The 144179-nt window shown below is 39.1% G+C and overlaps 1 protein-coding gene and 1 long non-coding RNA gene across 6 annotated transcripts; one reads left to right on the plus strand and one right to left on the minus strand.

Annotated features, from left to right (window-relative positions):
* Positions 1 to 260: 260 nt before the first annotated feature.
* LOC113091883 (protein CBFA2T1-like) lies at positions 261 to 63562 on the minus strand. Of its 5 annotated transcripts, XM_026257559.1 has the most exons (12): positions 63100 to 63562; positions 47419 to 47501; positions 26657 to 26794; positions 24665 to 24906; positions 23029 to 23118; positions 19835 to 20016; positions 17976 to 18226; positions 16949 to 17046; positions 16247 to 16448; positions 15946 to 16014; positions 5107 to 5297; positions 261 to 4080 (listed from the first exon to the last, which is right to left on the minus strand). In XM_026257559.1, exons 2-12 carry the CDS (start codon positions 47423 to 47425, stop codon positions 3802 to 3804), a joined length of 1749 nt encoding a protein of 582 aa, XP_026113344.1. In that variant the 5' UTR covers positions 47426 to 47501; positions 63100 to 63562; the 3' UTR covers positions 261 to 3801. The 5 variants fall into 5 exon arrangements, with proteins under 5 accessions (XP_026113344.1, XP_026113342.1, XP_026113341.1 ...); XM_026257557.1 differs by lacking the exon at positions 47419 to 47501 and having other exon boundaries at positions 16958 to 17046; XM_026257556.1 differs by lacking the exon at positions 47419 to 47501 and having other exon boundaries at positions 5107 to 5294.
* LOC113091884 (uncharacterized) lies at positions 14441 to 15657 on the plus strand. The gene is made up of 3 exons (XR_003287464.1): positions 14441 to 14624; positions 14713 to 14787; positions 14935 to 15657. It is a non-coding gene; the product is annotated as an uncharacterized LOC113091884 (long non-coding RNA).
* Positions 63563 to 144179: the final 80617 nt, after the last annotated feature.

Raw genomic sequence — 144179 nt, forward strand, 5'->3', positions numbered from 1 at the left:
AAAATCTTCTTTTAACCTTTACTAGTCTTTTCGTATTTCTATTTTAGTCTTTACTCCTTTAATTAATCTTGGAACTTTGTATTACCGCCGCTTTAGAATGAATATAATTTGTATTTTTTTATTTCTAATTTGTAAGTTGGTAAATGAACGAATGCAAATGATGCGTCCAAACAGAATGTATTCTCACCTATAAGATGCAACAGGTTCTTTTGCTTTTAGATTATTTAAAACAAAGACAAAAAGAAATCCACAGCCTCCAATGCAGGTATGAACATATTTATTACACAGTAAAGAATACAACAATATCAGAATCATACTGCAAAGATTCACAGACTGACAGACCATTTACTACAGCCCCCAAAAATGAGAGAATAAAATAAGAGATTAAACAAGAAACCACAGCTCTGCCATAGACTCAAAACCCCTAGAGTATACTGAAAGGTGTGAGAGTCCACACCCTCCCAGCAGCCCTCCTGAAACCTGTGGTTCATGTTTACATTAAGTATTGCACAACGACTTTCATGAGTTTTTTTTTTCCACAATAAAGATTTTCGAAGAACCCTACAACTGCCCGTCCTGAACCCACCCGACCAATTTATTTCACTGAATTTTTCCACCGTTACTTTATTGTCCCAAAGTTTAATTCACTTTACAAACTGGAGAAAATAAAAACTTATCACCTGGCAAACAAGGCATGCGCAAATTCACCAGTGTCACTTTTCGCTCACGTTTGGAGCGAATCCCTCATAATCACGAACCCTAATGACACTGACCAGCGGCCAAGCGTGTCTCACGACAGAAGAAAAGGTGGTCCGGGAGAAGAGGAGGGCAATAAGAATATATCACATTTCTCATCTTTAACCATGTATTGAATTATAGTGTATATCAAATGGAGTCAACGCTCTGAAATCTTTTTTTTTTTACTTTGAGTTTTGTGTGACAAACTTAAAAAGAACATAACTTATTTTTCTAGGTTTTTATTTTATTTTATGTATTCAATTTTTTTTTTTCTCATGAGGTCTGCATTGTTACCAAGTAGTGATATGGTTTGCAGCTATATGAGCTTTTAACTTTGGGTTTAAGTCCTGTTCTCATTCCCATTTGGTTTGACTAGACCAGTGTCCGCTCAGCGACTGGTTCTCCTAACGTGCTGTCAGAGGTAGAGTTAGACTTTTTGCCACAGAGGAAAAAAAGGTTGTAGCAAAACAGACATAATAGACTGGGAAAGAGAAGGAGTTATTTAACGCTTCACCCTTGCTTATTTTATTCAGGTCTCCCTGATCGAACTTACTACACTAACTATATGTATTTAAAAAAAATATTACACTAGTGTTTCAAGACAGCTTAGCTGGCAGGGTCTCTGGAGATGCAGACAGGTGTCTTACACCTTAGTTTTTTTTTTATTATTTAACCATAGCATGCCTGGAGTGTATCCAGAGCCAGCCACTCCTCAAATGCAGAGTTTAGCACCATGGTTTGGGGGACGTGAACCGTCAGAGTGCAGTTAAGTGCCCATTTAGACCCCTCTTCCTTTTAAGCCATTGACGAGGTTGTTTAGTTTTAGAGTCTCACATGGCTTTTTATCTTGAGCTGAAACACTTGAAGGTTTGGTTATGCGCCATTCATGAACGAGAAGAGCTTCGGTTCGGTTGGGCTGGTTGCCTTGTGGAGCGACGTTCTCATCACAAATCCGTTTTCTAGGAATGATACGTTAGGAAAAACGATGACAATAAAATGGTTGTGAAACCTCACCCTGCACCTGTACGATTATTGCTCAATCTTTCAGACCGCATCATCCACACGTGAAACCCTCTTTCCTTAGGAACTGCTGCATGGTTTGGAGTGGCTCCTCCTCCCTACGAGCTGAACAGGGCTGGTCTTGGCTCTGGACAGGGGAGAGTTAAAGGTTTTCGAATGGAAACATTGCTCAATGTGGCTTCCCCTGATAAACACGTTGAGAAAACAAGAAGGTCTCTTTTGCCATGTTTAAATCTTGGATAAAATCATGTTTTGGTCCTTCATGTCTGTCTTTGGCTGTCTTCCATGTTAATTTTTCTGTAATACTGTGTATCCTGGTGCTCTGCAGTGTTAAAGCTGTCTGTTTTTCACCTCTGCTTTTGGAAAGTTAGTTTCTTAGTGTATTTTACATTTTTGTATTTTTCCTTTTTTTTTTTGTAGAAAACAAAAACAACACACACCATAGCGTTCAGTATGCAAATGCATGCACTGTCCTTAACTATCCAAAGCAAAATGTTTAGAAAAAAATCTTAACAAAAGCAGATTGTGATACTTGTGATTCTCTTTTTTTCCCATAGATTTTCTACATTTTTTTTTACAAGAAAAGAAAATCACAGATAAGTAACGAAGCACTCCAAAGATAACCTGTGAAGTGAGGCTCCATTCTGCCAAAAAAAGCATGCTGAGAGAAACCGTGACAGTGCAAATACATTTATGTACGTCCCATGTACAAAAACATTTATGTTAGCATTCCATGTAACATGCTAGTTCTCAGAAAAACATCTGAATGAGACTGAAGTAGCAGCTCTGAGAGATAGCGTCTGTCTTTCGAGGACAATGGGAAAAGTGTTTTTTCTTCTTAGAGAATTACAAGGGGACTAGCACAAACACATACGAATAGAAAAGCAGCTTGCCAGAGAGAGAGAGAGACAAAAAGAGAAAATATGTTCTTCCTTTTTGCACCTAGAAAGACTAAAAAGTTGTGATCGTGGTTTAAACTATTAATGCGTCGTCAAAATTGGCCAGCACATGTACAATAAATAACCATTGGAGGCGGCACAGGACACAAGTGTTTAACACGATGAGATCTAGAAGGGCAAAAAGAATCAGAACGAGGACTGATGGTGGGATTCGAGGATAGGAGGAGCTCTGGGCTGGCTCCAAAAGCCTGGGATTTCTGGGTAATTTCTCAGCCCTTTGTTTCCCAGCGGCTGTCATAGTGAGGTTCTGACAGTCCTGCTCTGGTGGGCCCATGACTTCACTTCCTGTTTTGGGAGCAGATGGAGTTGATTTGGGATCAGGGCTCAGAGCGCATCCTTCATTATGTGGTGCGGTACTCAACATCCAGCACGGGCCCTCCTCGCCCCTACATTCCTCAGTGAAACAGCTTTTTATTTCTCAGACCATTGACCTGGATATTATCTTGCAGAAGATGGACGAACATCTGCGTTCCTTCACAATCTGCTGCACATCTGCAGAGTTCAGTCCGCCGTCTACTCCACCACGTCCAACACAGATGCCGTCCATGGCATGTCTTTTTGTCTTAATAATATTCTTAGTCTTTGCTTTCATCAGCTATGAAGTATTTCCTTGGTTTTTGTCATTTAAAGTGTCTTTTAATGAGGTCAAAAAGTTTCATTTCCCAGCTACTGGATAAAGAGCTTTAAGAACGGAATGAAGGAGAAAAAAAAAAAAAAAAAACAGACAAACAAACGGAACGAAGTGGAGGTCAAATACTCATCGAGAGGTCCTGGCTGTCTACTTCATTTGTCTTCTTATTTACAAGAATGTAAGAGAGCCATAACAACAATAAAAGACATTATCAACAGTAATCGATAATAGCTGTAGTGACAATAAAGAACAATGAGAATTTCAAACAAAGAATATCTTTGCGTTCTCTATCATGGCAAGTCAATATGACCCGAAATGGACCTCCTGTGGGTGATCGCCCTAAGTACAGTTTTCTCTCTTTGTTAGTGTGCTAGATTTAGCATTTTGGAGCAAGTTAGGCAGGTGAGTCAGTCCCTGGTTGGCTGAGGCATCTAGTATGGCCCTCCCGGGGCTCTAGCGCGGCGTGGACTCTATGGTGGAGGGTGTGCCGGGCGTGACTGAGCGAGGAGTAGCGACGGATTGTGTGTCCGCGGGGCTGCCGGCGCCGCTGCTGGGGGTGGCTGAGGAGCTGACGGTAGCGGGGGTCTCGCCCTGCTGCTGAGCCTGCAGAGTCTGGCCACATACGTGGTGGTGCTTTTCCCAGTCCTTGTGCTGGCAGAAGGAACCACAGTAACGCGCCGTGTTGCAGCCGCTGCAGGTCTCGCTCGCCTTGCGCCCGCAATTCCAGCAGCTCTGCACAAGAAAGAGGGAGGAGGAGGATAAACTGTGATATATTTAAAAAAAAAATGTGCACTTCTTTCCATGGGTATTATCCCAATAAGGAAATAATAGATGCATAGACCTTTTAGAAAAGTCTCGGCTCATTTGCAGAAAACATTTCCCATTTGAGTTTAAGTCTAAATAGAGAATTCTGCTTTATTTTTCTTTGGATCTCCCTGCATTGAAAACACAGAAATGATGAGCTAGCTCGGGAAAAATGCAGTCATTTTACCCAGTTCCACATGGCGCTACGTGAGGACACATTTGTAACAGGTTAACTACAAAACGGTTAAAGATCACACAGAAACTCAGGTTACCACTGTGGCCTCTTTTTTGTTTGTCTCTGGGCCAAATAAGAGCAATTATCAAAAAGTCTCAAATGCGTTCCAGAGACAAGAAGCTAAAGTTATAAAAAGCTACCGATTCAATCCTCCAGGGGGACGTGCATAAACATGGTTTGTGCAATTAAACTCGGATGCGTGCTGCCTTTCTCTGTTAACTGATTAAACGAGCCGTACCCCCGCTGTGCGCAGACACTCAGCGCTCCCTTCCCAATTTCCCTCATCCAAATCAGTACCACCTTAACTGTCCACATGTTTCATTTAGAGGAAGAAAAGCTCTGCTCTGCCTGAGGTGATAAATGCAATATTATATTCCCCGGCTCTGCGTGACACTGGGCTGCATGAGAAATTATCTGGGACACACTTTCTCTTCCCCCTGTGCTTTTCATATGATCTCTATGTTTTCCAAAAGATTTCCATACTGAGGAGATCAGATGTAAGCTATGGAAATAAAACAGCCCAGCCCAGCCCAGCCAAGTAAATCAGGCATCTACATATTACATGAAAAAAAGAAAATCCCCAAGATAATATATTATGCAAAATATAATAAATTATGGAATATATCACCACCCCCATGAATCATTGTACAGTATGTGAATGCTGCAGCTGTTCACTAATATAATAATAAGAATGTGGCAGTAGGCGTCCAAGCTGTTACCTCACTAGAGTCCTCCTGCTGGTTGATGACTGACAGCGCGTCCTCTGCCGCTTGTCTCTTGGCCTCTGCCACCGTGCGCTCCATCTTGGCTCGCTCAGTGCTGATCATCTCGTGGGCCTTGCGCTCGGCCTCTGACACAGCTTTCTGCAACTCAGACATGGCCTGCCTCTTCACCTCATTCACAGCCTCTTCTGAAAGAAAGAGCACAGTGCTTTTACGTGTTCAGAGCACAGCAACAGAAGCCCAGCAAATAGTTCAGAGAGAATGTTAACTGATGTTAATATAACATATAACCTGCAGCACTTCCAACTAGATAAAACATTACAAAAGTGAAGTGACATACAGCTAATTATGGTGACCCATACTCAGAAGACATGCTCTGCATTTAACCAATCCAAATTCACACACACAGCAGTGAACACACACACTGTGAACACACACACAGAGCAGTGGGCAGCCATTTATGCTGCGGCACCCAGGGAGCAGTTCAGGGTTTGGTGTCTTGCTCAAGGTCACCTAAGTCGTGGTATTACTGGCCCGAGATTCAAACCCACAACTCTAGGGTCAGGAGTCAAACTCTCTAACCAATAGGCCACAACCTCCTACTGTCTGCTGTAAAGATTTGTCCAGCTAAACTAAAACATGAAAACCTCACTAATACACAACCAAAAAGTTTAAAGTCCTTATGCCAAAAACCTTTAAGAACCTCTCTCTCTCTCTCTCTCTCTCTCTCTCTCTCTCTCTATATATATATATATATATATATATATACACAGTCACTTTACAATAGTATCTGACATTTTAATTCAATTCAAGTAACTCAACAGCTAATTATTTTGCAATTTATTTTTATGTTGTTGAATTGATCCATTTGGTTTGTTTTGTTCAAAAGCAGCTGAGAGATGAATCTGGGGATTAATTAGAAACATCCACTTTTATTTGAATGGGCTCAGATGACTTTCTGTGTTTGCTGAACACAAATAAACAAGAAAAAGTGCTTTTGTTTTGCCTCAAACCAAAGACAAGGCAGATTACAGGTAATCCTTGATATTTTTTCCGTCTGAAGTATAAATGTATTTCCTTGAACTCGTACTTTATCTGTGCTTTTACATTGTTATCCCATTAACCGTAAATAATTCTGGCAGGAAAACCTTCACCCCTTATTACACTGTGGCAACTTGTGAAGACCTCTTTAAGGCAGTTCTGACTCTTAAACACTTTTTGCATGGGGAATTAAGAAAAAGGCATGCTGTTCTCAACGAGTTTTAATCGACTAAACTGTCAAGGTAGTCTCTTGTTCTGCAGAAATGGATGGCTGCAGTTGTACGGACCCTCCTCCCCAGTCTTAAATATGAAGGGTTGTACAGCCAGGGACACTTTCATCAAGACTAGACAGAGTTGTGAAACCATGGTGGTTTGGCTGAGGTCACAGAAAATGCAAAACATTCCCTGATACATTTTACTGCAGATGGAATTTCAAACTGTGCTCATTTTTTTAGGGTGTTACTATCACCTTGTGTGATGCGAGGCAATGTATTAACTGAAACGAGCAGTCTTTTGTAACGTCACTTTCATGGTAAGGTTTGTTCACTGTTATAGAACCTTTGGTAAGACCACACAGCAAAGACAAACTGCTTTAGCAGATGCGTCGGTTGTCTATCAGAGTGTCTATAAGGTAAACAATCTGCCATTACAGAATCCATCACCTGTCATATTTCACACAGATCAACTGCAAAGCTTTAAACAAAGCCTTTTAATATCTTTATCCATCTTATAACCAGCTCCTCTGCTGTGATAAAACAGAGTGTCGTGGAGAGCACAGCTAATGGCAGTGGTGCTGAAGTGATGTAAAGGCTGGGAGCACTTAAGTGTCCTGTTCAGCCAGAGCAATAAAGGAGCTTTCTGATCTGACATCACTGTTGGAATGTGTAGAGGTGCTTCCAGTGAAGCCAGTGACTGAACTGCCCAAAACACGACTCAGGGAACATGACAGTACAGGAGGCAAACAAAATGCCACAGAACAAAACAGCACAACAAAAATGTTGAAACCCACTAAACCTTCCAAGTTTTTTATCAGCTTCTTAACATTTTTAGTTAATATTGGTTTGTAAATATTGGTTATATGCATTAAATGCATGATAACTAAATCTTATGTTTGCCCTTGAAAGACTTTTATTTTTTATAAAGTCTTATTTTTCAATGAAGTATTTTTATTAAACAATTCCAGTAGTTCCTGATTATTTATTATAATATTATTTTATTTAGAAATATGAATTTATTTATTATTCAGTTTTTGCTGAGTTATTAATATTTGTTCTGCGGGCACCTTGTGCATTTCTTTTTTCCATAGTGTTTCAACTTCTTTAATATGAACATAGTCTCTTATGCATGTAACCGGTATGAGTATGTTGTGCGGTTAGGTAGGTAGATGACGTAATGGGTAGGTGGCGTATAAAGTCTCGCGGGCGTCAAGGAAACAGCGTTTGCTCTCGTTCTACGCTTGGTGAGCGAGTTTGTGTTTCTTCCTCTGCTGGCGCGTTGAAGGAACGGCTTTACCTATTGTGTCCGAAAACTCGGAGTGAGTAAACCTGTTGTTTTAATCATGTTTATCGTAAAGGAGATGCTTGGTAGTAAGATTCGCATTTACCATAGTAAATGTGTTGTAGGATTGTTCCGGTTTTAATGATCGAGGTGAGAGCAGAGTGCACTTGTCATTTTGCGATTTGTTACGACCACTGGACGTAAGTAATGATTAAGCTAGTTTTTAAAGACTTATACACTTTAAGTATCCTTTAAAGGAGCATTAATACATTAGCAACGTGAGTATTTTCTTGATTGTTAAATGTAGAATGTGGTGTGTAATAAAATTTAAATGGTTTTAATTACAGGACATCAAAACCTTCTTTGGCAAGTGGCCATCGTTTTTTTCCCCACCAAACTTGGGATTTGGTTGTTTTGGTTTTTTTGATTTGTGGCATTCATTTTGCAGGATCTGCCTGTTTTATTTGAATGGTAGAGTGCTGTATTGGGAGGCCTTGTTTGATTTGTGTGTTTTACGTATAATGGTTTGATTGGGTTTGATTTTTATTTTCTTTATATTTTTTGATTGGGTTTGACTTTTGGGTTTGTTTTTTTCTTCCTCCCATGTGGTATATTTCCCATTTTAGTATTCTAGGTTGATTTGGGTGTTATTTTGAGTGCCATTCTTATGTTTTCTTTTGGGTTAAAGTATGATTTCTCTGTTTAATTAATGTGAATATCAGTCTAATGATTGGTTTCTCTTATTGAATGTTGTTAGATTTCGATTTGTTTGGAGTGTTATTTCTTTTGGAAATTAATTTGGTTTACTTTAAATCCATTCAGAGTGGTGTTTAATTGTTGTAATTAGTTTATTTTTTTATTGGTTTCTTTGGTGTCATGGATGGTTTTACCAAGTCCTTCTACTCTTAAGAGAAGATAAAATTTTGCTCATTCTGGAAAATAAAGCAACCCTTTTTGTACTCTGGCTTCTAGTTCATTTATTTGAACCACCTGTGTGATTCAAAGAAAAACAAAAAAGAGATTAGATCATTGTTAGGGTCCCACGTCCTAGAATTTGTGGGTGGCGTAGTCAATTTCGTCGACTATTTTATAACAACCAGCAAGCCTAGGTCACACTTGGCGTAGTCGGCAGGGTCCCATACATTAAAGAAGCCTGAGTGCAAATGGTTGTATTGTTCTAGAGTGTGTATTTTGTGGGGTGGGGAAAGAAACGGTGGTCGCAACTGGCCGAGAATTTAATTTTGTTACGAGCGGTGATCCTTATCTATCATCAGTTGTCTTCTGGTTTGCTTTTGTGTGTATGTTACAGATTGCTATGGAGGAACAACTTAAAGTCTTGACAGAATTGGTACAACAATTGCAGACAGATAACCAGCAACTTCGGCAAGAACTTGTAAGGAGGCCTGTTGAGGTTGTTGATGAGGCTCAATCTGCTAGTTCTAGACTGGATGTTGGTGCCCGTCCATCTGTTAACATCCCGGCATCTGAACGTTATGTTTATGTTCCACGTGAAAGAAAGTGTCCCAGGTTTTCTGGGAGGAGGTCTGTTGATTTGTTGACGGCAGAAGACTGGGTTGAAGAAGTACGTAGGTCTTTGATCGTTCGGCCGGTTCCAGTGGCCGAGAAAGCTTTGTTCGTCTATGATCTTTTAGATGGAGAAGCGAAGGCTGAAGTAAAGTTTCACCCATCTAGCGACCGGGATGATCCTGAAAAAATCTTTATAATCTTGCTTGAGATGTATGGTTGTTCTCAGTCTTTGGTTGGTTTGCAGAAGCAGTTTTTTCAACGTCGCCAGCTAGAGGGAGAATCGCTTCGTGAATACTCGCACGCCCTCATGGCTCTAATGGAGGCAATGAAACGTAAGAACTTGACAGGCATTTGTAACCCCGACCACACCTTACGTGATCAGTTTATTGAACACATGCGGGATAATACCCTTCGTAGGGAGCTGAAACGACAGGTACGGTTGAATGCTGAGATGTTGTTCCTAGAGGTTCGTGCTGAGGCTATACGGTGGGCAGATGAGGGAGGCACTCCTAGTATAAGACCTCGAGCTCATTCTTGTACTGCAGATGTTCAGGTGGTGGGTACGTATAGGTCAACTCAATTTTCCTCTGAATCCACTAATGAATTGGGTGAGCTTAAAGATTGTCTCCGTAAGCAACAGACGCAGTTGGATGCTATTTTGAAGCACTTGAGTATAAATCCATCAAATCCTGTAGGGGGTGCTGTAGGCTCACGGCCTGTTTCTGCCCGGTTCCAAGCCGACGGCAAGCCAATCTGTATGCGTTGCAATAAAGCTGGCCATATTGCAAGGTTCTGCAGATCTGACTTGGCAGGCATGCACGTGAATGTGAGAGAGGGTGTAGGAATTGGTCCGGGACCGTCATCCCATGGGCAAGGTCGAACGGTTGTACGGGAAACCCCCGAGCAGCCGGAAAACTAGCACCCTCTGGTGTTGGGAGCTTGACACCAGAGGGGGGTTCTTCTGGCTCTAAAGGGGTATTTGAGGAAGATTGGGTCCAACTTATTGGGCAGTGCCCTATAGTGGAAGTTTGTTTTGGGGGGGTGAAAACTCCCTGCTTACTGGACACGGGGTCTATGGTGTCAATGGTCACAGAGAGCTTCTTTGAGTCTGCATTTCCACTGCATATTAGGGAATGTTTGAAACCTTGTAGCTGGTTGCGGTTGAAGGCTGCAAATGGGCTGGACATTCCCTATTGTGGTTACTTGGAGCTGGAAGTCGAGGTTTTGGGTAGGATCCTCCCTAAAATGGGGATACTAATTATGAGAGATCCACTAGATCCTCTTATACGGCAACAAAAGCTTGCAGTCCCAGGTCTCTTGGGCATGAATGTTTTGAATTGTTGCTATCAAGAGCTTTTTTGTCAACACGAAGAGCGTTTATTTTCCTCCCCCGCAGTTAAGCAAGCCGGGAAGGAGTGGAAGCAGGCCCTGTTGGAGTGCCAAAGTTTAGCTCTTACTGCCGAGTCTGGGTTCTTGGGGAAGGCAGTTGTAAGGGCAGGATCGGCTATACGTGTGCCAGCGGGTTCCCTGCAATGGGTTCCTATAAGTCGCAGTCAAGGTATGGCACGTGTTATTACTTCTGTATTCTTGGAGCCTCCAATGGGGGAGGATGGTATACTACCTGCGAATATCCTCATCTCAAAGTGTTTATTACCAGTAGAGCAGGGCGTAGTTCATGTTCCGGTGGTAAACTTGGGAGAAAAGGACCAATGGCTTAGGCCAAAAACTTTTTTGGGCCAATTGTATGTGGTCAATCTGCAGTCAACTTTGGAATCTGCGTTGGGGGAGAGCGTGAATAGCCAGGATATGGTGAGCTGTAATCAGGTCATGGAGGCAGGTAGTGGGCTATCTTTGGATTTCAATGAGGCGTTATGGCCTTCATTATCCACTACGCAGTCTCAGCAGGTTAAATGCCTTTTGACCCGGTTTAGTTCTGTCTTTAGCAAAGAAGGGGGTGACTTGGGGTGTACTCACCTAGTCCAACACGAGATCCCAGTGCTAGACAATGTTCCTGTTCGGCAGCGTTATCGCCGGTTGCCCCCCTCTCAGTATGAGCAAGTCAAAACTCATATTAGTGAGCTGCTTGAGCAGGGTGTAGTTCGGCCTAGTTCTAGTCCTTACTCATCACCTATTGTGATAGTGCAAAAGAAGGATGGGAGTATCCGTCTTTGCGTGGATTACCGCCAACTCAATGCGAAAACACGGAAGGATGCTTACCCACTTCCAAGGATTGAGGAATCACTTGATGCGCTGACTGGTGCTAAGTGGTTCTCTACTCTTGACTTGACGAGTGGGTACAACCAAGTCCCAGTGATCGAACGGGACAAAGAGAAGACTGCTTTCTGCACTCCTTTTGGCCTCTTTGAATACAACAGAATGCCTTTTGGTTTGTGCAATGCACCCAGTACTTTCCAAAGGCTTATGGAAAGGATTTTTGGTGATCAACGGTTCCAGTCCCTTTTGTTATATTTGGATGACATAGTCATCTTTTCTGGTTCCTTTGAACAACATCTTCAACGGTTGGAGATGGTTTTGGGGCGTCTTCAACAAAATAACCTGAAATTGAAGTTCCAAAAATGTAAATTTTTTCAAGAAAGGGTTAAGTATCTTGGTCACATAATTTCCTCCCAGGGAGTGTCCACTGACCCAGAGAAAATCAGCGCTGTAGTTGACTGGAAGCGACCCAGTAACCTTTTGGAGTTGCGTTCCTTTTTGGGTTTTGCATCATACTACAGAAGGTTCGTAGAGGGTTTTGCTCAATTAGCATCACCTCTACACAGATTAGTAGGGGAGCTCCAAGGTAAGGGTAAGAAGCGGGGTTCAGGCACTGACACCCTTTTGGAAGGACGATGGACAGAGGCGGCGGAGAATGCCTTTGTGGCTTTGAAGAAGTCACTGGTAGAGGCCCCAGTTTTAGGCTATGCTGATTTCACAAAGTCATTCGTGTTAGAGATAGATGCTAGTCAGGTTGGTCTTGGTGCTGTATTGTCTCAAGAACAGGAGGGCCAGCGGAGGCCTATCGCTTATGCCAGTCGGGGCTTGCGCCCTGCAGAAAGAAATATGTTAAACTATAGTTCCATGAAGCTGGAGCTTTTGGCTCTTAAGTGGGCCATCTCCGAGAAGTTTCGGGAATATCTGCTGGGTGTCAAGTTCGTGGTGTTCACAGATAACAACCCCTTGAGTTACCTTCAGACCGCCAAGTTGGCTGCTGTAGAGCAGCGGTGGGCGTCACAGCTGGCGTTGTTTGATTTTGAGCTGAAATATCGTCCTGGGACAGCCAATCGCAATGCGGATGCACTCTCCCGTCTTCCTGTGGATCTAGCTCCTAAAAGGGTTAGGGAAATTGCTTCTGGTATCACTTTGCCTCAGGAACTTTCCTTAGTTCAGTGTTTGAGCTCTGCTTCGACCTGTACTCAAGCTTCAGAAATAGCAGCTCTGCCCTGTCGTGAAAAGGCAGATATGCAAGTTCTTCAGGCGGCAGATGTGCATATTGCTGCATTTCTGAAATATTGGCAAAGAGGAGTGGCCCCTACTCGTTATGAAAGGGCAAGGGAGTCTAGGGAAGTAATGGAATTTGTTCGCCAATGGAAACGTATTCGACAAGTAGATGGTGTTTTGTATAGAGAAGTTTTCTTGGCTCCAGGGAAGGTTAGAGTGCTTCAGGTTTTATTGCCTGAGGTTCTAAGGGAGGAAGTGTTGGAGAGCCTTCATGACCATCATGGGCATCAAGGTATAGAGAGGACAACCACCTTGGTGAGGGAGAGATGTTTTTGGCCTAAGTTGCGCCAGGATGTTGAGCAATGGTGTATCAAATGCGAGCGTTGTGTGGTCTCTAAAGCCTTACGCCCCAAAGTTCGTACAACCATGGGGCATTTGATGGCTTCAAAGCCCTTGGAAATTCTCGCAATTGATTTTACACTTTTGGAGCGGGCCAGTAACGGATGTGAGAACGTGCTAGTAGTGACTGATGTGTTTTCTAAATTTACCCAAGCGTACCCAACCCGAGACCAAAAGGCAAGTACTGTGGCTCGCATTTTGACGGAGCGGTGGTTCTATGTTTATGGTGTGCCAAAACGCATCCATTCGGACCAAGGGCGGAATTTCGAGGGAGAATTGCTTAAACAACTGTGCCACCTTTATGGGATTCAGAAGAGTAGGACTACAGCATATCATCCTGAGGGAAATGGGCAGTGCGAAAGATTTAATCGCACTTTGCATGATTTATTGCGTACTTTGCCCATCGAAAAGAAAAGGGTATGGCCGCAGTCTTTACCTCAGTTACTTTTTGCCTATAATACATGTGCCCATCAGTCCACTGGTTACTCCCCTTATGAACTTATGTTTGGCCAGAAGCCAAAACTTCCTGTGGATGGTCTCCTAGGGATGGAGGAAGGAGGCACTCCAGTGACTGCCCAGGATTGGGTGGCGAGCCATCGGCACCATCTGGCCTCTGTATATGTTAAGGCTAGGGAACAGCTGGGAGTGGCAGCAGCCCAGCGAGCACATCATCATCCAGTGTCTGTGCCTATTTTGCCAGTTGGTACGTTGGTTCTGTGTAAGAATCATTTCCCAAGCCGGCATAAGATCCAAGATGTGTGGGGCTCCAAGGTGTATGAGGTGGTAGAGTGTTTAGATATGGTAGGCACTGTGTATAAGGTAAGACAACAAGACACAATGAAGCACGTGAAGAATGTCCATCGCTCGGATCTGCGAGAGCTCCCTGATGGGTACGTAACCTTGGATAAAAGTGAGGGTGTAGTAAATATTCCCCCCCCTGTAGGATTGCTGTCAGAGTACGACCATCCGAGACCATTAGCTGAGGAAGAGGAAATGTCAGAGGAAGAGACTGTGGTTTTTCATGTAGCCCAGGAGGGAGGTTCGGTGGCAGCTGTTAGGGAGGATTTGGGTGAGTCGGAGCCAGACCAATGTTTAACTGGGGTCCTTCATCCCCCAGAGTCCCAGTGTCCAGTGGAGCAGGTACTTGATTTATCGGGCCCTGGCTCTCACCTCGATTTTTTAGAACGAGAATCCGAGCCAGAACGGGCGGAACCTTTGTTACGCCGGTCGCTTAGGACGAGGGCTGGCCAGCATTCAAATGTATTCAATTTACCAAGACCAGTGCGATCCTTGGAAAATCAAAGGCCACCAAATTCAGCCTCCGTTAGTTCCCTCTATGTCCCTTTTAGACCTTGGGATTAGAATTGGTTATGATGGAGTTAAATGTTGTCACCGGGACGGTGATCTTTGAAGGAGGGGGTGGATGTAACCGGTATGAGTATGTTGTGCGGTTAGGTAGGTAGATGACGTAATGGGTAGGTGGCGTATAAAGTCTCGCGGGCGTCAAGGAAACAGCGTTTGCTCTCGTTCTACGCTTGGTGAGCGAGTTTGTGTTTCTTCCTCTGCTGGCGCGTTGAAGGAACGGCTTGACCTATTGTGTCCGAAAACTCGGAGTGAGTAAACCTGTTGTTTTAATCATGTTTATCGTAAAGGAGATGCTTGGTAGTAAGATTCGCATTTACCATAGTAAATGTGTTGTAGGATTGTTCCGGTTTTAATGATCGAGGTGAGAGCAGAGTGCACTTGTCATTTTGCGCTTTGTTACGACCACTGGACGTAAGTAATGATTAAGCTAGTTTTTAAAGACTTATACACTTTAAGTATCCTTTAAAGGAGCATTAATACATTAGCAACGTGAGTATTTTCTTGATTGTTAAATGTAGAATGTGGTGTGTAATAAAATTTAAATGGTTTTAATTACAGGACATCAAAACCTTCTTTGGCAAGTGGCCATCGTTTTTTTCCCCACCAAACTTGGGATTTGGTTGTTTTGGTTTTTTTGATTTGTGGCATTCATTTTGCAGGATCTGCCTGTTTTATTTGAATGGTAGAGTGCTGTATTGGGAGGCCTTGTTTGATTTGTGTGTTTTACGTATAATGGTTTGATTGGGTTTGATTTTTATTTTCTTTATATTTTTTGATTGGGTTTGACTTTTGGGTTTGTTTTTTTCTTCCTCCCATGTGGTATATTTCCCATTTTAGTATTCTAGGTTGATTTGGGTGTTATTTTGAGTGCCATTCTTATGTTTTCTTTTGGGTTAAAGTATGATTTCTCTGTTTAATTAATGTGAATATCAGTCTAATGATTGGTTTCTCTTATTGAATGTTGTTAGATTTCGATTTGTTTGGAGTGTTATTTCTTTTGGAAATTAATTTGGTTTACTTTAAATCCATTCAGAGTGGTGTTTAATTGTTGTAATTAGTTTATTTTTTTATTGGTTTCTTTGGTGTCATGGATGGTTTTACCAAGTCCTTCTACTCTTAAGAGAAGATAAAATTTTGCTCATTCTGGAAAATAAAGCAACCCTTTTTGTACTCTGGCTTCTAGTTCATTTATTTGAACCACCTGTGTGATTCAAAGAAAAACAAAAAAGAGATTAGATCATTGTTAGGGTCCCACGTCCTAGAATTTGTGGGTGGCGTAGTCAATTTCGTCGACTATTTTATAACAACCAGCAAGCCTAGGTCACATGCATTTGATGAAAAAAAATCCCCAGATTTTTCACAAGAACAACCGTGATATCAGGAAAACAATGTTCCCACCTGGCTGTTCTGCTTACAAATAACTAACTGACTGACTGATTGAGTTTCAGAGAGCTTTTAATTTACAGGCTTTGAAAGAGCTGTCTGAATAAGTTATCTTTGATTTTCCACCTGTGCTTATGAGTGTGTGTACATATTTAAAAATAAGAAGAAGAAAGACCGCATGCTAACCGGCTTTCTTCCAGATTTCTTCAGGGACATATCCAGACACAGGTCTGTGAAGGATCTCCCGATGGATGTCTGGAAGAGAGAGAGACGAAAGGACACTTCATTTACAATGAACTCAATACATGGTACAACCATTTTACCAGTCAAAATAAATTATAGATCATTAAATTAACATCAGGACAATTGACTAATTTTTTTCTTTTTAAGATCAAATATATCAAGCTTATATACAAACAGATGAACAAAATAGAACATGAGGCCTTTTAGGTGATGTAGACACCTTCTTGTGCTGAATAAGTGTTACCTAAAGCATTACTTTCTTGACTGGCGGGGCTCTGCTGTCTGGACTGACTGCTGCTGGAGCTGCTTGTCTTTTTAATATCTTCAGCATCGCTGTAACGACGGATCCAGTAGTTGAGCTCCTCCCGGTCAGCCTCCTGGCACCTACGCAACACTGTCAGAGAGCGCCGTGTCTTCTCCACCATATCCATAATGCAGTTCAGGAGCTGCGGGGGAGATACAGGCAGTGTGTTACCAACACAACATCTGCTCTAAACAGAAATGACCAATTTAGATATAAAAACACAATGCTAAAGGCTTACATTTAATGTTGACATACTCCTCTATATGTTTGCAGTCACTGAAGAACTAATGCCAACCCCTGACAAAAAAGTTCATGCTCTGAGGATGATCTTTTATAACTGAGGAGACTTACAACTTAAATAATAACTGTTTTTGTCTCCTAAAACTTGTTAGACAAAAATTGTCCAAATGAATATAGATATTTTGGGAGACTTTGAAAGAAATCTTTGGATTCATAAATCTCCAGTTGAGCTCAATATAATGTTTAGAAGAATGGTAAATTAAAAAAAAAACACATACAAACACAGAAACATACCAACAAACACACTTCTTGTGTCGTATTCACTCTCTCTCTCTCTCTCTCTCTCACACACACACACACACACACACACACACTTTGGATAGTAATAAAAAATGTTATTACTTTTCTTACATGGTCAAGGTGCTTCCACTCTTCTGCCCATTCTCTGTCTGTGAGTCTGTGATCTATGACTTCCTCCGGACGAGTGCTGCCGTGCATCCCTGACACAGAATGAGAGAAAGAGAGAGAGAGAGAGAGTGAGTGTTAAATGTGTTACTATTTGGGCCTCGGTTTTCCATTTCTCTTGCTTGCCCTCAGCAGCATGTCCTGCCCGTCTGTTTCACAGCCATAGCTCACCCGCTTCCTGACATCCTCCATCGCTCACACACTCTTCATTCCTCACATGCTCTCATCCCTCACTCCTCTCTCCTGTGCAGCCTGCGGGCACGCTCTCTCCTCGCTGCACCAGAGCTGCCACGCTTATGCATATATCACCGGCTAACATGCTTGAGTATTTTTAGCACATTTAAACCCGATATGGAAAGTTGGTTTTAAGTAAACCTCAAATTATTTTTAAAGGAGTTTATGTTCCTGATCCAACTAAGCCCCGTCTGGTTTAACTTCTAAGAGTCTGAGTGGCATGCAGTGGACTTTTGAGGATTTGCAGCATTGGCAAACTCAGCCACGGATAATGAGGCTTTTTTAGCTTTTATTTTCTGAAAATAATCTGAGAAATGTATTAAAAGTTTTACACACACACACATCTATATATTATTTGTTTGTTTTTGTTATTTTCATTGATTTTAATTATCATTAATTTAATTTACAATTTATTAATACTTATTTAATTAAGCAAGTACCCTTTTACTTTTTAGTCTGACACACTATGTTTCTGGGGTCTATTAAAGGATATGAACTGAATTTGAGCCTCATTTTATTTAAAACTTGTTTTTACCCTCAAAATTTAGGGGGTCTTGCATTAAAATGGAATATGTTATTCACAAAGTTTGAGGATTGGAGGAATTGGTGACCGCAGCTATGGCAAAGGCGGCTTATATTGCATGTCTCAGACTCTAACAATCTTTCACAGCACAGTGAAGCTCTTATAAATGACTGTCCCCAGATGCTACTGTAATCTGCCCTCTCTTACCCAGCGGTCGAGGGCGGTCACGGAGCTCGCGGTGGTTGGGGTGGCGGTAGGAATCTCTATAGTGCTGTGCCACGGCCATGTCGTCCAGACGGTAGTGCTGTGGAGGGGGCGGGGTGGGGTGCGGCAGGCCGTTCGGCTGGTAGGAGATCCCGTTGGAGGGGCTGAAGCGCTGGCCAGGGCTTATAGTGCAAGGCCTCTTGTTGGGGTGCTCAGGGTGGAGCGGCTCCCGCTCAAAGCCGTTCTCTTTGGTTCTGGAGAGAGACAGAAGAATCCAGAGTGAGGAACAGGAAGGAAGGAACAGAAGTGTAAGAACGCAACACAGGTGTAAATGTTATGATAGATAGATAGAAGTTTTTTTTTTATGCATGTTTCTGAGGACAGTGTGTTCACTGATGTAATGTACTGTCCTCCGCTGAGGACTGAAGGAGAATGTGAAAGGCAATAAGAGTCTATCATCTAATGTGCTAAGTAGAAAAGCAGCTTCTATGTCTCCATCAAGCACTTTGTTGTCAGTAAAAAGTGGTCTTGAAAGAGCACACAAGGACCCTAAGAGATGTGCACTTACAGGACTCACTCACAGCACCTAATCCCTAGGGCTTTTACATTGCTCTGCCCTTCACTTTCATGTGTCACGGGTCCAGGTGTTCACAGATGCTGGTACTCATGTGAGTCACTGTGTGTGTGTGTTGTGAGGCGGTTGTCCCTCGGTTACCTCTGAAAAATAATGAACTGCTTTTATGAGCTGCTAATGTGCATCCATCACCGTCCATATGCTCCTCAAAGCCACCTCTCTCCTCCACCCAAACCTCCAAACACAGATGCCTTTATTTTACTCCAGTCTCACTTATTTGAATACCTGTTCTAATTCTATCTATTCTTCATTAACTTCATTAACATTTATCAAGTATAAGAGACTTCATTTAAATACAAAAAAAAAAATCTTACAGAGGCCAAACTTTTTATTTTATTTTACTTTTTTACAAGGAAGATCTAACTGACAGTCCTTGTGTGTAAGCATTTGAAATTCTAAGTTACGTTTTAAATTACCTTAGTTTACGAGACTCTTGTGGGGATCATTAAAAGCTGTGAACTGAATATGAACCTCATTTCAATGGGAATTCATCCTTTTTTGTTTTTCAAATATATAGGGGTCATGCAGCACAATGGAATATTTTATTCAAATAAGTCTCAGCACACATTTCTCTTCTAAATGAGGAGAGTCGTACTAAGAAGGCATTGTGGGGTGCACTTCTCTCCGTAGCCGCAGTTTCCCGATTCCTTTGATATTAATCAGACTGAAGTGACCGTACATTGTGCTCTGTGATTAAGGAAAGCATTGCTCCCTTTCAAATTCCAATATTGCTTTCTCTCTCTCTTGCACCTCCTCATTCTGAGCGCAGAGAGTTGAGTCGAGCTGAGAAACAGAAGCGCTTAGCCAGCCGTATCTGAGCTGAGTCTCATCTGTATGTGTTATCAACCATGTCCCCAGACTCACCTAGCCATACATTAGAGCTCACACAAAAATACAGGTATTACATAAAAAAAGAAAGATAGAAAGAAAGAGAAAAATAGAGAGCTGTATATTCTTCTCTAATAACCACGGGGACCTGAGCTCATATGTATTCATATAAGATAGCACATTAAAAATCATATTTCCTCACTCAAAAGAGGAAATCATTCTGCGCTCCTGGGAGTGAACTTATATATAAACGCTTTTATGTTTTCTCTCAGACCGCAACAGACATGTAGCCTCTCTAGTTTTATAGTGTGACTTCAAGTGAAAATATAGTGTGATTGTTTGAAAACCTACAAAACTACATGACTGATTGATGATAATGTTCATTTACAGTTCGGCTCACCTGTCAGGCGTTCTTCTCTTGCCATTCTCGTTGACATCCATCAAGAGTTCAGACGAGTCGACAGGTGACGTGGTGCTTATGTCCAGCAGGAGTTGCTCATGTTGGGCGAGATACTGAGCCGGGTTCTGCTTGGCCAGTCGTGCACAGTGCACCAGCTCCCTCTGCAGTAGCGGTAGGTTGGCCTGTAGGGGGAGATAGCGGTCAGGATGTGTTGAGCAGATGCAGCACTGTGAAGCTGTACATAGCCAGAGGCTCTAAACACCGTTTTTTGTTTACTCATTATTATCATTACAGGTACATTCTTCCAAAATAAAGACACTCGTGCTGTTCTGAGCAGCACTCTATTGTGACCTGAAACATGCATTAGTGCCCCGGGCCCTTCATATGAGCAATCATGGTCAACATAGAAAATGACATCTTCAAAGCAGAAGGTTTTGAGGGGTGGGGGGCGTTTGTTTTCTGTCTCATTTCCTCTGCATCTCCATCGTGAATACTAGCTGGCTTGGCTTTCTCCAAAAGCACTTGCAGGCCTTGCCACTTCAAAGACACACTGAGGAGCATTTTCACGGCAGATGAAAGGTTTTTGTGAATCCCCCATCCAGGGATTGTCATACTATTGCACCATCTAAACAGCACAAGGTGAACAGCACAAGATTTCTTTATTTCTGTTTTCTTTCTTTCTTTCTCTATGGCCTGTGACTCTGATCTAAGACTATAATCAAACATCCTTTCAGCTCTGGAATATTCTCCATTGTACTCCCACTGTGCGCCTTTTCAGTGATGTAATGGCTAAAATTAGGAGCAGTGCGTTGATTGAATATTGAACGAAGTACAACGTAAGCACAGACTTTAAAGAAAACGTGGCCGCCAGTTATGATGGAGATTAAATGGCAAAAATCAGAACAGTAAAATATGAAAAAAGTAAATAAATAAAAGTTACTCTGATACATTTTTATGATGATGATGGAGATTGTTTATGAAAGAGCGCCTGGTCACCAGCTGTATGAGGTAAGGTCTGTTAGTAGTTTATGATGATAATTACCAGAAGCCAGTGAAATTGCTTTGACCCTCAGTGACCTCAGATTTTCATTAAATGGAGGTCCTCACAGTTAGTTCAGTTCACATAAAACATGTAAAATGCAAAAATTATTTTCTCTTAGAACTAAGTTTTGTTTTTACTCCATTGGCTGATGTCTCGTTTAAACTCACTTAATTTACTTTCAATCTGAATTTATCTTGTTTTAAGAATGTTTAGACATTTTATTTACTGGAAAACAAGGCGAAATACTGAGGAAGAAAGCCATTCTAGCAGTGTATTTCAAGATAATGAATGAGAAAAGTTTATTCATCAATAACAGTTAGAACAGTAGTTTGCAGTTTTATTGTTTATCATTATCAATGTTTTAATTAAATCCCACATGTTTATAAAAATGCAGTGATTTGGCATTTTCTTCGATTATGTCTTGAGTGTGTTCTTCAGCTCCTGTGTGGTCCATTAGCACACAATTAGTTGGAAACCAGCATATCAAACACAAGCCACAAAGCAGTTTGCCACGTACATGTAATCCTCACTTCCTCTGCACTGCTAGCTGGTGAAGCGCCGTCTGTGTCACGCTGAGAACGTCTCTGAGCAATGAGGCACAGAGCCGCAGAGGAACACACGTGCTTACAGGCTTTATGGAGCCTGCTGAATGAAACGGCGGCTAAATATTACAAATTTATCTGACGAGGAATCCATTTAGAGATATCATAAACAAAAGCCATCAGCACAAATGCCGTCAGCTGGTGTCGAATTTGGATTACATCATTAGTGTGATGCACGCTGCCCTTCCTGTAAACACTTCCCCGCAAAACCCAACTCTGACGGGAGGGTCGCTAGACAACATTAGCCTAATGAAAAAACGCTGCTAATGCACATTGTTGCAGCTGCGCTTCTGCACACTTATAAAAGCCCCTGTTCCCACAGCCATATGGTATTTGTCATTAAAGGCTCCTCGGAGGAAAACCACTAAAATTAGACGAGAGAGAAAGAAAGAGCGAGAAAAAACAAAACAAAAAAACCACAAGTTGCATGTTTGCATCAACCATATGGCGTGGAGCTTTGTGAGAGTGAGCGAGTCAGGGAAGTGTCCCTGTATGCTTCTCTGCATCCGTCAGTGACCGGGCGCAACCCCTAATGGGTCCAATTTCTTTATGACAGAGCCGCAGTGGACAAGATGAAATGCCTTCGAACGGAGACCACATCAAACGGACAGATCCCTTTCCATCATCATCTAATGGAGTAAACAACACAGATTCGATCCATCTCCACTGGTCGCTTATTTCATTATTATGGAAAGGAAGACGGAAGAACGCAAAGCGCAAGAGAAAGATGGGAAACAGGGGGAAGGGGGTGGAGGTTAGACAAAGAGGGGGAGGAATGGGTAGGTTGGAGCGCCGTGCATAATAGCTGTCACTTACAAGCAGATTAAAACGAATGGCTAACGATTGAGGGAGGATGGATACAGCAGTCACCATATGCTCATGGGAATTTAATCTCCATCAGGCGCTGATGTCTATTTGTTACATATGTCATAAATTAACTAATTATACATACGCTCTGCAGCCTACGATCATTTTAATCTTGAACACGATTATGTGATACAAAAGTATGGCATGTGTAACTCAAATACTTCCCTTGGTCGAAAGAATAATATGCAGAGTGTTTATTTGAATGGTTCGTGTTAAGTGCTCCAACATAAACAGGCCCGGAGACACATTTAACTGTAATGAAATAAGAGCTGCAGTGACAAATGGGGAGCAGAGAGGGCAAAGGTTGATATTCTCCCAGACAACAGATCGTCTTACTGTGGTAATGGTCTCAGATGTGCCCTGCCCTCCAAAATTCGGCGTGTGTGAATAGGCTGAACAAGGGGGTCCATCGGCACGCATGAATAAATAGAGACACTGTGTAGTGGGACGGGCCCGTATGGTGCTGTTACACTGATTAATCTAGGTTCACATCATTACACCAAAGAGAAATAAAAAAATATCCCAGTGATCAAGAAACCTGATGCCTCTTTGCTCACGAGGAAACCACTGTTTCCATTTAGGCCATTTCAAAGTGAGGGGTGAAAAAAATCGAAAGCTGGGAGAAATATGTACATCTGTGCCTCAGTTGTTTATAAATGTTTTCCAGATTGCTTGTGCAATACCTTCAAAAAGGGGATGACAAAAGGTCGGAGTGGGAAGTTGGTCGCTTCTTGCAGTTTGGAGTGGAATTCCTCAATGGTTAGAGTGGAGTTCTGCAGGGAGAGAGGAAAAAAGACATGAATACATGTGGAAAACATTATGTGATAATATTACTTATTGGAGGCAAAACTATATCCTGCTGAAGATTGAATGATTTAAAGACAGTAATGGGAGGCGTATGGATGGTTGTGGTGAAAGGCCTCGTATGGGGAAGTTTGATCTGGAGGCTTTTACATGTGCATGCGCTGACCGGATCACCATTGCATCAACAAACACATGCACAAACATGTATGCAGACAAAACTACAGATGCAGCATCACTGCACATCTTGCTCTGCGAGATAAAACATGGCATAAACATCATAACGCACACAGAAGGTATGCAACTTAAAAAAAACATATTCCCTACCGAACTGATATATATCTCACCCCTGTTAAACTCGGCAGTATAAAAAGAGAAATTACTAATTTCAATTATCTTTTAACATACTGATAGGACACTATTTTCAATTTCTACATGTTATTTCCAAGAGAGCTAGCAGAAGGAAAGACTGGAAAGAGAGCAAGGAGTCGTACATTTGAGGAAAATACAGTCTTTTTTTTCTCCCCTCATTTCCCAGACCTGAATTTTGTTACATTAGGCTTACATCTGTTCGGCCAGATTGCAGCGGCCTGTTTTGACAGCCAGAAAGCCTCCTGAGCTTTTCTCCAGCATCCGCGGCGCTAATTAAGTGTGTCACTCTTTTCAATAAGGCAGAGTGGGGAGCGAATTAAAAAGAGCCACGGAAGCCAAGGGGACACAAGGAAGCCTGTGCATGTAGACACAGCAAAAAATAAACAAATGCATGCTTTAAAAAAAGAGCTTTCCTTTGGAATGGCTAATTAAAGCAGCCCTCAGGCTGCTATTTCGTTATTGTTTATTCCATAACTACTTATTAACGAAAACACTGCTGTGGTACAGCTTATGGTGCACATCTTGTCAAGTGGATTGTTTTTTTTTTTCAGTTATGTTTTCTATTTGATTTATTGTTGTTGGACAAGCCTTTATTTTCTATGATGAAAGCCAAACAAGATTTGCTATCAAGACCTTTTTGGTGGCAAGAAAGCAAAGCAAATCAGTTTCTACTGTCTGCAAACTTTTCAGAATACAATAAACACTAGTATCTTGGCAGAGACTTTTTTTTTCTCTAAAGAATGAGTCAGAATATACACTTCACACTATGTTATAAAATTCTTGCCTTTCCCCCTTTAATGTGCAGAAATGGAAGTAATGATTTTCTTCCATATTGTGGTGTACATCTGTGTGAAACAGATTATGAAAAAATAAAAAAATATAGGTTGGGGACTTAAGGCTCAGTTCACTGGTTTTTGACTGGAATTTAAGATTTCAGATACAGGTGAATGCAAGCTTGCAAGTGTGGGGGTTAAGCTGTTTAAATGACTGGAAAAGTCCTGTAAATGTAATTTCACGCAAAGTGAAACTTTAAAAATCAAACTTGCACGGATGAATCATTCAGAATAAGATCAATGACATGCATATACACAAGAGAGGATGCATTTTAGCCAGTGAGTGCCACATAGTTTGTGACTGTGGACTTACCACAAGCCCCAACACCAAGGTACGCACTCGTTCTCCTATCTCAGGTGAGATGTCATTGCCGAACTGCTGTAGTGTCGTGAGAAAGCGTTTGAGCTTGCTGAGCTGCCTTGCACCACAGGCCGGTGGCAGCTGTTGATTGGCCAACGAGGATGATGATGATGATGAAGGCCCATTGCTGAAACCATTGGGTGGAGATGGAGCTCCATTCAGTGCAGTGGGAGAGTGACTGGTGCCATTCGTTACTGGAAAACAGGAACTAAATTATTTCTACATGCCACAAAAAAAACTTTATTTACTGTGACTGAAGGTGCTTGAACGAGGCTCTTGTGACAGTGGGACATTTGTTTTGAATCAGCCATGGCAGTTGTGAAAAGGAAGCCAAGCGTTCTTGCTTCCATACATCAGACATATTAAGTCCAGAGGAGGAGAATACATGTGGTCGAGTGCCCCCCGTGCCACGATGAGAAACATACGCGGCGGAGGGATGCAGCTTGGAATCAACGTCTCTCTAATGAGATTAGGCTGCGTGATAGCCTCGTTTGCCTGGCTTCCCTCCAACAGAACAGAAACGAGATACTTGAGTTGAATCTGGTAACAATTACATGGAGGGGAAATCAAAGCATTTGCTTTGTTAAACCTTCAGAATGTATAATTAGAGTCTGCCTTCAAAAAGGCTCCGGATTGCTTCAGACCCGGCTTGCGTTTTGTCTCTTTTTTTCATAGGCGCTAATTGCAGAGTCCAACTGATCTTTTTTTAGGGATGTAACATCAGAGAGAGGAATGTGTTACTGCTGTTGACAGCACACCACTGCTCAATTACACTGATATGGTGCTGGGAAACTGTGGCACGGACGCCTTTGATAGTGAGCCGCTCTAGTGCTCCCTTGAGCTGGCATGTGTGATGCTCTTTGTGCCATGAGCCAGCAGGCAGACAAATTCTTTAAAATCAACAAAGTTGATGGATTATCTGAATGACTGGTCAACCAGTTGGCCTTAAAACCTTGTATAATTTTACCACTTTACTTGACATTTTTTTCTATTGATTTGTGGTTTGATTGCTTTCGTTTCCATATTTGTGTTGAATTTAAATTTTCTTATCTGTTATGTCATTCCTTGTCTTTATGAAGTAACTTTGAATATTAGAAAGGAGCTATTTAAATAAAACATTATTATTAGTAGTAGTATTAATTAGGACAATTTATGATGCCTTTCCACTATCACTAACATTTAAGTATGATTTCCGTACTGTATCTCACCCCCCTAGAATCATGAAGCAACCATTATCCTCCACCTATTCATTAAAACGAGACTACAATGAACATGTGAATATATTCACACAAAACAAAAGAAAGCTAAATATAATAGGTTTTCTAGGAATCATAATAATAATAATAAAAAAAAAGACAATATAAATAACAATTTTGGACATTAATGATAATTACCCATTTTACAGAAACAGTATTTAAAAAATAACATTTTAATTCTGACCTTGTGCTCAGACTCGATTAGAACACATCACATCTAGTTTAGCAGTTGCTTTCAGTCAATTCAATTATTTTAATGCAGTTAAAGCTTAAATTGAATCTGAGAATTATGATTGGAAACCCATGCAGATTATGTACTAATCTCTATTGGATGAAAACACAACTGATTTAATATTTGAAGCACATATTTCCTTTAAACCAACTAGTCAACAATACTGAACATCACAAACTGTAAAAAGCAGGAAGATGGATTGCAATTCCAAATTCCAATTTTTAAAAGAAACAATGGATCTCCATAAACTCCCTTTCTATTAACCAAATGTAAAAATCTGTCTGCATTGATCTGGCTAGACTGACTTGGTTAAAATATTGTAGATGCTGGAAATTTATTTAGATTACAAAAACAGAACTGTACACATTTTAATCATAATCTAGTTTCATTCATATGCATTGGTCTTCTGTTAAGGGGTCTACGTATAGGCCAAGTACAGTGTGTGCTAGAACTCACACGCAGTGGGGGTGAAGGAGCTGGTCCTGGGAGCTCCCTGTGTGGTTGGGGGAGGAGGCATGGTGGGCGGAGTTAACCTGGACTGTGTTTTCACATCAGCAGGTGAGTCAGGCATAGTGGAGCGCTTCTCAGTGCGATCTGCAGAAGAAAAAGTGGAACAGTTCTTGTGAGACCTTAGTGATATCCCAACAGCTGCCGCTCTGCAGCACCTGAGCTCCTGTAAAATATACACACACACACAGCTACATAGATGGTACACGCCTTTAGAGAGTTCAGAGATAGTAACACCAGTCAAATTCCAGCTGTCATCCCCATTTCCCAAATGATCAAAGACACTGGCAATATCCTCATTAAAATGTTTCAGAAATCTGGAGGAGCCCCACAGAGGTCTTCAGCATCTTCAACAGACAAGTAATGTCTAAAGTACCCCATTTCTCAGTCGACCTGTTTTACACTTGATCATGGTTAAAAACAGTGTTGGGTAAGTTACGGTACTTAAATTTTTTCTAATTACTTCATCAATATTGTATTTAAATTACTTTTCTAATTACTTTTGTCTAAAAAGCCACTTAATTACTTTATAAGTAACTTAATTATTAGAATCGTAAACAACATGATTTGTACCGTCATTCATGCACATATGCTTTGTCTGTATGACCACACAGTTCATAAACAACACTCTGATATATTTTATAAACTAAATTCTTATTGCTTAGCACATTATAAACCTCAACATCTGGTCGTAGATCAGTAAACCCTGATCTAAACATTCCTAGATTGTAATAATCATCGTGCTGCAATGAAACCATTCACATTACTTTATATCTATCTATATATATCGTATTATATCTCATATTTTTTTATAAGATAGCAAAATATTTACATCCACCATGACATTTAGTCTATGTAATAAGTTACCTATATATTTATATGAATGTATATCATATGATATTTCAGCATATTTTACTCACATTCACACATTTCAGTTTTGTTTAGTTTAGGAAAAGGCCATCTTGTAAAATGCAATTCCAGCTTCTACTCAAGTCTTCTCCCACCCCCCCAAATTTTTTTTAATTACATGTTTGTATCTAGGTAATGAGGCCGTCAGCATGGAGATATGGCTTCAGATAATGACCTCTAAGACTGGACCTTGTGTAAGTTTCATACGGATTACAGATTTGGAATTAGTTAATTTAAAAGTAGACACTTCAAGTTTTCTATAGACATATTTCTAACGTATGTGTGTCAAGTATTCGCTGAGTTTCTGTTCATTTTTGTGACGTTTTTCATACAGAAGTTCAGGAGACCAAAACAGTGTTAATTAGGGTGCTTTCACTCTTGGTCCGATTGCCTGGTCTGAGCCTGAGTTCGACTGCACCCCCCTCCCCCCTGCCCCTGCTACTGCTCGACTGTGTTCATAGTATATTATTTGGGTCCGAACCATGGTTTGTTTGCATCATCAAGCCAGCAGCTGTTTACCTTAGTTGCTAAGTAATGAAATTGCAGGAGAAGGCGGCAAAATGGAAGACAGCGTTCACATCATCCAAACGTACCAAACTCTGACGTCAGTCGAACCCGGGTGCGCACCAAAAGTGCTAGTGTGAAAGCACCCTTAGTAACACGTTAAGAATAATAGTTGAAATTTGAATTTTAATGTATATATTTTATGCAAAATGTGCTGTCTCAGCTGATAATGGCTATGAACTGCCTTTCAAAGATGTTTCACAGTTGAAGATACCAGCTATTGTCTTGCTTGCCATGTAAACATTGCAGTATGATCTAAAAAAGAAAGGCTGGTGCTTTTAGACAACCACAGTCTGACCAGGAAAGCACAAGGGATAAAAAGGTGGGAATTTCAGCTCCGTATGGCTCCCATTCTCTAGGCACCTCTGTAGCTATATGTGTGCACCGGATCCCAAACATGTGTGTCTGTGTAGGCTTAATCTGCCCCATACTTGCTCCCCATGCACTTTCAATCCTTTCCCCAATTGAAAACAGAGTTGTCCACACTAAAAACAAAGCTTAAGCTTAATATATTACACAGGCAATGCTCCCATCTATCCCCGCCTAAGCTAACCATTCATTTCCTCAGATAAAGAAATAATACAGAATAATCAGCAGGGGTCTTCAGTCTCACACCTACACATGTGCCGATTAACAGTTTTGTATCTGTATTGTTAAAAAAAAAAGCAAATAAAAAAGCAATGAGGAAATGAGACAGGCTACAGTGAAAAAGCAGTGCTGGTAATGTCAATGCTACATATAATTATTTCTAATTAGGTGACTCTGCATTTGGTCCATGATATTCATTCAAAAACACAAGATTTTTGAGTCAGCGAAAGGGATGAAGCAAAGCAATGTGGCTTGATCCAACTTTAAAAACTCAGTATGTGACCAGTTATTACATTGAAATGTTAACAATGTGACAAGTCCAGGCACTATAATTCACAAGAGCCACAGCACAAGTCTGAAATGAATAAAATTGCCCAAGCACTAGTGTGAAAGCTATTCTGAACCAATAAGCCTGTCAGATCGTTATAATTGGAAAATACCACATGAAATTGGAAAAAAATATATATTTATTGTCCAAGACAGATAAGGTCTACAGGAAAAACTTTTCTTCAGCTTTGGTCTCAGTAAGGGCCCAGGGCGACATAAAAAGCAGTTTGTGGATCTACATGTGTTATTGAGGATTAACATCTGGGTCAAAGTTGGGATTGGATTGGGAATCGGGAAAAAAGAAACAACCCCAAGGCATCTAAACCTCATCCTCTCTCCTTACCTGTCAGCCAGAAATGGATGATAAGAGGTAAAAAATAGGTTGTAATCTGCAAGCACACGTACATGTGTGTTTACAGGTCTGGACAAATACACACTGAGATTATGACCCCTTGAAGACACACAAAGGTGTGAAAAGGTGGAGTAAATGTGGAACATCCTCCAGAAGGATCTGTCACCATAACATATCCATGATGTTTCATATTTCCTTCACTACTTTCATCTGAAATATTACACATCTGACAACTTAAAAGCATTGCACTTCCATAGTGTGCGCCATCCCATGTTCAAGTGAAATAATAATCGCCATAATACATCTAACTTTTATACTGGTAAGATGGATGAATTCCAGACAAAGAACAGTCAATAGTTGTAAAAACCCATCTGAAGAAAAGGAAAAACTGTTCAGATAAAAGTGTTCTCTAATATTTATATTATAAATGCACTACTTCCATTAGACTAAGAGTGTTTGAAAAACTTAGTATTACATAAATGGTGTGGAGTGCAGGGTACATTTGTACAACATTTATATATTTTATCTCCTATTATTCAAAGTAAAAAAGGACTGCTGATAAAACTGCATTGTACAACAGCAACATTAAACCCACCACAAGTGGTAGACTGTGGAAATATGTTGTTGAAAAAGAAATGCTTAACTCAATTCAAATTAGGGCTGCACGTTTTCAAGTTTTTCATTAACCGTTAACCGAGGCCCTTAGCGGTTAATACTCGGTTAACCATAGTGTGCGCCAGGGTTTCCGTTGTCCGGTAATTTCCGGACATTGGCCGAAAAAAAAAGAAAAGAAATGTCCAACAAAATTTAATCTCTCTGGTCAAATTGTCCTATTAAAACTGCCTAATAATCTCGCCCACTAACACAATCTGAATTTGAGAATAAGCCTAAAATGTATAAAGCAAATATACACCGACCTTTGGCTATCTTATAAAGGAACAGGCTCTAGTAATAGTTATGTAACTTTCCGTGTTTAGGCGAAGGTAACAAGCAGGCTCCGCGGCCGCCTCGCTAAGGCTATAGCACTATTCGGACGGGACTAGTTTTCTAAACTACGTTTGAGTTTCGATTCTTACCACCTGACGTCTGTGATTTTCATGTACCAATTCGGACGGGACTAGTATCTCCGTGTTTATTACAGAGGTGGGAGGGTCTGATTTGTGCATCTGGGCGTCACAGAGATCACGCGCTGTGTATGCGTGCATTGCATTCATTCAAAATGATTGCCATTAGTATTATTACACAATAAATACTAGATGGCTAGTATAGCAAACCTTGTTAATGTGTGGTTCTTTTTAGTTTAACTTGTTTTCCTTTTTTTTTTTTTCTTTTTTTTTTTTAATGTAACTGAGTACATAAATAAACGTGAGTAATCTTACCTGATGCTGATATTACAATAGCCGGTATTAACTGTTTAAGCGATCTTGCTTTTGATTTTATTATTTGTATTTTTTATTATTATTATTTATTTGCCGCTAAGCAAATCTATCAAACATCCGCGCAGTAAGAGCATCTACGGTAATTCACGTTGGCCAAAACACACAAGGAACCGCGTTGTGAAATAAAATATCACCGGCAATCACAGACATTCGCATTCGGACGGGATTAGCTTTCTCAGAGGATCACTGAGTTTGCTGAAAAACGGTAGTAAATTTGCTCTGGAATTATCACAGAGGTTGTGTGAGAAAAACTCAGACGTGGCAGATTAAATCACTAAGTACGTCTGTGAAACGGAGATTTCTCTAACGACCCCCTGTAAAACTAGTCCCGTACGAATAGGGCTTATGACTATGTTTGACAGGTACAATATTTGAAAATCGATAAAAAAAAAATATTTTAATTACATTTATATCTGAATTTATGTCAACCTATTGACTTTCAAATATCAAAATGTCATGAATTAATATGTATTTCTGTACAAAATGACAAACATATTTTCCTATTATATTTTGCCTGGAAACGCTTCCAACAAGGCGTCGGTTCTATTTCTAGCATGCACGCGTCGAGCCGCGCGTCTCACGCAGGCAGTCGGCAAGCTCTAACCTCTTAACATGGGAGCCGAATTAAAAACAGACACGCCACGCAGCTGAGATGCTTTCGCCCATCGCCACGCATCCAGTGTGTCCTGACCGGCCTAATGATGCCCGGGTGTTGGCTGTTGAGATTACAACAACGAGGTTGTACTTGAAGTATATCTAAGCACTGTATTGCGATACTTGCATTTTGCCCCGTCACTGTCAATTTTAAAGTGCTCCAACGCTGTACTTTTTTTTTGCCCGCTTCATATTAGAAAAATGACTTCTTCTTGTGGACATTACAAATGTCTGGGAGCGCTCTGGCGGTCTCTGGTGGTGCAAAAATGTATTAAAACTAAATTCAATGCACGCTATTGACGTCACTTAACCGAGCAAAATGTTTCACTCGGTTACGCAATTTTTAACGGTTAATCGGTTAATCGGTTAACCATGGACACCCCTAATTCAAATGAGTTCCTACTTGGAGTAGAAAAGAAGCAATTTAGGATTTTATACAGGCTCTAAAACATACCAGAGTGCACGTCCATCCTGCCCTGATTTCATATACACTTAATCCATATACAGTTAATCTGCGGACAGTTCACGCACAGAGTGCATTTGTTTGGCAGTTACCTTGCCTTTCAAAAGGGGAAACAGGTGGATGAATGGTACAGGTGAATATTAGTCAGGCCATCATGGATACTGATGCAGAAAGAGATTTAATGTGGCTCCCAGGAAGGACGATGAAATGCTTTCCATTTTCCTATCCAGCAAGGTCTTTTATTGCTTTTCAAAAAAGCTCTCAAGTAATATGGATCGCCATTAAATGGCACGCCAAACTGAGCATTAGATAGCACCGAGTCGCTTACAGTATCTTCATTCCATGCCTGGTCATTTTTCACGACCCTACATGGCAGTGAACATCTTACTAAGATAAACCCACCTGCGTAAGCTGCTTCCATTATATCTTTGTGCTTATATCACCAATATGCATGTAAAAACACACACAGAAGTCAATGAGGAATAACAAACTTTCACACTATTTTATGAGACCACTACTAAAAACCAGTCACATCCTTCAGGGTAAGTTAGTAAGTTTGCCTTTAAGATCTAAACAGTCAGCTGTGCATGCTGTCTATTTCTACAGTTTTCCATGAGGTTCAATAAAAAAAATAATAATACAAAAACTCTTTGCTATTTAGTGGCATTTTAAAAATACTACTACATAATAATATCCAGCATCCCTAAACAGAGACACCACGTAGGTGTCTCAAAGTCTTGAGACTTTTTTACTTGTTTTTATTTTGATCAAAAAACATTAGACTAAATAGTAAATTATCTGCAAAAAATATTATATAGAAATCCAAAACAAACCAACCAATCAGCTATCAAACTATGGTCTGGTTAATGTGCCGGAATGGATAATGGCTAATTTTTCCAGTTTAAAATACTATAAACTTTAAGCTTATAGTCTGTACTTTTGTATCCTAGATATCAACATCACTCTTTAAAAAAACATATTATTAATCAATTAGTCTGGTCTGCTCCTTTCATACATGCACCCTGTGTTAGATCTTTTATCAGATAATGTAACCAGAAAAAAAACATGAGACTGTTCATATGTTTGATGCACACAGCTTGACTTGCATGTCTCTTACATCACTCACTGCACAAGTAATAAAGTTCAGCTCATTCCACAGTGGGTAAAACAGACATCCGTGTACACATGCAGTAAAAAGAAGGTCACAAATAATCTCATTAATTGTTTTGTTGTGTTCTGAAAACCTTAAGGTTGTTTCTGAAGTGGCCCTCCCCATGTGGGAGGCAAAGACAGAGAACACCTTTCATGGGAGACATCTCATGGGACAGATAGCACTGTGAAAGTAGATGACGAAGGTGGAGATACAACCAGCTGCTGCGCTTCAGAGACGCCGTGCATTAAAGATGAAAAAGTTAGTAATGTGGTGAGAATGAGAGAGAGAGAGAGAGAAAACATAGACTCTTCGGATAATTGGAATTCAGATGCCGTCTAAGGTATCCGAGGCCGAGGGTGAACTGGCAGAGTGTGTTGTGTTGAATACATTATGAACTTGTGCACACTGATGCACCATGCAATCATCTCTGCCAGATGGAACAGCGCATGGAGCGTGGCCCATCAAACCCTGCCGGCTTGTCAAGGAAGATGTATGGTTACCCCCACCTTCCTGGAACTCATTCCCAAACACTTATTCCGCTCATTCTCCCTGCAACAAAGCCTGTCCCTTTGGATCTCCATCTTCTACTCTATCTTGTTCCCTCTCTCCCTGAGCTCTCACTTTTCAAGGCTTCTCCCCAGGCGCAATTGTTTTCCCGAGCCCCACTTGGCCGGCGCCAGGTGGTGTGTCAACGTTCCATTCCATCCCATCAAATGGCACGCATGCTGAAGGGACCTGCATCAGTCTGTGCTCACTCAAGAGTTTCCGATACACCCAACCACCAACTGCAGCACACAGCAACGTGTGCACTCCGATATTTAAAAAGATTGCACTCTTCTGTCTGGCTCTCTCTGCAGCACGCCCAACCGAGATGTTATTTCTGGATTCCGACAGATGAATGAATCATTCCACCTCTTAAATGTACCGTAAATGCCATCATCGGTTACCGATGGCAGTAACCTTTAAAAGAAAGTGATTTCACACTATAGCTACCCACTTTGATGCCAGTCGTGCCGACTTAAGTGGACACTGACGAGTGGGCACTGCTAGTTTTACAGTGTGGCTATAATGTGAGATAATGTGTTCCTGGAGCATGTCTGCCGTAAATAGGAAAGACCGGGAGCCATCTGCTGATCCATTTCAAAATATGGTCTTGCGTCAAAAAAAAAGACTGACCAATAAAAACAGATGCAGCATTTATAGTGGAAGCCACTTTTTTCCCCTTCGTCCTCTTCTTGAAAATGGATTTATGTTAACGTCTGTTTTAACCATCTGTTGAAATAAGGCCCCATTGGCATGAAGAGCTGAGGAAGAAAACAAGTGTAGAGGAACAATAAAAGTGATTCACGGTTGCCGTTACACATCCGTTGAAATCGCAGAGATTTGTGCAGTATCATGTTGCCAGACTTTGAAAAAGAAGAATAAATCCTTAAAAGCTGTGACAGTGCAAGACCTCACAGGGGAACTCGCATAAAAAAAAACACTTAGAATCTTCTCTCATGTCTCATCTACAAACACACAATCATAATTGAAATGGGAACAATGAAGGAGCTGCAATTACACTACAAGCACAACTGCAATGTCCAGCATCTTTTGAACAAACAGTAAATAATTATTTACTGACTTATCTAGAGAGGCAGAATTAGAGCATTTTTCAATAAAAAGCCTTTCATACTACATTAGTGCTCTCAAACGCTTGTATGAAGCTCGTCCAACTCTCAAGTCAATGACTCACTCAGCTTCCTGGCATGAGCAGATGCCAGCTGAAAAGCGGGGAGAAAGAGAGAGAGAAACAGAGAAAGACTGCACATGCAATATGGCTCAGCACCTAGACACATGGCTTTAATTGGCTATCCACCAACGCTGACTGCTGTGTTTTTTCACCATGTCACTCATTAGAATCATGTAGGTTAAAGTCACACAAGTCCTTGTGGGATTTATGCTTGGTCCACGAGCAACACTCTGTCATTGAAAAAGTTTGTTTGGTGAAAACAACATCACATAAACAGAATGTCACATGGCCTGAAAGAGTTGTTTCATAACTGATGATAGACTGATAAACATTGAGCACTATTTGGCCATTTTGATATTGAAACTTGGCAGCTTAATACAAGTGGTACTTTCCTTTTGTGTCTTGTGTCTTTTTGCCAGAATCTACAATCAGCCTTATCAACATTTCTTTGTTTTTGAATGTTTTTATGAAGTTAATGTATCTTATAAAAGCTCATGAGACTTCATGGAGTTCACTTTTCCTCACATGTTTCCCATAAAAAGATTAAACCAAAATAGATATGAAAACAGTCACATATGAGATCTCTTGAATATCTTTTTTTTGTTCTCCTAGAGAGCAATGAGATAATGGAACATAAATGAATCACAAGAGATCTCAAAAACATCTTAAACTGCACTCATATTTGCCAAGATTAAAAAGACTGATGAAAAAAAGGAGAAATATTAAGTATGACCTTAAATATTTCTAATTAGATTCTCCCAAGATTAATGGATTATCAAAAGTTAATAAATTTTTGTTTCGCAAAGAAAGTCACATGTAAGCACAATGCGTATTTGTCTACAAAACATATGTCGAACATTTAAGCATAAGCCTCTGTATAAAATTTGTTTTTTTTTATTAAAGAGAAACATCAAATCTTTCCAAAACTTTGACTTGTAGTCACATAAGTGAACATTTCATTTTATCAATTGTAAGTATATTTGTGTACATTGTACATTAGCCACTGAATAGGGTTAGGTATCGATTGTTTTTATTCGATACCGGTGTCATTTCGATACTTTTAAAATGGTACCGGTGCCTAAACCGACACTTAAAAAAAAAAGAGCCACAAAAACTTTGGATAACATTAAAGAACATTCAAAATATTTAAAATAAATCAATAGCTATCACACGCTCCATGGATGCTCTCATTTCCCAAGTTGTGCTTCCCTTAATCTAAGGCTAATAAATGTATTTCATGATCTAAGTCATTATTTAATACAAAAGCACACATAATATTTTGACTGTATCTCTGTTAATCTCTCTGATATTTAGTTAAATTGAGTGCTGTCTGTCACTGTCTTTAATAAGTTCTGTGAATGACTGTATGGTCATTCTTTATAAAGTAGCAACAATGTTGTTTGTAAAGTACAGTACTGTGCATAAGTCTTAGGGACGTTAGAATTTTCACCCCCCAAAATGGTTTTAAGCCAGTTATTTATATCTTTTGCCTCAGTTTGCCTCAGTGGTGAATGGAGCGAAAACTTTACAGTAGATGGGAAACCGACTGCTTCCTGAAGAGTGCGCTGAAAGACGAGGAGGAGACAGATCTGATGGCATGTTCATATGAAACTTAAAGGGACTGACTCTGAGGCGATCGCGAATTTGTGTACAGTTTATGGAGCTAAATGCTATAGCTCCGCTAAAAAAGACTAGCAACGACAATGCTTCTTGTGAACATTTCGGAGAACCAGGAGAAATATCTGCGAAATTTGCGCTCTGATTCGTTTCGGTGCATACCGGTTCCATATTGGTATCAGATTTCGGTACCCAACCCTACCACTGAATAACCCATAATGGTCAACAACATGCAACAACAAACGACAGCCTAACAGAAGTCCAAACTGAAAGAAGCTAGTGAACTTCATGAGGTTCCCACAGAGAGCCCTGGAGTTTCTTCGAATGCTAAGAGAACACATGTCAGATGTTTCATCCATATCCATATACAGCTCCTGTCCTCTCCTGAAGCTCAAGCAGTCTGCAATTTCCTCTGCACTCTGCTCATTGCCCTCAGCACCACCAAATTGCAGGCCTTTATCCACTTATTCACTTTATTCATTTCAGTCACTTAATCTCACTGGCTGTGGCGGCTATGAATGGATTTCTCTTCATGCTTGGCAACAAAAGTGTTGCAAAGTCTCTGATGCTAGGACGAGTCGAGCCCACGGCGGTGGATGTCAAATCAGTTTTCAACATAAAAAAGAGGCTCATGTTTTACATTAACAAAATGCTATTTTACTACAATCAAAAAAATGTGAGCTAATAATATATTGCTCTCGCTAACTGAAAGCACAGCTACTTGATAAAAGAATAACTGACAGGCACAGAGGAGAAGTTGGGGTGTCTGAAAGTGTTTTGAAAATATCACGACAGAAGCCATGTGTTCAAAATTAGAGTGAGTTAAGTTCACGGTGCAGAAAAATATGTCGACAATTCATGAAACGCAGTCCTGGATGGAGATTTACTAAGTAGAACCAGATTCAGAAAACAACTACCCCCCCACCCCCACCCCGCCCCATTACTGTGCACACACACAAACTGTCTCTTTCTCTGTCTCTCCTTCCCTCCTCCTCTTCCACTCCATGAGACCTTAAAAATGGTTTGAGTCACATCTGGCAGGCAGGAGACGCCAGAGATGGTGGAGTATGACCTAACGTCAGGGCACTTCCACCCTGAGCACTTTTCTGTGTGTGTGTGTGAGCATGATTGAGGCACTGGCCACAGTTTGCTAATGGCTTTCAGTACAAGGAACTGAGGCGTAGCTCCAGGCAATGACTGCCCCTCAAACGATCAGCCATCACTGAGTAGCTTCTTAATGACTAAATACACTCGAGCGAGGCTGTCTTTAATGCTTAAACTTGGATCAAAAGCCTTGTTGCCATACTACGCAAAAAAAAAAAAAATATTGCAATGGGAATTATCTTATATAACACTGTCTATAACAAAACAGTTACAAAGCTTGAGGTAGAGATAGTTGTTTTCATATTACCCAAGAGAACAAGCTTCATCTTGCAGGGCTCCAGACAAAAAAAACTAAACAAAAACAAAACACAATTCAAACAAATAACTACTGGCTAGTTTTATTATTATTCTTTCTTTTAACAATAACATTACAGTCATCCTGCCATGTTTTTATGTCTTATCTTTTCTTGTCTTTTTCAGTATTTTAATCCATCTTGTACAGTAGATGTCCTGGGAAAGTAGTATTACACAGAATCTGTGCCAATATCATGGACCATAACCATGTCAGCATCACTTGGCCATTGATTGTAGTTTGGGCTCCTCCTCAATGCATCCTATAAATGCTGTCATATGTCCTGCACACATCCAGTCTGTTTTTCTTCATAAGTAACATGCAATTATATAGGAGGTCTTGAATTTTATTTTTAGACTCTGAATGCTTATTTCGTACTATAGTAGAAAAGTAAAGGATATGATGGGTTCACGTGCTGCTTGAACTGAGGCGATAAAGTGATCGCTCATCATGCCACATCGAAGTTTTTTTTGTTGTCTGAATTTTGTTAAGAATTGGGCTGAATTTTAAAGCTGATACTTTGTTTACTAAAAGGTAACAGAGCACAAAGCTTATTGCAATTATTGGACGGCAGGTGTGCTACTAATAATATGAAGTTCAAGCATTTACAGAACACAGCATATAGACTAAAGAGCTTGAGTTGATTTCGTCAGCATGATAAAAATTTGATAGCAAAACAATCAGGAAAAAGGGCATTACATGCACATTTTTAAGATAGAACATGTAGTCGCAGTGGCAATCTCAGCAAAAACTTAACTCGCAAATTAATATTTTTGGCCAGAAATGTGACAATTTAATGGAGCCCTGTCTCGTTACAACAGCATAACGCCATATATCGCAATCTAAGAAAGTTCACTGAAAACGTATCATTCAAAAATGCTGATAACAGTAAGGTTCTATAAACTTGGTTCTATTTCTATACTAACAAAGAACAACTTCTAATTCGTTAGAATAGCATAACTTGCAACTGAATATTGCAAACTAAGAACCTTTGTTAAACATATACTGTATGAAAACATTGTTGCTAGAAAAAAACTACAAAACTACAGGAGCTTTGCCATGTTTCCATATTACAAAAAAAAAAAAGACCTTTATCTCTTTACAGTAGCATATTATTGTAAACTGAGAAACATGCGTTAAAACATGCTGTACAAAAACACTCTTGCTAACAAAAAAAACGATATAACTACAGGCGCAGAAGGAGCCAAGCTCTGCTCAGCACTGAAAGCTTCAGTGCCTGCCACAGATGGACGGCACTGTGTTTGGCACCCTGCCAGCGAGTGAACAGATTGTCCGTGGCGGCGGCCTGGAGGAACGGTAGCTCCAGTGCAGATGGGTGTCCGAAATAACCCGGTGTCAGTTCTGCTCAAGTGTCCCTGACCTGGCACACGCGCCTGCTTACAGCTGCTTCCTCCAGAGCTTCCCCGAACAATTCTACACATGCACACACAATTCATAAACACATGCTTCACATAAAGGCCAATGTTAACAAACACGTTTCAAGTGGCCGTTTGAAAAGAATAAACTGAAAATCCAGATCAAAACCAGGGAAGGAAAAAAAAAAAGAATAAAGACATTCTTTTGTACATATACTGTTCCTAAAAAAGCACAAATTTAGAAATGCAACCATCCATAACACTTAGAAGATTTGAATACGATATCAACTCAACCATAGAATTTCATCACTCAAACTCGAGTCTGAGAAGCCACCAGTTACACTGAGCCAAATACCCAAACAACAAGTTTCGAAAGAGAAACAAACAGAAAGAGAAGTCGAGGGTGGGTAGATGGAGAGGTGGGCACCAGACGGGTTGGCTGGCAGAGAGGTAGTGGCCATGGTACACAGGAGAGCGTCAGTGCCAACAGAGCTTGTCTCACAACACCATCTGTGAAGAGCAGCACTGAGATCTCCCTGCAGCCTGCACACACAGCACGCCAGCTGCCCTCTGCAACTCTCCTCTCTCATTTTCTTTCTCTCAGTCTGCTTTCTTTACTTTCATGCTCCTGTACAGTGATTTTACTCTTTCTAGAACAGATCTCTGATCTCCCTGAAAAGGGCTCAACAATGAGGATGTGAAAAAGAGTTGATGGACCATCAGGCCATTGCTTCATTGTTTACACATCTTACATTTATTGGCCTCGTATTTGCACAGTTATGTATTGTGAACATAAATGTTTGGTTTTCTATGATAAATGAAAAGTTGCCAACTGTGTCTAAGTGACAAAGGTAAATTTAAAAGACTAATGATTTGTGATAGTCTTACAACATGATAATTTTCATGCAATACTATGTGCAAGGATTTAGCTTTCTTGGAGTTACAATATAGCTTCAGAATTGACAGCTATAATTGCAAATAATATTAAAAACACCTTATTATTGAGCTTTGTATTATTGGATTCTATAAAAAAATGTTTATAATTTATCAGCATTCCCTTGCAAGGTAGAGATACCATTCATCTTAGCTTATCAGAAAAATACATCAGTTGTATTTTAAAACAAAAAAAAACTCTCACATAAACAATAAATGCATTAATTAAAAAAGCATATCATTTAAATAAGGTTTATGCACTTATTTGTCTTACAAGAGCAAACCAATATAGCCAAAAAAAGCACAAATTACCTTACATAGTCCACTTCTATATTTTAAGATGCACAATTTCCCACTGACACAGTCACACACATTGAAAGCTACCCAATCTCACCTGGCATCATGGATGATGGAGACAAACTAGAAACCAAAGAGTCCAGGGTATTTTCTCTATTTCTGCCAGCTTTCCTGTAATCTTAATCTTTTTGCGTCATTCTGTGCTCTACGAGGGGCAGGGGGGAGGCACAGGACCCCAAGGCCGGTACACCAGGTCTGAGCGAGAGTCGAGCAGCCTGTCCTCCTGCTTTCAGAGCCCGAGAGTGACAGATGGAGACCTGCCTCTCGTTCTGCTCTGCTTCCAAGGATGCCCTGTACTAACGAGGGCACGTGTGGCTGCTGGGGCCTCGTGTTATCCTGCACATGCTTGCTCCCTGAGCCCGTAGACTGAGACAATGACAGCTAGAGCGCACGCAAATACGCACACACAAACATACACACACGTTCTCCACCTCCTCCACTGACCCCTCCCAGCTGATGTGCGGCAGCCAAACAAAACACAACACATGTAACAGAGAGTGAGGGATAGATAGATAGATAGACAGATAGATAGATAGATAGATAGATAGATAGATAGATAGATAGATAGATAGACTTGTGCTGTTTTTTATATATATATAGATTTGCTTTGAATCTGTCCTCACATATGCTTTGAATTAAGAGCACTCTTGCAAAAACAACTTTCTTCTGGTCAACCGACCAATCTGAGCTCAGTAACATCTGCTTCTGTTTAACCAGATTCACATCATACTTCACAACTACATTCATATCAGATGAAAAAAATATAGGTGTGAGGTTAACAGCATGTTTGCTCATGTTTGTGATGTCCAGATTATCAGATTTCGTTATCAACCTCTTGATTCACCCGTCTAAAAATTCACTGTGTGGATGCGTGAATCATGAAGATCCATACAAAATAACGGCATGTGGCTGTCGTGCCTGCATCAGTAAGCCTCCCTCCACCATTTTTTTTTGCATGGAGCGGCGCGAACAACCTCATTAAAACTAAGAAAAATCAATTTGGAGAGTCCAAACCAAGGCAAGCATCTGCCTCTACTGTGTTTTAAGTCTCTAGAGTGGTGCTCTTCCTCCTCTCTCCCCCCGCCCCCCGCACACATTCTTTTTTTGCTCTCTTTCTCAGTTTTGCTGTTTCTCTCTCTCCCCTCCTAGACTGCCATCACTGCATGTGATTAACATATGTCTGGGCTTTTAGCCCCTGTCAGCTTGCAGGCATTTCTCCCAGCCTCCTTAAACAGCAGATGAGCTCCATGTGGAGGAAACACTGTAGAAGGGGGGGGGGGAGGGGGGTGAAGACACGAGGGGTGGAGAGACAGATAATTCCTTGTTGCACATTTAGTGGCACATTTCTCTCTTCATCAGCCTCCAACCTGTCTCTCCATATTGGGGGTTGAACAGAGTGTGACTTTAAGATAAACAGCACTGGCAGTTCCTGAGATTCCACCCCAACCATTTCACTGAGATGGGTAATAATCATCTCAGGGATAGGGATCATTTTACCTTAAATGTTCAATCACTGGCAAAAAAAAAAAAAAAAGTTTTGGGGAAATTCCCATTGGCATACTGCCGTCAAACAAGTTGATTTGTATTAATGGGCAGCGGCTGTATTCACTTCTAAATTATGAACATCACCAACACTCCAACAATGTCATATTTCCTCATTTGCTTTTTCCTGCAGCTTTAAATACTGAAGTAAAATGCAGTGTAGCTATCAAAGTCACAAAAGGCAATGTGTGCTACAAGGTATAAAAAATTATTTAAAAAAAGATTAAAAAATAAACCCCTGCTATACTGACAGATTTGCTTTCAAACACCTTGTCAATGATGCCTGCTGCAGCTCTTTCAGAAAATGTAAACATAATTGAACAACTCTATGATGATCACTTACCATGCGGTAAAAAACAAACCCTTGCTGCATTTATATCCTGCAATGAGGTGTGTGAGAAAATGCCCTTTCAGCTTCCTTTCATCAGCGCTTACACACCTTCACGTCCACTCAACATAAAGCCAAACCTGTCAATTCCGTCAATTCCCCTTGCAGCTATGTCCAGGATTTTATTAAAGCAACATAGCAAACTAATTATTCAGGCTTTTCTGTGGCTCCCTTACGTACCCTCCCTCCCCTTAAGCCAATGTGACAACCCTTTTGAGTCGGTTGGAAGAGAATATTTTCCAGGCTGGCTTGATAAAGGCTTGCTGAATTAACAGACTGAAAGAGATGGAATGAGACAATGCAAGATAAGGAAACTGTGTACTGAAGGGATTCCACTTCGTTTGTGTTCCAAGGACCAATAGCACCATATTTTTTCCTGATGGGCTTAAGAGTTTCATGAAAATCCAGTGAGTATAGGGATACCTCTTCTGCAGGGTCTTTTCTGTGAAGCGAAGGCCCCACCTAGAAAAGCGGGACAGAGTTGTACACATCCAATGCCCCCAAATGCTCTGCCCCTTGACCTATGCTGCACATTGACACCGGGGGAACAGTGTCTTTTGTTGTCTGTATGTATGGGTGAGTGTACATCAGTTTCATCACAAACGATTATTTTTTAAACGATTAATCTAGCGATTATTTTTTCGATGCATCTATTAATCTAACGATTAATTTTTCAGACCAATTCGATTTCGATTATCTCCCCATTAATTGACTACTAACAATTTATACATGTTGATTTACATATCTGAATGAAAATATGAATTCCTTAACATTGCAAAATATGTTTATTACTCTTAAAATTACAAAATAAAAGACTGACTAAGAATGCATTACTTTGCACTTGTATAGATATAGCGTTCAATAAAACCTTGAAGCCTTGAAAACACTTAGCTTACTGAAACAAGCTTACTGAACACATAGGGCCTAGCTTACTGAAAAAAGTTCTTCTTTCAGATGAAAATAACAACAACTTGATGTCTAGCATTCAATAAAAAAGGTCACCCAAAATACTTGTTTAGAGCAATTGAAAGAATACAGTAACCAATGTAAACTTGAGGGCTTTAAGCTAATACAGCTTTTGCTTTTACAAAAAACAAAAAAAAAAAAATTAACAGTGGGAGCCAGCAGCCTGTCATGGAGAAAAAAAAAATTATCCGAATGCTCCACAAGAAACTTTGGCGTTCCGCCCTTTTTCTATTGTGTCTAATGATTTTGGTTAATATGCACGAGGGAGAGAGAGAGAGCAAGACAGCGCTCGTGTAGTTTGAAGACTGTGAGTGCGCGAGCGCGTGTGAAACTTTGGTGTTTCGCCCTTTTATATCGTGTTTAATGATTTTGATTAATATGCACAAGGGAGAGAGAGAGCAAGAAGGGCTCGTGTTGTTTGAAGACTGTGAGTGCGCGCGCACAGCCGGGGGATCTCTCTTGTACGCGCCCTGTCAGGCATCACTCACCGATCAAATAAGGCTTTGACAGCCGCCAAAAAAAAGATCAATGCAAAAAACCCCTGGATTGGTTATATAACGTTGGACAGAATGTTGATCCGGCTATCGCGTATATTCAGCGCACATAAGGTCGCAAAGCATTTTGCAAACATTTTTTAGAGTAATATAAACAGGTTGACGAATCGATGTGCATATTTTGCATCGACATATTTTTTGCGTCGATGTCATCGATGACCTCGACGCGTTGTCCCAGCCCTAATCACAAATCAAAATCACAATCACAATATCGGTCAAAAAAAAAAAATCACAATTAGATATTTTCCCCATATCGCACAGTCCTAGTGCGAAGTTTGCTAGTACCATATATGCCTCCTCTGATCCTATTTAAGGTTAGTTTGACTGTATTTTTAAAGATTTCTTTTTATATTATTTATTTAATTATATGGATGTGATCCCTTTTTAAAAGTTGTCTTCTGCTCATTGTGTAACTGTTTGTACAGCACTATGGAAAACGTTGTTATTTTATTCAGTACTTTAGAAATCATTTTGAACTTTGAATTTGTTCTGAAAAAAGGGCCAAATTAGTTAAGTTTATCTTGTGCATTGTCTGCTTCTCAACTCAACCCAAAGGGCTTGATTTTCCACACAGCTGGAAGCCATTAGAGCTCTCTGATGATCTGCTTGTACGACGGCTTAGCTACAGAGGCTGTAATAAGACAGAAAAAAAAGAGAAAAAGAGGAGAAACTTTGGAAGTAGACACAGTCATTAGATCAGCCAGTATGCTGCAGTCTCACAGAAAAATACCTAAAAGGCAAGACTGTCCAATAAGAATATATGAATCACAGCTTAAAACAGACAGCCGAAAATATGTGAAGATGCTCCTTGCAGGAGCAAAACACTGAAAACAAGCAGCCAACACAGGAATGCTTATATTGTATCTTATGTAGAATTGCTACAAATATGAACAGGATATCAATGAAAACTCAAGCAAGCTGGAAATGCCTCAGTTGATCTATTGTGCTGTAATAATGCTACAGAGAAATAGTCTGTATAATGCTGGAAATACAGTATACATATGAATGGATGCCCTATGATATGTCCTGATCCCAATAACCCTCTCCTTTTATGCAAACAACATGGATAAAAAAAAGAAAAAAAAAAGATAAACATGTTAGCAATGTGATGCAGTTCACAACCAAAATGGTGCTAGTGTAACGGAGGCCAGCGAGTAGTGCTGTGCAGGTAAACCTCACTCCCCGATCTCAAGAGACGAACTAGTGACTGACGCTAGTAGCTGTAGCCATTTAGCCTCCTTGTTAGTGCGTCCGCCTCCCATGCCAGAGACCTGGGTTAGAGCCCCGCTCGGAGCAAGTGTGAGGACCTGGTGCTGTGTCATTGGTGCTGTCATTGGTGCTGTGACCCGGATGGGAGTGAGGTTAAGGGGGGTGAGTGTAAGGGAGGCTGGCGAGTAATGCTGTGCAGGTAAACCTCACTCCCCAATCTCAAGAGACTCCTTGTTAGTGCGTCTGCCTCCCATGCCGGAGACCCGAGCTCGAGACCTGCTCAGTGCAAGGAGTGGCGGAGAGAGGGGTTACACTAGAGTAGTAATATGTAAAATCTGTTTGGCTGAAGTACCAAACAAATTTTAATAATATGTAACCCTGGACCACAAAACCAGTCTTAATTCGCTGGAGTATATTTTTAGCAATAGCCAAAAGAAATAAATAAATATGGGTCAAAATTATCGATTTTTCTTTTATGCCAAAAATCAGTAGGATATTAGGTAAAGATGGTTGATATCGAAGATGAAGATATTTTGTAAATTTCCTATCATAAATAAATAAAAACCGAGTGCCAACCTCCCACTCTCTCTTGTGAGGCCAACAAGGAAGTGAGTAAAACTGCAATTCATAGACTGGCCGCTTGAGGCTGGCTGCAAAACAGAGTCAGTCCCATAGACTCCCCATGTTAAAATGCCCAACTTTCCAGCAGAAAAAAACATGTTTACAGCCTGGTGCAAAAAATGATTTTTTTAATAACTCATCTGTTTCAATTATATTAAGACTTAAAGTTCTGCATAATTAAGGGTGTGGCCACTTGAGTGATACGTGGATTGCTGCTGCTGACAATACCATCGCGCTAGGTGGGCGTGGCTTCAGCAAGTAGCTTCTGCCTTTTTGCCCATTTTTGATTGTCCGGGAGAGTCGCGCAGTGACGCGCTGCCAAGATGGCGACGGCCCGCTCTGCACACTTCAGGAATCTACGGTTGACGTCACAGACACTACGTCCATGTTTTTATACAGTCTATGATAAAAACCTATATTTTGATCAGTAATATGACTTGCTAAGAACTTTAAAGGTGATTTTCTTTCACCCTCAAATTCCAGATTTTCAATGGTTGTATCTCAACCAAATATTGTCCCATCTTAATAAAACATACATCACTCTACAGCTTGTTTATTCAGCTTTCATTTGATGTTTAAATCTCAATTTTGAAAAATGACAAAATGTGTGTTGTGGCCCAGGGTCACATATGAAATTATGCTTGAAGAATTTCACTATGACTGGTTTATCACTTGAGAACAAAACACCCTGAACAGCATGAAGAATTCAATTACCCTAATTTAATTAAAAACAGTTTTACAGTTTCAGTTTTTGAAAATGAAAAATGTAAATTTAATAAAAATTTGTTTTGGTGCATCACAATTAGTTTCTATATGTATCTTCTGCAAATTTAGGCATCAGTGTTTTGAGTTTGCATGAAAAAAAGAAGAGAAAAAGCAGAAGCAAGTATTTGTTTGTGTGTGTCCAGTCCTGAGCCATCTGTCCTGTTCTGCTGTCCCCGAGTCCCAGAGCAAGCCAGATCTGCGTTCCGCAGTTATTCATGACTTTCCCACTCCACCTTTTCAGCATGACTGCAGCACACAGTGCACGCCAATCAAGCTTAACAACGGTCACCAGGTTCAGAGACCCCCCTCCTCACCAGTCCTGATGGCAGAATGATCGAGCTCTCCAGTCTGTATAATGTTTGCAAGTATCATCTGAATGTGTGGCTCACACTAGAAAGTGACACAGGCAATTGTGCTGATTCATGAAAAGCATGTCGTCAGTAACAAATCAGCCCCCTCATTTGGACCCGAGCCAGACTCTGCTCTCAGCCACCATCTGACAGCTGAGTCTCTCTTACTTGCTGCGGAAAACAGAGCATGTTTCATTAGGCGGTAGAGTTTGGCATTACTCTGAAGTCTGTTTAATCTCAAAACATGGAAAGGGACATTAAGGTAGAGATGTCTTCATGGCTCATCTTTTTTGTGTTTGCACACAAGGTGGTGCTAGTAATACACACTTCAGATATACAGATTGACAGATTCATTGTGTCTGGTTCTGTATTTAGGTAACAAACAAAAACACCTACGTCTCATTTCTAAATCCTGATCATGAGCTGTTCGGTTTTCAGAGCTGAGTCCAGATGCGCACTGACAGATTCACCAGCAAATGCTGAAGACAGAGAGAGAGAGAGAGAGAGAGAGAGAGAGAGAGAGAGAGAGAGAGAAAGAGAAAAGATGTTTCTGCTTTAGAACGTTTTTGTCAACTTTTTCGAAAGTGAGGATGCCAGCTGTCCCAGCTTATGTTTAGATTATGTAATGCAAACATATGGTGGAAAGAGGACAGAGACAGCACAATGCAGGCTCTTCTCAGTCCTTTTATTACTTTCTGTATCCTCATGAGTGACTAACACAAAAAGAGAGAGAGCAAAACAAAACAGGAGGAATCTGTCAGTGGGACTGGAGCTGGCTGAGCAAGAGACCGAGTCCAACAGGAACCAGTCATTCCTGGCCCAGCCCTTCTCCACACAATGGCCTTTAGAATAGAAGGAACCACGGGCCCGGCAGAGATAGCCCACTGTCAGGAACTAGGACGGACAGGGCCCGGCCTCCCCGGGCAGGATGTTACTGCTGCGCAACTGCACAGCCCCGATATCCCACGTTCACACACTCTTCCCCCACCGGCAGGCCGGGATGTTTTGCTCCTAAGGTAATTAAAATCGGAAGCCCCTGAGGGGTGGCGAGCTCACAGACTGACCTCCACTGTCCTGGTCGAGAGGCTGGTCCCGCTATCAGGCTTCCGCAAGCCACGCTGGGGCATCAACAAGCTGCAGATACGGTATCTGCCCCACTCTTGCCCTCCTTGATGAACACCCAGAAGGCAAATTAATGGCAGAAAGTTAAACAGATTTCTACAGATATCGAATGACCTTCATTCATAAATGCCACTTGTATGATCATTAAGGGATTAGTTCACACAAAAATCATTTTTTACACCCTCATGTTGTTTCAAACCTGTATGACTTTCCTTATTCTGAATAGTACAAAGGAAGATATTCAAAATAATATATCAACTGTTTCTTCCCATAAAATGAAAATCAATGGAGTAAAAAATAAAAAAAGGTCTATATGGACTTTCAATTTTATTATTTTTTGAATGTATTACTCCATTTTACCACAGAAAATGTGGCACACACACCTCTTTTCACAGGTGTGAGGATACAGGAAATGCAATTACGGTAGTTCTTTCTTCTAAACAAAACAGTCCCTCAAAGAGGAGCTGAGGCATGGATTTCACAAATGTCCACACTTTATATTCACAGATTAGGATAAAACACCTCCAGCATCCTCATGAAATACTGACTAGCCCCAGCGAGGTGAGGACATACAGAGCTGTGATTCTGTAGCACACTGACCCCGGGTGTCCCAGGCAGACCCCGAGCATCCCTCTGGTCAGCACTGCTCTACTTCAGCACACCTCCGACCACAAAAGTACTGCCAGAAGCCCGCTGCAGTTGCCATGACAACGGGCACTGCAGATATGTTGTGAGGTGAGCAGCCTGTCAACCTGCAAAGCTGCTTTTGTGTGTGTGTACTACATGGTAAGTTATCGCCACTACTAGAAAGAGAAAAGAGAGAGAGAAAAAGATACAGAGGAAATAAAAAGAGAAACCCACTGCTGTTAATAAAATATATGGTCACCCGCAGCAGTGGATGAGTTATGCTCAGGCTTGCATGAAATCAAAACATGTCTCATGTCAGAGCCATTAAACTAAAACAGTCCTCTGGCATATGTATGCTATTAACGTCACTTGTTCATTGCTTAAAAAAGCCTCTTAGTCCTTAAATCAAACCCACAGATGGCATGAAGGCTGAGATGGGAGAGGAAATGGGTAGAAAACAGAGGAGGCACTCAATTCAGGGTTTACATTAGTCCGTTATCAGAGGAAAATCCAGGGACACAACAGAATCACCAACTGACAAAGGAAATGCAAATAAAAACTGAAAATGGTTTTCTCGTATGGAATAAATTTTTTTTCTTTATGATACTATTGAGAATGTAAAAAAACTATGTAAAAGTAATTCCTAATTTTGTGTATGTCTTATGTGCTGTGATTAAATTATATTTATTATTATAAAGATATCAATATCACTCTAGATGCTATAACACTGATTGCTACTACAACTACAACTATTAAAGGTAATAGCCTTAAGCACTGCCATTGTATGAGTATAAGTGTCAGGATGTGATTAGATGGTGATAAAAATAAACATATATTAAAAAAAATTTTTTATCTTTAATTAATTGTATTTATATGTATTTATAGTTTAAGATGTAATTAACATTGGCAACAGCCAGACACATTTTATTTATTTATTTTTTATCAGTAGGCTTCTTCCAAAGTGATTCCAGTGATTCTGTGATTTTGGCAAAAAAAAAAAAAAAAAAATAGAAAAAAGAAAGAAACAATGGCTAAGAACTGACCCAAAGTCTTTTTTCTCTCTGGAGCCCAGCATAGCCAAAAATCCATAACAGTAGGTCAGTAAACACAGAGACGTGCAGTGTGAATTTTGGGCAGTGAATGCAATTCCACATCAACACTGTGCTATTAAATGTGTTTAGGAAAAAAACAAATACAACCCAAACAATCCTTTTGCACACACTCAACTTAAAACCCAAGAGATCAAGATCGATGGCACTGTCAGGTACTCCAAACTCAGATTCTTAAGTGAATGGCATGAACAGAGGCAGATGTCTTTGAACGAGTGAGATCTGCGAGAATGAGGACAGCAGGAGTTAACTGAACTCTCCATAGCCTCCAGCTACACGCTTCTACTACAAATGGCACATTTCTATCACAAATGTTCAGTTCTACTGAAATATGTTGTGTTGATTGCACCACCACCCTAATAAAAAAGACATGAATCTGCAAAGTTATGTTGCACTGTACAACATAACAGCCTGCATTATCCATAAACGAGGCAATCTGATTATAACATTATTCCAGAGCCCATCATAAATAAAGCTAGTGATTATGAGCGAACAAGCACAGCTTGCAAGAGTGATTCAAATCCGCAAATTAAAACATGATACTATACGATGCTTCTGAATGTGCTGCTGTTCAGACCATCTCCTCCGGTTTCATTTATCCTTTTCCTCTCACTTCTTCCTGCTTCTATATTTTGTGGCATCTGGCACAGCGACTATACGTCTGTTCAATCGTTCTGTGCTCCACTCTCAATCTTCCTTCTCTCTCTCTGGTCTCTAACAGGGTTGCCTGATCTTCTCCTCCCTCTGGTTTCCTCTGACTAGTTCTGCTCTGTGCTGATATAGTCCTGGCTTGCAGCCCTGTCCATCAATCTCCAGCCTGTGGCACTGATGAACATGGGAAGGCCCCACCCTGACAAATGTCTGTAAAAACATTATTCCATCCAGTCTTTCTCTCTTTATCTTTGCCGTTCCTTGTGTCCTATGGACATCTCACTCTGAGGTCAGTTGTAGCTTTGTCTTTCCCATTCGTTTTGTGCTCTCCGATTTTGTAGAATAAATGCCTCAGGGAGACGGGAGGCATGACCTGAGCTTTATCCAATAATCACAATGATCTTGAATTTTAGTCCATTCTCATTCCATTTCACTGTCCGCTCATCATCGACCATCTGTGTTACCCATAATCCACTCTTTGGATTAACTCTATTTTCATCTCATCATTCCTGATAGCAAATTCCCAGAGGCCCTCTGGTTGTTTTGGGGGGGGGGGGGGGGGGTATCACTTTCCTTTTCATGGTTCTGGATAACCCGCCACACTCCCATCAGCATTGACACCCACCTCCGCAACCCCCCTCCCAGAATGTGGATAAATAATTGCAGGGATTTGCCAGACTGTAAGCTTCCTTTCATATGTTAATTACTCACAAACAGTTGTTTTGAATAAAGGCATTCTCTTCTCTCTCCTCCTCTTTGGGCTCCAAATCCTGCGTGGAGAAAAATGTGGTGCCAATCGCAGATAAATCCAACTCTCTGTTTATAGCATTAATCCATCTATTGCACACACACACACAGACGCCTCCAGCGCTCAGCTGATGCAAGGGCCTTTTAAGAGTCGTGTTTGGCGCAGAGTGACAGGGAGCTCCATACAGGAGCCAAAAGTGAGATCTGAATACACATGCTGTGCGCACACGCTCTCTAATCAGCTGCTGACTTTTCAGTTTACGCTGTCATTAAAAGCAATAGCCTGAGGCAGTGCATGACAAATCGTCTCTTTGGCAATAAATGTTCAGCGAGGCTGTGTTCAGAAGGACCCCCTTGTCAGTGACGAGTGCTGTCTTCTATGCTTCCATGCTGCGCGCAATGATGGTGGCTAATCACCTCAGGATCTCTCTGGACACCGTATTAAAAATAGGATGGATCACAATAGTGGATTAATTGTCTAACAGCTGACTAGTTGAATCTCGAGATCTATCTTTTTTTTCTGTTTGTTATTTTAGCAGTGGCACTTTCATTAGAATGCTGTGTTCTTGTTCGATAGTTTGATTGAGTCAGATTACCTGAAACTAGCTTCATTGTATGGGGCTTTTTTAAAGGTATAGTTCTGTCATCACTTACTTACACTATTTTTTGAAGAAGAAGAAGAATGTTTAAACTTTTGTCCATGAACGTCAGTGGAGTTCAAAGCAACATTTGGACCACTGTTTTTACTGTTAACTGAAACTAAATATATTAAAATCTGTCTTCATCTGTAAGTCGCTTTGGATAAAAGCGTCTGCTAAATGAATAAATGTAAATGTAAAATAATTTAAAGTAATTAAAATAAAGCTGAATTTTTCAAATAAATATTATATTACATACATATACTCAGCTTGCATATAAACAACAACAACGGCAAAAAACTGCATGAAAAGATTCACTCAAAAAAGTGGAATAAGTAAATTTAAGCTGAAGTGTTAAATTAACCGAAAAAAAAAAAAAATCTATATAGAAAATAAAAATAAAAGCTTATTCAAAAATAATAATAACCACTATTAAAAACTTTTAAAAACTGATTACTCAACTATTCATTCAGGCAGCTCCCTGACTAGTCAATTTATAATATAAAGTTTTGCACATCACTAACAAAAAGTATCCCAGGGGTAGCTGTAGCTAGCTGTAAAAGTGTGAGCTTTCAGACTGTGACCTGGCCAATGATAATTCTAGATTCGATCAGGTCTCCAGAGGACGGAAATGTTTGGAATTAAGTGTCTCAGGGTGAATGAAACCATGACAAGCTCCTAATCCCTCTATTGAGAGCGCATGCTGTACCTCGCGCAACTGCAACACAATCTAACCATCAAGGTGGCTACTACTGCACATGACTCTGCAAAGCACAAACCCCCATCATTTGACTGCAGCAGCATCTCCCATATGGTGCCGTGAGGAGGCGGGGCTGGAGGGAGACGGTGAGACAAAAAGAAAGAACAGTCAAACTCGCAAACATAAAATTGCAGCTGCACCATTATATTTGATCCCAGTGCAGCTGTGTATTATTATGTGGACCATTTAATACTGCCAAAGAGGAAATAGCAGATTAAGATCATATCTTTGCAATCGCTGCCAAGGTGTGCATGTTCCTGAGCCCAGAGCCTTGGAGCAGAGGATGGGTTCGCTACAGATGCATCTCCTTTTATGTGCCAAACGAGACGGCTGGAAGAGATCTTTCTCGCTTTCTGTGTTGGTAAGGTACGTGGGGAGGTGCAGACAGGGCTGTGCTTAGAGGGATGAGCATTCACGTTTCACTCATGCGCCCCGAATGTCCTGCGAGCCAGTAATTTGTCCAGTCATCAGGGGAACATTGAAACCAGAACAAAATAATTATTTACAGTTATGGAAAAAGTGAAGAGAAGAAGAAAAACAGGCACATGCACATGCACACATCTTTCCCCTGAAAAGTTATTACATTTTGTAAATGGTATGGAGTAATGGCAAGCATACGTGGTGCAGTAGTCAAGGCTAGGCTAATCGTGCTAGCAGGAACCCTTGACATATAACGGATACTTGTTACTGAAGTATAGCTTACAAAACCAGATGTTGATAAAGACACATTAAGACAGATGGGAGAACAATTACTGGCACAGACAACTGTCCTGAAACAGCTTAAAACATTTCAGCCATTATAAGGCAAGATGGATTTATACACACTGCCATTTTATTGCTCCATGAGACCCCTTCCCATTTGGAGAGGGGTTTCAATTTTGCCACAGCTGTGCCATTTGCCGCAACATGCAGCTATTTAAAACACTGGTGCTGAAGTGTATTTTGAAAGGAATAAATCAGAGACAGACCACAGCTCAATGAAATACCATATAATGGCACTCTAATCCATACGTAGCCCTATATATGCCTGGATACATTGTTCAGGAACTTTTCTGGCAAACTGAAAAATGCCAAAGATCACCACTTCACTGGGACTCACTGGGCAATTACAAGTCTTAAAATCAACATAAAATGACACATGTGACATAAAATTTACAACAAAAAACTGCACAAAGAATTTGGGATGGGACTCAAAGAATGCCTTAATTCCTCTTTGCCTACTGGTTAACATTATCCAATAGCCAACACTGCCTTAGTGATGTCAGCAAGAAATGTGCACTGACGAGTCACATTAATACCAGGATATCCAAAAATCTAATAAAAATCTTTAAACTGTAGAACAAATGCACAATGAACCAAACATTAATAGTCAATGTCACTTTCCAAATACAATGCATGATATATCAGTAGGGACCATATCAGCTAACTGCTGATATAGTAATTTTGTAATTTATCTGTATCAGTCAGTAACACTCAAAGTTAATCTGGAAAACAGTAATAATGCAATAAGAAAATGTAATCTTGTGCTAATCTTAAAATTAATATTTATTTATTGTACTAATCCTTATAATGTTGTGATGCCTCAATTCAGATAATGTTGTGATGCAGAGTTTAAAATTTAAATTTTTAGTGTATTTCTTGATATTTATTTTAGGCATAATAACATTAAATTCTAATATCAGCCATAACAGATAAATACTTGTCTAGAATTTGTCATATTGGATCATCCTTAATACAAACATCTCCAAATTGTTTTTGAAGGCAGAATCTCAGGTTCTTAGAGGATGTACCACATATATAAAGGTTAATGATATCCAAATACTCTGCACAAATTAAAGTGACACGGATCACTGCCCTTGTCTCCCAACCCCCTCAAATGAGACCATATTGATCCATAATGATCCACTCCCCAAATACCACACACAGGTCACGTAATAACCATGAGTGGTACATCACTTCACTGAACTTGATCTGCTTTGATGATCTTCTTCAATATCTTCTTTTGGGGGGGGTCGAAGATCTTTGGCAGCTAGGATTGGGTATTGTTTGAATTTTATCAAACGATACCCCATCGTTTGAATACACGGTCAAATATCCTGTTATTATCGATATTCCAATAAGAAAAAAAATCCAATTACATATTATTTTTGTCATAAATTTAAATGTCAAACATTTATTCTGTCTTTTTACAAAGTGCTCTGTTGAAGGTGAATATCATGAGCAAGCAGTCTACAGAACACTTTTGACTTCTACACTAAGGAATGTTTGCCTATGATTTTAACAAAAAATACTACAGCAAAAACAATTACACTAATATGAATTTCAAACATTAAATTGTTAAAGACGAATAAACAGTCAGTTATAAAATTGGAACAAACAAATCAATTAGCAAGGGCTGGGGACTGTGGTTCTCTGTGCTCACGCTTCAGATGTGTGCAAGTTCTTTCCCTTCCTGCACTTAAATCACGTTAAATAAAATTAAAATGGGAATGCAGGAATATTAAGCAGAATCTAAATGCACATGTCTTATCGAACCCCTGGTTCATGGAAATTTGGAAGTGGTTCTAAAATGAAACTGGTATTTGATCCCCAACCCTAGTGGCAATGCCCATCTGTGAGTTCATTCTGTGGTCATATGTGTGCAGTGGAGCCATGCTGCTAATGGCGGAAGTGACCTGAGTCACCAGGAATGGCTCCTGGTAGGGTGAATTCCTTCCCAGCTGTTTAAAAAAAACATGCTCACATCCACACTGCCATAAACAGGATCTGATACAAGGTTCATTCTTGTTCCACAGTTTCTATGAAGTCTGCATACAAGAGTCTTATCTGAGGAACCTCGTTTGTCAGGAAATGTCTACTGGTACTTTCTAAGCTGCCATAATTCAGAGCATTAAGTTTAAAAAAGTGACTGAGTAATAAATGCATTGTAATCTTGGTCTATGGTGTTTCATATATTTGGTATATTTTGATTTTTGTGTTAAAACGGCTCCTTTAGTCTTTCCAATAGCGATGATGGTAACATGGGGAGATAATGTCAAGTAATTTAGCGCAATTCTCCATTCATTCTGTAGCTACAAACAATTTTTATACGCTAGGGGTGCCCCCTCCATTCATGGCTAACAAAAGCTTAGATGCAACAGACGTTTAACAAAATTATTCTTTTATGCGTAGCCGCTTTGAAAACGAAGAGGTTCATCCACCCGGGTGCATGCTCCTCTTTACCTGCACCCCCACGCTCTGTCTTCCTCTTCTTCTACACTTCAGCCTTGTCTTATGAATCACCTCTTCTAGAAATAATTGACACAGAGCGTTTATCTCGAAAGCACCTGCTGATCGACAACTACAACACAATCTTCTAGTGTGCTACACTTCAGAGCTATTGTCCCACCACAGTGTCTGTGACACTAACTGCCAACAACAGGAAGCCTAAACTATAGCCTCAATACAATTTGGACTAATCGGGAGGGACGAGAACACACGCACAAATGCTTTTTGAAAAGAAGGTATTGATTTTAAGTTTGAATTCCATTTTCTCTAGCGTTGTAAGAATCTATAGACGTTATAATGAATGCACACCATATGGCATTGTGTGCTTTGGAAAATCACTGTGTTACACAATTGCTTACTACCTTATTTTTCAATTATTCAGACCATACCAGTGTTGAGTGCAATTCTATCGAGCTATCTTGTTCTCGCCATCTTTCTGCCCGCTTGCTCTCTGCTTTTCTCGTCAGCTCTAATTGACTGAGCGTGTCAATACGTGTAGTGAACACACAGGGGTCTACTGTCTCTGCCTATTGATCCACAGCTCTTGAAGGAGTCAAGCTCAAAACAAATCTTAATTACACTCCTCTTTACAGGGCCACAGAGGCTGCACTCGAGTGGGTGCCCTTTTCATAAATACATATCAGAATCCATAAATCAAAAGTAATGGGCGTGAGCATCCCATAAATCAAACATTAGTGACTGAACAGATACAGCTGACAGATTCCCACTCTGATCCCATAAATTAAAGAAAAAGGATGGTTCTTTATGCATCTGTTCCCCGTGTAAACTGAGAACGCAGTAATAGCAGCAAGTAGGGCTGAGTATCGATACAGATTTTCCAATTCAATTAGATCTGATTTGATTCAAATTTCAATTTGATTCTGATTCATTTGGGTGCATTTCAGGTATAATGGATTCTGTTTTATAACAGCCCAGAAGGAGTCAGATTTGCTTTATAATGTTTTATATTCATTATATTTATATACAGACACATGTTTACATTTCTGTTCTGAGTCCTGTAATTTTAAAGTGTAATTAAAGTACACTGGAATCAATCAAATTAAAACTTTTTTTTTTTTTTTTTTGGTGTACACTTATTATTATATTATCATATTCATTATTACATGGTTATGTAATATAAAGGATTTTTTTTAGAAGTTCAACAAAATAACTAGGCTTTATCATGTCAGCATGAAATGAGTGAATATAAGATTTAGTCACACTGCCCACCCCTAGCTAGTAACTGTAAAGGAAGCAAAAGGACAAACGTCACTGAAAGAATGTTTCTGATGTCTCTTTGGCTATTTGTCACCAAGGAACACCCTTTTTTATGGAGGGACTTTACAGACTTCCTGCAAGAGCTGAGTCCATCCCTCAGCAATTGTTACCTCATAAAAAGAAGTAAACCTTAATGAAGCCATTACACAGTCCATATTCCCCATCAATCATGCCTTTACACTGATATGCCAAAGCGTAATGTTGGTCATGTGCCATTCTCACCTTCTCCTTGGCAAAAGCAGCCACTGAATCCACAGACAAAACCCAATTACTGATAACAATGTGCTAATCTCTGTTCCCAGGGAGCAGAGAGTCGGTCTGGAAAGAGATAGCGATGCCACGAGGCTGAAACGCAGGCCAGATACAGCCTGTATGACAGAGCCTTTTTTTTCCTTCTCTCCTTCACTCCTTCCTGCTAAAGTCACACTCCCTTGGACCCCCCCCCCCCCACAACACACACACACACTCAGAGTACACACTCATCCTGACACCTTCACCACCCTGAATCTTTTACCCTTCTACAGTTAATCTTTAAATGTAAATCCTGTGACGGGAAAATAGAGGAGGCAAAAGATAACAGGTCACATCTTCACTCCTGCGCCTCTATCGTCTTCTGCATCGTTGGAAAGCACCTATTCAATAAGATTACCTTCTGGCAAAGTGCACGGCGACACACCGCGGCTTTGTATTCATTAAACACACATCCAGGGCTTATCTGAAATATAAAGGGGCTTGTCAGGATGGCACATTGTGTGTATGTCTAAGGGGAAGGCAATGTGCATTAGGGCGATTACAATATCAGCTTGGTCCAGATGGAGGCAGGAAAATAAACAGAGGGGGAGAGAAAACGACCGATTGAGAGACAGAGACAGAAGACAGAGCGGTAGTTTAGCATGCGCGTGACTGTGCGTGAGTGAGTAAGTGTGGCTGATGGATGTGAGTGAAAAATAGGATGTGTTGGAATAAGAGAGGAAAGGAGAGAAAGAGAAGTTAATTGGCAAATTAATCTTGGATTAACAGACAGAAAGAGACAGTGAAAGAGAAAGAGAGAGAGGAAGACAGATATTGAGCAAGTCTGGGCAGCCTGGACACCTGTTAGCTGGAGCAGTGGTTTGTTTAGTTAATCCTGGTCTGGACCACAATGACGGCTCAGGTTCAGATAGTCTACACTGAAAGTAAAAATCCATCTTTACAGAAATCCTTTAGTTTTTTTAAGACATCGAAAATGAAGTACCTACAGCAATATTCATAATAATACAAGTAATTACCTGATGTATATACACACATCTCAATAAATTTGAATGTCTGAAATGTTTGAAAAGTCCATTTATTTCAGTAATTCAACTCAAATTGTGAAACTTGTGTATTAAATAAATTCAGTGCACACAGACTGAAGTAGTTTAAGTCTTTGGTTCTTTTAATTGTGATGATATTGGCTCACATTTAACAAAAACCCACCCATTCAATATCTCAACAAATTAGAATATGGTGACATGCCAATCAGCTAATCAACTCAAAACAACTGCAAAGGTTTCCTAAATCTTCAAAATGGTCTCTCAGTTTGGTTCAGTAGGCTACATCAATCATATAAATCATGGGAAGACTGCTGATCTGACAGTTGTCCAGAAGACAACCACTGACACCCTTCACAAGGAGAGTAAGCCACAAACATTCATTGCCAAAGAACTGGCTTTTCACAGAGTGCTGTATCAAAGCATGTAAACAGAAAGTTGAGTGGAAGGGAAAAGTCTGGAAGAAAAAGATTCACAACTATTCTAGAATTTAAAAGAACTTCACAAGTAATGAACTGAGGCTGGCATCAAGGCATACAGACGCGTCAAGGAATTTGGGTAAAATGGTCGGTTTCGTCTTGTTAAGCCATTCCGGAGGCGTCTTATCTGGGCTAAGGAGAAGAAGAACAATACTGTCTTTTTTCAAAGTCACTGCACGCATTTAGCAAGAAATTTTGGAACACTTCATGCTTCCTTCTGCTGACCAGCTTTTCGAAGATGCTGATTTAATTTTCCAGCAGGATTTGGCACCTGCCCACATTGCCAAAAGCACCAAAAGTTGGTTAAATGACCATGCTGTTGGTGTGCTTGACTGGCCAGCAAATTCACCAGACCTGAACTCAATAAACAATCTATGGGATATTGTCAAGAAATATGTTTAGTATTAACTGTTTTGGATTTAAAAAAAGCTCCATGTAAATTCTTACACATTCCCCTTTGACTTTATATTGGCTTATTAAATTGTACACTCCAGCCCCACGAATCACGATACAATAAAAACAATAAAAACAAATTGAAAATTTGTAGCCATTATGCCCCCTATAAATCCGAAGCACACATTCTGGGATATGACGGCCACCTCTATCATTCACGGCCTGCCCTCCTCAGAGACTCCCATCGAGTCAAATCTACAGCCCTCGCAAATAAGGGCCCTTCCTCACTTCTGACAAAGCCCAACAACTCACGTTGCTTATTTACAGCCCAAGATTGAGTGTGTCAGCAAGTCCGACAGTAGCCCTCAATGAATATAAAGAGCCTCATAGATGATAAAGCTCAATGGAAAGAGATGCAAGTGAAATGATTCTAATGTATTATGGGAATGTTTCCCTTAAGAGCTGAAATATTAAGAACACATAAAATGCACTTGGCTGATATTGCGTAACTAAACTCGCTCACTTTTCTTCCCTTTTGTTATTACAATTTTTATTCATCCAGAGAAATTATATGGTCTGTCAGCTTAGACTTTTTCGCACACATTTATTATGATTTGATTTGTATTTTTTATTTTAAACATGCATGAAAGAGAAACTGTAAAGCATCGAGACATGCTGCGTATTTGTGCAAGTGTCTGGTGAGAATGTCTCCCAGTTTATGTATGGGGTTAATGACATCACTAATGAAATGAGTTACTGCAAATTCTGCAATGATAACAAGCTTGGCTTTCGGCCAGAACGTCTGCTGTTGTTCATTGAATATACACAGTAAGCACTTAACTTCAAAAGTTTTTACGCTGCTCTGCATTTAAGGTAAACAAGAAGCACATTTATCCGTAGTGGAATGCACAATACTTGTCTTTCATCAATGCGGAAAAAAAAAAGGTTTAATACTTACTACACTGTGTAGTTAATTAATTTCTCGTAGGGCATGGTGCATATTTATAGATTATCCTAACAGAAAATATGTATTCAATTTACATATGTTTAAACCAATATGAGTATCTGAGTATCTTCCGGACATACTCGAAAATAATGGATGAGTATTTCCATATCTCTCTCACACACAGCTGTGTGTGTTGGTTTGGGCAGCCGAGTCATCTCTTCATTATGCTGTGGCAGTGTCTGGTTTCATGTGTTTGACCCGTTTGAGGCCAGTGGGAGTGGAGGAGAGGGGAACAGGTGTGAGGCAGGCAGGCTGGTGGCTGTGCAGATGGCCTTAGCCAGAGGATGTTGCTGCCTGCTAATGCTGGCTTCAAAAACACACACACACACACACACACACAGTGCTTATCACTCACCGAACCCTCACCTCCGGCCACCATACACTATATTTGCCTTTAATCAAGGTACGCTCACTACTTGCTCTGTCCATTGGTCTCCATTTCAAATCTCACGTTGACAAAGGACATGTGCAAAGACCTTCATGGGTTTTTGAAAAATATTTAAATTTTTTTAGAAGAATTTTTTTTTTAAAAGAAGACGCTGTTTTTAGCCTCACTGGGCATTCTAACACAGTTCCCACACGTGCACCTCAAATTAGTAAATAATAATCATAATAAATACATATCACGAAAAGTACCACATAAAAGGCTGCATCGGTATCAACCTCAGGTTCAAATTGATAAGGTAATATAAAGGCTGTTTTTGTAAGCTCATAGTATCTATGTCTACAAGTAATCCTCCTGGGCAAAAAAAATTATTATGGTAATGTGTATTATGTTTCTGACATGCATGGTATATGGAAAGTCCTATCACAGACTTCGCCAGCTGACCAATCAGAGCAGAGATAGGCTTATGGGAGTGAGGAGTTTACAGACCTTAAGCTAAGAAATGCTTTGAACAAATCATTTCGAAATCATAAAAAAAAAAAAAAAAAAATGATTCCAGTTTTAAATGTATATTCTGAAAATTACAATGTTTTCCGACTTTAGATACATTTAAACCTGTTGTAGGGGACTAACACAATATTAGGACACTTTAAAATACCATATGACCTGCTCTTTAAAAAAAAAAAAAAACCTGAACTGCATGACTATGAAAGTAAAAGAAGCCCCTTTTGAAAAATAAAATGTAAATCTACTTTGTGATGAGAAAGTTCAAGATTACGAAAAAACTCTGACTGATTGTTAAATAAAAAAATACATTAAAAAAGCATACATTTGACCTGAGCAACACAAGCTGTGAGAACAAGCATATTTTGTCATGGGAACAGCAGTTCTTCAAAACCAAATCTTTTTTTTCTTTCTTTCTGCTTTAAATACACACTGAGAGCAAGGGAAATAAAACTTTACCCTCTAATTTTCGACTTTTACCCATCCAGCCTTAAAAAAAAATCTAATTTAAACTTTAAAGGCTCAACTCTTCTGTTGAGAGAACTTGAGGGCTGAGAGTGGTCTATTCACATCATGATGGATTGAGAAGATGAGCTTTTTTTTTTTTAAAAAAAAAGCTGGCTTAGACACAATTGATGAGCACATCTTCTCAATCCATTGTGTAGCCACAGTTGTCAATACAGCCACATTTTCAGACACATCTTGTCAATTCACTGTGACGTCACAACAACCAATTGATATTACATTGTTAAACACACCTGTTATATCACACTTCTCAGATGCACCTTCATCCATTGCGATATCATGATGGTCATGGATCTTATCAAAATATGTATCACTATTGTAAAAAACATCTTCTCAATTGTGTTGTTGTCACAACTGTTAACTGATTAATTTACAATTAAACAGAGATGCAATAGCCTTTATTGTCAAAGGTGTCCTCTTGAACGTGATTTTAAAAAGCATCTCCTAAATCCATCATGATGACAGTTTTCATCCAGTCTCACACCAGACGTTTACCTGTGCTTGCAATCAAACATTTGATTTGATCAAATGCAAAGACTGGCCAGCAACAATTCAAGTTTATTAGAGAGCATTCACGTGTTTCAAGACGGAGGTGATATTACACTTGGCAAACAGATGACAAGCTGATAGTATGTAAATGTTTGAAAGGTTGACTTTAAATATTTTAATATGGTGAATTACTGTAAAAATAAGATATAAAATAACGAATTCTAAACGAATCTAGAAGCTGCATTAAAATTCTTACACAAAGCCTTGCAGTGTTTTGTTGGATTTGCTAAGCTGTATAATATAAGATAAATGATTTACTGAGCACGTGAGACAGCACGCATTAACCATAATTCATTGGGGGAAAAAAAATCGCTATTAGTAATACAATCTACAACAACAATTACTCCCATAGTCTCTCTTACACAACATTTCCCTTTAGTTATGGGAGAAATAAAATATGTCATAAAATCCAGAGAAGATAATACGCGTCACATGAAAGAAATGCATTGCTTGAGCGATATTTTACAAATAGAGGTAAAGGCGGCCATTTAATTTACTACAGGCAAATATGACAACTTCAAGTAGACTATTATTTATAGCAGGCGATATTCGCTTTATGTTGCGAATCATACATTAAGCGATATGCGCAAAAAAGGAGAAAAATAATGTAACTGTTTGTCAGTTATCCAAATGTAAAACAAAGCATCCTAATAAAATAATTAAACGTGGCTAAAGTTCACAGACTGGTAAGTATTCATCTGAGATCACGGGAAATAGATATAAAGACAGTAACTGAGCGACTTACACTGAAAAGAGGTAGAAATTCCCACCATGCGTAACCGCGTTGTGAGAGAAAAAATAATTCCCTGTCCTTGAGTCCGGTCGATATATTTAGCGATGTTTCTCAGTCTTAAACGAATACTTCCAAGACGAAGAAGAAAATGTGTCCGTCAAACTCAGTGCACAAAACAGTGCACAGTGCTAGAAGCGCTCCAGTGTGCTGAAGGGCAGTGAGCCCGAGGCTCGGATGAGGCTCAACTTGACAAGAGAAGGATGCTGTGCGTGTCTCGAGCTCAACTCGTTTTCCTTCAACTGTCCGAATACATGAACACGAAACACACGAAAACGTTTGATCCTAGTGTGCGTCAGGAATATTTAGAGAAAATTGAAGTATTGGGGAAAACGGTTTCTTCCGAAGAGCTTCTAACGCCCGTCCGACTGCTTGGAGAAGCTGTGGTACTTTGCCTCTAGTCGGCGAGCTTCGGCGGGAAACCCAGGTGCAGGGTGGGCGGAGCATTCTCTAGCGGTGGGCGGAGCCTGACACAACAGGCATCTGGATATAAATACGTAAGGTCTATGGGATAAACTCCATATAGTGCGTAATAAATGGGATTGTATATAACAAAAAAACCAGGATGATAACGGATATGGCTTGTTGTGGGAAAAGTGCATAAGTGTGTTAAGAGAGGCACACAAGTTTAGTTTAAATTAGTACAAAGATAGTTTTATTTTATAAAACCAAAGTATACTTCAGACTTAAATAATGAATGTTATTCAAGTAGTACAGGTACTTCTCCCCACAGCAAATCAGTTCATAACACAATGTTAAGTTCTTATACTAAACATAAATGTACAAAGAAGACATACCAGGTACATAAACTGCAAAATTCTTCAGCTGACCACTTGTCATCAGATCACCAGAGACCTTAGCACAGGGCCATATATATCCCCAACACCCCCCAAGGCCAAAAAAAAAAAAAAAAAAAAAGATTTGCAGTCAATCAATATGAGTTTTTCAATGACCCCTTCTTCAACTTTTACATTTGCCTGCCCCCTCCCCAATCTGGAATATTTGGTTCCATCCTTGGGCAAACATTTCCCCAACCATCTGGACTTCATCTCGGCCCGCCAAGCCAGGAAAAGCAGAAGCGTCATTTACAGCCTGATGATAACAGCCTCTTTCACACAGACGCTGTTGGTGAAGTTAATGCAATGCAGACTCCCTCTCCCAAATCTCGCTTTTTAACCCCAACTCTGCGAATACGTTGTATGCTTCAAGTGAAATATGTATATTCTAGATGGGTTCCTTTTCCAATAATGGTTTGCAATAAGATTAACTTGGCAAGAGCTTAAAATATGATGTATTGTACTCATGTTAACAATGTTTTCATCTTGTTTCAGCTGCTCAAATGAAGAATATTCATTTAATTGCAAAGACCAAGCTTAATCTTCGGTACTTAGGTTCTCAATTGACAAATTGTTTTCTCAAAGATCATAAAAATTCTTGAACTCTCACAAGTTCGTGATGTGCAGGTTTGATTCTTTGTTCTTCTCAGACAAAGACAACTCAGTGAGATGCTCTCAATTTGGGAGCCTGAGAGCTGCCAGGTGAATGAAATGCACTTGTTGCAGATCAGTACAAACAGACCCTACCCTCTGTTATCACAAGGACTCAATCCAATCCCTTTTGTGCACAACGTGCCTTAGAGAAAAGCTTCTTGTGGCAATCACAGGGCAACATCTTGACACCGGAGGCAAAAAGGATGGTGGTTTAGGAAACCTGCAGGGGCACAAGACCAGGAAACACATAGTGCTGTTTTTGCCGCTGGGGTTCCTGAAAGTTAGCCGTCCTGGACGATGGACCGCACATATACAGGATACGTCGCCTCTGCTGAGGGTAAAACATGCTGGGACTGACACACACACACACACACATAGCCACATAGACTTCCTGCATTTCCCCACCACCCGGTCAGCCACCTGTGGCATGCACGCAAACACGCTGAATCAAGCCACTGTCTGTGAGCTCTTAAACAACAGCAAAAGACACTAATGTGACTACTGAGGAAGTAGTTCATATAAAGTTATCATCCATTTACCATTTGACCCATTATGGTTGCAATCCACATTTATAAACCACATCCTTTTCAGCAAGAAAAATAAGATATTAGATGTTTCTGGATATTAGAAGTCCTGGATGATGGACCAAACAGTTGCTGGTCCCCACTGACTTCCACAGTATGGGGAAGAAAAGAAAAAAACAATATCGGGTACTAACTGTTCAGGTTCCTACATTCAAAATATCTTCTTTTGTGTCCAGCAGAAGATAGAAGTTTTCGGTTTGGAACAACTTGGGGGTGAGTGAGTGATGACAGTTTTCACTTTAACTATTTCTTTAATAAATTTCAGAGAAACTGCAATACCTAACATTTAAAATGATTTTCTCTATGTAGCATTTCTTTTGTGAACTCTTGAAAAAAATATAGACATCTTCAAATCAATAGTCAATAACGAGCTCAAAACAAAATAACAGAGAATAAAAGCAGAGTAAACTCAATGAAATATTGGATTTTTAAAAACTGTGAGTGCCTCATGTGAGCCTGTCCTCCAACAAAAAATGACCATATAGATCGTTTGTGCAAGCACCTTATTACGACCTATATTTACGTATTAAAGTTAAGCGCCCTCTAGCGGGCGTAAAAATAATGACAGTATCGTGTTGCGTCTGTCGTCATGAAATGACGTATAACGTCATTACCAATCAAAACGCACATTTAAATGCAATGTGTGGGCTTTTTACACCGATCTAACAGTATTTCCTAAATATTTAACTAGGTGGCGTATTCGTTCGAATGACCACACCTAACCCCACTGCCAAAACCTAACCCTCACATGAAATCATGCTAAATTATGATTTATTGATACATTTAAATGTAACGTTGCCCTTCCTGTCAGTCATTCACAGATTTTTAAACAAACATACACGCTTACAGTCTTTCTGAACCACACTCCTTGAATTATGTCCCCGTCGCTGTGTCATGACAATGAAAGACAACTGCCTTCTTTCAAAAACTGGAAGTGCTCTCAGTCAAATGGATTTCCCACACATCAGGAGATACCTACTGTCTGTGAAGCAGACAAATTTAGAAGCCATAAAGAGGAAGCATAAACACACTCTTGCATACAGTACATATGAGGACACCCACTATGCACACACAAATGCATTAGACAAATATGATTTAAGGTAGCCCAGGCCCACTGTTGGCACAGAAGTGTTTGTTTGCACCAGGAGAAGACATCAACATAAATTAATCACCATAGTAGAAAGGGATATCAACAAATACGTTTTTAACAAGGGAGTATTTTGAGCTTTTGTTTATAGACTTGGCCTACCTCAATTCACATAAACGAAATGAAGCAAAATGTTATGAGGTTCTCAACAGACACAAAACTTTAGAGTCAAATTACTTGCTTCGTGCATCAGATCAAGGCTGCATCTCATTGTTAGATTTACTTGACCTTAGTGTTCTTTTCGACACCATAGATCATGACATACTGATAGATTGATTACAAAATTACACAGGTATTCAAGGGCAGGCTCTAAGATGGTTTAGATCCTACCTGTCAGATTGCTACCATTTGGTTTATTTAAATGGGGAGTCACCTCATTTATCACCAGTAAAATATGGAGTGCCACAAGGATCTGTGCTAGGTCCTCTGCTATTTCCAATATATATGTTGCCCCTTGGTAATATCATTAGAAAATACAGGATTAGTTTCCACTGTTATGCTGATCATACTCAACTAAACTGTATATCTCAGCGATACCAGATGAAATTTCTAAATTAGCTAACAGAGTGTGTTAAAGATTGGATGACCAATAATTTTCTCCTATTAAATTCGGATAAGACAGAGATATTACTTATTGGACCAAAAAAAAAAAAAAACAGTAGTAGACTACAAAAAATCTAGTAGACTACAGTTTGCAACTAGACGGATGTACTGTTACTTCCTCTACAGTCAATAATCTGGGTGTTATATTAGACAGCAACTTGTGTTTTGAAATCCATATTTCCCATGTTACAAAAACTGCATTCTTCCATTTTAGAAACATTGCCAAACTATGAAACACGTTACCTGTTTCTGATGCAGAAATGCTAGTTCATGCATCCATGACCTCTAGACTGGACTATTGTAATGAGCTTTTAGGTGGTTGTCCTGCATCTTCAATAAACAAGCTACAGGTAGTCAAAAATGCAATGGGCTAGAGTCCTTACCAGGTCAAGAAAATATGATCATATAACCTCAATTTTCCAGTATCTGCACTGGCTATCTTATAAGTTCTGTATCAGTAACAAAATATTATTACTTACCTATAAGGCCCTAAATGGTTTAGCTCCTGCGTACCTAACTAGCCTACCATGCTACAATCCATCATGCTCCCTAAGGTCACAAAACGCTGGAATTTTGGTAGTTCCTAGGATAGCAAAGTCCACTAAAGGAGATTTCTTGTCCACTTTTTCTCATTTGCTTCCCAAACTCTGGAATAGCCTTCCTGATAATGTTTGGGGTTCTGACACACTCTTATCTGTTTAAATCTAGATTAAATCTCTTTCGCCAAGCATTCGAAAAATGCATCATAATTTGTGACTGCAGTTGTATCTCATCAAATGCGCATTATTATTCTTTAGCTTGGGTAAACTAATTAATTTTAATTGGTTGGAACAGCAGCTCCGCTAATTATGTCTCTATTGTTTCTCTTTTTTGCCACAGGATTTACATCCTGTGTTAACTAGGATTTATACAAGCTCCAGTCTGGATCCAGAACACCTGAGAAGAGACCCCTCAAAGGACCTCAGATGATGCTCACTCTGAAACAACATACAGAACTACCAAATATTGCTACAGGTGTAATTGGATCATATGATAATTGCTGTTAATAGTGTTCATCGTCTGGTTGACTACGTCTGGTTGACTACGTTAATTTTTTCCAAATATTTTTGGCATGCACATAAACTGACAGTCACCACTGATAAGCAACTTCAAAATTTTGTAGAAACTTAATTTTCTGTAAAGTTGCTTTGCAATGATTTGTATCGTAAAAAGCGCTATACAAATAAACATGAATTGAATTGAATGAATTTAGATATTTAAAAAATATATATTAATATTTTATATTAAAACATTACCAATTTTTACCACTTTCTGAAGGCTCTTAAAAGTGTGGAGTGGATGTACATTTACCCCAGACTTCTGTCACTGACACTTCAGCCATTCATGCTTCGTCACATGGAATTTACAGCACAGGTTTGATTGGTTTGTATCCAGTGCTCATAACCAAAAATGGCAACATTTTGCTTTGGGATTTCTCCAGCATTATAGACCTCCATGGTTTTAAAGGCTCCATGAGTCTGATTCTGAATACAATACTTACAAGTTTCTTTTGGTAAGAAAATGTCAGCTCTAAAAAATATAAATGGTAATTTATTACAAGTTTTAGGCGGAACTAGACTTGGCCGACTCTAATGTGATGGTGGCTATACACACAGTAGCCACTGGAACCAAATGAGCTCTGCAGACAACTCATGTTTAAAGCATATAAAGTTTAGAGACTTCCCACACTCTACAATCAATGGAATAGTTTACCCAAAATGAAAATACTGTTTTTATTTACTCATCCTTATGTCCAAAGCCAAAACCATTTCTTTCATGTAACCCAAGGATTTTTTTCAAAGAATAGCCACTCCTGACCACTCAAGTATAATGAAAGCAAATGAGGACTGGGACTGGCAGAAGTCAAAAGGCACCATAAAAGTAAAATGAAAGAATCATAACAGTAGCCCAAACAAATTGTGTACTAAACTCCAAGTTTTCTGAAGTCATTCAATAGCTTTGACTAAAAGTCATTACTCTCAAATAATTTTTCTCTTCAGTAGGCTCACTTCCCACACTGTTGCTTCTGAACATGAACATGTTCAGACTGAACATTCTTCCCACATTAAGTGAACAAATAATTCAGACAGATTTTGTGAACTAGATCAACCAATTATATATGTTCCATGCAAGAAAGTCTGGACAACATGAGGGTGAGAGAATTTTCGTTTTGGGGTGAACTATCCCTTTAAACTCCATGGTACTTTTCCACTAGTAGACAGGAGAAACAGAAAAATAGAAGCAAAGAAAACAGAGACTTTTGCAAGGGAGGAGAGAGCTATCTCTGGCTGAGGAAAAGAGAAGAGAAAAGGAAAGGAGAGACAGACAGCAGAGGAACAACACTGCCAAGGTAGGCCTGATTGGCAGCGTCACTCCTCATCATTCAACACATGGGAACTTCATACTTCCCAAATCCTTCAGCAGATGGAGTGGCCAGTCTGTTTAAACACCTGATATGAAGCCATCCGTCATGCTGTAATGCGCCAGTTGGGTCTGCAGCTGGGCCCCCGATTCGGTGCGGCACAACTTTGGCGAGCTTGAAAAGCAGCCTGAGTGCACCCGTGATGGACTAGAGCCAGGCTTGCTGCAGCACACCACGCTCTCCCCTGATAGCATTGACAGCCCTCCACTGGACCACGGAACAGGTGGATGCAAGAGAGAGAAAGACGGAGTGACTTCATGTGTAGTGGAGTGGGGGCAAGGTTAAGGTAGAGTGGAGGACAAAAAATGCACACAGCTTCCTGTGTTGAATACCAATGGTTTGAGAGCCCCAAGAGCTGTACACCAACCCCAGACAAATAAATAACCATTACTATCCTTTTGACAAGCACAGAAAAGGTGCAGTTTATTTCAGCAAAATAAACCAGGCGCAGATGCTCGGCCTTGAAACCCATAGTTAGCTGCCAACTGAGGCAGAATTTTAAGGCAACATATGTAAAAGCTGTTCCAAAAGGTAGTAAACTTAATTATGATGCCTACTAAGATACCTAATTTTACCTATATTCTAAAGCAACATCACAGTCACACCATTCATAAACTCACCAAGCTGCATTTAATTGATCAAACATACATAATATCATTTTAAAATGTCGTTTATTCCTGTGACATCAAAGCTGTATTTTCAGCATCAATACTCCAGTCGTCAGTGTCACATGATCCTTCAGAAATCAAACTATGCTGATTTTCTGCCCAATAAAGATTTCTCATTATTATCAATGGGGGGGAAGGGTGGGGGTACAAATAAATAAGAAATACTGTTTAATATTTTAATATTACATTTATTTTTTGAAGATTCTTTTATGAATAGAACATTCAAAAGAATGTTCTATTAAAAATTTTTTAAACAGTTCTTTTAAATAGAAATCTATTGTAACATTATTTCAGTATTTATTATGACTTTTGATCAAATGCATCATTTCTGAATAAAAGTATTTATTTCTTTAAAAAAACTGTACTGACTGAACTTTTGTACAGTAGTGTATTTTTCACAAAGCTGGTAATAAATTGTGACATAGTATATGAAAGTGCAAAATCACTTATATTTCATTACATATTTTAAAGCATCTATAAAACTGGTCAACTGTAACGTACAATGCCACATTTTTATGTTTAGTAAAGTATCGCACGATTAGTTTAGCAACATTCTACTTTAAAATTCTATTGAAATGCATTGTAAAATCAAACCTGGAATGTTCCCAAATTCTCACCTAAGATATTCCATGACATTTAGGATACACCCTCAGAAGGCAGCTGACTATATAGGAAGTGAGTCAGCTTTCTAGGTTTTTGGAACAGAGCTAGAAGAGTCTATTTTTCTGTATCTCTCTTTCTCTCTGACAGACTGCAGTGTATGCTCACACACAGTGGATCTCTCATTAGCCGGAGCTCTGCTGCAGGCTCTGTGCACAGAAGCCTTGAGCCTGAGGACTAATTTGTCAACAAAAACAATTAGGGGAATGATCCGTTACACTGGTTTTAATGAGTACTGTCAGATCACAGCACTGAAAGTGACAATGGAAAGGTCATCACAGCACCACTCGGATACCCAGCCACCCGCAACCACCCAGCCGTATCAGACTGGGCTGAATGAGCCGTTTATGAAATCCGTAATTGTTCAATACTTAAACACAGCATGAACACGCATGTCTAAGTGTTCATAAGGACACCATTTCAGCAATGGATTCTGCTAATAAAAAGAGTCTACGCCACTATCTGCAGTTTGTCATCACTGTGTAATCACAAACATTTTATGTGAGAGCTTTGTTTATTTCTATGACCTTGGCGAGGTCTTAGTTGATATCTAATAGAGACAGTGGTTGCTGTAGCTATGGTAACCATGACTTCCATTTGTGAAGGATTCTAACTTTTGTTTGATTTGAATGGGAATGTCTTTACCCAGTTAAACTAGGCATTGCTTCGAGTCTGAGAGCACTAATGTCTACAAATCAAATGAGTGTCTTAACTACAATTAGTAACTATCGTTAATTAAAAACTCTAGTTAAAAGCATGTGTATGCCTACATGCACAGCAACCTTTTTAGTTAATGTGAATTGCTTCGAATAATGGCATATTTGGTCTGATTCTCTGAACACAACATCATTAGGATTTTAATCTATTACTATTACTAGGAATCTCGTCTAACATCAAAGTACCAACTGAAGTTGATCAATAGTTTATTAATTACAGCAGCGGGCAAATTGGGTTCAGCCTACGTACAGTAATTGTACAGATACCCTGTTTTTATTATTGTTATTTTTCATTTTAACATTTAAAGCGAGGACACTTTCCATGGCTGCATATTCCTCCCTGTCCTTGTTCTTCCATTATCTGATGTCAGGCTTTAATTGTGTAGCAAAGAGCTTTTTTCACGGATCATTGCTTAACCTTTACAAATGCTTCATCTCCACCTCATCACAGACCTTTGTTGTCTGTATGCTGTCTGGTGGAGAAAATGGCTCACATTTGTGGACTCTCTAATTCACCCCCACCCCCAATATGTAGGAAATGCATTTGAAAGCAGAAGAGCACAGATGGACTGCAGGTAAGATACTGTAGTTTATAGTATGATGGTCAACAAAATGCTTCTAAAAAGCACATGATGGCTATGTTCAGAAAAATATTGTACTTTACAACTGTGGAAGTATGTAGTGTATATGGATTTTTTTTTAATGGAAATTGTATGCTTTAGCATGGAATACTGTATTGCAAAATCCAATGCATTCAAACTGACAGTCAATTTCCAACGTGATGGTTGAAACAGAAATAATATCAGTTGACTTATACTAACAAATTTGTTCAGACAGCCAAACGTTAAGACATTTTTAATTTGATATAAAATTAACATTTTATAAAAATGCTAAAGTTTTATTACAAAAACAGTAATTGGATCGGGGTTATTTTAGTTAACTAAATCTAAAATCATTCAGAAAATTTGTTGTTACTTCAAATAAACCTCAGCTGAAAATAAATAAATAAAAATAATGTTGGCCAGGCTTAATTTTATTTATTTTAACACCACATAATTACTAAAACTTTAACAAAAATTTGAATGAAAACTGGAAATGAAAACAAAGTTGTAAAATATGAATAATAGTATGTCAAAAATACAAAAATAACGCTGAACTGGATGTTACTTACTGAATTAACCAAACATCATATACGAGTAGTTATCTGCAATTGTTATCTTAAAGATTATTTAACCCATAAAAATTATAAATTAATGTATATACTTTAAATCAAATATTAAATGATATTTTTGACACGCACACACACATATATATATATATATATATATATATATATATATATATATATATATATATATATATAATGTATTATTTTGCAGTAATGCCTACTCTTTCCCTTACCAATTTTAATAACAGTAGGCAGCATACAGTGTACAATTTGCACAGTGTACATTTAAATCTGAACATACGGAACTGAAACCACCTGCCTGCATCACAACATATTATAAATATACCGTAATTTGAATGCTGTAGCTTGAGTGTGACTACGAGTAGTTTTATGAATACAGTATATAAAGCTCAAGTTTGCTTTAAAAATCAAACAGCATTCCTCTAAATAAAAACAATTGGAAAAAAAATTAAAAAGATTCAAGACAGACAAAAGCCAGAGATGGAGTGATAATGCGGTGAAGGAAGATTACTGGTAGTGTGGTGTGCTCAGGTTGTGTCAGTGCGATGGTGTTGTAATTAAGGCATGGCTGATTTGTCTGACCAGGCATGTGAGCAGAGCGACTTTAGCTGTCAAAGAGAGCCTGAGCAATTTCTGGAGGTGCAGCCGCCTATGAAAGGAAATGTCATCAGAATCGGTGATAAGCCATTACGTTAGAAGGGTAAAAAATAGTTTGAAGGTTATAATGCACTCGGTAATTAAATGAATATAAATGCCAAGTGTCTGTGCCACTTTGACAGAGTCATTTTCACCAAGAGATTATTAGCTTATTGTCCAATCAATGAGGGGAAGGCAGAAAAGACTGGAAAAAAAAGAACTCTTTACACCATCAAGTGCGTCTGGTTTGAACGAGGCCTTTTGGGTTTGTCAAGGGCCAAGGTTAAGATGCTGCTGCAAACACTCACATCTGGCCATACGCATGCTGCCACACATGGAGAGTGTGAAACAATGAAGGCAAACATTGCTGCAAAGGATGAATGAACTGATAGAGAAGCATTCAGCTTTTATTCTCTGGTGGATCAGGCTGTTTTATGCAGTGAGAGCTGTATAGTAGAGAGAGGAGAGAGCATCTACAAAGAGCTCAATTTGTGAGTGCGGTCAGTATCCAAAGCACAACACTTAGTCTCATCATCATGCTTCTCCAGCTTGATGTTATTAGATTCTGACTAGGACAAAACACAAAAAAGGAAAGTGGGAGCATAGAGAGAGGAAAGAGATATTGTATTAATGTGAACAGTACTCACAGTTGGACAATGCCACCCCCCTAGTGAGATAATTTTCTCTCAAAATTGCAATCAAAGCTGCTGTAACACTTTAGCAAAAATATTAACTCAACGGCTCCAAGGGGGGAACTTTTTATCCCTCTGGTTTTTGCCAACCCATCCTTTCTTTTATTCTGTCATGCAAAGTGCCCTGTCAATATCCTCAACACTAACGTTTAATCATAAATTTGAAGGATGCTGAACAGAGGGCGTTTTTCATTTTATACTGAATAAAGAAAAGCTAAAGAAAATTTATGGGAAAAAAACTTTCACATTTTGTATCAGTTATTATGAAAATAACTTAACCTTCGTCTAGACTTTTTAGGATCTGTGAGGTTCATAACAAAAAGTGTTTTCTATCTCACCAGAGCAATGTGTTGCACAGATCGAGTCTATTTCATAGCTCATGAGACTTGCTGGAGATCTCACTTACGCGTTGTTTACCTTTTCTGCTAAAGGACTGAGAGATTCAAACAGTCAGAAAAACACAGTTGTCGACACACATAAAAGGTATAAAAATATGTGAAAGATCATTTCTTTTCAGAATAGTCTAAGAAGCATTTGACCACGGACCATGGACCTGTGACAACAACATCTCTCTGCTGAACGAGCTGAACACCTTCTTCGGTCGCTTTGAGCAACAAAACAGCACCACTGCACAGAAGACTCCACTTCCTCCCGGCGACCAGGTGATGACGCTGACCCCAGACAGCGTGAGGAGATCCTTCTGCAGGATCAATGCCCGCAAAGCTCCGGGTCCTGACAACATCCCTGGGCGTGTACTGAGAGACTGTGCAGCAGAACTCACTGATGTCTTCACAGACATTTTCAACATATCACTGAGTCAGGCTGTTGTTCCCACATGCTTTAAAACCACTACCATCATCCCTGTCCCAAAGAAGCCATCTCCATCCTGCTTCAACGACTACCGTCCTGTTGCACTGACCCCCATCCTCCTGAAGTGCTTTGAACGGCTAGTCATGCACCACATCAAGTCTGCCCTCCCCCCTCCCTGGACCCCTTCCAGTTTGCATATCGGTCCAACCGGTCGACCGATGATGCCATTGCCACTGCCGTCCACTCAGCACTCACACATCTGGACAAAAAGGACTCATATGTCAGAATGCTGTTCATAGACTTCAGTTCAGCATTCAACACAATCATCCCTCAACAAGTCATCTACAAACTGATTCAGCTGGGGCTCAACACTTCGCTGTGCAACTGGCTGTTGGACTTTCTGACTGGAAGACCTCAGGCAGTACGGGTCGGCAGCAACACATCCAGCACCATCACACTGAACACTGGGCCCCCCCAAGGATGTGTGCTGAGCCCCCCCCCCTTCACTCTGCTGACCCATGACTGCACACCGTCACACAACTCCAACCTCTTTATTAAGTTTGCAGATGACACGTCTGTGGTGGGTCTCATTAGCAACAAAGATGAGACAAACTACAGGATTGAGGTGAGCCGCCTGGCCAAGTGATGCTGTTACAACAATCTGTCTCTGAACATGGAGAAGACAAAGGAGATTGTTGTAGACTTCAGGAGAGCACACACTCAGCACGTTCCTCTGACCATCAATGGTGCGACTGTGGAGAGAGTGAACAGCACCAAGTTCCTGGGTGTGCACATCACAGAGGACCTCTTCTGGACTGAAAACACCTCAGCACTGGCCAAGAAATCACAACAGCGTCTCTATGTCCTCCGCAAACTGAGGAGAGCCAGAACCCCACCCCCCATCATGTACACCTTCTACAGAGGCACCATCGAGAGCATCCTGTCGAGCTGCATCACTGTGTGGTATGGCGCCTGCAACGCGTCCTGCCGAAAGACTCTGCAACGCATAGTGAGAGCAGCCAAGAAGATCATTGGTGTCTCTCTCCCCTCCCTCCAGGACATTTATGGAACACGTCTCACCCGCAAAGCCCTCTGCATCACAGGTGATCCCACCCACCCATCACACAGCTTCTTCAGCCTGCTACCATCAGGGAGGAGACTGCGGAGTCTCCAGGCCAGGACCAGCAGACTGAAGGACAGCTTCATGCTGAACTCCCTCCCGAACCTGCCCCCCCCCCTTCTTCCCCAGGCACCACTGAACTATGAACCCCCCCCCCCCCCCCCCAAACACACTAATTATTATATGATGGCATGCACTAGTCACTTGTGCAGCTTTGGTCTGCTCACTACCTCATTCGGCATGGAATTGACGTCATTCCACTACCTCATCAGTCAGTTAAATAAAATAACTGCTATGATCACTTGTCGCTTTAATCAGACTTAATAATATATTTTTTTTCATAAGTGATTTTTTTGCACTAAAAAATCTTTTAACTGCACTGTTGTTCACTTCATTGATTTGCACTATATCTGTCATTTGCCTTGCCCTGCTTTATTTAACTTTATTTTTAATTTTATTATATGTCTTTTTTTATATCATTCCCTTGTATACATTGTATAGTTGTATCTACATTTTATATTTGATCTAGTTTTGTTTTGGCTTTAATGTTAATGTTAACTGTATGCACCAGGGTCTGAGAGCAATGCAATTTCGATTCTCTGTATGTATGTACGGTACATGTGGAAATTGACAATAAAGCAGACTTGAACTTGAACTTGAACTTTAGTGTCTAGACAAATCTGACTGTGGGACATTTCTGAGATTTTGCTCCCCATTTAATCTTCACTAAATAACAAAGATTTTTTAACTTTGAAATGGTGATCACAGTACACTTTTCATTCCATTTACTTCCATTTTTTATGCTTGTGAATGTGGGTGACCGAAAACACAAGCTCTCGGTTAGAAGTCTTTCATTCAGTCTGCATTCCAAAGTTCAAGTCTGGTGAACTTTGACCTGCAAAATGTATATCATGTGAAGTCATGTAACCAATAGAAGATGCATGAACATTTAAACTAAATTAAATTATAAGAAAACAAACTGCAGGTCTCTAACATTGCAGAAATGTGTTGTGGAATTATTGTTATTTGCTACACACACACACACACACACACACACACACACACACACACACATATATATATATATATATATTTTTTTTTAGTGCACATCAGTGCATGACATCAAACCTTGTCTGCTACAGTGTCCACAGAATCTTTATGTAAACAATGGTCAAAGATTAGCCAAACCAAAATATGTTTACATAGAAAAACATTTAACTGAAAAAAACAATTAATAGAAAAATAGTCAGAGATGCCCATCTAGCATGTTTAAATAAAAAAAGGCTAAATAAAACAATGCCAAGGAATTGTAAACTACATTTCAAAACCCTAAGTGGTTGGTTATTCACACAGAATGTTTGCTTGTGTTGAACAATGTATCAAGACGTGTTTTATAACAGTTGAACTTCAGTGCCGTGTTTTTAGAACTCAGTAAAATATGTCCGTCTAGTGCATGTTTACATACATACAATGAAACAGTAGCACAGTAAAATGCATTCTGTGTGAACATCCCCTTAGACCTGCAGTGAAGCTGGTGCTATTTTTTCTCTTACAGCAAACTAACCCTAACCCTAACCCTAACCCAAGATCTCCATAACGTGACACGCTTGTCTGGCTGTCTCTTCTGCAGTGGCACAAGTTTGACACCAGGACTATTCTGTCACAAGAAGTCCTCAGACCCTGACTTTGTATCAACTCATCAATTGTCATAATTACTTGAATGTGGGGGACGTCTAGGAAAGGTCTAATCAATCTGATTTAATTAAGTGCAGTCAGACAGTTGATATGAGCAGAATGGAAGTAATGAGCACATTTAAATCTGCATATTTGAGCTTGACTAACAACGCCAATTCAAGGCACTTACAGCACCATTCTTTTGTCCCCAGATGAAAAAGAATAGAAAAAAGATAGCTAAAAAAGTGTCTCTCACTTGGCATAAAGTGAAATTAGTGCACTTTGCTCTCAAGATGTATTACGACAAAGTTTTCAGTTTGATTCTTTTCGAAGGATATAAAGAAATGGTGTTGTCTTACATGTAATGTGCTATTATCTACAACTGAACTGAACTCTCCTGTTTTTTCAAGGGCACATGGAGGGCAGGCAAATTTGGAGTGTTAGAGCTGGAAATGGTGCAGGGAAAGCTTTGGTTTCTAGTGAAGCTAGGGAGGGGTGTAGACAACATGACAAACCAGAAGAGACAGAGGATCATTGGGTTTCCCTCGGGCCAAGCACAGGCACTCATGGAGAAAGGAAATGCTCACTAGCTCCTGAAAGAGAAAACAAGGTGACTGGTACAAAACTGTCCTGTGCATGACAGCCCTTCATAGCAGCAACCAACACTCTGTCATGGGCTTTAGCAAAGGGTGACATTCAAGGGGCAGTAGAGCTGATACACAGGCTTGTCTGTGCATCTGACAACACCAGAAGGACAACAACTTCAATATATTCATGTGCTACCATTTGATCAGTAATACAAATACAAAGCTACTGTACATATGTTGATGCTAACCAAAACAGCGTGCAGCCTATTAACAACGGAGGTGGGGACAGTGAAATTAAAGGAATAGTAAACCCTCAGGTCACCCAATATATGAAATAATATATATCTTCAATGGAACAAATTTGGGAAATCTGAGTGATGGCACAGTGAATGGGTGCTGTCAGAAATGACAGTCCAGACGACTGATAAAAACATCACAATAACCCACAAGTAATCCACATGACTCCGGTCCATCAATAAACATCGTGTGAAGTAAAAAGCTCTATGTTTCCGTTGAGAAACAACTCCATCATTGAGGCATTTAACTTTAAACCGTCACATAAAAGTTGCTTTGCAATGATTTGTATCGTCAAAACATACAAATAAACTTGAAATGAATTGAAACTTGAATCACTTCTAGCCAAAATACCAGCTTTAATCCATAGTAATGCTTCCTCTAGTGAAAAAGTCCATCTTTCGTTGTCCTCTCACATCAAAATCAACCAACATATTTGTTTACATCTGTTTTGGACCGTTTTGCTTGTAAACAGTGTTTGATCTTTGCATTTTTTTCTCTGCTTATTTTAGACAAAATGTACTTTTATTTTATTCAGAAGTTAAAAATGTCTTAACAGTGAATTTGTTTCTTACAAACATACAGCTGTTGTCTTTACAATATGTTTACTGATTGAGTAGAGTCATGTGGATTACTGTGATGTTTTTATAACCTCTTGTTCTGATTGCACCCATTCACTGCAGAAGATCCACTGGTGAGCAAGTGATTTAACGCAAATTTCCCCAAATCTGTTCGGATGAGGAAACAAACTCATCTACATCATGGATGTCCTGACGGTAAATGTGTGTAAAATAATAAGACAATGTGTCTCTTGCAAAATCCCTTTGTAGCAAAATTAAATCTTGCTCATTACTGCTACTGGGTTTTGCATCTAATGAGTCTTCATGATGTATATTGGAGTTTGGTAATGGGTTTTAGCAGATAGCAGGCGTTTCTTAACATTAGCACCCTGTCAGGATTAGAAGAGACTTTTATTAAGGTTGCATTTGCCTTTTGTCTTGTCTCAGCCATGTGTTTACGTGTCAACCAGAATTTCATAAGCCAGATTTAGTTTTGTATATGTATCTAAAATTATGATACATTTTGTATATGTATCATAATGCTTAACTTTGACAAACCAGAGACAATTGATGCAGATGATTTTCATTTCATGTAGTTGTGTGGTTGGGCTTAATAAATACTATGCTAACAGTTGGATAGTATGAGTTTTTTAATAGTCTATGCTGATATCGAGAGAGAATGCTGACCAAAATAATACTGTGTGTCTATTTTGATTAAAGCAAAAATTTTAGTTCAAAAACAGAAGATCTTCACTATCTATATTTAATGCTGTCGGTAGCACGGTTGTGCACTATTCGTAATTGATTAATCAATTTTAATTTTAATCGGGGCAAACAGAAAATAATACTGAAAACAGAGTTATAATTTAAGTATAATTAAAATAACTGTAACTCAAGCAATGAAATCCTAAAAAAAAGAAAGACAAAGAAGTCCTGACAAATGTGTGTTGACCTGACTGCATTAATTAACAGAAAACTTTATATTCCCAGAATGCCACTAGGCAGAATGATTACCTTAGTCAAGCAGGCAATGATATCATTCTATCACTATAAAAAAACCAGACCTCTTTCTTTCCAACTGTCCCCATCTGTGTTCTATTTATTTGAGATTGAGTAGTCTGATGAGGTTTATGGCGTGCTCATTAAATGGAGCAAACATGAGATAATGTAACATATCGCGCCAAATATGTATCTCTCAGCCAGGACAGTTCTGTAGGAAACTGCAGTCTTACATATGGACAGTGTTGATAGTATGAAGTGTCTGTATCTCAGTATAATGGTTCAGCCAACCCACCTGCTCTGAACACATACAAAAACACACATACTGTACATAAATAGAAGCATTCTCCTATAGAAAAACTGTACAAACGATTGCATATGTTAAACTGAAAAGCACCGAAAAGACTATTGGAATAAGAGTCAGATTTAAGAGAGATTTCATCTTGTTTCTGGTCGCCAAGGAGTTGGGTCTTACTGAGGATGACAAGTGCAGAGTTGATCAGGCGGTACAGGGTAAAAGTGTGATGTATTGATTGTGTCTGACAGTTTTTGCGGTTTCTTTCCATTAATACTAGTATCCGTAAGGATACAATAAATTCCAGATTTACTGTATATAAAAAGCTGAACACAATTAATAAAGGCAACGATCTTAAAATGACATGCTTGCTTATTTCCAAGAGACTTGGAAATGGACAGCGAAATCTGATTGATTACTTTTCAAAAATTGACTGTAAATTACTTTCCTATACCAAAATCATAAAATATCCAATAACCAAAAGAGCATGTTTCCTCCAACACAGGTGCTCTCATTGGCTGTCTCCTTCCTTCCCAAACCAGCCTAAGATGGATATGAGGTGATTACCCCCAAAGTCTTGCTGGAGAGGCCCAGCTCTGTGTGCTTCTTATTAAAAATAAGTACCATGTAACCTCCCTGCATTCAATCAAGAGATCTGTTATTGGTCCCCGGTGAGAAGAACGCAGGGGTCAAAGGTTCCTGGAGATGAATTGTGCTTTGTTGAGCTCATTCTGGGGAGACACCAGCTGACAGCTGACACAAATCTGACAACACACACACATACACACACACACACACACACACACACCAGGCAGTCTGTCAGCATAAGGTCAACACTCCAAGGCAAATGTTGTCCAATCAATTCTCATTGGAAGCAGAGGCGTCATGCCCATTCAAACTAAGGGGGCACAAGTTGCAAAATGCATTTACTTTCACATATTTGAGAATCGAGACATATATTGTTAACACGTTTGGGAATATTTTGAATAAATGGGAAAACATAAGTGAAGTGACCTGACATTCAGCCAAGAATGGTGACCCATATTCAGAATTCGTGCTCTGCATTTAACCCATACAAAGTGCACACACACAGCAGTGAACACACACACCGTGAACACACACCCGGAGCAGTTGGGGGTTCAGTGCCTTGCTCAAGGGCACCTAAGTCATGGTATTGCCAGCGATTGCCGAGATTCAAACCCACAACCCTAGGGTTAAGAGTCAAACTCTCTAAACACTTGGCCATGACTTCCCCCAGTATGAATAGAGCATGAGCATATATCATGTACCTATATGACTGTTGTGTGTCACATGATAAGCATGACAAGCACCACCAATCAACATTACCTCCAACAGCCACCTCAAAAAACATGATTGCATGACGCCCCTGATTGGACGTGAGAGGATGAATAGAACAGTAATGAGGGAAAAGAATTGTGTGGAAGGTTAATTTCTCTCTCTCTCTCTCTCTCTCTCTCTCTCTCTCTCTCTCTCTCTCTCTCTCTCTCAGTGTTTTCTGGACTGGAGATTCCAGGCCTGTTTATGGTGGATACATTAATCAAAACATCCCCTTATTTTTAAATATCCTTTCCAATATAAATTTGAGCAAACAGGGCTGATTGGTTCTTATATTAGCATTTGCCATCGTGAATTTTAAAAAGGGTTTATTTTTTGATAATGTATGGCTAAAAAGGCTAAAAATCAGATTTGTCTTTTGAAACCCTGTACTACATTTTATCACTTGGCATATTTTACATGCCATATCAAAGACATTGTCAAACTTAAACGATGACATTTTCATGAAAATCCCCAAATGTTTTGGGAATCAACTTTCAAGCAAATGCAAAAGCTTATTTAAAATAAATCAAAATAAAATAAACTAATAAAACTGAGAGACAAACACCTATCATTGATCTCTATTCTGTGGTGTTAAAAAGGAAACCCTCTGTTATTGTGGGAGACTCTTCTCATCCCCTGTATAGTTCTTTCCAGTTACTACTTCCCTCTGGCAGATGGCATAAACTGCCTTTAGTGAAAAGGGCCAAGTATAAGTAGTCCTTTATCCCAACTGCGATTAGCATTTTAAATAGGCTATTAAAATTATTATAATTTTTTTATGCACTATTATACTTGTGAACTGATGTATGTATTGTAAAGTGTTGTTGTAATGATTATTTGTATTGGCCGTTTACTGAGCCTTTTGCCTAAAGACAATTTTCTACCACATTTGGGATAGACAATAAATATTTTGAAATTGAAAATTGAAATATGGACTGATACAATATTTAGACACAAAACACACAAAAAACAGAAATGTAAACTGGTTGCCGTGGAACAGCCACTGATTTTTATTCCGTTTTGTTTCATTACTAAAATATGAAACCTAATATGAAAAAAATATGAAAAAAATATGAAAAAATATGAAAAATAACACTTTTTTCAAATTAATTTTTATTATCATTTTATTTGTTTATTTATTTTAGGGAGCTATAATGACTATTTAAACAAAATGTATAATCTGACCCTATTATGCAAATTTTAGGTATTAATATGCACTTTTAAAGTACCAATAAGTAACTTTACGCTACTAATATATATCATTTAGGAGTAAATAAGATATTAAGATATACCTTTTAGCTTTTGTACCTTCAGTTACTGCCTCAGTGACAGTGAGGAGAAAATGTTTTAACTCTGTATGCGGTAAGAGGTTATCATCTTCTAAGTAAATAAAGGAGCACACAGTAACTCTCATCCCTGTGATTCCTGGAAGTGACTTAAATGTGGTGAGCAGGAACTGTTTTTAAGAGAGACTGACAACTCTTTATTAGACACAGTGCAGTGCTATTATCATTTACTAAATAAATTATTCAAAATGTTTGTGAGGGTTTGTGACTGTGTTTCTGAGGTCCTGAGATTAGCTTTTTCTTGGCCTCTAAGCGAGCACGTTTGCAGTCAAGGCTTCACATCTGGTTCTCACATTTCCCCCTTGCACTGCTGAGAGGGAGCAAAGAGTAAAAGAAGAGCGACAGAAATAACCAATCATTACACTTCAACAGAGGGGCAAATTCAGATGTGTAACTTTTGTATGCAATCGTATTCAAAAAGCAACCACAATTTAGTTTAACCCTGGATTTATCTGAATTTACTTTTGGTTTTGTTTTTAGTAAAGTTAATAGGCTAACCTGATTTAAACATGTTAAACAAGTCTTGTGTTACTGCATGTTTAATGCATGTGGGTTGCAAAGGTTTATGATAAGATTTTTTATACCTTAAAAAAGCTAAAATAAATAATAATTTTCACTTAATTTTGGAATTAGTTTTTTGCCAATTATGCTTTTTTTATTATAAAAATTTTGTTTTCCTTTTGTCGAATTGTGCACTAACAATAATGCTGATTAAACCAGTCCATATCACAATTAAAAAGTCACTGCCATTCTTTCCAGCACAAACATGTCTCATTTCTATGTAAATGAGGCACTATTTGCCTGTCGCAATTAATTTTGTGCTATTATTGCCCACGGAAAGCAGGCTGTAAACAGACGTCCTTATTTTCTACAGATCATATCTATCATTCTATAAGTTATATTCCCGTTCAGTGTAGACAAGCGCACCTTTGGCAATTTTAGGACAGAGAACTGAACCACAAGACCGGGAATTGGGGTAAGTTTGCACCTGTTTTGCACAATTGTTTTGAATAAACTTCAAACAGCACTTTCAGAGAGTGTAATTCATTCTTAGTGAATTCCCCCTTAGTACGTCTTTCTCTGTTCCCACACCTCCCCCATTTTCTTCACTCTCCTCATTTTGTGTGTGTGTGTGTGTGTGTCAACTCCCCATCTCACCTGTAATCAACATCAGTACTTTTTGTCATTACTTTGGCAAATGTCCCTCAGTTATGATTTATAAATTGAGAAGTAAAGCATCTTCATGTGGCTTGGCTGTATAGCCAGGGAAAGCTTCCAGCTCCTATTCCACTCCTTACCCTCACAGCAGATGTTTTGAACTCCTCTATGCGAGGCCCAGCCTGGATTCCTTGCTCCCTTCCAAGTTGCGCTGACCCTAGCGACCCTGTAATTGGTGGAATAATTTGCCCTGGTTTACATAAACACTCCCTGAAAGACCGATTCTGTGGAGCTCTCCCAGAGGCTGAGCTGCATCATGGATATGTGCAGTGGGAGAGTGAACGAGACTTCAGGCCTCCAGTGACAGACCAATACTCAGACTGATGCAATAACAACTGAGTCCATCAGCACACATGGTGTAATGGTCTTCAAGGAACATTACCAATGAAGTGAAAAGAGCCTCTTTTTTATTGAGAATTTAGTTTCAACTGTTATGAAACTAGATGGTTTTGTATGCACTGATCGACTGGAGACACATCAGGCACCCGAAAGACCTGTGCTTGATGGCTAACAAGGTTAAAGACTAATGTTAAACTGAAGCACAGCTAGCATGTGTACAATTTCTTTCTTCTTACAAAGATCCCATGATGAATACCATTTTTTATTGCTGCTGTTGATATATTTCGTATTGAGACATTTCTTGTGCTAATAGCCTCTCGTTGGTGCCCAAGCTTTAAAACCAAGATAATTGGTATTCACTATTGCTAGCCATTGTTAGCCAGCCAGTATAACCAACATTTTCATTATATAGCTTATTTTACTGGACATGGCCACAAGTCTAAGACAAGTCAATCTTTTCAGTCCCTAATCTTTTTGAGATCAAGTGCACATTTTATATGTGTACATATACATAACTTTTTTAGAAGTATATTTGCATATAAGTAGTCTTAAAGTTAACAGACAAACAGTAAAAGCTGTAAAACCCCTATTCAAGTGCTTCTTTCTTCATGTGTAAGTACTGCACATTGCCATTTATAACCCAGAGGATGATACAGTACTTGTGTGGTTCAAAATGTCACACGCCTTTTATCCTTCAAGAATGAACAACTCCAAAGTGTGCTTTGCTGTCCCATCAACAATTATTAGCAACCGTTTGTGTGTGAATTGGCCATGTTGGATCTTTCGAACGTGTTAACGTTTTAATCAATCTGATTCCATATTAGTTTTGACAAATTTCAGCAAATGGACATAAGCGTCTGTGAGGCGTACAGGCACGGCCGTACAGGGATAGAATGGTTTCCATATGTAGACACGGGTCCACGCCAGCACCTTCCCTAATTGCAGCATTTACATGTAAGAAAAAAGCCTGGCAGGTTGAATGTAATGACAGAAACATGGAAATTATTAAACTCTGGAAAAATAGAAATGGTCTCATATAATAGACATTTTTATTCCCAGTGATAACTGAGCAACACGCACGCAACACGCACTCTTATTTCTTCTGTATGTTTATATATGCATACATACAAACAGTATATACATACAAGCATCTGTGCAATTATTTGTACATGCAGCTGTGAGTTAATCTAATCCCGTCAAGATAAAATATTGATGACAAGACCACTCTCACTTCTTTATTAGTTTTTTCTTGATTACTCTTTTCTTTTTACCGTTATACGGTCCAACCAGCCAGTTCATCAAATATTAAAGAACAGCAGTGTCTATTAATGCTGCCAGGGCAACTGAAATATGTGTGATGGATTTTTACTGCTGTAGTGCAGAATGTCTTTCTCAATGGCCCCCTGGGATCCCCATCCAGCTGTTTAATCCATAGCTCCATCACAAGCGTGTGAGGATGGGGTCGACCTCCACCAAATGTCTTCATTTCTCCCCATACCTTCCTCCCCCTTGGGATAATTGCTAACGAGGCCCTTTCGGTAATAACGTTGAAAGACTCAATAGGAGCAGAAACTTTTACAGGAAGGTCAGGGCCGATGTTACCATGTTAGGACGCTGAGTGATTGATAGAGGTGTGTTTCACGTCACCTCATTCGCTTTCCTTCCACGTGTGCTCTGTAAAATCACATATGAATATTCTGTGTTGTTAACAAGCTGAGCTAATGAGATGAGAGGTTTTATGAGCGACATTTCTTTTGATTGCGCTCTGGCGTAAGAGGATGAGCCAAATGAATGAATCATGATCACCTACAGTATATGATGTTTATCGAACTGCATACAGTAGATCAAATAATCACATTCAATAGGTTGGTGATACGTGGAATCAATTTTTGCTGATGATTCACTCAGCAAGGCATGGCATGATCACCTATTCACATCTTCTTACTTCATGTTGTGTTTCATTTTAAAACAAATCTTGTTTAAATTACTTTCAGGCACTGGTAACATCTCTCCATTGAATGCTAACTGCGGTGTTAATTAGACCAACTGGAACCGGTAACCGTAACACTTCCCATAACATCCAATGTACAGAATCATAAGAAGAATGGCATCTACACTAATATTAGTCTGTTTTATTCTTATTCTGAGGCCACCGTAGCCACCCAGATCCAGTACGCATCCAGATCAGATGGTCACTGCAGTCATCCAGATCCAGTCGAGATGGTGGATCATCATCTAGAGACGACCTCTACAGCCCTGAATGTCAGCGGAGACCATGTCAACTAGAAAAGCTCCAGAGACAGATCCCCTGTGAAGACATTGTTGGCCATCGGGACAAGACCACAAGAATCAGATGAGTCCTCTGCTCAATTTGTTTGACACTGTAAAGTTGCTTTGACACAATTTATATTTTATAAACACTAAATAAACTTCCCTTAGAGTAATAATGGACTGCCAGCTTAAACTTCATTTAGAAGGTACGCCAACAGACATTCTACCTATTTAATGAACTTTGAAAGTACATGTCCACTAGGGATGTACAAGACTAGTTAACCAGTCGATTAAACATTGCTGCTGTTAGGCAACATTGGAAATACTAGTCCAGTTGAAACTATCTTTCTTACAAAAGGGTATGTTGAAATTTTTTATTCGTGTTATATCTGTATGAATCTTAATAAAATAGTGTTTATTTGCGCATTGCTGCTGTGTTTGCAGGAGTAACCATGGTAACCGCTGTATTTCTATGCTTGATGGAAATAAGAAACATTTGGACAGTATCTGGAATTATTTGACTTTTTGATTCATGGTTTAAGTACTTCAAATGGATCACATTTACACACAGGGCCCTATCATACACCCGGCACAATGCGATGCAAGGCGCAAGTGTGTTTGCTAGTTTCAGTCTGGAGGCGTCACCTCTGCAGTGTTATATATATTTAATCCCTGAGCAATATTTAGTGTACATCGTGCAAAAATAAGTAAGAACAGTTTTATGAAATTGGCTCGTTTTGCAAAAAGGCTACATGTTTTTATTCGTCGCATTGGCACATGGGCACATGGGCGTACTGGTCTAAAAAAGAGTTGTGTTAAGGTGCATTGCTGGCACATTGCTATTTTATGGAGCTGAAAATAGCCCTGGCGCAAGCGCATCTTGCTCTTAAAGGGAATGGGAGATGACACTCTGATTCATGTATTGAACGTGCCGCCCATTACTCATTAAGAGAATAGGGACAACCCCTTCCAAAAATGCGCACCATTTAACCTAACAGTGTACTTAATGAATGTTAGTTGAGATATATTTGCACAGTAATAAGCAGTAGTTGACATGTAGTTGCGAAATTACTTATAGTTATAAAATGGACTATCAAAATAAAACCTAACCAACCATTCCAGTCATTTTGTGGATTGAACAAGTAGCAGTAACAAGTAGAACAATTGAAAATTTGACTAAACGACAGAGCGTCACAGTGTTCTAGGAAACTGATTTCAGATGGAAACACATCAATCATCTCAGGCTCTGGTGGTCCACTTTAATTCAAAGAATGTGAGGTGGGGAAATATGGCCCACAGACCGCAGATGCTGGTGACTCGGGTCGTCAGGGCGGAATGAAGAAGGGCACTGCAATTAGCGCTTATTGATGCACCACTGCTGCCGTGCCACCCATTACTGGAGCAGAGGTGACCAGCTGGGCATAGCAACAGGTTAATTATGGCCGTGCACACGGGCTAATAGAATTCCTCTTTCGCAGCGTGCCACAGATGTGCACACTAAATCACACACAGTATTAATTCTGCCCCTTCGTCCTCTCAATCCAACCGAGGCCGCATGGAGCTCCATGATCCAACCCCCACCCCACCCGGATCACCCGTCCTATATGTGTGGAGGAGGGCAGACACAAACGCACTTCACGCTCTCTAATCACAGGTGTACGGATGGGAACATCACTCCTCTCCTTCACCTCACACTTTCCCCAACAATTAAGACCCCATTTTAAATGTCATTAATCAGCAGGTTGCATGGCAAGATCCAATTCATATCTGTCAGATGTACTGGGCAGAAACTAATAGCGGAGCAATTACCTGAAAGAAACCCTACATGACAGAGATGTCAATGACAGTGTGTTTTAATACAATGAGCTTACTGTATTGTAAGAGCCAGTATTTGTGTCAAGAAAACACAATAGAATTGAGCAAGAAACATCCACGAATACCAGAAGACTAAAACGGATCAAGATGTTTTCCAAAACGGCGAGGGAAAAGAGCTGCGCCTCAGAGATTTGAATCTCAGCGTGAGTAGATAACACGCTCTCTTTGCCATTCCCTGCAAAAGTAACAAAAACCAGATCTGTGACAGGACAACAGTTTTTGAGGGGATGCAGTATTAAAGTTGCTACAAAAATGAGTTGCTACGGATCAGTTCTTATGTATTGTGACGTGTTATAGTTTTTTCGAAAAAGCAAAATGTAGGACAGGGCAGGTTCTATAAATCGGTTTGTTGATGGGATTTTGAGATGTGAGTGTTGTACTCAAAAGTGGAGGCAGATGAACATGAGCTTGCAGGACCGAGTTTATATGGACTAAATGATTGGAGAAAATCTGCTCTAAAGGCAGCGACAGCTATGCATGTTGCATACGGTTATTGATGTAAACAGATGAGATGTGCGCAGAGAGAAATTAAATATAATACAGTGTTGAGAAAGGATCTCATTACAAATAAACAGGCAGCATGACTCAGGCCTCACACTGGTGAGTGCTGGCTTCCTTTGAAAAACAAATAAATTAAACCAAAGTTTCTCCTTTTCTTGGCAAGTGCATGGATAAAAGTGTGTGGTTTTTATTACTGTCAATGGAGAAACAGTGGAAAATGTTTCTTTCTTTTTGTAAGATTTGCCTGAAAAGAAAGGCTTGTTTAAAGAAGGACAACATGTGTATTAACAAACAGTTTTTTTGTTATTCATTCATTCATACATTCATTCATTATTTTATTTTTTTACTATCTATCATTAATTTTCAATTTTTCCATTTAATCTTTGTTTAACTTTCTTAATTAAAACAGATATTTAAATATGGGTTATCTAACTATAATTAATACTTTTGAGTATTTTAAGGCTATTATTATTATTTTAGTTTTAACTTCACACATGGCTTTTAATGTGCCGTGATATTTAGCCTTCAGCTGGGTTTGTAGATACTTAGATTGGCAGAACATTGTCACTTTGCTTTTGTCCCGGTGATGTTAAATGATTTCAAAGCTTCATGCTTCACATTTTCCTCCTCTGTGAACACAATTATGTTCTCAAAAAGACCTCTTCTTTAATACGCATCAGCCTTGAGAGGGGAAGAAAAACACATAAGATATATATTTATATATTAACGAACACATTCACAACAGCTTCCTCATTAAAATTGGTGTTTATTCACTTTGCTTAGCATTAGCAGAATTCAATAATAGAAAGTAAATTACAGTGATCCTTTTGAGGACGGACAGGTTAATGGTATTATGAAGAGTGGGAGTGGAAAATAGAGATACGAAAAGGGAAACAGATGAAAGGTCATTACTACCACCTTTAGATTCTGGGCAAACAAATGGAGAGTGGATACAGTCTGGACAGCACTATCACACACACACACACATGCGCGCGCACACACACACACACACACACAACTAGAGCTGTAGTCAAGTCCGGCTTTGTCGAGTCCAAGTCAAGTCCAAGTCCAGGACTAGTCGAGACCGAGTCAAGACCGAGTCCAAAGAGGTTCGAGTCCAAGTCAAGTCCAAGTCCAAAAGTTTCGAGTCCAAGTCCAAGACCGAGTCCAAATGAAAGAAAAAAGGGTCCTCTTCAAGACCACATACTTAACTACTGATAATGTTTGTGATGGAAGAGAAAGCATATCTCCTATTCTAAGAAAATCATTTTACATTATTATTTGTAATGATCAAAAAGCATGTGCAAAGTAACAACTCTGAAAAGTTTAGCTCCAACTGGCCTTAAAACACCTGGAAGATTAGTGTGTCTAGTAAGAGCTTGATTAGCTGCTTCAAGTGTGTATAATTAGGGTTAAAGCTAACAGGGGCGTTAAACAAGATCCTGGGCCCTATGCATAGGCAGTCCTGATGGGCCCCCTTGGCCCCCACCCATGAAAATATCCAGGTAAAAAATATATATTTCAGATTCATACTTTTCAAGGGCCCTCTCTTCCTTTGGGGCCTTGCTAATGAGTGGTTTTACCCCCAGTCCGACCCTGGGAGCTAAACTTGGATAAACAAAGTTTGGAACTGTAAGGTCAAATAATTTTTATGTACTTTATTTTTTGTTGACATTATATCTGTGGTCAAAAATGTATATGACTATGCCTAATTGGCACAGTGCACAGACACACGCAAAGCTCGGGATATGACAAATGCGCGCAGCAAGGCTAGAATGGATACAGAATGGATACGTTTGGCTCTACTGGACATGCGCACATAAATACAGCGACATTTTTGTCATACTGTGCTAGTGCTTGCATAGACTAGTCGAGCTCTGTCGGAAACAATCGACTACTCCAGCATGCATTAACCATAATGCATACAAAGTGTTTGCAAGTACGACGTGAATTTTAGAATTACAATATTGCGTGGAGCTGTTACTATATGACCTTATCTATGTTGCATGTAAAAATAAAATATGTAATGTAATAATTAGGGTTGTGCCTGAAGCCGAATACCTTATTCGGAATGGCACGGATAATGGCTTAAAAAACGAATAACGCTCAAGGAATAATTCTGCCTGAATACTCGACTGAAGCTGACACAGTCTGGTGTTTGATAGATAACAGGTGAGCCAGGGCATCAGTGCCAGAAGTGAATGAATGTAAACTTTATGAGTGAAAAGAGAGCAAATCAAACACCGCATTGTTGTCGCCTCTCTGTTTATCTCTCAGAAATCAGAGCGTTGCAAGAGTAATTTTACCTATAATAATACATCATAGCTACACGTTATATTATTTGCATATATTTAAAAGGCAAATATTGAAAGCTTAGGCTACCATGATACGAATGAATGGAATAAGCACAGCGCGCTCACCAATCAAACAGCCGCGCTGCGCGTCTCAGTCTCTCAAAAACCAAATCAGTTCTCTCTCAAGAGTAGGCTAATGATCAGCTTCGATACGGATACATTGTCTACTTGTCCTACATGTTTGCATCTTTACCTTTTGCTGGTTTGCGCGGAACACACACATCTGTTTAGTGAAGTTCATTAACATTAAGACTCGCTCAAAGTGTTCTGCGTAATGAGAATGTGCGCATTGAATGGATTCAGTCGTGTTCAAATGATCACTATGACACGTTTGTCATGACATCTCTCTGCTTGCATGATAAATATTATTTTAGAAATTAATAATTATTTCAGTTTAACACGACATACTTGTTCAGTGATAACTACGAAAAAATATATAAAAAGTCAAATCAGTCTTATCAAGTAACTGTAGGCTACGATGTTGTATCCGAATGCAGATAGGAAAAATTTTGTGATTGTTACAGATACAAATACTGGCTGTTACATGAAAATGTAAATACGTAATGTCATATATATTAAAATTTACATATGTAATTGTTGCATAAGGCTATACATTAATACGCGTTTATTGATAAAAAAAAAGGCTATCTAGGTGTAGACGTAAATAAAACACAATCTAACAGGTAGAAAATTAAATTAGAAACATCTAAACTTTTCAGGTAGCAGTAAGTGCACTGCTGGTCATGCACATCCTTTCCCGGAACAATACTACTGAAAGCTAAGGCAAGATCGAGAAACAGATGATCATAGTTGTACAAGGATAGCCATTTTTTTAAAATGAATCTATTAGCAGAGCTACTGCAAGTGATTTTAAGTGCTGGACTTCCATTTATTCTTTGCTGAAACTTCTGTGTCATCATGGAGAGCGGGTCATGGTTGCCCAGCAACAGCAGACGCCACTGGAGCGCGAGCGCAGGCTACAGAGTGCTTTGGAAATAAGGAGAGTGGCGCGCCTAGCGTTTTCCACACGTTTTCAGTAGCGACATCATGCAAATGTGGTTTTGTTATGAAGGAGAAATTTTTTATTTTATTTTTTTGCTGGACTCGGTCAAGACCAACTAGAAGACTTGGCGAGTCCAATGGCCAAGTCCGAGACAAGTCCGAGTGCAAATTCAACGAGTCCGAGACAAGTCCGAGACGACAGAAAAATGTCTCGAGTCCGGACTCGAGTCCAAGACCGGACTCGAGTACTACAGCCCTACACACAACATACATAAAGACCTTAACTTGTGCTGTGCAATAATATATATGTGTGTATAAACATATAAAAGACTGGAGTAATGATGCTGAAAAATTATATTTTAAATCAAGTTAATGTTTCATTGTTTATACTGCATTTTGATCAAATAAAAGCATTATTGCAAATTGATGAAAATAAGAGGCTTCTTTAAAAAACAACTCAAACTTTAAATGGTAGTTGAATCTGTTATTGTTCAGTGAATTAGAAAAGAAACAAACACAAAACAAAACAAAGAATTGATCAAACTGTGAAAAAGAATGTCTTTATTACAAGTTGTGTGAGGGTAAGGTAACATCAGCCAAAAGTCAGCTAATGAATCGCTCAAAATAAGACCACAAATGATTATTAGTGAGCAAATTTAGTCAATTTGATTTCATACTGACTTCAAGCGAAAACAATTGCTTTCACTTACATGAAATCAATGTATATGTATGTATATAACTTGATATTAATGATGTGGGTGTTTTCATTTGTACAAGATGTTTCTTGCATATAAATCCATAAATATATACTCATTTGCATGAGACAACTGCATCTCAGATGTAAGAGATTTATCGGGCACACATCCATCAGTCTGTGTGTGTTTATGCATAGGTAAGTTGTTCTACTCAGGATGACACTGATTACAGAAGGTGGTTCATGGGAAGGAAGAGCACTTGTAGATTCCAGTCGCTTTGTAAGTTCTACAGTGCAAGAGACAGAAAGAGTGGAAAAAAATAACGAGGATTGTGCCGTATGTTTCCCTGGCCTCGAAGGAGAAGCTCCCTGCTTTGATCATACACTTCCAATCAGACTGTTTCAGCAAGCCGCGAAGTCTACAAGACCTCAAACAGCTGCCAGACAATACATCCCATTACCATGGAATACACATCAAATTCATGTAAGTCACCAGGGCTACAAAGGCAAAAAGGTTTTGAAAAAGCACTCCACACCAGACTATGAAGGAGCATGAGGCGAATTCATCAGAAAAAATAAGTGCTGCTTTCCAAACAAGTAGTCTGAACAGCATCTCTGTGCAGTCAGGATTAAAACAATTAATTGAAAGGGTTAAAGAAAGCACTTGAAATCAAAATTAAGGAACAACAATACAAGTCATGCCTAGTGAAATTTTTGATTTTTTGAGCCAAATGGATTTTGAGTACAATAACCTTACAAACATACATACAAACAAATAAAAAAAAATATGTATTTGTGTGAAAAGTTACTCTATTATTTGTATAATAATGGACCTTTAAAAAAAGAATACTGAGTTTAATACAAAAACTGCAATACTTAAAAAATATGTTTAATTAATTCATTGTCGCAATTAAGAACATGCCTAAGTTTTAATGTAATTGCTTTAATATTTATTATTATTAATACAAAAAATGTTTTTTAATTGTATATAGTACTAATTGTTTAATGCACAATATTATCTTGTGTCACTGATGTTAACTCATAAATATCAATCTGGGCATACAAACACTTTTTAACACTTTTTTTTATTGCTTGACTGAGCATACAGTATGTTACTGCTATAGACTAACACATCAAAGATAATGTGTATAATATACAAATGTTGCATCTCATCTAGGGCAAAATCGATATCTTAATTCTTTACGTTTGACTTTATGGTCATTGTAAATCAATGAAACCTGATTTTACGGAGGAATTGCAATATTTGCATATAAAACATATGATTAATTAGGCTTTGTTGGTAAAACAGAAGTGTCATGCTTACATGCATATCCAGATTCCATCTGTGATCTGGATTAATATGTGATTCCTTCCTCTGTATATAATATCACTAGATGAAAATGTAGCACATTTCAGAACATTTAATGTAAGGCATAAATAGTGAAGAGCGTCTAGTTATACTGGAAGCACAGATTTCTGTTTTTGCATTTAAGATACAATTTGTGGCTCTAAATTGTTAATGTCTTTCAGAGGATGACAGAAAAGCTGCAGTAAGCTGAAAATGAAAAGAAAAGCACAGTGTTTTTTCTGCCACTATAGCAGTGAAGGCACAAATGCTTCAAATCAAAAAATGCAATGACTCGACAGCCTGGCAATGCCTGTTCTACAGACAGGCCACAATTTTCAACTCAAAATCGCACCCTTCTGCAAGGCGCATGAGGGCACTCCTCTCATTGGCTGATACCTTCTACAGTAATACATTACAGTTGAAGATGGGCTAAGAGCTGCATAAGCTGCCTTTTAGAATTGAAAGTCAGAAAGCTGGGGAATAATAAGCAGTCTTGATGGAAGAAGTGAAATGCATAACATTTGCTCAGTTAACCATTTCAGCTGCCGTTTCTGGGTTTTTTCTTTAACTTGGTTCTTTGAATATGACCGATAAGAAACCTGAAAAAATGTGAGAATGTTAACAGAAAGGACTAGAAAGAACAGGAAGGAAAATTTCATAATAAATACAACTTTACAGTAGCTTTAGTTTCTATTATTATTTTTTAACATTAAACGTCTTAGTGGTAAAATAAATGGCATGGTTTTGTAGCGTACAGTGTCACAAACAGAATGAGATGATCCACAAAAAAAAAAAAAAATTGAATTCTGGCGCTCTCTCGTGACGCACGCTGTGATGAACCTGTCATGTGATGGAGGCGGAACTTACAGCGATCGCCTTTTTCTTTGTTTGTTTTATTTTCAACAGTTTTCATATATGTGTGGCGCATTTGTTTTATCACCATCTGTATGTGATAAAGTGGCCATCTGCACATCAGCATGTATTTTCATTGTAATTCTTTGTAAATGCTGCATTTTTAGCAATCTCAGGATGTTCTGTAATTGGCATACAAAGTAAAATCTTATATGATGTTAAATGTCTAAGTTTCTGTCTAGTGATTTATAATTGAAAAAAATATGCAGTGGTATGTTTAATGACTAAATAGTTTGTAGAAGCCTTCAGTACAGTTGGTAAATATTTTATATTTAAGGGGGTGGGGGACTAGACATAGTCTCAAAAAAATGTTTGCAGGAATCAAATCTTTCACGGTATCTTCTTCAGATTTGAAATAGAAACTCATGAGACATGTGACTCATTCAACCCATTACATTTCCCATTACATTACATAGATTGCTCCAGGACTGATTTAATGTATTTATATATATATATATATATAAGAATAATAATAAAAATCAGTGTGGTAAAAAAAATGTCAAGGCACTTCAGTGTCTATAACTTTTAATATTTTTTAGCATTATCAAATCTGGTAAAAAGTAAAGTCAAAAGGGTCTTCTTTCCAAAGACACCAAAATTATGTTTGTAACACACTGAAATAAGGAAATGTTACAATCTTAAGTTAAGTAGGGCACTTTCAGCTGTGAGTCCCATAATGGGGGGTGCCGACTAACAGGTTTTAAACAAAACCTAGCTCTACAGACAAAAGAAGTTCAAATAATATACCTTTTTCATGAATAATTTACATTACAAAAATACAGGCCTCACATATTTACCTCACATACAACCCCACAGACGTCAAGTTAATTGCTGTAAATGTATATATATATATATATATATATATATATATATATATATATATATATATATATATATATATATATAAATCAAGGAATACTGATATTCTGTCCAAAGTTTTTAACCAAGAATATTCCTTTACATAGTTTAAACTCAAGCCTTGATAGTCTTACAAAGAAATGTTGCACTTAAAAAATGCAGCAGTATTGAGAGGAAATGTAAAAATTCACATGAGAACATACAGCAGAGTGCATGAATAAAACTTAACCAGTGTGCATCTGCACTTAAGGCAGGCTAAGATATTTATCAGTAAAGAGAACAGTCTGCTCCATAATCACTTTATTCAGGGGAAGTGTATCTGCAGCTTTGTGCACAAGGTTGTCAAACACTTAAATCCCATGGAAAAATTATCACAGGTATCTGGGAAGAACCTGATGACACATTTTTCAGAAATATTATGTCTATCCACACTATCACAAAGCACACTTTACTGATTCACACTTATGTACACACACCAGCTGCAGAACATATGGACCTTCACAGATGAACATCCAGCAGTGTGATAAAGAGAGAGAAATGCAGTCTAGGAGCATGGCAGCAACATTTGAGTCTAGGTTCAGCTGCAACCCCGCCACATGGGAGAGAAAGACATATAGAGAGAACAAAAACAATACTCAATGCCTTCCTGTAAAACCTCTCTGATCAGGGCACACATGCTTGGCCAGGCAACAGCTCTCGTGGCTATTTAAAGCAGTTTCTCTACGTTTTTATGGAGATAGCAACAGCCACTGACACAGATGTTGAAACAGGGATTTTTTTCCCTGGCGCGCACTTGGTGCACCTGTGCACATTTACTGCCAAATTCCTGTTGTGTCTAAATGGGAGGTCCAAACATTCCACTCGCTTAAAACATGAGAGCAAATATCACATTATTACTTATTATGATCAGGCTCTGGGGTGGGCGTTTTGGCTGTAGCCCAGTATCTGAATGATGAGATGGGTCACGTGAGCACTCTCTCTCACACACACACGTCAGGGAGTGGGATTGTATATGTAGTGTGTGTGTTCAAGAACACTTGCTGTTAAACAAACTGTCAGTATATTTCAGTATCAGCAGATTTCTGCATCATCAGGTAACGTACAGTGGAGGAGAGGCTGTTAACAACCATTGCCATGAGTAAGGAAATAGGCCTATAATTTACATTTACATTTAATCATTTAGCAGACACTTTTATCCAAAGCGACTTACAAATGAGAACAATAGAAGCAGTCAGGTCAACAAGAGAACAACAACAGTATACAAGTGCCATGATAAGTCTCAGTTAGTCTAGTACAGAACACATAGCCAGGTTTTTTTTTTTTTTTTATAAATGGAAAGACAAGAAAAGGAAAAGTGCTAGTATTAGTTGGTTAAGTGCTGTTGAAAAAGATGAGTCTTTAGATGTTTCTTGAAAATGAGTAATGAGAATTTCTCCTGGCCTGCCAGGAGAGCATTACAATAGTCCAGTCTGGAGTGAACCAGAGCTTGGATAAGAAGTTGGGTGGCTTCTTTTTAAATTACAATAATAATTAAAAAAATTCTGTGTTTGTGTGTATATATATATTCTCAGCACATAGAGACTCTTTCACCTAGATATCACATAGAGACTGTGTCTGTTCCCCAAACTAGAAAATACAAAAAACGTCTAACGGCTAACAATTTAATTGAGGTTCAACAAATGCAATATGGATAAACAAATGATAAAGCTTGGCTTATTGAATATCAGATCCATTTCTACGAAAACACTTTTTATAAATAATATGATAACTGATCATAATATAGATGTGCTCTGTTTGACAGAAACTTGGCTAAAACCTGATGATTACATTATTTTAAATGAGTCCACCCCCCAAGATTACTGTTATAAACATGAGCCGCGTCTAAAATGCAAAGGGGGAGGAGTTGCTTCAATTTATAACAACGTTCTCAGGATTTCTCAGAGGGCAGGCTTCAAGTATAACTCGTTTGAAGTAATGGTGCTTCATAAAACATTATCCAGAGAAACCAATGTTAATGATAAATCCCCTGTTATGTTTGTACTGGCTACTGTGTACAGGCCACCAGGGCACCATACAGACTTTATTAAAGAGTTTGGTGATTTTACATTGGAGTTAGTTCTGGCTGCAGATAAAGTTTTAATAGTTGGTGATTTTAATATCCATGTTGATAATGAAAAAGATGCATTGGGATCAGCATTTATAGACATTCTGAACTCTATTGGTGTTAGACAACATGTTTCAGGACCTACTCATTGTCGAAATCATACTCTAGATTTAATACTGTCACATGGAATTAATGTTGATAGTGTTGAAATTATTCAGCCAAGTGATGATATCTCAGATCATTATTTAGTTCTGTGCAAACTTCATATAGCCAAAATTGTAAATTCTACTTCTTGTTACAAGTATCGAAGAACCATCACTTCTACCACAAAAGACTGCTTTTTAAGTTATCTTCCTGATGTATCCAAATTCCCTAGCATATCCAAAACCTCAGAACAACTTAATGATGTAACAGAAACTATGGACTCTCTCTTTTCTAGCACTTTAAATACAGTTGCTCCTTTACGCTTAAGGAAGGTTAAGGAAAACAGTTTGACACCATGGTATAATGAGCATATTCGCACCCTAAAGAGAGCAGCCCGAAAAATGGAGCACAGCTAGAGGAAAACAAAACTAGAGGTATTTCGTATTGCTTGGCGGGAAAGTAGCATATCCTACAGAAAAGCATTAAAAACTGCTAGATCTGATTACTTTTCTTCTCTTTTAGAAGAAAACAAACATAACCCCAGGTATTTATTCAATACAGTGGCTAAATTAACAAAAAATAAAGCCTCAACAAGTGTTGACAATTCCCAACATCACAGTAGTAATGACTTTATGAACTACTTTACTTCTAAAATCGATACTATTAGAGATAAAATTGCAACTATTCAGCCGTCAGCTACAGTATCACATCAGAAAGTGCACTATAGACCCCCTGAGGAACAGTTCCACTCATTCTCTACTATAGGAGAGGAAGAATTGTATAAACTTGTTAAATCATCTAAACCAACAACATGTATGTTAGACCCTATACCATCTAAGCTCCTAAAAGAGGTGCTTCCAGAAGACATAGGTCCTCTTCTGACTATTATTAATTCCTCATTGTCATTAGGATATGTCCCCAAAACCTTCAAACTGGCTGTTATTAAGCCTCTCATAAAAAACCACAACTTGACCCCAAAGAACTTGTTAATTATAGACCAATCTGGAATCTCCCTTTTCTGTCCAAGATACTAGAAAAGGTGGTATCCTCACAATTATATTCCTTCTTAGAGAAAAATGGTATATGTGAGGATTTCCAGTCAGGATTTAGACCGTATCATAGTACTGAGACTGCTCTCCTTACAGTTACAAATGACCTGCTCTTATCATCTGATCGTGGGTGTATCTCTCTATTAGTTTTATTGGATCTAGTGCTGCGTTTGACACAATTGACCACAACATTCTTTTGCATAGACTTGAACACTTTGTTGGCATCAGTGGAAGTGCATCAGCATGGTTTAAATTAGGGATGCACCAAAATGAAAATTCGACGTATTATTATTATTTGAGGCACTTTCTGGCAGAATTCCACTGAACATATCAGACAACGATGGTGCATGCCCCTCATCTGGTGCAGAGACCAGTCTTTTTTTCTGCGCTCTGATCTGTCTCCTGCGCTTGGCGCTTCTCCGTCTCCAGGCGGGTTCTCCGCATCCAGCGCGGCCTTGATCATTTCTCGTTCGCGCTGCCTTATTTCCGCATCCAAGTAATGGTTTTATAACGCGGATCAAGCACATTCGCGATGAAGTGCAGAGGATCCGAAAAGATCTCAGTGAGACGTGTGCTAACAGACTCTATAAGACTGTACTTTTCTTTGTTTTTACTTCGTGGTCCGTCTTAATCTCTTTGTTAGGAGACTCTTTGTTAGTGCTTCGAATAAAGGAGTAAGAAGAGAGAGAATGTTCTCACTGGTTTTACGTGAATGTCGCGTGGACCTCGTGGTCTGCGCTATGCAGGTGCACGTGCAGGTCGCGGTTTCTGTTTGCGTCATCACAACATTTCGGCCGTGTTGTTTCGGTGATAAAAGTCTATCGGCCGAAAACCGAAAAGGCCATTTTCGGCCGAAAATTTTTGGTGGCCGAAATTTCGGTGCATCCCTAGTTTAAATCGTACTTATATGACCGCCATCAGTTCATAGCAGTGAATGAAGATGTATCATATCGATCACAAGTGCAGTATGGAGTACCTCAAGGCTCAGTACAAGGGCCGCTACTCTTCACGCTTTATATGTTACCCTTGGGAGATATCATCAGGAAACATGGTGTTAGCTTTCACTGTTATGCTGATGATACTCAGCCTTATATTTCCTCGCAGCCCGGTGAAACACACCAATTTGAAAAACTAATGGAATGCATAGTCGATATAAAAAATTGGATGACGAGTAATTTCTTACTGCTAAATTCAGAAAAAACAGAGGTGTTAATTATAGGGCCTAAAAACTCTGCTTGTAATAACCTAGAACACTGTCTAAGACTTGATGGTTGCTCTGTCAATTCTTCGTCATCAGTTGGGAACCTAGGTGTGCTACTTGATCGCAATCTTTCCTTAGAGAGTCACGTTTCTAGCATTTGTAAAACTGCATTTTTTCATCTCAAAAATACATCTAAATTATGGCCTATGCTCTCAATGTCAAATGCAGAAATGTTAATCCATGCATTTATGACCTCAAGGTTAGATTATTGTAATGCTTTATTGGGTGGTTGTTCTGCACGCTTAGTAAACAAACTACAGCTAGTCCAAAATGCAGCAGCAAGAGTTCTTACTAGAACCAGGAAGTATGACCATATTAGCCCGGTCCTGTCCACACTGCACTGGCTCCCTATCAAACATTGTATAGATTTTAAAATATTGCTTATTACTTATAAAGCCCTGAATGGTTGAGAACCTCAGTATTTGAATGAGCTCCTTTTACATTATACTCCTCTACGTCCGCTACGTTCTCAAAACTCAGGCAATTTGATAATACCTAGAATATCAAAATCAACCGCGGGCGGCAGATCCTTTTCCTATTTGGCGCCTAAACTCTGGAATAACCTACCTAACATTGTTCGGGAGGCAGACACACTCTTGCAGTTTAAATCTAGATTATTAACCTGGCTTACACATAACATACTACTATGCTTTTAATATCCAAATCCGTTAAAGGGTTTTTAGGCTGCATTAATTAGGTAAACCGGAACCGGAAACACTTCACATAACACCCTATGCTACATCATTAGAAGAATGGCATCTACGCTAATATTTGTCTCTTTCTCTCTTGTTCCGAGGTCACCGTGGCCACCAGATCCAGTCTGTGTCCAGATCAGAGGGTCACTACAGTCGCCCGGATCCAGTACGTATCCAGACCAGATGGTGGATCAGCACCTAGAAAGGACCTCTACTGCCCAGAAAGACAGCGGAGACCAGGACAACTAGAGCCCCAGATACAGATCCCCTGTAAAGACCTTGTCTCAGAGGAGCACCAGGACAAGACCACAGGAAACAGATGATTCTTCTGCACAATCTGACTTTGCTGCAGCCTGGAATTGAACTACTGGTTTTGTCTGGTCAGAGGAGAACTGGCCCCCCAACTGAGCCTGGTTTCTCCCAAGGTTTTTTTCTGTCACCGATGGAGTTTCGGTTCCTTGCCGCTGTCACCTCTGGCTTGCTTAGTTGGGGTCACTTCATCTACAGCGATATCAGTGACTTGATTGCAAATAAATGCACAGACACTATTTAACTGAACAGAGATGACATCACTGAATTCAATGATGAACTGCCTTTAACTATCATTTTGCATTATTGAGACACAGTTTTCCAAATGAATGTTGTTCAGTGCTTTGACACAATGTATTTTGTTTAAAGCACTATATAAATAAAGATGATTGATTGATTGACATTCCACATTATTCCGTAAATTCCATTTTAAGTACTGTATTCTGTGATTCTGTCTGCGTTTTCTGCATTGCACAAGTCACAGGCCCTGGAACTGCTGTAAGAATGAATGTGTTGTACCAACTCCCTCCAATAGCGCTGGAGTCTCTAATGATGGTGTTTTGGCTTTTGAAGAGAGCTCAAGGTCTGAATGCACTGCAGGATCTTTTTTCCGTCTACATGAACAAAGATTTAAGATTATACGAGCAGGGACTAACTCCCACCCCAGGCTGCCAAGGCATTTCCATCCATCTCTGATCTGCTATCATCATATTAACATAGATGACAATCTGGCGAGAAGGTGCTGATCAAAGATAAATTTCACACCCTGGCTTAGCTTCCTCTAATTACGCCATCTGTGGCACATTCCTTTGTGCCATGCCATGTGCAGATCTGTCAAATGCTGGGTATCAACGAGAATGCACTGGAGACCAATCACCCCAAACCTTGTGCTCATGGAGAGCTGCTCCCCCACTCCATTATGCTCTTCTGCAATGCAGACAATCCTTGAACACCCCCACACTGCTCCAGCAATGCAGTTTCACACTGGATATTACTATAGATTTTATTATTGACTCATTGCACTTGCATTCAACTAAGAATAGAGCAAACAGTTCCCATAAACAATAAAACAGACTCATTAAAACACTTTAACACTTAACAGTATACTCAACCATTAGGCATGGGTGCTGCATTATTAAATTATATAAAATAGGAATTGATGGGCAGATTCAGAGTTAATTACACTTCAAGCTAAACAAACAACACCAACTACTAGTTTATGATACATAGACAATGGATAGATCGATACAAGAAAATGCATTTATTTATCTGCATGTAGGGAGGATGCCTGCATTTCCGCCACCTTTTTACACTTAAAACTAGCATACATTCAGGAATACTGCAGGCCAGCTATACTGAAAGCAATTTTGACCTGAAAGGGACATGTTGTCACTTATGTTTTAAATTCTGTAGATTTACACAGTTTTATTAATCGCAACAATGTTCAACAAACAGTTATTTCAAATTTTGTCTGTTTTGTTAGATTTTTGCTGTTTCATTATTATTATTATTATTATTATTATTATTATTATTATTATTATTATTTATCTATTTATCTATTTACTATTAAAATTTTGCTGAAAAGCCTACATAGGCTTGATTAAATGCAGGCTCCACTGTGATAATGCACCCTGCATTCGGGGGAAAGTTGTTACAAAAAGTCAGTCTGTGTTTGATTAGCTTTCCTGCTGAGCAATAATCATAAAAAAGTAGAAAAATATAATTAATAAGTAAGTAAATAAACAAACAAAAAATACAGTGAAAAATACTCTCTCAAGCAAAACGTGTGACAACTAGTCCTGGTCACCCCTATATATTTTTTACATGTTCCTTCTGTCTTGTGTCTTATTGACTTATTTTGAAGCTGTGTTCTGTCTTTCTGTGTTTGTTCCCTCGTCTGTTTCTATGGCACTTTATTAGCTCCACCCCCTTGTCAGTCTTGTTAACCTGTGTATTTAAACCACCTGTTTTTCAGTCTTTGTTTGATGGTCATTGTTTTACTTGATGTAAGCTTTTGCGTTTTTATTTTTTGTTAATGAATTGTGCTGCATTTAGATTTTTATCTCTTCCTTGCCTCAAGCGTTCAAATATTATTCTATATCCATGTCAATTAAACAGAAAATTCATACAGCAGGCTAATCCAGGAATCCATGTATTTATCTTTTACCAACCCCCCCCCCCCCCCCCCCCCCCCCGGCCCAATTAACTTGTGACATTGTGAGGTTTTGGAAAGATGTTTCCACTAACATTTTTGTACATTTTCAGAACAGCAGGACCCTCACAGAGCTATTACAGTATGTGTCCTTGTAACGAAGCCACTTACTAATTTTGGTTAACAAAAGCACATGCCTGCACACATTCACGGTCATTTCAAAATGTTTATGAAAAACACAGCAACGGCAAACAGTGCAAGAGGTTTTTATTCTTTCAGTGTGATTAATTTTTTTTCCCTTTAATTTAGTAATACCACTCATAAACAAGTCTCTTCATCATGCCATCACGAAATCAGGGAAATAATTGGCTGGCTGCTTAAAAGATGCAATTATTGCAGTTACTTAGCAACTGAGAAATGAATCAATATGTCTTACAAGGACAAAAGGCCCTGTAGTGCAACCTTAAACATTTCATGAATAACCAGGCAACAAAAGCAACGTCTGAACACATTTCATTTGACTTTGAAGAGGAGCTGGGAATCCAGTCCTTGTTGGATGCAGACATACATAATAAAGTTTGTGTAACAACTCGCTTTTGGAATTTACATGTATTTTTCATCCATTTGATGAATACCAATAGATAATTTATAAGGCTACATGAATAAATGATGAAAACATGAGACTACAAATCCTCGCTCCATTTCGGACGGAGACACTACATCAGACAGCATCTGCTGTGCATCTTAGCGGGTACACTTAACATTACCCTCCCAGTCACTGAAACCAGTCAGCAAAGAAAATGAGCACAGGGCATTCCTATTAAGAGCCCTCTTCCAGAGCGTGGCCTGTTTAACCACAGCCCTGGCACGGAGAGAGCAGAGGAGCTTCCTCCTGCCACTGAGAGCCAATGTAGAGTATTACCGCACGGCTGCTGCCAGATGCTGGCGAAAGGGGAAGCTTTCTATTTTTTTTCCTGTAGTGGAAAGCAGAGATGGGACCAAGTCACACATGTGCAAGTCTCAAGTAAGTCTCAAGTCTTAACCTTCAAGTCTCAAGTAAGTCCCAAGTATTTTTTTCTTGGGCAAGTCAAGTCAAGTCAAGTCACAAGCTATGTCAAGTCAAGTCCAAGTCAAGTCACCTTAATATTGTTATTTTACCTGCAGAATCTGATCTTAATAAAGTTAAAAGACAAGATATAAGTAACTGTCAGTAAAGTAAAATAATTTGGATTTGCATTGTAAATACTCATGTTCAGTAAAATACATCATGGAATCAAACAAAATTGTAACTTCCTAAAATTATTTATTTTTCACTTCTGCCAACAGTGTTTGAAATGTTTTACATTTTCAACATTGAGTCCATAAAACTAAACATCCAACAGACTCCTCTCTGAACACCTCTCTCTCTCTCTCTCTCTCTCTCTCTCTCTCAAACACAGTTTACATACAACATTAAACTGTTACATTTCTCCTCTCTCTCTCTCTCTCTCTCTCTCTCTCTCACACACACACACACACTCTCTCTCTCTCTCTCTCTCTCTCTCTCTCTCTCTCTCTCAGAGTATAGAATATAAATATGACGTATTTTCAGTTGTTTCATACTTTTTTGTTATGTACAGTACAGACCAAAAGTTTGGACTCTCCTTCTCATTCAAAGAGTTTTCTTTATTTTCATGACTATGAAAATTGTAGATTCACACTGAAGGCATCAAAACTATGAATTAACACATGTGGAATTATATATGGAATTATATACATAACAAAAAAGTGTGAAACAACCGAAAATATGTCATATTGTAGGTTCTTCAAAGTAGCCACTTTTTGTTTTGATTACTGCTTTGCACACTCTTGGCATTCTCTTGATGAGCTTCAAGAGGTAGTCACCTGAAATGGTCTTCCAACAGTCTTGAAGGAGTTCCCCGAGAGATGCTTAGCACTTGTTGGCCCTTTTGCCTTCTGTCTACGGTCCAGCTCACCCCTAAACCATCTGGATTGGGTTCAGGTCCGGTGACTGTGGAGGCCAGGTCATCTGGCGCAGCACCCCATCACTCTCCTTCTTGGTCAAATAGCCCTTGATGCCTTCAGTGTGAATCTACAATTTTCATAGTCATGAAAATAAAGAAAACTCTTTGAATGAGAAGGTGTGTCCAAACTTTTGGTCTGTACTGTATATATGTATATATATATATATATATATATATATATATATATATATATATATATATATATATATATATATATGTGTGTGTGTATATATATATATATATATATATATATATATGTGTGTATATATATATATATATATATATATATATATATATATATATATATATATATATATATATATGTAATATGCACTTCTCATGATTGGGTAATCGCGGCAGCTACATTTGTTTTTCTGATTAATTGTTTTGCTCTATGAGAAAGACAAGGTAACAAAATATTCGGGGCTTAAGCCCCCTTAGCCCAGCCCTAGCGCCGCCACATTCAATGCGTTTTTTTGACGGCCTGCTAGCGGATCATTAGGGGCCGTTCACATCACGTCTTTTGCGCGCGCAAGTTCGTTATTTCCAATGTAGGCGCGAGGTATGCGCGCTCATAATGGAAGCAACGCGCTCACGACGCGCACCGCATCGAGTTAAAAACATCTAAACTTTTCAGAATGCTGCAAGCGCACTGCAGGTCATGTGACAATAACTATCAGCTTCATCCTTTCCCGTATCAACGTTGAAAGCTCAGCTAACATGAAGGAACAGCTGTTCATAGCTGTATATGGATTGCCATTTTGAAATGAATTTAGTAGCAGAGCTACTGCGAGCGATTTTTAGTGCTGCAAATCCATTTATCCTTTGCTGAAATTTCTACGTCTTCATTGAGAGAGAGCGTGTCATGGATGCTTAGCAACGACAGACGCCCCAGGAGCACATCTGCCTGAGCGCTTTGGAAAGAAGGAGAAAGCGGCGCGACTAGCGTTTTCCACGCGTTTTAAGTCGCGAACTATTGAAGACAAAAGCGATGACCCTCGGTACCTCTCAGGCTGACATGTTGATGTGATGTGATATCTGATTTAAGTGGGCGTGGTGTGTGTAAGGTAGAGAGGGCATGACTGATGATAGTGTCCTGATCCAGTCACGACGCTATTCTCAGCCTGCGCTCCAGCTGAGTAATCAACTTTATTTAAAAAAAGAATTTATATATTTTATATTCAAACTGAAAACATGATTTGAATAACACTCAAGTCATTCAAGTCATCTTGTCTCAAGTCAAGTCAAGTCCCGAGTCTTTAACTTCCAAGTCCGAGTCAAGTCTCAAGTCCTAAAAATAGCGACTCGAGTCGACTGGAGTCCAAGTCACCAAGTCACAAGTCCCCATGTCTGGTGGAAAGACACAAATCATTAATCCCTGGCCACTGGGAGCCACTGATGGTGTTGTGCGCTGTGATGGAGAAGCAGTGCCAGCTCTACTCTTTGTTCCCTCCGGATCTCACCTCGCTACAGCCCCCCAGTCCCACGGCTGATGAAGTTGTCTCGACTGCACAGGCCGTTTTGCTGGCAATTATTGACTGCATTAAGCTAGCCAGTGGGATGTGCTGCAACACTGAGAACAAGTGTTGCTGGATCGATAAAACCCATGTGGTGATGGCCAAGTGACCGGACATGAGGTTGGAAGAAAAGAACTTAACATGATTACGGTAACCAGCAGGGTGGGGCCTGACAGATAGCTAAGCAGCTTTACTGAACAGAAGTGCTTCATTTTTCATTTTTTTTTACTTTTATTATGTACATAGAGAAGTGTTAGAAAAGTGAAACTAAACTAAACAAAAATAATAGTTTTAAATCTTACAGGATGAAGGACAGTTTAAAGAGCAGTTGATATGGGTTTTTGAAAAATTTATAAACATATATTTTTTGCAGTTTGTAATGTAGCTATCCTTCAATGTAAACAGTCTGCAAAGTTGTTAATCAAAAAAGTGCATGATGAATAAAGATCTTGTCTCTGAAAAGAATGATTCGGCTCAGACCTGCCTTAATGAGTCATTATATTTTCTAATCTTCTGCCTGTTATCTATATACGTCACAAGGTAACACATTTGCATATTAATCCTACCCATGAAATACAAACACTCTGACAAATACTTCCACTAACGTGTTTACGTTTTCATAAAAACTTTTCAGCCTCAAATTCATGAGTTAATATCAATGCCATTTTTGTAACCTTATAGCATCTTTGTTTACAAGTAACCCTCCAGAGCAAAAAAAAAAAAAATGTGTTATGGTAATGGCCATTTAGTTTCTGACATGACAACTGACTCACTATAAAAATTTGACCCAAAGTTGGGTTGAAACAGCCCAGCATTTTTTAGAGTGAGGCCAGCTGACCAATCAGAGCAGAGTAGGCTTATGGAAGGGAGGAGTTTACAGACCTTAAGCTCAGAACTTCTTCGAATGAATCGTTTTAAAATGAATTTAATATTAAATGTATATGCTGAGAAAATTAGAATGTTTTCTGACTATTGATGAATTTAAACTTGTTGTAGGCTTCATAACAAGATAAACTTTAAGTAAGCATTAGATGACTGCAAATATAATCTACATCTGAAAATAGAGGAAATAAATAAATAAATCCACCAGACGTGGTTGCAAATTGAGCAATAGGGCCAGAATAGACAAAAATGTTTCTCAAAGGAAACTTTGCACTTGGCAAGAAAACAAGAAAAATAATTTCATCTTCAGCAGTGCTCTCTTGGATCCAGATAGTCTGAGAAGTCTTTAATAACATCACTCAAGACACTAGTCTATCAGTCTTACAGTTGCTTCGAAAAACATTGGTCTTGTCCTTTTGTTGTAATGCTTAATAACAGTTGGCACAAAGTTGGCACTTTTATAGTTTCCTCACACAGAAAATTCAATGTGTAAATTAATGAAAACAAAAGGAAGTTCTTTAAGTGAGGCCTACATGAGAATCCTGACAGAAGGAGGGAAGTACAGAACGCTCACTCTTCACACAAATTGAACACAGTTGTAGGTCACACGGTAGGAGAGATTAAAAAAAAAGACATAACTAAAAACTTCACTTAACATTGTGTTGGATTATACATGAAATACATTAACAATTTGGGCCAACATTTCCCTTCCTTTCACCCCTTGATCAGGTCAGGCTTTTCCTCTTAATGTGGTGAAGGTCAAAGGTTTCACACTGAGCCAAACCGAGGGAAGAAAGGAGACAGAAGTAGGGCGGTAGAGGAGGAAGAGAGCATCTGTTTGTGATTATGGTGCAAATTCAAACCTGCTGATGAGTGTGAGGCATGCCGTGCTTCTCCTGGAGATTTCCCAGATGGCCTGTGCCACCCTCTTCTATCTCCAGCCTGCTGGCACTGCCAGCTCACAGGGCACAGACTGCAGCTTTGGCATGATGCTGATGCCCAGGACAAAAGAGGAACTTTCTAGAGGTCAATGTCAATGTGCTGAAGTCACAGCTGCTTCTTCTCAGAGCTAGCAAACCCGCATTTTGTACCGGAACACTCAGCAAATATGAACACAAATAACTTTTTCCCAAAAAAAAAAAAAAGCTCTGAATGACTTAAGACTGAAGTTTAAATTAAAAGTGCTATAGTATGAAACTCCAATAAGGTTTAGATGAAGTTTCAAGTCTAAGTATGGACTTTTTTGGCTCTGTTCCAGTTTAACTTGCAGAATCAACTAGAAGTAAACCATTTGCATGATGATTCCCCCGAAAACCTGTTTGAAAAGTGGTAAAAAATATATATATTTTTTAAGTCTGCTAGAGGAACAGAAACATAGAGGACTAGGAGTGGCACTTAAAAATACAATGAATTAATAAAATACCAATTTTTTCACTTAAACATTTATAAATATGTCTGTTACAAACATACATATTCATGTTTTTTAAATGCAACAATAAAATAAATGATTAAATTTGTTATTGACAAACTGAAATATAAAAATACTTAATAGTATTTTTTTATTATTTTTTTAGTATTTTTTCCTGTTTCCTTCCATCGTCTCTAGATTACATCATTCCAATCCTAACTGTCAAAGAAAGTCACTCTGATACTTGGATCATCTTCGGAAGTAATTCTCAAACTTTGTTCTGTTTTCAAACAGTTTTACAGAAGCAGTCAACTCTTGCCAAGTCAGATGAGAATGGAAGACAGAAAATTAATTGATATAGAAATTAATAGTGGATTAAAGACATGCAGAGGGTGAAGGATAGATTCAATTAAAATGGGCTGGAAAGCACATATACTCAGTCTTTTATGAGGAGACAAATGTAAAAAATTAACGGTTACTGCTGCATCTTGGCATAGTGAGGGTATAAGGATGGAATGATAATGTTTTAAAAAAAAACTTCGTTTACCCCCTACACATCTGACTGTGACAAATGAACACAAAAGGAGAAAGATAGAGGGAATAGGTGTAATATATTTGGCACTAAATGCACCTGTTGAACTTGCACCATCTGCCCATTAAAATGTTTGCGAGCCCCATACTGAGCTTCGTCTCTGACCAGAGAAAGACTCCAGAGTTTACTCTGATGCTATAATACACTGTGAAGAAAAAACAAAAAACAAAAACAAAAAGACAGATCGAGAGGATGAAAGAAGCCATCATCTCCGGATCTAACAGTGATCAAAGGGATGTTCAATTGTGTGGTGCACACTGAAAGACTTGAGTCCATTAACAAGAAAATGTTACGCTTACTACGAGGCATCAGTCTGAATCACTCATCTGCTCATAATTGATTCATGAGTATCATCTAAGTTTCAGGAAGAAAACTAAGTTTACTAAAAGATACATTTAACCTCCGTGAAGACGAACTGTCAAATGTAATTTTTCAGTCTCCTCGGGTATCTAGACCCCACGGAGGCAATTCCAGCAGGGGCCTGGTGTGTGACTTTAATTACATGTACCCTTTCCTCTTTTAATGCCTTTATTTTATTACTTTGATGTGATTTATTTTACAGAGCTTTGACATAATTCAGCTATAAAACTCTTTGTTATCAGTGAGTCAGCCCACATGGCTGCATCTGAATTCAATTATCACTCATCATCTCATGCTGTGAGCAAGCGCTAACTCTGAGGCTATCACTAACTTTAACCTCTTTTTTCCTTTGTTTTTAACTTCTTCCAAGTGAAGGCCAATTTAACATTAATCCAGTTATGCTGAATTGGTGTACAATATGTTAATGAGCAATGACAAAGAACTGCAAGATAGTTATGCAATGCCTGCCAGTGGAAAACATGTGGCTCTTCATTGAAAGTCTTGCAGCTCAGTTTGTCCAAATAACATGTTCTTATCTGACATCTGTCAAATTTCAGTATGTCTGAAAGTCACATCATCGGTACGATCCCCTATTCTGAGGTCACAAGGTTGTTTGGTTACACTATTAGCCACACAGTATTTAATCTGTGGAACATTATCGGTTACTTTCCGTAGTACGAAAACATTTTGTGAACATTCAGGGTTCAACAATAAGGATGTCATATTTTGGATGAGATGGCAAAACGGTCGCTTGCCCTTTTAAGCCAGTGCGGCTACCAATAAAATTTCCTCTTATGATTACAAAACTTCTACCTTTGGTTCTACTTCTTTCACCTAAGCATACTGTTATGATGTGTCAACATGCCAGATATTTTATTCCCCATTACATTTTTACAAGATTGCATTATGTATGATGTCAAATGAACAGTGCTGTAATGCTGTTACAGCTTGCTGAAGCTGGAACACAGCAGCATATGGTAAAACTACACAACATTAGCCATTTAGGAGCATTTTCCACCCCTTTGTCTGGATGGCAGAGTGCCTCGGTAAATAAAATATCATCAGAAATGACTTATTGACTTACTTATCTCAGACAATGTTCATTCTGGGCTGTCTGTGAAGCAGGCACAAGCTTTGAATGGAAAAAGATGCATATGTTCATGCACAAACACACATGCATACATTTGTCAGCTCACAACACGCTTGAGTGAAACATGCCATCGCTGTGTTGCGTAAACATGAACAATGACAGAAACACAATCGTTCTGATGTTTGTATTTTTCTGTAGTTCCCAATCTCACTCAGTCCAGGATCCGTGTGAGCTGTTTACAAAGGTCACCTGTCTGCGAGTCTCCGCAGCCCAACCTGTTTTCCCAGGATCTTTCTTCCCACCTGGAGCTGCATGCCCCTCTCCACACTTCAGTGCCTAATTATATCCAAGACTTGTAAATGTATTCATATTCATGGAGACACAGATGCTAAATTAACTATGGCAGGGACACATCTCAGTGTGCTGGCTTCGCAATCTGCTTCCTCTAGATACGGAGGGAGGGATGTGAAGGGGAGGGGAGGAGGACAAGAGAGACCGAAAACAAAGAGGCAAGAGGAAGAAGAGCAGGAGGAGGAGGAAGGTAGAAGTAGGAATGGGGTAATGATGGCAAGCCTGGTTATTGAAACCGAGTAGCAGGGGTGTATCTTGAAGTCTGGGATGCCCGGCCTCTGATGAGTGACAAATCAAAAAGTCACACTGAAACTTCCCCATGATGCATGAGCCCATGGCACCAGAGCGAATGCTCTTCTACTTTCCTCTCTCCCTCTCTTTCTCTCTTTCTCTCTCTCTCTCACTCACTCTCTCTCATTCTCCTGCTAAAGCCAGGCAGATGGAGGGAGGTGCAGCAGTGCAGAGCGAACAGATGGCCGCTCCAAACTTGATATATGAAATTAATAACGCTTCTCAAATAGAATGCAGACACAGGAATACATTGCCTGAATTTTAATAACTGATATTTTTTTTGCATTTGCAAGTCATTGAGAGATGCAGAGCAACAAATATGCAATGTCAAAATTTGAGGACATTTTTATTCAAGTGTAAAATAGTGGGTATAACTGAACTCATTAACATGGACAAAAGTAATGATGTCTTGATGTAGCTGAATATATGATGGTGTAATTGTGCGATCTGTAGTCCATAAACTACACTGGAAATGTATTGGATAATAACCGTTTATCCAGAAATATTCATTTTAAATAGTGATTTTTATATATTTATATTATAGTATTAGTAAACAATGGATATCTCAATTAGGTTAACATTATTAAACTAAATATGATTGGCTACAAACTAGTGGTCAACCAGAATGGGCTCATATGGCCAATGATACCTAGAGAGAAGGGTTGCTGATGCACAAAAAAAATGCTAATGTTAACATACAATTTAAAGTCAGCAAATGAGGCACACAGAAAATTGCTCAAATAATTGCAAAATATTAGAAAATTTTCAATAGAAAAGAGCTTTATTAAATAGTAAAAAGTTCCCTTTCAATCGGTCACTCTCGACGCCACGTCAGTGACCGACAAATACGGGATATTGCTTCGATAGACCAATCTACTTCGAGTGTAAACTAAACGAGCCAATGCACATTGGCATGTAATTATTGCATCCGGCTGCCGCTGATCACTGCTTGAGTATAAGAAGGCAGCAGGTGCAATGCATTCCAGCTTTTCGCTTCGGAACCGAGCATTAGTATCGCTCTGCTCAACTGTGTCTGCTGTGAACTACGAATTCAACACGCTCTCAGAAGCTTCGTGTGTTCGCGAGACGGCGCTTCAGCACACTTCAGGCTGCACTACCCCTGTCGTGTTGCAAGCGAACAAATTCCCCTGTGCGCCTCAGCACTAAAAGAGCATTTCCTAAAGAGCAAATTTCTCTAAAAGAGCTTCAAAGAAAAAGTCTTTGTAAAGAAAAAGTTTCTTTCATTGAAAACTCTGCTCCTGCTTGCACTGGCCTCCATCAAGAGGGTAGGGGACCTGCATGCATTTTCGGTCGATGATTCGTGCCTAGAGTTCGGGCCGACTGACTCCCCGTGCCCAAGGTTCCCACTACACCCTTCAAAGACCAAGTGGTGAACTGCAAGCACTGCCCCTGGAGGAGGCAAACCCAGCCCTGGCTTTGCTTTGTCCCATCCGAGCATTAAGGTGCTATGTAGATCGGACAAAAAGCTTCAGGACCTCAGACCAGCTCTTTGTCTGTTACAAAGGCTGGCAGAAGGGGAGTGTCATCTCTAAACAGAGGATGGCCCACTGGATTCTGGATGCCATAACCCTGGCTTATCAGGCTCGGGGTGTGCCCTGCCCATTCAGGTTTCGAGCTCACTCAACTAGAAGTGGTGCATCTTCCTGGGCGCTGGCTTGTGTCACCTCGCTGACAGATATTTGTAGAGCTTCTGGCTGGGCGACCCTTAACACGTTCGCTAGGTTCTATAGCCTTCGTGTAGAGCCGGTATCCTCTTGTGTTCTCACCTCAAGCGGGTAGTGGCACTGAGAGGCCCTGGTTAGTGTCGGCTTGCTTAAACTGCTCCAGAGTGTCCGTACTGTAGACCCTGTTGAGATCCTCCATCACCCTAAGCAGCTGGACGCGGCAGAACATCTGGCTCCAGGCCTTCATGATGTATCCGTGAGAACCATGGAAGGGTGGGTTCCATATTGAGACCTAAGCGGTACTCGTATGTGTATAGTCCACGGTATAGCCTTAGAGCCCGTGTTCCCTGACAGACTTTTGCCTTCCCAAGAGGGTTTTCAATCACCTCAAATTTCTCTGTATACTCCTAAACGGATGCTATATGTGTATTTGCCTCCGAGACCTCCTTCCAGAAGGATGGGGCTTATGCAGTGTCCCGGTTCCAAGCGGACCGGGTATGTTTTCCCAGTGTTATCCAATCTCACCCAGTGAGGTACTGCTTTGACAATGGTGAGTGGAGCTACTTGTTCTGAGCCCTGGCCTACACCTAATAGGGGCGCAGGCGGCTCGCACAGGGCACTGGAAGGGGCAGCACCCATGGCGCTTTGATAGGGATCCCAATGTGATTTGGCGTCGGGAGTGACCGACTGAAAGGGAACATCTCGGTTACGTATGGTAACCCTCATTCCCTGAAGGAGGGAACGGAGACGCCACGTCCCATCGCCATGGTTGCTGTACCGCTGCTGAGCTGTCAGGTCCCCAGCTCGGCTCCTCAGCGAAAAACTGGAATGCATTGCACCTGCTGCCTTCTTATACTCACGCAGTGATCAGCGGCAGCTGGATGCAATAATTGCATGCCAATGTGCACTGGCTTGTTTAGTTTAGACTCGAAGTAGATTGGTCTATTGAAGCGATTTCCCATATTCGTCGGTCACCGACGTGGCGTCTCCGTTCCCTCCTTCAGGGAACGAGGGTTACCATACGTAACCGAGACGTTATTCTTGCTCTTTCCTGTATTTTGATCAAATAAATGTGACTTCTTTCAAAAACAAATTTTAAAAAATCTTACAGACCCCAAACTTCTGTATTACTTTCAGAGTATTAAGGGGAGGTAGTTTACATTTAGATAATTGACAAGTGTATGCAGTTATCAGCCAGTGCAATATATTCTCAAAATTAGCAAATATCAAATAATTATGAGAATGAATTAAAGTGAAATGGACTTGCCAAAAAAAGGAGAGAGTGGATATTTTTGGCCAGTATGCGTGATTATCGCCAAAAACGTCCAAAGGGGACGCAACATAGGGTGATCAAAAATTAGCTTTGTCACACTTCCTTACTACTCAATGTCAACTTGTTACTGGAAATGTTACACTGAGCAACAACATCTGAGCTATTGTGATACAAATGAAAAAATGTATGCATTAGATAAGCAGTCTCACTACTGTACATTTAGTCGTTTACTCGTCAACCCTGTGACAAACATGCTCAAGCTGAATCATGTATTTAACTCGCCTTAGTGCTTGGAGAGCATTAATAAGTGACAATTATTCTGTTGAGATGCAGAAGATAAGCAATCAAGTGCCACTCAGTATGTCGTGCCAAACATTTTCAACACATTCAAACCACTGTGTCTCGTTAAATCTTCTTGACACTCATCCAAGAATTCAGGGACGGTCTCAATTACTCAATATCTGCATCTGTTCTGGAAAGTCGGAGAGACTCTCAGCAGATGAAAGAGAGGAGATGCCGTAATTGAGAGCAGGCTGCATGCTGCGTGGGTTTCAGCAGATGTAATGCACTGGAGCAGAATTGGGTTAAAAGGCGGAGTGTTCGTTTTTAAAGTCTCTGGTGGCCTCTGAGCCTGTTGCGAGTGCTTGTGACTGCATTATAAAACCCACTTCACACACTTCCATCCCATGTCGGTATAAAATAGCCTGGGAATGTCCCCTCTGGGTCTTCCAGCACAAGCCGTGACACAGGGGACTTTTTAACCAGGCACATTGGGAAACAGAGGGATGGCCTTGTTTTCCTGCTTCCACACAGTGTCATGACAATATTAAACATAGATGCCGATATTAAACAGACCCAGAGCTGTTTCCTTCACTCTTTCCCTTCTCAAAACCAACAAGCCTAAATACAAACAAGATTGGCCAGATTGAACCAGCTTAATGTGGTAAGCTGGTACCCCAGCCTGGACAAGCTGATTAATATGATATGTTTGGATGGTTTTAAATGGTTTGTGAGCTGCTGAAAAAACATCTTAATCAAGTCTAACCGGTTTACTGGTTTTACCTGGTCTTCAGGGCCGGACTTTTTTAGCTTATCATCCTGGGAGCCCCAACCTATCCAGGCAAAGAGTCCATCTTAAACTAAGACTAATAAACCTGTAGGCTGGTTTAAGTATTTTTTCAGCAGGGAAGACTGGGAGTCTAGCTGGCTGAGTATGGATAAACCAGCTAAACATCATCCTGGACATGCTTAGGGACCACGTAAACAGCTGGGAGATCAGCTAGATCACTTTAAACCAGCTAAAACCAGGAAAATAAAAAAAAATACCCTAGTGGTCTTTTGTTTCTGCAGCTTCAATAATTAATTAGAAATTCTACATGTTAAAAAAAAATGACTAAAGTAAAATGCAACATACCTATGAATTTTACAACAGGAATTTATCAATTCTTTCAATAATATGAACAACATGTCTACAGGAAAATGTGAAGCTTGTCTACATGGACTGCACTGGGATGAAAACAGTTGAGGATAGATGGATTGCTCATTTTGAGAAACAATGCGGTGTCTCATCTAAAAGTTCATTGTCATACATCATTTAAGTTGTTTTTTTTTTCTTTCTTTAAATTACCCATTATTTTGTTATATAGATGGATAAAAAAAAATGACATGCTCACTTAAGAAAACCATCTGAGAAACTACAAGCAAGAAAACTAAAAAAAGAAAAAGAAAAAAAAGCTCACATTTTCCATATTCTGAAGATGAGTGATTGACCTAAGCCCTTCACACATTCTAAGACTCCATGAAGATCTTTGCTCCCATCTTCCCCCGAACCTCTTCCCACATCTCATTATCAGTCATGAGCAATGCAGCAGTAGAAAGGTATGTCTCAATCCACAGGATATAAGTTCCACATAAAACAGAAGGTAAAGTTGGCTCTCTGCTCCACACACAGAGAGTGTTACTTACTGGGTATTGTGGTGGTCATACTGTGTCCCGTATGGCAGTGTATTAACGAACAGCATGCAAACACCTTCTGTTGAAACATCTGCGACAGGCACATTTTTAGGCTGCCTTCCAAATCTGAAAAGAGCTAAAGAAAATGTTTTCGATATGCTGCTTTCTGCTTTTGATGGTGTGCAAAATATTTCTCTTGCAGATGCACCTGTTTTTTCTTTTTCTTTGGCACCACTTTCCACTCTCCCTTCTGTTAAACCTTCATTCACTGGTTGTGCACAATGCAATGTCAAAAAAAAAAAAAAATCCAAGTTTAATTTTATGCAATTCTCGACCCCTTGAGGAAAAAATAGCACTTTTTTTTTTATAATGATATATTGAGTATACATCATGCAATTTATTTCTTTTATTTATTTATTTCTGCAAAAAAAAAAAAAGAATAATAATAATCTGACCATTATAACTATTTTCTCCTCAGGATTGCAAAAAAAAAAAAAAAAAATACTGATAAAAAAAGTCCCAAATACCTTTTGTCACGCTGTCAGTCTCTGTTTTCCTGGGTGTTCCCTAGTGAGCTCACTTCTCCTTAGGCACTTCACCATAGGCACTTTAATTCCTCTAGTCTGGTCCTGTCTTCACAGTAATTGCACTCCAATTAAATCGCACAGGTGCTGACAATCCTTTGTCATTAGTCTCCTTATATATAGCTGTCCTTCTCTGTTGTTTGTATGGAGTTACCCTATGTGTATCTATGTTCTCGTCTCCCGAGACTTCCTCTTACCTTCTCTTTCCTCCGAGTTCCCGTTTCATCCGGTTCCCTCTTGTTTTGTTTGTCTTCCTGAACTGTTTATTTTGTATTTACCCTTTTTGTTTATTAAACATACCTTTGCAATTGGATCCTACCCTCTCCTTGTGTTTTTCCTAACACACGATCATCACAGAAGGACTCCATCCACAAGGATCCAGCGGTATGTCTGCTGCCATTTCCTCCCCAGCCAGCAAGCGGGAGAAAGGTGGGTTTGAGGGCTCTCGCCTAGTGGTGTTCCGGGGGACCAGGGGAGATCGCTCCGGAGCAAACAGTCCGGCAGCGATCTCCACTGTGGGCTCCCGTTGACCCGGGGTTCGGTTGGGAGCCACCATTTCCCCAGTATGTCCCGAGAGGAGAAAGGAGGCGCAAATCGGCCGAGCCAGGGCCGTGGTACCAGATGGCCGCTAGTCCTGTGCTGCTGCACAAAACGGCCACCAACCCAGCGCCACTGCGCGTCATGGCCGCCAACCCAGCACCACGAGGCAAGATGGCCGCCAGCTCAGAGCCTCAGCACAAGATGGCCGCCAGCCCAGCGCCAAAGCACAAGATGGCTGCCAGCTTAGAGCCACAGCACAAGATGGCCGCCAACCCAGCACAACGAGGCAAGATGGCAGCCAGCACAGCGCCAAAGCACAGAGTGCCCACCATTCCAGCGCCACAACACAAGATGGCCGCCAGCTCAGACCGACAGCACAAGATGTCCGCCAGCCCAGCGCCACAGCACAAGATGGCCGACTCAACACCTAAGTCTCCAGACAAGGTGTTACCAACTCGCCATCATGGAGGGCGGAGGAGGAGGAGACAGGCGTCTACCGTTCCTCAAAGCCCGGAGGATGTTCCTGAGCAGGCCACTGCCGTCCAGGAGGACGTTCCCGAGCGGGCAGCTGCCGTCCAGGAGGACATTCCCGAAGCCGTTCCAGAGGCCGAGGCGGTGCCCGAGGCCATTCCCGATGCGGTGCCCGATGCTGTTCCGGAGGCCGAGGCGGTGCCCGATGCTGTTCCGGAGGCCGAGGCGGTGCCCGATGCTGTTCCGGAAGCCGAGGCGGTGCCCGATGCCGAGGCGGTGCCCGATGCTGTTCCGGAGGCCGAGGCGGTGCCCGATGCTGTTCCGGAGGCCGAGGCAGTGCCCGAGGCCGTTCGGGAGTCAAATCAGATTCCTGTTGACCTTCCCAAGTCAAGTCAGGTGCCCATTGACTTTCCAGAGTTGAGTCAGTTCCCGGTTGACCCTCTAGAGTTGAGTCAGGAGTTCATGGACCCTCCAGAGTCAGGGTTAGTCACCGTCGACCCTCTAGAGTCAGGGCTAGTTCCTGTTGACCTTCCAGAGTCGAGTCAGGTTCCGGTGAACCCTCCAGAGTCAGGGATAGTCACCGGTGGTCTTCAAGGACAGAGTCAAGTCACCGGTGGTCTTCGGGAGCGGTGTCGTGGAGTGTCTTCCGCTCCGCCCTGGGGGGGCTTCTGCCGTGACCATATGGTGGTGATGGCCCTCTGCTCCGCACGGATGTCTTCCATGGACCCATGTTTTTGTTTTCTTTTGTTTTTCTGTTTATCTCCTTCTTTGGACCTGGCCCTCCATCCCTCCCCTTTATCCTCCACCGGTCCACCACCCTCCTGGACTCCTTGTTTTGTGTTACACCTCTCCTGCCTCTGCCTTTCCATTCCACCTGGTTGTTCCGTCTCTGTTTTTCCATTTTACCTGGTTGTCCTGTCTTTGTCTCTCCATTCCACCTGGTTGTTTGTCTCTGTTCTCCTGTCTCTGTTTTATGACCCTCAGTCCCTCCCCCTAGTCCGCCGCCACTCCACCTCCCTCCTATCTCCTTTTATGTTGGGTTTTCCTGGGTTTCAGGTGGAGCATCTGGCAGCTGCTCCGTAGGGGAGGGGGTAATGTCACGCTGTCAGTCTCTGTTTTCCTGGGTGTTCCCTAGTGAGCTCACTTCTCCTTAGGCACTTCACCATAGGCACTCTAATTCCTCTAGTCTGTTCCTGTCTTCACAGTAATTGCACTCCAATTAAATCGCACAGGTGCTGACAATCCTTTGTCATTAGTCTCCTTATATATAGCTGTCCTTCTCTGTTGTTTGTATGGAGTCCTTACCCTATGTGTATCTATGTTCTCGTCTCCCGAGACTTCCTCTTACCTTCTCGTTCCTCCGAGTTCCCGTTTCATCCGGTTCTCTCTTGTTTTGTTTGTCTTCCTGAACTGTTTATTTTGTATTTACCCTTTTTGTTTATTAAACATACCTTTTCAATTGGATCTTACCCTCTCCTTGTGTTTTTCCTAACACACGATCGTCACACCTTTTTAATATTTCTTATTTTGTTGCAGAATTTTCAAATTAGTTTTGAGCTTTGGGTGTATTGAAATATTTAAACTTCATACTACATTTGACCATCTGATTGGATGTGATATATTACAATATATAAGCACAGGTTGTGAATTAACAATATTTTTTACACTAAAATGTTAATCTTTAAACACTATTTCTGTAAAATGGCCAGTTAATAATAATTATGTCTGCAATAATTGCTTGATAATTATTACATAATTATTTACGTTTATTAGCTCTAGAAAACCTATTATGCCTTTCTTTCCAATGCAATGGCAGTCATTTACTTCATGTGGATATATTTATTCAGTCAGTCATTATTCATTAATTTTGCCTTTCTGTGTGACTGCAACTATGGGGTGAAATGCAGTTGAAATGCGGAGATAATGGAAAATCTGCTTGACTCTGACATTGTCCTGTATACATTCAACAGCACACATAACTAAATGTTTGAATGAGCATGTAACTGAAGTCAACTCACCATATAATTTAACAATGCCTGTGACCACAATTACATAAAATACAATGTAAAAGTATAGTGTGCAGCTTCTGTGGAACACAAATATTTTGAAGAATGGTTTTGAATGTGTTTACCCATACTGTGAAAGTCAATGGGGTCCAAAACAACAAACAACTGTTTGCTAGCTAAAAACACACATACTGATGGTCAGTTCTATGGTGGCCATGCTAGTGTTGGTTCAAAGGCACTGAAATTCTTTTTTGATATTTCCCTAAATTTGTTATCTCAAACAAAGAATATCAAATGATAATCTACTGCTTCCAATATACATTTACCTTCCACTACTGGCCTGTCACATAGTCTATAAAAAGAAAAGTTGAAGCCTGTAGTGCTACCAAGTTACTTGAGCTGAACGCAGATGCTACCCCCTAATTAAGTGAAATTTCTTGGAAAATATCTGAGTCAGGCTGGGGGAAAAAATCCTCATTGATAACATATGCAGATGTGACATCTGTGAACTTAAAATTTTTTCGGACAAAATTTTTTTGGAAGCTCATTTTCACAGATGCAAACTTTTCCAATGCATCTGCACCCATATAAAGCTCTTTTAGCAGAATTCCAAGCGCTCTCCCATGGTCTTGTTTCACAGCTTAATATTTTCTCTACTCGCTGACCTATCGCATGAAGATGTTTTTTTATCCAAAAGTTACACGACCTGTTTGATGCTGTGTACACAAGTCCTTGGCATGGCGGAACATAGCTGGCCAAAGAGGCGCCTGTTGTAAAAATACACAATGAAGCTCGACTGGGGCTCTGCTCACTCTCAAGCCATAACGTCATGCATTCCTTCTGTTTTGACTCATTTTCCAGCTTTTTGTGTTTGCCCCCAAACAAGCCTTATAAAAGACATCCAATGTCGGCCAATTCTTTTTTACTTTGAAGGTTATAAATCAAAGCTGACTTATAAAATGAAGACAGCCAAGTATAATTTCATGTGTGACTCCAACTGGATTCAAATGAAACCAGATGGGCTGGTATATGGCCACTAAACATATCTGGATTGGCACAGTTAATGTCTGTGTTTTCCTTTTTGCACGAATTACTGCAGGGCTTCATAGTGCGCTTTAAATCAAAGTTCACGCGCAAAGACATGTTCTGGCTAGTCTCTGGATAGCTATAGTGATCTCCAGGGATTCAGGGTTAATGCTATTAGAGTTTTCTTCAACAATTCAAATAGATGTTTACATCCTTCTCTCTCTGAAAGACTTGTTGGGTCAGTTAAAGAGAATGCAGAGCACATAAAACTCAAATATTTACCCCAAAAGATAAGTACTTCTGAAGAATTTTTGAAGACTATAGTTGCATTATCCTAATGAAAATTAACCATGTTTTTTTATAACCATGGTTAGTGTGGCAAAACCATGGTTAACTTGTGGTTACCATGGTTTAACTACAGTAACCATGTTTTGTTTTTTTAATGGTTTTATTTGTAGTAAAACCATGGTTAATTTCCATAAGGGTAGCAGTCTAATAAAAATGGTTTTATTTTATGAGGCTGGCCATGTTAAGATCATATGACCAGCTGATTTATATTGGTAACCTAAATCCCAATATACTCTGATTTTTATAAGCTTGGTGTGTGTGATGTAAATTTTTCTTCATCTGCATAGTATGTATGTGTCTACTGACAACCATGTTGACGAGCATTTGTGAGGGGGTTAAGAAGGGATATTCACAATTGTAGCTGAAATGAGTACAGAAATTTATTCGGTTATAACATTTGGAGAGAAATAGTGCAAATAATTTGAGAAAGATGAAACTTGTGCAAAGCACCTATGTTCGTGCATGTTATCAAATGGAGTGAACTTTAAATGGCTATGCTTTAGGCTGAAAAATATTTACATCAATACTGAAGTATACTTTGGGCTTTAAATTGAGAAAATATAACATGACCAGCTGATTTTTCTACGGTACTTACAGATTGATACTAGAGCCAAAGGATGGCTTGAAATCCAGTCTTTCTAAACCAAGACACATGATTAAATATGCATCAGTTCATAAAAAAATAAGCAAAGGGGTGCAGAAATTAAAATAAAGAGGGATGGAAGTAGAGGACAGAGTATCAATTTTTCCACCTTCAGTTCTCGTCCAGGGATCCCACCAGCATGGCAATATTTTAAGCCTGATTTTCTCATTACACCGTAAGACTAACTCAATGAAACAAAGAGAGGGTTTTGTGGCTTTCCAGAGCTCAGAGAATTTATGGTGGATGACCATAATAATTTTGTTCCCCACAACTTCGATCTACAGCCTCAAAAAAGGCTAAAATAACAGAGCTATCTGGATTTATTAAAAGCTGGGAACGACATGGTTGAAGTCAAGGAAGGCTTTCCAAGCATAACACGACTCCTCCATCTCAGAGACTTGGACTACTTCATCAGCTGATGATTAGATGATTAAAAGTTCAGGGGTAAAGGGTCTACACTCTGTGAGAAATAATTTGGTAAAGTGAAGCGTAGTTTGATCTGTAAGGCTTTACACTCCCATCTAAGAAAGCCTGCCATTTAGATTGGTGATGCCTCTTTTTCATTGCACTGTGGTTTTCCCTGTACGCTGAAAGGAACTTATTCAGAGGGCATAAGATATGGAATATACATTTCACAATGTCACATTGTTTTACAATCATAATTTACCATATTGTTATTCAACAAGGTATTCATTATTTTTTTCCCATTCCTTCACAACTATAATATAATACAGCATACATTAATCTAGAACATAAAATATACATTGAATTGCTGAAGTATAGAATATGTAATTCATGAAGGTTGAAGCGTAGCTTAGCTTGTAGCTAGAGTAGCGTAGCTTACAGAGATGCACCAACATTAAAATCCTATATGACAAATAGACAGTATTCAAATTTTATACTATTTATCTCTACATTATTTAAAAATTAAACACTAAAAACCTTTCAAACACCACAAAGCCTCAATTTCACAATTTCACAAACATCACAATTACAAATAAAATTATTTATGTGAAATTATTGCTAAAACCCGATAAATGGTAGATATTCAAATTCCATTATATTTTGAATGAATTCAAAATAATACAATAAAAACTACAATGAAGCATTCAAAATGTACTATTTATTTGTTATTACACAATAATTATGAATGTACAGTATGAAAAACCTATTGAGATTTGCTAAATATTACATTTGTCAATGTTATTAAATTATTAGTGTGTTCTTTGTTTTTGTTTAAGATTAACTTGGAATGAACTATAGATGACAGCAAAGGTAATCTATGCAAAAATAGGGAAATAATGCATGAACAATTAAATATCGGCTATCGAGAATAAATAAATAAAAATCTAATATTGGCCAACATCTGATATTGTACAGATATATCATGCATTTCTACCTATTCAAATGTTTAACATTTTCATTTCTAAAGTCATTCTAAAGATAATGCTTTCTATGAAGTATATAAAGCTCAGCTTGCCCAGAGGCACCTGAGATCCAACACTGGGCAGACCATGAGTAAACAAGCATGAAAAGATGTTAACCAGAACTAGGGAGAGATCTGGACTAGGTACTAACTAATATATTGTGTCATGCAACACAATTCTGTAGAACTATGCTTATGTACATATACATACTTTGGTAGACATCATGAATCATCTGCAATCATGCTGCTACAAGGCAGCTTTCATATCTTCACCACTATTGGTTTAAATGAGTAACCTCTTGGGGACTGTTAATCAACTATGGAGGCTCAGTGAAACAGAACCCATTTCCTTAGAGAACGGTACAGCCAAACCATTGCATTGACTAATTTTAACAGCAACTATTTTATCTAAAGAAGTCTGTAAGCAATCTCTCAAACAGTTACTGCAATCTCGTTTTAGCTCCCATTACACTCGGTTTTCAAATTTTATATTCCCTTCCTTTTCCAGATGCATATAAAGAATGTGAAACATGAAGGTATTCCCTGAGCAGCCAGTATGTTTTTAATCGCACAAGGGTCCAGTGGAGACCCTGTCCCAGCTTAATCTCTATCCTCTTTTAGGATGTCTGACTGGGCAAAAAACCCTTTGAGAGAACAAACTCTAACAGGCCGAAGCCAACACAATGCATGTCATACTTTATTTGGGTTGAAACTGTCAGTGGACAGCAGGCATCACCTTGCAGACAAGACATTTATCTTCAATATTTTCACAGGGAGGGACTGTCTAGGGTCATAGTTTCAAAAAGAAACACAAAAAAGTTCAGTGGCCTGAAGAAGAAAGACGGAATTAATCTGCATCTTATCACAAGGGGTTGTGTAACAGAAAGCAGACCGCTGTACAACAACAAATTAGGACTGGGATCTCCAGTCTCTCTCTGTCACAATGCAGTGATACAGTCCAGCCCTGTCAGCAGTGCCTGCGCTCACAGAGGACAGCGATAGGGCAGGAATGACACACAGGCACTGGGAAAGTGTTCCTATTGATGTCTGGGGTCAGGGCTAAGTTTGAGACTCCCACTTTATTTTATGCTTCGGAGCTACCCTTGTGTGATCTGACACAACAGCGTAACCAAAGCCATGTGTCTAAAAACATTCAAGGTTTTCTGTATGATGTTTTATCACACAACGTGTGCATCTTATTTACTTAGCATCTAAGCCCCCCCCCCCCCCCCCCACAAATAGATAATGTTTTGATTAATGTAATATTTGCTCCATAAAAATGGTTTAGAAGTGCAGAATGCATAGCAGTGATGCGATATACAGTAAGTAGGAAAATATCTTTTGTAGCAAAATATATAAGTAGCTAAATAATTTTGACACACATCTGAGTGAAAATGATTATCAAAAATGATCTGAATGCAAGCTTTGCAGTCAACTGTAACAATGGTGCCAGATTAAACTGTACTAAATTATTTGAGAAGCCTGTCATTTTACCAGAAGATTGTTTCTTTTGCTTCACAAAAAAAAAAAAAAAAAAAAAAAAATCTTGCCTTTGCAAAAACAAATCAAAAGCATGCACATCGCTAGCTAAATTACTCATGTTGGGTGCTCGACAAAGAAGAATTGGCACAGCAAAGCTCCTAAAATGCAAAAATGTAATGCCAGACTACCACACAGGTGATGTATCAATGATTGCAGGTCAACCTGATGGCCGCGATGGTATTGAGGTGGGCCGCCAATTACTATTAAAATAAATAATAATATTGTTCATATATGTAAAAATGTCTAAGTCATAACATAATAACATCATTTCATATATAGAATTAAATAAGAAAAAATAAATATTAAACTGTAACTATGCTTCCACTATTCGAGCTTGCTGATTGGTTTAAGAATAAACTGCCAATTTATCTTAGATATTTTTGCTGTATATGCTACAGACCAACAGTAGTTTCGCCAAGCGGTGCCAGCCCGATTTATTTTCTGTTCATTGCCAGTTCATTCAATAAAGACAAGTTAACAATCTAGCTTCTGAGTACTAAGTTATTAGCCCAACCATAGCGGGGTCAGTTAATTTTTTTTGCAGTGGGCCGAGCAAGCATTTTTGGAGCTTTGGTGTGCCAACTTTTGTTTTGGTTTCTGTATTTGTGCCTTTACCTGATCTTTACAATTACTTTAGTGAATTGGATGCTAAGATAATGTAGATATTGTGTGCTAATAAGCTTCAATTTAAATTCCCCAGCAATAAACTTTTTCTGGCGAGTTCACACCAGAAATTGAAACTTTTGGAAATCTACAGACCAATTTCTCAAGGCTAGACAGCTTGAGCTGAAGGTTAGCTGATTGATTTTAAAGTATCTCTTAAACTCTACATTTCACTGTTATCCAGCTTTATGTTGGATAGGGATATTAGGTTTAGTCTTCCTTTGGGACATTGAAATGACTGCCTAAACCCCCTCACCTTCCAAAGCAAGCCTTACGCTCTTGGCCAGTTCAGTCACCACCGAGAGAGAACCTAACAAGCCTCTCTAGATATTTTTGAAGATTTTAATTTACACTTCACCTAGGGCAAGTACCAGAGGAGAATATAATAAGTCACACTGTTAATCTTGGAGCTGTTCTGGTGCTTTCTGTTGGCTCAAGGGCGAGGGACTGAGCACCCAGGGTCTGCTGACTCTACTTTTCCATCCTGTTAAGGACGACTTTCTCTGAGCTGTCCGGATTTTGTTAATTGTGTGAACTGCTTTCATATCTGCAGAATGCCATGTCATGAAACTCTAAATTTAGGACTGCCCACATGGAAATAACCTATATAAACATTTATGTTTTAATATAGGTTTTGATATAGGTTTTTAATATATGTAACATATATAAAATTGGCCGTTTTCCTATATTATATGTAACGGCCATTTTTATATATGTCACATGTATTAAAAATCTATATCAAAACCTATATTAAAACATATATGTTTATATAGGTTATTTCCATGTGGGCGGACTTTTCTTTACTGGAGTGCCAAACCTCAGAGTTCGTGCAAACATCCACATCGCTGTAATCAAATGTGTTCTTAAGTGCTGCTTTTACATATATATATATATATATATTAAAGTCAATATGTTACAGAGAGTCATGCGCTTTCACATCTCCAGTCCACTCAAAATGATCTATGAACGGCACAATAAACCGATTATACAATACTAGAATGCAAAACAAAAGCACCCCAAAACAGAAACTTAAAGAGAAATTAAAGACTTTGACTTAACACAAGGAAAACTTTAGATTTTCGTACCTGACTGGTGGTACTTGCTCTGACTGACGCCATTATGTGGCACATGCATATATGCAGCATATATATTAACATATATGTGCATATATGCTGTATATATAGTATATATATATATAGGTTCTTTCCATGTGGGTGAAAACCAAAGTGCATTTTACATGCTAAGCTCTATTGCTCATACTCTAAGAATTAAATCTCTGCATGTAACTTTCCCTCCTATGTTTGTGATCCAGACATTTTTTTTCCAGAATCTGTTTTAAGCATTGTATTAAGCATATGACAAAATGAGTGAGAGAGTTATAGACTAATGGTGCAAGCCATATCTTGAACCTATATTGAATGGGCTCCATTAAAATTTGTGAGTGTGAATTTGAACTAAATTGGCCAAAATCCACAGGAAGTCTATGAAGTTGAATTGGACTGACAGGAGAAATTACTGAATTGCAGTTTAAAGGTAGGATAGGTGATTTGGTTCAAAAACAAGAGAACACAAGTCAGTTTCGAATGAGTACGCTTTTTTTAAAACAACAAAATAATGTCTGTTTTGTGGTCTATTGAGGAAATGAATACTTTTCTCTTGTTGATTGCCAAGTAGCAGATCCAGCGAGAGCTTGATGGGGTGACGTGGACTGAAAATGTTTTTCAGGATGTCACGGCAGTAGAGGGGCTGCAACTATAAAGACATGTCTATAATCCTACCCACTGGAAACACAAACTGAGCAGAGCCGAGCAGTACCGAGCCATACCATGCAGTGGAAAAGCACCATGAATGTTTTTTATATGTATTCATATTGTCTGTGTAAGGCGTAGAACCATAAAATGTTCGTCCAATCAAAATGTTCGGTCCAAACATTACCATAGGCTGTCTGTCAAAATATGTATTTGCATACCTGCGCACATCCTGTTCTCGCAGACAAGATATGTCATTAGCGCGTTCCAGCGAGAATAAATGGCGACATTATTGTAATATTATATTGTACTGTGATATTTTCTCAATGGTGAATGAGACATGAGGTTATCTGAATGCATTGTATTCAATGCTCCACCAGCACTGATCTGCCTGTGCTCATTCATGTGTTTTTTTGTAGGTGACTGCAGAGTGATTATGCAAGGAGGGTAGGGATCTTGATTTTAAAAGTTAGCTTGCTTTTACCAGCCTTTCCGAGAATCGCCTACCCTAACTTTAAATACAATCTTGGTGTTTTCTAGGTAAAAAAAAATTGCAGTATGCAATTCTATGATCACCTAATAATTACCAAATAATTTATGGAATCATGAAACTTCTTGTACATTAAATATCACCACCATTTTGCAATACAGCTTGCCTAGAATGATTCAAATAATCCCTCTCAACTACATTGCCTTTAAAACTTTATGGACTGTAAGCCATGCTAATGCATGCCAATGGCCTGATGGGCCAAACAGTGAAACTCTGAATGTGTAGTACAGTTCAGGTTCCAAAAAAAGTTTTTATATTTATTTTTCTGCATGGCTGCACACTACAAGGCAAGATATTGTACCCAGTCTCCCCATAAACTCTGTCTTTGTGAAGCTGCTGCACTCCACCAATCCTGAGGGGCTTTTGATAAATGTAAGATTTAAACACCTGGTCCAGGCCTAGCTCAGTTCTCCTTTTACAGGGTAATGAATGGAAAGTGGATATGTTGCCAGTGGTGGCACACATGGGGCAGTCGGATGTAGTTAACTCACAAAGCCTGGGCAAGTTGTATTACTGCACTTAAAAGTGATAATGAAAGGACAGACTTGGCAAAAGCAAACAGCTTGTGCACTTAACTCTGCATTAAGTGCATTGTTAACTAAGATCAGTAATATCCTCAAGCTTGCTTAGAGTGGGAATATACTCCAAAGTCTCACATTATAATGAAACACCTCAACAACTCAGTTTGGAAATGCTTAAAATATGTATTATAAAGGTATTCTAATTCATTATAAAGTTTGAACACTATAAAGAAGGCATTGTGAAAGTCTAAAAATGTATTTAAAATGTAAGGTTCAGGTATGTTCTTATGAACTACCATACCGCATAATGGCTGAGCCCCTCAAACTGAATGTAATCAGTGTGTGAAGGGCGTGAGTCAGTATAAAGGAGGTGTTATCAGGTATCTGTGTGTGAACAGTGTGGTCGGGCTTATGTCATTGCTCTGGGGTTGTCTCAGCGCGGCTCTGTGAAAAGCACTTTGTCTGCAAAGTCAGAGTGGTGTGTCTGCAGCACCTCACTATCAGCTAATCACCACAAGCCAAAATAAACCCTGTACAGTGTCATGAGCACATGTCCCAGCCCACTCACCCTCAAGTTCTTTTTGTCTGTCTCTCTCTCTCCTATACCAACATCCATAAATATTCTGTTATCTATAATGACAACATTGATCCTGATGATCAACCTTTTTGAAAACATACGAGCAGAAAAAATTAGATACAAGATGGTAATACTTTATCTTTTCAGATAAAGTCTTTTGAGTATATGCACTGCTGTTCAACAATTTGTGGTCAGTAAGCGTTTTTCTTTTTTTTTTAAGACATTCATACTTTCGTAAAATGGCGGTAAAGACTTTTCTAATCTTACAAAAGGTTTATTTTTCAAATAAAGGCTGCTCTTTTCTTCTTTAACTTTCTCTAAAAAGAATCCAGAATAAAAATCATGATTTCCATATAGAAATATTAGCATTACAACTTTTTCCAACACTGATGATGATGATGATGATGATAATAATAATAATGCATTTTTAAGAAGCTTTCAAAACAAAGATTGATGACCCCAAATTTTTAGACATTTTGATTTTTTTAAGTATAAACCTTAAGAGATACAAGCATTGAAATTGTATTTTTTCATGTAATCTTGTATAAAGAAAACCATATTTAAACCATATTTAATAACATAGGTATTAGATTCATAGGTTAAATCACCTGAGTGTAAAAGCCAAGCACATTTTCACTTTAAAGGTTTGATTTTAATTAAACATAAGCAATAATTTTTAAAAGCCAGGCATGTAGATTATAAACATAATTTTTGCAGTATAAATCTTGCATGAAAAGAATAGACACATGCCGCACGTATGTAGCATCAACTCCACATCATTAGGGTTCATACACAGACACACACACACAAATAACTTTTGTCATCTTGTCTGGTGTGTGTCACTCACACATTAGACAATAGTGGCACCCTTAAGCAGTTTGACATGTCGTTCTCCTCCCACCACTGACGTACCACCAGTCTTCTCTTCTCAGCCTGCAGGGCTTCCCTCTGCCCGGTGGCACTGATGGGCACTTGGCATTACTAATTAAGGCACTGGCACAGTAAGACTCCAGTATGTCATCACCTAAACGCCACAGGCTATTTACAGTCTGTGCATGCCATCATCGAAAATAATAGATACGGGTGGATGGTGTTCTGACAGGCCTGATGAATCTCCACAATAATGGGTAGTGGTGAATCCAAATTATTATTATTATTAGCAATTAAAGCAAATTAAATAGCCAGTGGGTGTTTAGCTCACTCTCCAACATGCTGGTGCAGAATGATCAAACACAAAACCCCCCAAAACCGTATTCTCTCTCACATACACACTCATTGTCTCCAAATGTGATCTGACTGTTTACGTTGGCATGTGTGAAGGGTGAAACTTTGAATGCTTGCATCTCCAGATGAGAAGAACCACGATGGCCTTTCACACTGGTTGTGGACACAAACCCGATTGTCCGTCATAGCCTGGGGTGCACATAGCAGGAGTGTTGGTATGATAGTGAGCTCTTTGAGAGGCCAAGAGGCTGGATGGGAGGTTAAGCTCTTCCATCTCCCTCTCCTACTCAACCTGGGGGAGTATGAGGTCAAGAGATGGGACATCACACAGTGCTCACTTCACTTTCAATCAAGGCTAGGCTCAATCACTCTCATTCGCAGCTGGGAGTGCAGAGACAACAGCGTTGGATAACACTCTGACTGTGAGCACAAACACATACATTCACGCTCCAACATGACAGTTTTTTTTTTCTTTTTTTTTTCACAGGTAATCCGTTACCAAACCACACTGTTGGGAGTTATAAGTAACATGCATAACATAATCATAGGAATGCATATGATACTGGTATACTTTTAAGCAGTTTTAAAATTGTATACTATTTTGTTTAAATAAATTAAATGAAAATGTAGTTTTAAATGCTAATTGAATTGAAGCCTCATCACATTACATTACATTACAATGTACAGTATGAAAAATGGATATTATACAATAATTAACTAACACATTTAACAGTGTTAGTTTATTATTAGGCTTTAAAAGATCAAGATGACATCAAATGTAAACTCAATGTAAAATACAGGACAATCAAATAAACAATATGCTTATTTTAAAAAAAATAATATGGTAAAGAAGCATAAAACTAGAGGATGCAAATGACTTCTTTAGTTGACAAAACTTAATTTACACAAATGATTCTTTGGACAAATAGAATTTGTAAGCAAATGTGTAAGTATTCATGTACTGACATGTAGAAAGCTGTACGATTTCCCTCTATATACCGGCCAATAGATGTAGATGCATGGATAGAGAAGAGAAATAGATAGATTGCTCTAGTTAGCAATATAAACATGGAAAATGATTTTTGACAATATGTTTCAAGGAAACATGGGGCTAAACCAGTGCAATTTTATCATTGTGAAAATATTTAGCTTTTATTTTTCAATCTTAAACAAGTGCGTTCATATCATTTGAGTCAGACACTTGTAGAGCAGTTTGGGCATGTCTGCTTTCTCAAAATTGGAAAAGATAAGGGGATAAATATGAATCATTCGCTTGAATGTGCACTAGCCTGAGAAAAAGGCATTTTAAAACCTGTACTTATAAGAATTTGAAATTGGCTAAATAAATTGCAGGTATGAGTTCTCAAGGTCTGAGAGCACTTCCAACATGACCAGTGGATCCAGAAATACTAATCAGAGAGAAGACCAGACAAGACCAAAGAAGACTAGAGGTAATGGCCAGAATAAACAATGTAAAAATAATCCACTCAAAACATATGTGCATGTTTGATATGGTTACAGTTTTAAAGTAGCACATGGGCCATAAAAGATATGAAGCGACCGAGGATCTATTAAAATGCCATCACTGCACATACTGTAACAAGAGCTTTTTGTTAGTCAAAACAACTCCCAGTGCTATCCTATAACATTGCAAGTTATTCTGCAAAGGCAAATCTAGTTCAACTTATAGCGGCAGTAAAAAAAAATACAAAAATAAATTTAAAAAACTAATTTTTTTGTATTTTTAAAATGTTTTTTACTCAAAAAATTGTTTACTGACATAAAACAATCTGCAAATGGGAAATATGTTCTAAATAAAGTGCAAGAAGAACTTTTACAGAGAAAATAGATTTACAAGGAAAACATTGAGACTGCTGACATTCTGCCCCAGTCATGACTTGAACAGGTAATTGCACACAACAAACACAAAGTACTTCAGCTAGAAGCCTGTTTTTCTAGGAACACATCTGGCTTTAACCCTGTGAGATTGGGGTTGCTGCAGGGGTCAAAGAGACCTGTAACAACCTCAGCGCAAAGGGTGGCCATGTTAGAAACATTAATCATAAGTTTAGCTGAAATTCCATGACAAAAGGGGCTGATAAATTGAAGTATAGATAAACCTTCATTTTCCAATATTAAAACTTCTGGTTAGAATTCCTCATCACTATTTCTACACCATTAATAAGTTTTTCACCACTTTTAATCAAATTATTATTATTATTAGTAGTAGTAGTAGTAATTTCAATGGTCCTGCAATGTGACAAAAAAATTATATTTACAGTTTATATGTAAAAATAAATAAAAATCCATATATAAGCTGTCAATTAGTTTGATACCATGAAAACTGAATGCAAAATTATATTACACAATTTCAAAAACACTGTTTTTATTTAGTTAGTTAGTTAGTTAGTTAGTTAGTTGGTTGGTTGGTTGGTAATATTAAATGGAGTTAATATCATGAAACGGGATATTATAACTAAATTTAATTGTGTTAACATTGGGATTTCACTTTTCTAAAAAGCCTCAAAACATTTTTTTTATATTGTATTATATATATATATTTTATATATTATTTATATTTTTTTATTATATTATATTTTATTTTTAAAATTGCACTTTTTATCATGGCCCTAAATGCTGTCATACATATAAATATAAAAAATATAATGCATTGTCAGGTAAATTCTTCTGTCTTCCGAGTCAAATTCTTAAATGTTTTGAATTTTTTTTTTTTATATATATATATTTTTATTTATAATTGTAATACTGTCCACATTGTTCAACAAATACAATAATTTACATTTAAATATAAATAATTATGTAAACAATTTAAATAGACAATTTAATGGTTATGTTCAAACTCAGTTTCAAAGACCAGCCAAATTAATAAAAAATAAAAAACTAACAGTAAAATGACATTTCTTGTGAACTGCCCTAATATAACAAACTGCATGAGAAAACATCACCCTTGCTCAGCTTTGTCATCAGCTCCCTAAACCTGATACATTGGAAACAGTTCAGTTGGATACATGGGGACAGACGTATTAAATCCGGCAAAGCTTGAAATACATCAGAACATGTGTGAACTCACTTAGTCTTGATATTTCAATCCTCAGAGACTGAAGCAAACACCAAGAGCATACTGGGAAAGAATTAAGGACAGATCTCACAAAACGACATGCATAATTCTACAACACAAATTGTTTATTCCAGCCAGTGTTTGCCGACAAGGCAACCTGGCAAAAGACCCAGTTTTTCCAAGCATGAACTGCTGCACTGAAAAACAGAAGGTCACTGGTTCTTTGTGTGAAAAACACACAACCAGTGTCGCTTAATACACGTGAACACACAAAAATGCTTTGACGAAAACTAATGAAATCTTTTAAAGCAGTGAAAACATCCTTCTCATAGCTCAGGGAGATGTTCCGCACGGTCTCCGCAGAACAAGCCAAACAGATGACAGTTATTCCTCTCAGCGTCGTGCTCATTCCACAAAATCGAGCCAGATGTCTCCAGGCTGAGAAGCAGGTGGGCCAGGGCTGCTGCGCCACCCCGTGCTGGCACTGCTTCAAACCTGCTGGGTATAACCTTTAATTTCCATGCTTTTTTCTGGCATGTGGACAAGGGGTGCCATCTGCCTGGGCCACGAGAGGACCCCGCCGTGTGTGTGTCAGTGTGTTTATGCAGGGCCTTGAAGGATGAGCACTGGAGTGACCCAGACCGCAGCACAAGGCCATACTGGTGGCCTGTCAGTTCTGCCCAGCAGAAGCCTTCTCCCAGGCCCATATGGTCCATCATGTGGATGCATGCACATCACACACACACACACTAGCACACATACAGAGAGGCATGAATATATAAATACATGTGACTCAATGCCCAGGCAAACACTGAAGCTCACATTAACACAGTCTTGACCTTGCAGCAAGGCAAAGCCCCGTTTAACTACACATCAGAGAAAGACAGATAAATATAATTTTTTACATCATAGCTCTGGAATACTTCATTCTGACTGGTCAGTCATGGTATTTTGCAAAACAGAAAGCAGTAATAAAATGCTCTGACTGAGTTTCTGAAACGCAGCTTCTTGACTAGGCAGCATGAAACATACAGCACACAGAGCCCCAAAAGAATGACTCAAATAAGTTGTTAATGCATTATTGATATTATTTCATCATTTAGCAATATAACTCCACTTTTTCTTTTGAAATATTCACTACCATTCAAAAATTTGGGGTTGGTAAGTTTTTTTTTTCAATGTTTTTGAACATCTCTTACTGTATGCTTCTCATGGCTGCATTTATTTGATAAAAAAATACAGTAATAGCTGAAATACTGTGAAACATCATTACTAATTAAAGTAGCGGTTTGCTATTTTAATATATTTTAAAATGTAATTTATGGCAGGGCTGAATTTTCAATATAATTACTCCAGTCTTCAGTTTCACACGACCTTTCAGAAATCATTTTAATATGCTGATTTGCTATACAAGATACATTTCTTTTTATCAATGTTGAAAAAGTTCTGTGCTGCTTAACATTTTAGTAGAAACTCTGATACTTTTTTCCAGAACGATCTGATGAATAAAAGTTCAAAAGAACAGCATTTATTTGAAATAGAAATCTAACATTATGCATTTCTTTACTGTCACTTTTTATTGATTTAATGCATCCTTGCTGAATAAAACTGTATATTATATTATATATAAATATTTAATTTCTATTTCATGGCTGCTGCTCATTATCACAAAATCAACCGTGTCTGGGTGAGAATGTCAATACAAAAACAAGTGATAATCTGTTCCACCATAAGTGCTTTTATACACAACTGTAAGTCTGTCTATCATTGTGAATATGTGCAAATCTACTGACCTGGTGATATTCTGATATTTACTTTACACTGATCACTCTGCACTACCACACATAGCCAAGACATCTCAGCCATACTCCAACCTCACCTCTCAGATCTGTCTTTTACATCTCTTTGATATAAAACCCTCTCCCTTCAATCCAGACAGCATCAGTCAAACTCTGAAGCAAACCACACACCGACCCAAAACCATAATAACAGCTTCTATTTCTACTCTGCAAGTGAACTGAAAAATCACCACAAAGGAATGGCAAAATTATGAATTACATGGAACTAAATTAATTGATGATATCTCCAGGGCAGCAAACAGTTTTGAAACGATGTGACCGGTATGTAAAATAGAAAATAGAGAGAAACATTTTAGCAGATTTAAATGCCTCCAGTTATAGGGGCTTTGCTTGAAAGTCTTGTTTGTCATCTCTCAGTGAAGTGGTTCCTATTGTTGACAGTCTCTGTCATCAGTGGCTTGGTTACTTGTCGTTTAGCAGACACTTTTATCTAGTGACTTCCAGTACAAGGATGGCTGCAGGCATTGTCAAACCATGAGTATTTGATGATATGTGATGAAATATGTAAACAACACTGTTTTCAGGCTTGAAAGGCATGCTATTTTGTAGCGTAACATGCTGCCGAGCAGCACTTGGGCATAGTGCCACTGCTCCAGGTGGGTAGGCAGCTAATCGCTAAGGTGGTTCCATAACAAACCCGCCCTAATTTCTGACTCCAAATGTACATTTCACTCATTCAAATTAGTTTGTTTACCACATGTGACCTACATCTGGTAAATGAGCCAAATGCACACAATTCTGTATTCATTGTGACAAACTAATAATAGTGTAGTTGACATAAATCGCCATAACCATTTTATGTCAAAACATGTGTGAAATAATGTTCCATCGTCATTCAGCATACCAGATATATTTATTTAAATAAAAATGTAACACCATACTTATTCTGACCTGAACTATTGTATAAAGTAAAAAGGATAAAAGTATATATTTGCTGACGAATGGATGAAACCTAGTGGTTTGAAGCAAAGTGGCAAAGTTACAATAAATTCATTTTTGCTAGCTTCACTGTGATCCTTAAATATAGTCTTTTAATGTCATCAAATGATTATTGTTCTAAATAAGCTACACCTGACAGATTTTTTGGTATAAGAATTATTGCTACAATTAATTACATTTTTGTGGATGTATAATCTGTATGCTGTATTTGATGTTTGCCTATTAAAGAAATGCCACCATTGCAGAAATAAATGTAACTTTTGTGGAGAAATGATTTTGTTAAACGATGAATGCCTTGCGACGGTCAGCTTGATCCAGTTCTCAATCCCAAAACTATCCCTTGTGCTAGAAATAAGTAGAGGAGGAAGACGACTTATAAGATGACTTTAAAGCTGCTAAAGTGAGCTTGATTTTTTTCACCTTGCAGCAAACAGTATAAATGTGCATAACGTGGCCTCAGTGACATCAGTGGAGAAGAAAAATCAAATGAATTCAGTTTTATTAAAGATTAAAAAAACAAACAAAAAAATGTTCCCCTCATTTGGAATATGATGGACAGTCCATAAACATGCATTAAGAAACTAATTCTAAATTACTGACATCCATAAATGAATCAGATTTATGTAAGATTGATAACAAATCAAAAATATAAGAGTTTAAATTCGTACATCTAATTCAACCATTTAAGTGATCTTGAAATATCAAAAATCATCTCCACAAAAGGTACCATATAATAACTTTGATTTGGCTTTGTTTTTTTTTTTTGTTTTTTTTTTTTTGAAAAAATGCACTGATTTTTGAAACAACAGTATCAAGTTAAAAACTCTTTATTCTCTTCCTTCCTTTTCTCCTCAGAGACCATAAAAGTAAAAAGAAGAAAAAAAAAATAGAAAAAAAGAGAGAAACTGAGACAGGGACCTGCTGTGCAGTGCATCACAGTGCCTCATCATTGGGCTAATTATGATGAGTATTCTCCCTGCAGGCGCATGGCTGTGGAAATGTACAGGCTTTGTTCTCCCACATCCTGATGGAGCTGATGGGGCATGGCGTGGTGTAGATGAGTAACCCCCCAAATGTGTGCTGCCACCAGGCTCCCCACACGCAGAGAGAGAGACACTCTCTCAAATACATGCGCACACACACATTTTAACCTCCAGCAGAACATTACACACAATCAAAAGCACCCAAACAATGTGTCAAACTCAAACACAAAAGAACAGACAAAGACAGAGGCACATAAACGCAAAATCTAAATATACAGGTAAGCAAGTCAATTGTGTCCACAGCATTGAGAATGAAGAGTATAAAGGAATGCAATACGTGTAATTCAAGTTGAGTTGATAATTTAACAGCATTTCTTTTATGTTTCATTTTTTCATTGTACAGTAAATCAGTGACTAACATTGCACCAGCTTTCTTTTTAAAAGGACAGTTTGTTTCCTTTGGCCACACCATTATAATGACAAACTTTAAAACAGACAATAAACACAAAGATTTGCCACAGCAGTTAGCAATATACGCCCACAAGTTAAACTATGATGCTTATTGAAGTAATGCATGTTTGAATCTGACTTGCGGTATTTCCTTTTCTCGCTCATAAATATTTCCAGTTACCTCTGTATTGCATCAATTAAAACAGGGAAATTTAGATAATTCATACACACACTGAACAAAATTGAAAACGCAACACTTGTTTTTGACCTGTTTTTCATGAGCTGAACTCAAAGATCTGACACTTTTTCTATGTACACAAAAGACCTATTTCTCTCAAATATTGTTCACAAATCTGTCTAAATCTGTGTAAGTGAGCAATTCTCCTTTGCCGTGATAATCCATCCACCTCAGAGGTGGGGCATATCAAGATGCTGATTAGAAAGCACGATTATTGCACAGGTTTGGCTTAGGCTGGCCACAATAAAAGGCCACTCTAAAATGTGCAGTTTTATCACACAGCATAATGCCACAGATGTCGCAAGTTTTGAAGGAGCGTGAAATTGACACGCTGACTGCAGGAATGTCAGCTAGAGCTGTTCCCTGTGAATTTAATGTTCATTTCTCTACCATAAGCCATCTTTAAAGTTGTTTCAGAGAATTTGGCACTACATCCAACCGGCCTATCAACCAAACAGGGAAATACAGTGGATAACTATGAACCAGGAAACACAGCACAGGTGAGCAGTGCTTCTGAACTCTCACACAGACAAACACATATGTAAATTATTTAACTGAAAACCTTTAGTGTTTGTTAAGAGTGTCGGTGAGAAAATAACAGGTGCTTGGAGCAACGCACGCCCTCATCTGAACTCCAAGTTTTGTCTCCAGTGAACACAGAATTTCCATATCATTTACTATATTGTGTGATCCAAGAGCGACATGACTGTAGCTGATCTCTCCTTTAGTTAACAATCTGAATATTGTCTATGACAAATATCATGCGATATCAATGACCAATTGTTGGCCTATCAAAGGCACATATGCTTCAAATCAACTCCAAGTGTAGAAGTGGCCTGAGCTTAAGAGCTTACTTATTTCACCCAGTCCTGACAATACACAGTCCGGGAAGCCTTTGTCCAGTGGCCATAATGAGTCAATGGCTTCCTCATAATGACAGAACCAAATTCACATTCAAGTACAACACAGTGAAGTTAAGTTTCTCTTTCAGGACTCAATGGGAACAGAGTCCCGGCTGGCTCGTGATGTACTATGGCTGCCATTTAGGCTAGCATGCTCACAATGGGAGCGAGAGAGGATTAGGGTGCTTGTGATAGACAGCTCTTTGAGTGGCCAGTGTGTGTGTCTGTGTGTGTCTTTAGGGGCCCCAGGCACTCGGTTAGTCTTTGTGGAAGCTCCCCTCTCGCAGACTTGCTCTTCCAGCTCCTTCTCACCACTCGACTCCTCCTGCCAGGTCCCATCATTCTGGTCACAATGTTAAGCTGATTGTTTACAGGTCTCTTCAAAGCCCAGTGAGTAAATGGCCATTTTCTCTCGTCCTCTCCTGCTGCTGAGACTATCAAAGCTCTGGAAGTGGCCTGCAATGGCGTAATCTGATTTGGCAAAGACAGCATACACTCACCTCCCCCAAATACACATAAACACAAAAGCACTGAGGTCCAACTTTCACTTGATTCCATCTTTTTTTCTGGCATATGTTTAAGCATTATTCAAACCAGTTTGGCACTTGCTTTTGAAGCCTGTGCGAGGCCAATTTAATTCAATTAAATTAAAAAAAGATAATGCTTTTAACTAGAGCTGTCAATTTAATTTAGCGTGTTTAATTGTTTTTTTTTTTTTTTTTTTTTTTTTTTAAAGCAATGCAATCATCAAATACCACCATGTTATCATTGGTGTTTTCAAAGGTGTACAGCTTGAAGTAGTTTTTAGTTGTATTATTATATATTATATAATATTTCTAATTCTAATTTTGTTATAAAATTGTTTTAATTTATTTAAAAAATCATTTTAAGTTTTAGTAACTTTTGTGTGCTATTCTCATTTTTATTATTTTTTAAACTTATTAACTGTAGTTTAGCTTGATTTTATTTCAGTTTTAGTTTTAGTATTTTAGTACTTTAACTTGTTTCATTTTGTTGTTGATGCTGTCATTCTTATTAAATTATTTTTAAAAGTGTTAGTTTTAATTGGCAATAATAACTCTGGAAAATTTACTTTTACTGGAATTATGTACTTACGTTGATTCAGTCATACTGAATTCTAATTTTGCCTTTTAATTAACATTAATACTAATGGTTAAAAATGAAATACTTTTAATATTAACAGTCAAATTACACTGATTGTTAAATGATAAATAAATTAGAGATTTGTAATTCTGTCCAACCTGTAATTTGGGCTTCAATTTTTCTTAGGATCATCACCTTTTCAAACATTACTCTTCATTAGTTGGGCCGAATTGTTTTTCTTTCACCTACACATCCCAAGGCTTTGTACATGTCTTTGTGTGTGCGAACCTCTTATGAATGCCCATAATCCAGTTTTATTGAGAGAGGCAATTCTGCCTCTCAAAGTAAAAACATTAAGTCAGATGAATAGAACATCAATGGTGCAAAGAAAATTTGTGGCCCCCATTCAAGTGGAATTGCTATGCAGTTTCAATTGGGTAAACATAGATTTTATTTTCTTTCTTGTTTCTCCTCTCCATTTCTGTTTTAACAAAGTGGCCTGGAGATGTTTAAATGCAAATAAATGCAACATGACAGAAACAAATTCGGCAAACATTGCATATGAAGCAAGTGTATTGGTGATGAAAATGCAGTGAGGAAAAAAGGATGGCAGTGGCTCCAGTGGGGCTTTGATCGTAGTGGTGCTGGAGATCTTTCATATCATGCTCTGATGATGAGACTGGAGCATCTGTTTAAATGACAGATTGATCTATCTAACTGTATTCAGGTGAACTCTCATCTTCAGAAATCAGCTGGCTGTGAGTGCCAGCCAGTTCACAACATTGGTTGTAGAGCTAAAACAAACATTTACAGAATCATATGTTGTTTTATGATGCTGCTTTTGAAGATGCATTTGCCTCCAAATAATATACAGCCTTATTCATTAAAAAGTTTTCAAGCTATCTATTAATATTGGTTTAATATTTTTTAAATAAATAAATGAAATCTGAAATGCAGTTATTATACATTTTACAAATGCTAATGCACATTTGCAAAATGCATAATTAAGTCTGTTTAGATGTTTGTTCTCAGAGCTCCCAAATAGATTAAACTTTTCGGTCATTTCCCCTGCCAAACAACAGAGATAAAAAAATAAAATAAAATAATAATAATAATAAATCAGTAAACAATTGGAAAGGGTGCTGGTTATTTTATCCAAGGACATTATCCTTTAAGTTTACTGACATAACGTTCAACCCTAAAAAACTAAATGCAATACTTCATTCAAAATACGGGTAAAGTAAAAAAAAATACTTCATTCAAAATACGGGTAAAGTAAAAAAAAAAAAAAAATCTACAGGTAAAGTAAAAAAAATTATAATAAAATTAACAAAACTACACACATACAGTATATACCATATGAATACTGCAAATATTTGTATATTATATTATATTATATTATATTATATTATATTATATTATATTATAATCAAGCTACATATTGATTATAATTCATCACGTCCATAGCAAACTAAATTTATTATTTTAACAAGAAGAAGTTTGGAAGGGTAATTTACCAATATCTTAATGTCATCTATGTAATATTTTATAATAATATTCATTAATTAACAAGACTTTTCATAATGAATTAGAAAAAAGTTATAAAAGTTATTTACCCCACACCTGTATTTTAAAGTTCTCTAGTATTTACTGTAAGTACAGTAGAAGGAAAGCACAGGAGTGTGTGTGTTAACTTTTGATGCATAGACAAGGAGGTATTTGACCTCATGACCTGTCGGTGGGTGACTCAGGGGGCAAATATGCAGAGATGCGAGTCAGTACCAGTGTGTGTAAAGGCCTGTGATCTGTCTCTTCCAAATGGGGGCCTGTCTCTGGGGAGCAGAGGAACGATAATTTTGCTTGGTTACTTCCAGACTCCCATAAGACCCACAAGGTGCAAGTCCCACCCGCAGCTCTTTAACCAAAGGCTTCTGTTCTAATGGCTTACAGGTAGCGAGGCAAGAGACAGAGCTTTTCACAATCTCACACTTTAGGGGCACAAGAAAAAAAATTGAAATATTGAAGGTTAAAAGTGATAGTTCACCCAAAAATGAAAATATTGATATTATTTACTCACCTTCATGGCCTTATGTTTTCAGTGGGAACCAAAATAAGATATTTTTAAAGATGTATCAGTGGCTTTTTTATCCAAACAATGAAAGTCATTGGGGTCCAATGTATTTTTTGACATTTTATAATAAATAAAAAATTAAAAAAAAATAATAATAAAAAAACCTGACTTGTATCTCAGTTTGTAAACAGAAACAAAAAATATCTGGGATAAGCGTTAAAAACCTATTCAAACTGTTAATGTTGACTGTTTACTTTTGCAAATTTAATTTTAGTTGCAATCTACATTCAGTTTGTTCCAAGTGACCCACGTTAATAGTATTTAATCCCATCTCAGCCATAAACAAATCAACACGGATCATAATAATTCTGATAATAAACATAACAGAGCTTATTATCTCTTGATTCCTCCAGATATCATTGCTGTTCATTTAAATCTAAATGTAGCGAGCTGAATGGCCCATGAGGAGCCATGTGTGCCAGTGCTGGGGCTTCATTACGCCAGCATTATTGGTCCGGTCTGGTTGTGAGACTGTGATAAGGGCCACAGGTGTGTCATTCTCATTTCCCATCATTAAGTAGGGGTTTGGCACCGATAGAAGCTAGCTTTAGCCACACAATGGCTGCCGTAGCTGTCAAAACATATTATGTGTACAGCTTCCCAATCTCTACTCTTCAGCTTGTACCATAAAACGCACTGTAATTACTCAACTGGACATCCAGCTCAGCCTTCCTTAGGAGAACCATGTCAAGACACACACCTGAGGGACACAGACCCTACTGGGAGAGGAGAAAACACGTCAACATTTGGCCATTTTCTCATGATCTGCGTTCCTCAGTGTAAATAATGAAAGAGAGACAGAAACCGTCTTGATGCAGTCTTCTTGTTGGGGAGACTGGAGTTATTGTTGTCATATGTTGTCATATGTGCTACAGGGCTCTTCATTTAGTTTCATTTGAGGTCCAGATTAATCTAATTGAAATTTTTAAAGCGGCCTTGGTCGGGGCGGTCATTCCAATTTTGTAATTGTATTTGGGGGGGGGGTGTTATATTGAAATTAAATGGAGGATTTCCAGTCAGGATTTAGACCGTTTCATAGTACGAGTTAAAAATTACTTGCTCTTAACATCTGATCGTGGTTGTATATCTTTATTAGTGCT

The sequence above is a fragment of the Carassius auratus genome, unplaced genomic scaffold (genome assembly GCF_003368295.1).
Source record: "Carassius auratus strain Wakin unplaced genomic scaffold, ASM336829v1 scaf_tig00214327, whole genome shotgun sequence".
Classification (NCBI taxonomy): domain Eukaryota; kingdom Metazoa; phylum Chordata; class Actinopteri; order Cypriniformes; family Cyprinidae; genus Carassius; species Carassius auratus.

Bases quoted from the DNA above. Each gene is read 5' to 3' on its own strand.
- LOC113091883 (XM_026257555.1), bottom strand. From the start codon at position 63,127: ATGGTGGGAATTTCTACCTCTTTTCAGT. The intron at 16,015-16,246 runs GTAACACTTATT...TCTCTCTTCCAG, and splicing joins TCAAGAAAGTAATGCTTTAG to ACATCCATCGGGAGATCCTT. The intron at 4,081-5,106 runs GTAACAGCTTGG...TTTCTTGTGCAG, and splicing joins AGCAGGAGGACTCTAGTGAG to AGCTGCTGGAATTGCGGGCG.